This window comes from Manis pentadactyla, chromosome 4, assembly GCF_030020395.1.
Source record: "Manis pentadactyla isolate mManPen7 chromosome 4, mManPen7.hap1, whole genome shotgun sequence".
In the NCBI taxonomy this organism is placed as follows: Eukaryota; Metazoa; Chordata; class Mammalia; order Pholidota; family Manidae; genus Manis; species Manis pentadactyla.
The window spans coordinates 120,016,079-120,160,257 of record NC_080022.1 but is presented as its reverse complement, the minus strand read 5'-3'; the positions used below and the strand labels follow the sequence as shown (position 1 = coordinate 120,160,257).

General features: G+C 40.7%; 1 protein-coding gene, 1 non-coding gene and 1 pseudogene across 6 annotated transcripts; 1 reads left to right on the top strand and 2 right to left on the bottom strand.

The window, feature by feature from the left end:
- Positions 1-5,760: 5,760 nt before the first annotated feature.
- LOC130683667 (ferritin heavy chain-like) lies at positions 5,761-8,799 on the bottom strand (annotated as a pseudogene).
- A 37,457-nt stretch (positions 8,800-46,256) lies between these two features.
- PRPSAP2 (phosphoribosyl pyrophosphate synthetase associated protein 2) lies at positions 46,257-141,599 on the bottom strand. 5 transcript variants are annotated; one of them, XM_057500791.1, is made up of 14 exons: positions 141,467-141,590; positions 136,822-136,919; positions 136,618-136,713; positions 136,231-136,381; positions 135,240-135,292; positions 131,187-131,253; positions 120,438-120,610; positions 118,227-118,342; positions 90,107-90,162; positions 68,809-68,957; positions 54,558-54,628; positions 51,021-51,167; positions 47,812-47,923; positions 46,257-47,085 (listed from the first exon to the last, which is right to left on the bottom strand). In XM_057500791.1, the coding sequence occupies exons 4-14, from the start codon at positions 136,347-136,349 to the stop codon at positions 46,991-46,993; spliced, it is 1,158 nt and encodes a 385-aa protein (XP_057356774.1). In that variant the 5' UTR covers positions 136,350-136,381; positions 136,618-136,713; positions 136,822-136,919; positions 141,467-141,590; the 3' UTR covers positions 46,257-46,990. The 5 variants fall into 5 exon arrangements, with proteins under 5 accessions (XP_057356774.1, XP_057356776.1, XP_057356777.1 ...); XM_057500793.1 differs by lacking the exon at positions 136,822-136,919 and having other exon boundaries at positions 141,467-141,599; XM_057500794.1 differs by lacking the exons at positions 136,822-136,919; positions 141,467-141,590 and adding an exon at positions 137,094-137,492.
- Positions 87,797-87,903, top strand: LOC130683721 (U6 spliceosomal RNA). Its single transcript, XR_008997597.1, has one exon. It is a non-coding gene; the product is annotated as a U6 spliceosomal RNA (small nuclear RNA).
- Positions 141,600-144,179: the final 2,580 nt, after the last annotated feature.

The following is a 144,179-nucleotide window of genomic DNA, read 5'->3' as shown; positions in this document are numbered from 1 at the left end:
CCATCCAGGTCTTCAGAGCACCTTGAGATGAGGCATGATCACAAGTAGTGCAGGCTTGGTGCACCTGATCTATGGCCTTGCAGACACCATAAGGGGCAAATATGGGGGAGAGAAACCAGTGCATGGCTTCCAGCCCAATGTGTAGAAACTGATGAATTTTGGATATAATATCTCTGCCTTGGGCTTGGGGGAGGGCAATTCGTCCACTGAGATATATCCATCCCTGATCTCCCAACGTCCCCCCTTGATGTAGAAGCAGTCGCCATTCGTCATCAGAGTATTGGGGCAATAGAGAGGGGGGAAGAAACAGCACTGCGGGTTGCCCCGACCCAGATGTTAATTTTCGGGCTGTGGTGTCTGCCAACGCATTACCTCTGGTTACTGGATTGTTTCTAGTCTGATGTCCCTTAAATGCACGATAGCCACTTCTTTGGGGTCTTGTAGGGCCTGTAGCAGGCGGCTGATAGCCCTGCCATTGATGATCGGGGTTCTCTTAGTGGTAAGGAAGCTCCTTTCTTTCCAAATCGCAGCATGAGTGTGTGTAATTAGGAAGACATATTTAGAGTCAGTATAAATTGTGGCCTTGTTCCCAGCTGCCCACTGTAATGCCCAGGTAAGAGCTACTAATTCGGCTTTCTAGGAAGTGGTCCCAGACGGGAGTGGGTTTGCTTCTATCACCTGTGACAGAGTCATCACTGCATAGGCCGCCCTTCGCACCCCATCACTCCCCTTCACCGAGCTTCTGTCTACAAAAAAGGTCAAGTCAGGGTCCTCGAGGGGCACGTCTTGTAGGCCCTCTCTAGGTTTTCTAAGAGCCTCTACAATCTCTACACAGGAATGAGTGGGCTGATCTGCCTGATCGCTGACGGGAAGCAAGGAGGCTAGGTTAAGGGGTGGAGAGACTTGTAGGGTTACCTGTGGATGTTCAATAAACAGGAGGTGGAATTCCTGTACTCTTGAAGGACTCAAAGAGGCCAGGGATTTATGACTCAAAAGGTCTTGTAACTGGTGTGGGGAATACACAGTAATGGGCTGCTGGAGGGTTAATTTCAGGGCTTCTCGGGCCAGACTTCCTGCAGCTGCCAGGGGTCGGAGGCAAGGCTGCCACCCTCTGGTGGTGGTATCCAACTGTTTGGAGAGAAAGGCAATGGGACGGCACCCCAACCCCACTGGCTGTACCAGCACTCCAGTGGCCACCCCTGCCCTCTCTGCTGTATATAGGGTAAAGGGCTTAGTTAAGTCAGGGAGCATTAATGGGGGGATGAGAGCAACGCATCTCGCAATTGATTGAAGGCAGAGGCTAGCTACCTTAGCAGGTGAAATTAGTGGCCCAGTAGGAGTCTCTGTGGCAGTCGCATAGAGCGATCTGGCCAGAAGGGCAAATTTAGGCACCCAGTGTCTGAAAAACCCCACCAATCCTAGAAAGGATAGTATCTCAGTTCCTGAAGTAGGTGGCAGGAGAACTTTAGTCACAGCCACTCAGTTCGCTGTCAGGGCTTTAGTGGTGGGAGTTAGAGTTAGCCCGAGGTATGTAACCTGAGGTAGAGACAGCTGTGCTTTGGCAGGGGATACCCTGTATCCCATGTCTGCCAGGAAATTAGGAAGGGATGTGGTGTCCAGGATTGAGTCCTCCTTTGAGGGGCTGCAAAGTAAAAGATCATCCACATATTGGAGGAGAGTACCCCCACCCGTTGAATGTTGTGAGAGGTCTTCCACCAGGGCCTGTCCAAAAAGATGGGGGCTATCTCTAAAACCCTGAGGTAGAATTGTCCAGGTCAATTGTCTAGACCGACGGGTGTCAGGGTCTTCCCACGTAAAGGCAAATAGCGGCTGCGAGTCTGAGTGGAGAGGTATAGTGAAAAAGGCATCTTTAAGGCCCAGTATGGTAAAATGAGAGATACCGGAAGGGGCTTGAGACAGAAGAGTATATGGGTTAGGCACTAGTGGGTGTAAGGGAATAACAGCCTCATTAATTATTCGGAGGTCCTGAACGAGGCGATACACTCCAGAAGGCTTTTTTACCGGCAAGATGGGAGTATTGCAAGGAGTTAGCCAGCACTAAAAGCCCCTGCAAGAGCAGACAATTAACAATAGGCTGTAGTCCCCTTTGGTGATCCTGTGAAATAGGAAATTGAGGCCGAGATGGGAAGTGGGATGGGTCTTTGAGGCATATTAAAACTGGGGTGTGGTGGGTTGCCACCACAGGGGTGGAGATGTCCCACATGACCGGATTGACAGCAGTCCAGGGAGTTGGGAGACTCAGGTCCCTGTCGTCTAACTCCCCTTCGCAGACCAAAGCAATGAGGGAGTTTCTGGCATCCTGTAAGCATTTAAAAGGTGGGAGGGAAATAGAGGCTCCTAACTTATAGAGCAAATCCCGTCCTAACAGAGGGGTAGGACAGGAAGGCATGACCAGAAAGGAATGGGTAAATGGGATGCTTTGGAAGGTGCAGGCCACCAGGTCCATCTCTAAAGGCTTGGAGAGGGTTCCCATGACCCCAACTACAGAGACTCTGGCAGGGTATAAAATCCCTTTAAAGGAGGGGAGAACAGAGTAGGTAGCCCCCATGTCCACCAAGAAGGAGATGGGCTTACCCACTACCCACAGCTTGGCCCTGGGCTTGGCGAGGTTGATCAGGGTGTCTGAGTCCAGACATCTTCAGTCTTCAAGGATGCCCAGCAGGTCTGAAGGGTAGTCCTTTGAGGGCATCTGCCCCCCGTGGGGCTCTGCCGCTGGAGGAGGACCACCCTTGAGTGGACAGTCTACTTTCCAATGACCTTGCTTACCGCAGCTGGGGCACAGTCTGGTCAGTCTGCGTGGTTGGTTGGGGCACTTACGTGCCCAGTGCCCTTCTTTGCTGCACCAAAAGCAAGGGCCTGGAGGTTCAAGTCAATCTTCAGGGACACCTGACAATCTCCATGAGCCTGCCGCAGAGCAGCTGTTATGGCGCGAGTCTGTTCTGCCATTCGGGCAGCTGACCTCCTCTCGCTCTTGTCCTCTTGGGCAATGAAAACTTTAAATGCCATATCTTCCAGGTCTCCTAGAGGGGTCTGGGGACCATCCTCAGCCTTTTTAAGCTTGCGTCTGATGTCGGGAGCTGACTGAGTTATAAAATGCATGGCCAGGAGAGAGGAACCTAATGCTGAGGCCAGGTTAATTTTAGTAAAAGCTCCTAGAGTTTCTTTTAGGTGCTTGAGGAATTCTGATGGGTTTTTATCAGGTTTCTGGGTAATTTCTCTAAACTTATCATAATTGATAGCCTTTTGGGCAGCTGAGTTCATACCTGCCAATAAGTAGCGAACCATGCAATCCCGGCATGCTTCACCCTTGGAAGAATTATAATTCCCACAGGGGTTCTTGTAGAGGAATAGCCTCTCTGCCTATAGGTTCCCGTTCATCTGTGGCGTGGGCCTCATTGGTACAGTGCTGTGCCACCACTGTGACACGGTCACATTCTTCCAGGGTTAGAGTGAATTGGAGGACTATGTGTACATTGTGCCAGGTGAGCTTATAAGCTCGAGTGAGATATTTAAACTCCTTAGTGAACATTACGGGGTTGGAGGAAAAGGACCCAATTGCTGTTCTACTTGGGACAAGTCTGCCAGGGAAAAAGGAACATGAACCTGCACTACTCCTTCAGCCCCCGCTACCTCCCTCAGAGGAGCCATCACGTGAGCTTGAGACTGCTGTGACTTAGAGCGGGTTATAGGAGGGCTAGACCATTTGGAAGCCAGCCGCGGCTAGTAAGACAGCAGCGGGTTTGAAGGAGGGGACAGAGAGGGTGACCTTGACAGTGGGAGATACAACCTGGGAATCGATGTGGAGCTTGAAGCCAGGGGACTGGGGTATGGGGGAGTTTTATCTGCTTTATCTGAAGTGTAGAGGGCACCTGTGGAGCAAGATGGCAGTGTGACTGGAAGAGAAGGAGAACAAGGTGGTGGAGAAACCGGAAGAGAAGGAGAACAAGATGGTGGAGAAATCAGAAGAGAAGGAGAACGAGATGGTGAAGAAACCGGAAGAGAAGGAGAACAAGGTGGTGGAGAAACTGAAAGAGAAGGAGAACAAAATGGTGGAGAGAAACATTGAGGAAGGGAGCTGGTCCCTGCGGTGGGCCTGGAGGAGCGGGAAGTGGGGTAGCCGAGATCCTCCACCAAGTCCATCAGAGAAGAGCCTCCCAGTAATAGGAGGGGTAGAGATTGGCGGTCTTTGGAGGAGACCTGGGCTAACAAAACTTGGGAAGGAGCACACTTAACACACAAATCTGGGTGGGTGCACAGAGTCCAAAAAGCCTGCACATATGGAATTTCAGTCCACTTTCTGCTCCTTTGGCAATAATTAGTTAAGTTGGTGAGGAGGCCAAAATCAAAAGTTCCCTCAGGGGGCCAGCGAGATTGATTGTCCAAGGGATACTGAGGCCAGGCCTGAGAGCAAAGGAAGACCAGCTTCCACTTGTGAACTTCCCGAGACAAATATAGAGTCAAATTAGAAATGAGACACTGCAACGGGGTCTGGGCTTCCACTTTTGAGGGCTGGTTCCCCCTGTCTGCATCACTTCCCAAACAATCCCGCTGAGAGGAGCGCCCAGCATCCCAAGTGCACCAAGTCAGGGGAGACATCCTGGGAGCCTGGGTGAGGGACAGCTCCCATACCGCAGGGCCAGGGGTGGGCAGGATGCCCGCAGAGGGTGGGCTGGATGCCCAGGGGCCGGATGCCCCACCCTGGAAGTAGCTACGATTTCAAACGGACCAGGTGAAATGGAATTAGGAAGGGAGACAGACGAGGGAAAACTGAGGGACTCACCAGAAAATGATCCATGCAACGGAGAGTAGGCTGAGGTCCCGGGTCAAGGAAGGAGGGGGCGGGGCCACCGGTGGCTGGTCAGGGCCCTGTGCTCATGCTACTTCCCAGGATTTCAGCACCAAATGTAAGATAAATTCCAATGTAAGATAAATTCTAACCAAAATAAGCCGGTGACGAGAGGCAACAAAGGGCCAGGCAGTTTATTTGAACGCAATTCCCGGGTGATGTTCCTTGGTCTGAAACACAGGCTGGGGAAGTCACACCCAGCAGGGCAGGCAGCAAGTTTTTAAAGAAGGCAGAAGGAGGGAGAGCAAAGGTGTACAGTGGCATGAGGATTAGCTCGCCTAGGGTATGTGGAGATCTCTCATTGGCCTTTAGCCAGGTACTGGAAAGTTACCACTAATCTTTTAGCTCGGGGGAAGGGCTCTAGTTGGGAGTGTTATCTGATCAGGCTCTGGAATGTTGTCAGACCGGAACCTATTGGTCTCTTCGCCTTGTTTGGTGAGGCCTGGGCTTGTTATGCAGGCTCATCCCTCCCCTTGGTGCCTCCAGCCTTACAATGAGAACATCTCATAGAACTCAAGGAAACTATTTATGTTACCAGATAAACAGCCAAGAATTTACTGCCTGTTTTCTTTTAGGAGTTTTATGGTTTCAGGTATCACATTTAGGTCTTTAATCTATTTAGAGTTTATTTCTGTGCACAGTGTAAGAGAATGGTCTATTTTCAGCCTTTCACATGTGGCTTTCCAGTTTTTCCAACACCATTTATTGGAGAGATTGTCTTTTCCCCACTGTATATTCTTGCCTCTTTTTTCACAGATAAGTTGACCATATAATTCTGAGTTTATTTCTGGACTCTCAATTCTGTTCAGTTAATCAGTGTATCTATTTTTATGCCAGTACCATACTCTTTTGATTACTATAACTTTTTAAATCAGAGAGTGTGATACCTCCAGCTTTGTTCTTCTTTCTCAGGATTGCTTTGGCTATTCAGGGTCTTTTGTGGCTCCATACAAATTTTAGGATTACTTGCTTTAGTTCTGTTAAACAGAGGAAAAAGCCATTTGTTAAGGATTATATTGAATCTGTAGATTGCTTTGGGTAGTATGGCCATTTCAACAATATTAATTCTTCCTACCCATGAGCATGGAATATCTTTCCATTTATTTGTGTCATCTTCAATTTTGTTCATCAATGTCTTATAGTTTTCAGTGTAAAGGTCTCTCACCTCCTTAGTTAGATATGTTCCTAGGTAATTTATTTTTTTTGACACAACTGAGAATGGGATTGCTTCCTTGATTTCTTTTCTGTTAGTTTGTTATTAGTATATAGAATTGCAACCAAATTCTGTATATTGATTTTGTATCCTGCAACTTTTCTGAATTCATTTATTCTAATAGTGTTTTGGTAGAGTCTTTAGGGTTTTCTACATATAGTACCATTTCATCTGCAAATAGTGACAATGTTCCTCTTCCTTACCAATTTGGACAAGTTTTCTCATTCTTGTCTGATTGTTGTGGCTAGGACTTCTAGAACTGTGTTGAATAAGAGTTGGAGAGGAAACATCTTTGTCTTGTTCCTTATCTTAGAGGTAAAGCTTTCAGCTTCTCACCATAGAGTACATTAGCTGTGTGTTTGTCATATATGGCCTTTATTATGTTGATATATGTTCATTGTATACCCAAAGTTGAGTTTTTATCATAAATAGATGTTGAACTCTGTCAAATGCTTTTTCTGCATCTTTTGAGATGATGATATGATTTTTATCCTTCTTTTTGTTAATGTGGCTTATTACATTGATGGATTTGTGAATTTTGAAACATCCTTGCAATCCCTGGAATAAATCCCACCTGATCATGGTGAGTAAATTCAATTTGCTAATATTTTGTTGAAGATTTTTGCATCATCTATGTTCATCAAAGATATTGGTCTGTCCTTTTCCTTTTTGGGAAGGTACCAAATTTCTTTATTTGGAGGGATAGTACAAATGAAAGGACTTGAGTAAATATTTTGGTACAACTTACAGAAAAGATAAAGGTAACCCCAACATGCATGCACTGCCTTGGTAGCCAAGGAAGTCACCCTTGTGGCTCTGGGGAGCCAGCCTAAGGCTCAGCTCTAGTTACCACTTCTCCCAGAGTGTGCTTGTCACAGAGACACTCTGCCCTGTCAGATTTGGGGGCCCCCATCTTGCACAAGTTGGTTACATGGTCACCCATTTCTTTTGTGGACTTCACCTGCTCATTCAGTCTAATGAGCTTCAATGAAGTTACTTAAATGATGGACATTTTTGTCAGTAGTCAGTTTGTGAAGTTCCAGTAGTGACTGACACGTTTTTTTCCATGTGCCATGCACACTGTATTACATTCAGCCCGTTGTCCCAGTCATCAGGTCTGGCTTGTTGATATCCTGAAGGAAGATGCAACCACCTCGCTGGTTCTGCAGCTTCATCAGTTTCTCAGCATGTTTCCTCTCCTCATGAGATTGGTAAAGAAATATTTGGCAAAGTTCTTCAAGTCACGTCAGTGATCAAGGTAGATGTAGGAGGCATAGCGCTCCAAGTCGATCTGGCAGCTGACAGCAGCCTCCTAGGCCTGGTGGTAGTTCTGGCACACTGGCGAGGGGTATGTGGTCATCAGGGTAGGTGGCTGAGAGGCGGTGGCAGAGGCAGAGGCTGCACAGTGCTGGAGTGGCTGTGGGGCCTTGGGGCTGTCCAAGGGTGCTATGAGGAGGTGGCAGAGGGCTGGATCTCAGAGGCCAGCCAGGGTGGGGCAAGTGCCAGGCTGTAAGTCCAGGGGGGAGGAAATTCTGGGGCAAAATACCTCTAAAAACCGAAATCAGTCAAAGGGAGAAATAAAGTTTAAAACATGTTTATTGCTTACAAATTACAGTCCAGGGCCATCTTTCTCCTCTGCTCGGAAGCCAGCCCCTCCCTTTAAACTCTCAGGTTCAGACACGCCCTTGGATGCCCAGGTAATTATCCATTGACACAGAGATGACTTTCTCTCCACCCCTGAGGATATGCAAATGCACTAAAGCATAATCAGATGTGAGCATGATATCATCAATGTAGTGATACAACTGCATGGTTTGCTGTTTCTTCCATGTGGCCAAGTCCTGGGCTACAAGTCCATGACTGACGGTGGGACTGTGGAGATATCCCTGCGGAAGGACAGTGAATGTCCACTGCCAGCCTTCCCATGTGAAGGCAAACTGTTCCTGGCTTTCCTGTGCTATGTCAATAGAGAAGAAAGCATTAGCAAGGTCTACTATGTAATGATATGTTCCCAGTTCATGGCTGAGGGTGTCCATAATGTCTGCTATTGAGGGACAACAGCATGCAAAGGGGGTGTGACTTTATTCAATTCCCTGTAGTTCACAGTCATACACCAGGAGCTATCTGGCTTTCTCACTGGCCACACTAGGGAATTAAAAGGACTATGAGTGGGCTTTATGATGCCCACCTGTTCCAACTCCTGCAGAATTTCTCCAATTTCCTTGTGTCCCCCAGGCAATTTATAGTGCTTAATATTTGTCACCTGCCAAGGTATAGGCAGAGCTACAGATGGGTGCTTAGCATGTCCCCTCAGAACTGCCTTTACCACACATACCCTCAGTCTGAACTCACCTGCAGTGGTCTGTAACCACAGGCTCTGCAGGATATCTACCCCCAAAATATATTCCGGGATGGGGGAAATATACATGGTATACTCCTTTGGGGGTAAATGCCCTATCTCCAGTGGGATTTGGGCTTTCTTCACTCTAATTGCATCCCCCCCATAGCCATCTGTCACAGCTGGGGTCCCAGGAAAACACTCAGGGTTGCCATGAATCAGAGAAAATTCATCTCCTGTGTCCACCAGCACCAGGACACGTTGTACATTCACAGGGGACCAATGAACTGCTAATTCTACATGTGGCCACTGGTCCCCATGTATCCCCCATGGTGTGGATTTTGACACTACCACTGTCCCCAGTTGAACTGTGATGCCCAATCATCCTCCTGTGGGGGTGAGGGCCCAGGTGAATCCTGAGTACTGTCTCCCATGAGGTTTTGCAGGGACACAGGCCAAGCCTGAGGCCTTGACTCTGGAACTGCTGCTTTAGCTTTAATTGGTGCCACAGTTTAACAAGATTCTATTGAGCTGCCCATCGACTTTTTCTTTTGCTATCCTGGCCTTTATCAAATCACCCCACATCTGGGTCCTTGAGTCCTTCATGGGGCCTTTTTCACTTCTCCTTTCAGCCATGACCCATACTTCCCTCCGTGCCCTTATTGTTTCTACCTCCCCCAGATCTGCTGAAGTACGAGTAGCCTCTCTTATGGGTTGCCCTAGGTGGGGAGCAAGAGTATTCACTAGGGACCCAAAGAGAGATGTGGGAGCTGTATGCAGCACCAGGTTTCTCATTCCTATAGTGAACACCTCCTCATCAGGGCCCTGGGGGTCCATATTATAGATGATGTTTTTCATACCAAATTCCCACAGTACCTGTTGGAGCTCTACGAATGTTTTCCAACTACTGGGAAAATATGGTAAATCACCCTGATTAGGCCAAACTATCCTGATGGCAGCTGTCAGCCATTCCAGGAGTGTCTGATTCCCTGAGGCATGACGGGCATTTTGCAACCACTGCCGGAGGGAAGGGTGAGTCATCAGGGAAGCCATTCTACTCATCTCAGTACCCGACCCAACAATGTTTTCCACCCCCACATCCCAGGGATGTAAAAGCCATGTGGCAGAGATTCTGAAGGCCTCTGCCTATACTGGACTCTCATGTCCACCAGCTCATCCTGGGTATAGGGGTGGAGCATGGAGTGTTCCACAACCTGGGGAGGGGCTGATCCTCCCCCTGAGGAGCCCGCAGTTATTTCATTTTTATTTTCTTAATTACAGGTGGGCAGGCCTTTAAAACAGTAGGAGATGGTACCTCCAGAGGTGGCCTGGGTAGCAGATCCGCCAGTGGCCTCACCTCCTCCTCTTCTCCCTCAGGCTTCTCCACCAATGGTTCCCCCTCCTCCATGGCCTCCTGCAATGTGGCTTTGCCTGCCATCTCCCCTCTTGCTGCTGCTAAGGAATCTTCTAGGAGCATGAGCAATCTTTTCTGTAACTGTTTCTCTTCTTTAACAACATCCCATACGTTATATCCTCCAAGCGATGCTGAAGTGTGTCTCTCTCCTGCCTGAGTCCCTCAGTAATCCTCTCTTTCTCCTGTATAACATTTCCACTATCTTGATGAAAAGAGACCCTACAATGCTAGCTGCTACACAGCCCCCTAAGGTCTCCAAGCAGTCTTGCAACTCACAGTGGGCTAATTTGGCAGCTTCCGGTGTTTCCACCCTTCCCCAGTTCTGGGGAAGGCCCCACTCCTCTAAGAGGTACTTTACCCTAGACCAATTCCCCACTAGGGGTTCCCAACTTGGAAGCCCTACAGCTAGGGGGGATAATAACAAGTGAAGAGGCACCCTCTGCTGCTGCATCCACTGGGACCTCCCCACCAACCACAGGAGCAGCCCTCCCAAAGGTCGCACCCATTATAACAGGTTTCGGGTTTAGAGGCTTCCTGCCGACTACTCCAGATGTAAGTCCAAGGAGAGGAAATCCCAGGGCAAAGTACATCTAAAAACCAAAATCAAAGAGATAAATAAAGTTTAAAACCTGTTTACTGCTTACAAACTGCAGTCCAGGGCAGTCTCTCTCCTCTGCTCCTGAAGAAGAAAGCAAGCAAGCAAGCCCCTCCCTTTAAGCTCTCAGGCTCAGACACGCCCTGGGTTGCCCAGGTAATTACCCACTGATATGGAGACGATCTTCTCTCCATCTCTGAGGATATGCAGATGTACTAAATCCTGGCAAGATACTCTGGGAATGTTATAATTTTATCCACACAGGTTCCAATCCAAGCACTGATGAAGCAGGAAACCTTTCCAACCCTGGGTGAAGACCACTGCCTTCCCTTTTTTTGTACTTTGGTTTTGGTATCGGAGTAATAGTGACCTCATAGGATGAATTTGGAAGACTTCCTCTTCTATTTTCTGAATAGTTTAAGAAGGATGGGTATTAGTGTAACTCCAGGGAGAAAATCCCAGGGCAAAATACCTTTGGAACTGAAATCAGTGAAAGGGAGAAATAAACTGGGATAAACCCATTTATTTATTACAAGCAGTCATCCACTTCTGCTCTCCTGTGTCTCTCATGACCCGGCTGCAGAAGGAACCCCACCCAAATTCTCTGGTTCAGATACGTGCCCACTAGCCCTTATAATTACCTATTGTTATGGAGAAGGACAACTTTCTCCACCCCTTGGAAACACCTATTGTGTGGAGATGCACTAAAGCCAGGCGAGAGAGTCTGGAAATATTGCAATTTTACCCCATAGCCCACCCCTCCAGAAATCTTGCCTAACAATCTACTCATTCCCTATCTTCTGCAATGGCCCCTGGGTGAGAAAACTGGAGCACTGTAACCAAACTAATAACATACAATAGCAAAATCAATAAAATCATGAAAATCCTCAAGCCAGAGGATTCAGCTAGGTTCAAAGTCCTATGCAGATTAAGTCCATTCCACAGGCAGGCAGTAGCTGAACAGGCAGGGCGTTCAGAGCAATCATCACCCAGCAGCTGCAGCCAGGGGGTGCATCCAGGCCACAAGGACTGTAGAAGAAAACAACCTTTAGGGCAATAAGTACATGTTTTAATGACACCAGCATAGGGAAAACTCATCCATTAGGTAGGATAGGTGCAAGAGAGTGGTCCTGTGATAAGAATCACAGTGGCAGGAATGAGATCTTGTCCTGGTCCAGTATACCAGACTTTCACCCCCCACCCTGTGGGAGTTATAGATGGTCAATGTATAGGGCTAGGGGAGGTACAGGCATTGGCCATAAAGATAACACAAAACCTCCCATTGGTACACTACCATGATCTTTGGGGGCCACTCTGCTGTTAATCCAGGAATATGCAGGAAGCCAGCTTCCAGGCATTTTCCCCAAGGTGCCAGAAGGGCCAACCATTGCAGGTCCATGTGTTGAAATGTTCAGGGCTATGTCCACTCAACAGAGTCTCGAGGGTTTAACACAGTTGGGGCTTGTAGCAGAATGTTGCTTTTGGATTCAATAACTCCTCTTTGGTTTGCCCATGCAGCAAGGTGTGTGAGCATATCCACAGGGCTCAAAGCTCCTTTACATGGCTTCTCATTCAAATGCCATAGCACTGCCCATAAATGAACTGACCACCCCGTAGACTATTGGTGTCCAACTTCAGGCAAGATTTCAACAAACCATTGTACCTCTCTATCATGCCTGCCCTGGTAAGGTTATATGGTACATGAAACTTCCATTTTATTCCTAATTACTGCACCCATTCTTGTAATGCATGACCAGTAAAATGGGTGCCTTGATTACTCTCAATCACTGGCAGCCGGCCATAGGCTGCAAAGAGATGCTCTGGGCCCCTCTCAGTGGTTTGCTGATCTGCATGACATGCAGGAAAAGTGACCAACAGGCCAGTAGCCATCCCATGGCATACCTATATCTTTCTGATATGGGCACAGGTCCAATATAGCCTATCTGCCACCTGACAAGGGGTATCGGCATCTTTACTATTGCCCTGTTTCGCTGTGGGACTCGGTGTAAGTCCCTCTCAGAGCACACAAGGCACTCCTTCCGGGCTCTGCTGACTTCTTCAGGGTCAATGGCAAGCCCCACCGATGGGCTACAGCCTACATTGTCTTTTGCTCCATGTACAACAAATGCTGATGTAACCACTGGGCCACATCAGAGGCAGGCTTTCCTTCTAGCCAGTGCACCTGGGCCAATGTGTCTGCTTTATCATTCCCTGGGGATGCCAAAGGCAAATGGCCAGTCACATGATATACAGTAACAGTCTAAGTCTGACCAGATGCCCATAGGTCTTGCCACAACTCTTGCCCCCAAAGGGGCTGGTGCTCAACCATCCAGTTGGCATGATACCATGTCGGTAGCCACAGGGTCAAGCCCTGACAGATGGCCCAGCTGTCAGTGCAGACAACTATGGGGGAGGGCTCCTGGGTGATCACGAGCCACACTGCCCACAACTTCGCCCATTGAGTGCTCTTCCCCTCTCCATTCTCCATCCATATTGTCTCAGTCTTAGGATGGAAAACCACAGCCCTCCATTTTGGGGGCTGTCCATGACTGGAGCTGTGTGCAAACCAAGCATCTTCAGGTATGGTGGCTTTTCCCTCCTGATAAGGACTCTTGGCTACCAATGGCACAAAAGTAAGTTCTTCCTGCTTTTCACTGGTATATGTTACTGGCCTTAACAAGCTTTGGAGTTTTCCACTTAAGGGGCTAGTAGGGTACTACACTGCTATAAATATGCACCTCATTTGGCCAGTGTAGGTGTCTGTGCCACGCCACTCCTTGGCCTTTGGGTCCAGTCTCACTCCCACCCCATGATGGGATAGGTGGTTATTACCTTTCTTGGAGGTGTTCCAGCAATGGGCTCCATAGCCAAAAAGGTGTGGTACACAGCAGCCAGTTGCTTCTCTATCAAGGTGTACCAGACCTCTGTTGCTTTCCAGAGCTGTGACCAGAACCCAATAAGTTGCTGCAACCATTCAAGCCACTGCCAAAGGCCCCATCCATAACCATCTTCAGTTACTTGAACATCCAGCTCACAGGGCCTTGTTGAGTCCATTACACTCAAGGCCTGTATGGCCTTGACTGCTCACTTTGCAGGAGTAAAAGCAGCTGCACATGTCTCATCCCAGTCCCACCTGATGCCCTTTCATACCAACCGGTATAAAGACTTCAGAATTTGTGCCAAATGTGGGATAAACACTCTCCAGTAGCCCAAAAGACCCCAAAACTCTTGTAATACTGCCACAGTGGTAGGGGCGGGGAAAGGCTGGACCTTGTCTGTACCTGCTTCAGGAATAACTTTAGTTTTACCTGACCAGACAACCCCCAAGAACTTTACAGACAAACTGGGCCCTGAACCTTGGTGCTGTTCACAGCCCATCCTTTCTCCTGTAGATGTTGCAGCAGTCTAGGAACTGCCCCTTCTAAATCTGCAAGATAATCAGATGTGAGCATATCATCAATGTAGTGATACAGCCACACCATTTGCAGCTTCTTCCATGTGGCCAATTCCTGGCCTCAACTCCATGACAAATGGTAGGACTGTGAAGACAAACTGTTCCTGACTTTCCTGTGCTGTATCAATAGAGAAGAAAGCATTATCAAGGTCTACTATGTAATGATATGTTTCCAGTTCATGACTGAGTGTGTCCATAAGGGGTGTACAGAGGGGACAGCAGCATGCAAAAAGGGTGTGATTTTATTCAATTCCCTGTAGTCATGGTCATATGCCAGGAGTCGTCTGGCTTTCTCAGTGGCTACACTGGGGAATTAAAAGGACTATGAGTGGGCTTTATGATGCCCACTCTCTCTAACTCCTGTAGAGTTTCTCCAATTTCCTTGTGTCCCCTCAGGCAATTTATACTGCTTAGTATTTGTCACTCACTGAGGTACAGGAAGAGCTACAGATGGTTACTAAGCATGTCCCCTCAGAACTACCTTTACCACACGTATCCTCAGTCTGAACTCACCTGCAGGGTCTGTAACCACAGGCCCTGCAGGATATCTACCTCCATATATTCTGGGATGGGAGAAATGTACACAGTATACTCCTTTGGGGGCAAACACCCTATCCCCAATGGGATTTGAGCTTTCTTCACTCTAATTGCCTTACCTCCATAGTCATCTATCCCAGCAGGGGTCCCAGGAAAAATGCTTAGGATTGCCATAAATCAGAGAACATTCAGCTCCTGTATCCACCAGCACCAGGACATGTTGTACATTCACAGGGGACCAATGAGTTGCTAATTCTACATGTGATCTCTGATCCCCACCACGTCCCCTAAGGTGGGGCCCTGACACCCCCCTCAGTCAAACCACGACATTCAATCATCCTCCTCTGGGGGTGAGGGCCCAGGTGGAGCCTGTGTATTGCCTCCAGGAAGTATTGCAGGGATACAGGCCAGACATGGGGCTTTGACTCTTGCTTTCGTGTCCTGGACCTCAATGGCTGGAACTGCTGCTCTGGCTTTAATAGGTGCCACAGTTCTAACAAAATCTTATTGGGCAGCCCATCAAGTTTTTCTTTCACTGCCCCGGCTTTTATCAAATCAACCCACATCTGGGTCCTTGAGACCTTCACGGGACCCTTTGCACCTCTCCTTTCAGTCGTGGTCGGTACTTCCCTCCATGCTTTTATTGTTTCAACCTCTGCCAGACCTGCTAATGGACAAGTAGCTTCACTTGTGGGTTGCCGTATGTGGGGGGCAAGAATATTCACTAGGGACCCAAAGAGAGATGGGGGAGTGTATGCAGCACCAGATTTCTCATTCCTTCGGTGAACACCTCCTTATCGGGGACCTGGGGATCCATATTAAAGATGATATTTTTCATGCCCAGCTCCCATAACACCTGCTGGAGCTCTGCTACCATTTTCCAGCTAGTGGGTAAGTATGATAAATTGCCCTGACTAGGCCAAACTGCCCTGATGGCAGCTGTCAGCCAATCCAGAAGCGCCTGATTCCGAGGTGTGACGGGCACTTTACAACCACTGCCGGAGGGAAGGATGAGTCATCAGGGAAGCCAGTCTGCCCATTTTGGAACCTGACGTAACAATGTTTTCCACCCCCATATCCCAGAGATGCAAAAGTCATGTAGGCAGAGGTTCCAATGGCTTCTGCTTATACTGGATGCTCATTGTCCATCAGCTCATCATGGGTATAGGGATGCAGCATGGAGTGCTCCACAACCTGGGGAGGTGCTGCTCCTCCCCTGAGGAGCCTGTGGTTGTTGCGTTTTTACTTTCTTAATTCCAATTGGGTGGGCCTTTAATACAGGAGAGGCTGGTGCCTTGGTCAATGGCCTCTGCCACAGACCAGCCCTTGGCCCTAGCCCCTCATTCTCTCCCAACATCTCCTCCACCATCCCTGGGGCTGAAAGTACAGTTCTCTACTCCCCATCCCCCATGGCCTCCTACAATGTAGATTCTCCTGATATCTCCTCCCTTGCTGCTGCTAACATACCCTCCAGGAGCACCACCTGTCTTCTCAATAACTCTTTCTTAAGGGCACCCCATAGGCCATTACCAAGCTCCTCCAAGCAATGCTTTTAAGTATGTTTCTTTCCTGCCAAAGTCTCTCTCTCTCCTCTATAACCCTCTTTCTCTCCTCAATAACACTTTATCTCGAGGAAAACAAAGATATCCCATAATCCCAGTTGCTACATGGCCACTCAGGGCCTCTAAGCAGTCCTCTATCTCACAGAGGGCTAATTCCGCAGCTTCTGGTGTCTCCATCCTTCCGCAGTTCTGGGGAAGGTCCCACGCCTCTAGGAAGTGCTTTAGCCTAGACCAATTCCCCACTAGGGCTCCCCATTTGGAAGCCCCACAGATAGTTGGCATTCTCTACCGCTGCAGCCACTGGGGCCTCCCCACCATCAACAGGAGGGGATCTGGGCATCCCTCCACCATTTCTAGGGGCATCCCACCCAAGGGTCACACTCCTTTAGACAGATTTCAGGTTCAGAGGTCCTATCAACTACCGCCAGATGTAACTCCAGGGGGGAAATCCCAGGGCAAAATACCTTTGAAACTGAAATCAGTCAAAGGGAGAAATAAAGTCTTTCTTACAAGCATTCATCCATTTCTGCTTTCCAGTGTCTCTCACAACAAAGCTGCAGAAGAAGAGACACCACCCAACCTCTTCAGTCCAGATAATCACTCACTCGCCCTTGTAATTACCAACTGATATGGAGATGGACAACTTCTCTCCACCTCTTGATATGGACATGCACTAAGGCCAGGTGAGAGATTCTGGAAAAACTACAATTTTACCCATCATGAGCTCTTCGAATATTTGGTAGAATTACCCATGGAGCTATCTGGTCCTGTAATTTTGTTTGTTGGGAGTTTTTTGATTACCAATGCAGTTTTATTACTAGCAGTCAGTCTGTTCAGATTTTCTTTCTGATTCAGTCTGGAAGATTGTGTATGTCTAGGAATCCATTTCTTCTAGGTTGTCCAATTTGTAGCCATATAATTTTTTGAAGAATTCTGTTATAATCCTTGATTTTCTATGGTGCCTGTTATAACTTCTCTTTCATTTCTGATTTTATTTAAGTCTTCTCTTTTTCTCTTGACTCTGGCTAATGGTTCATCAATTTTTCTTATCTTTTCAAAGAACTAGCTCTTAGTTTCATTGACTCTTTTGCTTTCTTAGTCTCTATTTTATTTATTTCTGCTCTGATATTTAGTACGTCCATTCTACTACCTTTCAGCTGTGTTCTTTTTCTAGTTTCTTCATTTGTAAGGTTAAATGGTTTACGTGAGATTGTCTTTTTTTTTTTTTAATTTTATCAAGGTATTATTGATATACACTCTTATGAAGGTTTCACATGAAAAAACAATGTGGTTACAACATTTACCCATATTATCAAGTTCCCACCCATACCCCAATGCAGTCACTGTCCATCAGTGTAGTAAGATGCCACAGATTCACTATTTGCCTTCTCTGTGCTACACTGTTTTCCCCATGATCCCCCACACCATGTGTACTAAACATAATACCCCTCAATCCCCTTCTCCATCCCTCCACACCCACCCTCACACACCCCTCCCCTTTGGTAACCACTAGTCCCTTCTTGGAGTCTCTGAGTCTGCTGCTACCCTATTCCTTCAGGTTTGCTTCATTGTTATACTCCACAAATGAGGGAAATCATTTGGCACTTGTCTTTCTCTACCTGGTGTATTTCACTGACCATAATAATATCCTCCAGTTCCATCCATGTTGTTGCAAATGGTAGGATTTGTTTCTTCCTTATAGCTGAATAGTATTCCATTGTGTATATGTACCACCTCTTCTTTATGCATTCATCTACTCATGGACACTTAGGTTGCTTCCACATCTTGGCTATTGTAAAAAGTGCTGCAATAAACATAGGGGTGCATATGTCTTTCTGAATCTGAGAAGTTTATTCTGTGGGTAAATTCAAAGGAGGGGATTCCTGGGTCAAATGGTATTTCTATTTTTAGTTTTTTGAGGAACCTCCATATTGCTTTCCACAATGGTTGAACTAGCTTACATTCCCACCAGCAGTGCAGGAGGGTTCCCCTTTCTCCACATCCTCACCAGCATTTGTTGTTCTTAGTCCTTTCGATGCTGGCCATCCTTACTGGTGTGAGGTGATATCTCATTGTAGTTTTAATTTGCATTTCCCTGATGATTCGTGATGTAGAGTATCTTTCCTTGTGTCTGTGGGCCATCTGAATCTCTTATTTGGAGAACTGTCTCTTCATATCTTCTGCCCATTTTCTAATCGGGTTATTTGCTTTTTGGGTGTTGAGGCATGTAAATTCTTTATATATTTCGGATGTTAACCCCTTTTCAGATATGTCATTGGCAAATATATTCTCCCATACTGTATGATGCCTTTTTGTTCTGTTGATGGTGTCCTTTGCTGTACAGAAACTTTTTAGTTTGATGTAGTCCCATGAGTTCATTTTTGCTTTTGTTTCCCTTGCACGAGGAGATGCATTGAGGAAGAAGTTGTTCATGCCTATATTCAGAAGATTTTTTCCTATGCTGTCTTCTAAGACTTTTATGGTTTCATGACTTACATTCAGGTATTTGATCCATTTTTTGTGTATGGGATTAAAAAATAATCCAGTTTCATTCTCTTACATGTAGCTGTCCAGTTTTGCCAACACCAGCTGTTAAAGAGGCTGTCATTTCCCCCACTGTATGTCCATGGCTCCTTTATCATATATTAACTGACCATATATGCTTGGTTTTATATCTGGGCTCTCTAGTCTGTTCCATTGGTCTATGGGTCTGTTCTTGTGCCAGTACCAAATTGTCTTGATCACTGTGACTTTGTAGTAGAACTTGAGGTTGGGGAGCATAATCCCCACTGCTTTATTCTTCCTTCTCAGGATTGCTTTGTCTATTCGGGGTCTTTTGTGGTTCCATACAAATTTTAGAATGATTTTCTCTAGTTTGTTGAAGAATGATGTTGGCATTTTGATAGGAATTGCATTGAATCTGTAGATTGATTTATGTAGGATGGCCATTTCTACAATATTAATTCTTCCTATCCATGAGCACGGGTTGTGTTTCCATGTATTGGTATCTTCTTTACTTTCTCTCACAAGTATCTTGTAGTTCTCAGAGTACAGGTCTTTCACTTCCTTGGTTAGGTTTATTCCAAGGTATTTTATTCTTTTTGTTGCAACTGTGAATGGAATTGTTTTCCTGATTTGTCTTTCTGCTAGTTCATTGTTAGTGTATAGGAATGCCACAGATTTCTGTGTATTAACTTTGTATCCTGCAACTTTGCTGAATTCAGATATTAGATCTAGTAGTTTTGGAGTGGGAATCTTTAGAGTTTTTTATGTACAGTATCATGTCATCTGCAAACAGGGACAGTTTAACTTCTTCCTTGCCAATCTGGATGCCTTTTATTTCTTTGTGTTGTCTGATTGTCATAACAAGGACCTCCAGTACTATGTTGAATAGAAGTAGGGAGACTGGGAATCCTTGTCTTGTTCCCGATCTTAAAGGAAAAGCTTTCAGCTTCTCAGTGTTAAGTATAATGTTGGCTGTGGGTTTATCATATATGGCCTTTTTATGTTGAGCTACTTGCCCTCTATGCCCATTTTGTTGAGAGTTTTTATCAAGAATGGATGTTGAATTTTGTCAAATGCTTTTTCAGCATTTATGGAGATGATCATGTGATTTTTGTCCTTCTTTTTGTTGATGTGGTGGATGATGTTGATGGATTTTTGAATGTTGTTCCATCCTTGCATCCCTGGAATAAATCCTACTTGATCATGGTGTATGATCCTCTTGATGTATTTTTGAATTTGGTTTGCTAATATTTTGTTGAGTATTTTTTTTTTAAACTATAAAGGTTTTATTCATTTTCCCCAATAAAGACTAAATCCCTTCATATGCTCTTGTTAATTCATGAATTTTCTAATTCCTATTCCAGAGACTCAACCTGTTGTTTTGAAACAGCTATTGCCGATAATCTATAGGATTTTATTTAGGCCACATGAACTTAATTTTTTTTTTTTTTTTTTGTGAGGGCATCTCTCATATTTATTGATCAAATGATTGTTAACGACAATAAAATTCTGTATAGGGGAGTCAATGCTCAATGCACAATCATTAATACACCCCAAGCCTAATTTTCATCAGTCTCCAATCTTCTGAGGCATAACAAACAAGTTCTTACATGGAGAACAAATTCTTACATAATGAATAAGTTACATAGTGAACAGTACAAGGGCAGTCATCACAGAAACTTTCAGTTTTGCTCATGCATTATGAACTCTAAACAATCAGTTCAAATATGAATACTCATTTGGTTTTTATACTTGATTTATGTGTGGATACTACATTTCTCTCTTTATTATTATTATTTTTAATAAAATGCTGAAGTGGTAGGTAGATACAAGATAAAGATAGAAAACATAGTTTAGTGTTGTAAGAGAGCAAATGTAGATGATCAGGTGTGTGCCTGTAGACTATGTGTTAATCCAAGCTAGACAAGGGCAATAAAACATCCACGTATGCAGAAGATTTCTCTCAGAACAGCGGGGGTGAGGTTCTAAGCCTCACCTCTGTTGATCCCCAATTTCTCACCTGATGGCCCCCCTGCGACTGTGCCTGTCTTAGGTTGTTCCTCCCTTGAGGAATCTTACCCGTCTCTGGCTAACCAGTCATCTTCCGGCGCCATACAGGGAAATGTGAAGTTGGTAAGTGAGAGAGAAGCCTTATTGTTTGAAAAGGTTAGCTTTTTACTTCTTTGCATATTTATGCCCTGTGGCTTCTATGCCCAGCATTTGTCTTGAGGTATCTTTACCACTTGGAAGAATTATGATACTCGATAAATTTGATACGAGGCACGAATTCTATTTAAGGGTTGTAATTAGGAAGGAAGAAGAAAAGCTGTAGAAGTAGCAGGCGGAAGAAAACATGGGAAGATTGATTATTTCTTTGGCATATCTTCTTGTAGAGTACTTCAGCATGAATAGGTTTTAAGCTACTGCTTAAATTGTGCACACACATTAACATAATAGGAGTACAGTTACATAACCAAAGCATATCTGTAATTACCAGCCATCTCCAGTGAAGCCAAGAAAACCAGTAAGGCACCTTAGGCATTTGTGAAAACTTATCTATGACATGGTGGATATTGTCCAACTGAACTTGAACAGTCTGAGAGAAATCAGACAAATTAAAACAACCCATTCCTGGGGAATGTTCACATCCCTTATGTTCTTTTAACAGTAAATAGTCTGTAGTTGTAAGACTTTGGAGCGCTACAATTTGCACTTCTCCAAATTCTTGGTTGAGTTCCAACAGTATAGATCGAGTCAAATTTGTTGTTTTACTGTATGCACAGGCCAGCTTAGATATCTCCTTCCTCATTCCCATGGCAAGTCCAGGAACGGGTGGGATGAGTGCATCTACAGCTGTAGCAGTGCGTGGATCTTTGTTGGGGTTTTTTGATGATCATCTTCTGGCATGAGTCTTCCAGAGAGTGCTGATGTTGGAAGTTCTTTTTCATATCGTATCTTAGTTCATTTTCGGGGTAGCCCAATTAGGCTTTGATCCTCTGTATACACACAAACAGACCCTTTGCCTACACTTTTATATGCCCTTTATACCCTTGTGTAGAACTCATTGGAGGTTACCACACAGGAACTGCCCTTTTTTTTTTTTCTTTGTTTTTGGTATCACTAATCTACACTTACATGACGAATATTATGCTTACTAGGCTCTCCCCTATACCAGGTCTCCACTATAAACCCCTTTACAGTCATTGTCCATCTGCATAGCAAAATGTTGTAGAATCACTACTTGCCTTCTCTGTGTTGTACAGCCCTCCCTTTTCTCCTACAACCCCTTGCAAGTTAATCTTAATACCCCCCTACTTCTCCCCCCCTTATCCCTCCCTACCCACCCATCCTCCCCAGTCCCTTTCCCCTTGTTACCTGTTAGTCCATTCTTGAGTTCTGTGATTCTGCTGCTGTTTTGTTCCTTCAGTTTTTCCTTTGTTCTTATATTCCACAGATAAGTGAAATCATTTGGTATTTCTCTTTCTCCGCTTGGCTTTTTTCACTGAGCATAATACCCTCCAGCTCCATCCATGTTGCTGCAAATGATTGGATTTGCCCTTTTCTTATGGCTGAGTAGTATTCCATTGTGTATATGTACCACATCTTCTTTATCCATTCATCTATTGATGGACATTTAGGTTGCTTCCAATTCTTGGCTATTGTAAATAGTGCTGCAATAAACATAGGGGTGCATCTGTCTTTCTCAAACTTGATTGCTGCGTTCTTAGGGTAAATTCCTAGGAGTGCAATTCCTGGGTCAAATGGTAAGTCTGTTTTGAGCATTTTGATGTACCTCCATACTGCTTTCCACAATGGTTGAACTAACTTACATTCCCACCAGCAGTGTAGGAGGGTTCCCCTTTCTCCACAGCCTCGCCAACATTTGTTGTTGTTTGTCTTTTGGATGGCAGCCATCCTTACTGGTGTGAGGTGATACCTCATTGTAGTTTTAATTTGCATTTCTCTGATAATTAGCGATGTGGAGCATCTTTTCATGTGTCTGTTGGCCATCTGTATTTCTTTTTTGGAGAACTGTCTGTTCAGTTCCTCTGCCCATTTTTTAATTGGGTTATTTGTTTTTTGTTTGTTGAGGCGTGTGAGCTCCTTATATATTCTGAACGTCAAGCCTTTATCGGATGTGTCATTTTCAAATATATTCTCCCATACTGTAGGGATCCTTCTTGTTCTATTGATGGTGTCTTTTGCTGTACTGAAGCTTTTCAGCTTAATATAGTCCCACTTGTTCATTTTTGCTGCTGTTTTCCTTGCCTGGGGAGATATGCTCAAGAAGAGGTCACTCATGTTTATGTCTAAGAGGTTTTTGCCTATGTTTTCTTCCAAGAGTTTAATGGTTTCATGGCTTACATTCAGGTCTTTGATCCATTTTGAGTTTACTTTTGTATATGGGGTTAGACAATGGTCCAGTTTCATTCTCCTACATGTAGCTGTCCAGTTTTGCCAGCACCACCTGTTGAAGAGACTGTCATTTCGCCATTGTATGTCCATGGCTCCTTTATCAAATATTAATTGACCATATATGTCTGGGTTAATGTCTGGATTCTCTAGTCTGTTCCATTGGTCTGTGGCTCTGCTCTTGTGCCAGTACCAAATTGTCTTGATTACTATGGCTTTATAGTAGAGCTTGAAGTTGGGGAGTGAGATCCCCCCTACTTTATTCTTCTTTCTCAGGATTGCTTTGGCTATTCGGGGTCTTTTGTGTTTCCATATGAATTTTTGAATTATTTGTTCCAGTTCATTGAAGAATGTTGCTGGTAGTTTCATAGGGATTGCATCAAATCTGTATATTGCTTTGGGCAGGATGGCCATTTTGACGATATTAATTCTTCCTAGCCACGAGCATGCGATGAGTTTCCATCTGTTAGTGTCCCCTTTAATTTCTCTTAAGAGTGACTTGTAGTATTCAGAGTATAAGTCTTTCACTTCTTTGGTTAGGTTTATTCCTAGGTATTTTATTTTTTTTGATGCAATTGTGAATGGAGTTGTTTTCCTGATTTCTCTTTCTGTTGGTTCATTGTTAGTATACAGGAAAGCCACAGATTTCTGTGTGTTGATTTTGTATCCTGCAACTTTGCTGTATTCCGATATCAGTTCTAGTAGTTTTGGGGTGGAGTCTTTAGGGTTTTTTATGTACAGTATCATGTCATCTGCAAATAGTGACAGTTTAACTTCTTCTTTACCAATCTGGATTCCTTGTATTTCTTTATTTTGTCTGATTGCCGTGGCTAGGACCTCCAGTACTATGTTAAATAACAGTGGAGAGAGTGGGCATCCCTGTCTAGTTCCCGATCTCAGAGGAAATGCTTTCAGCTTCTCGCTGTTCAATATAATGTTGGCTGTGGGTTTATCATAGATGGCCTTTATTATGTTGAGGTACTTGCCCTCTATTCCCATTTTGCTGAGAGTTTTTAACATGAATGGATGTTGAACTTTGTCAAATGCTTTTTCAGCATCTATGGAGATGATCATGTGGTTTTTGTCTTTCTTTTTGTTGATGTGGTGGATGATGTTGATGGACTTTCGAATGTTGTACCATCCTTGCATCCCTGGGATGAATCCCACTTGGTCATGGTGTATGATCCTTTTGATGTATTTTTGAATTCGGTTTGCTAATATTTTGTTGAGTATTTTTGCATCTACGTTCATCAGGGATATTGGTCTGTAGTTTTCTTTTTTGGTGGGGTCTTTGCCTGGTTTTGGTATTAGGGTGATGTTAGCTTCATAGAATGAGTTTGGGAGTGTCCCCTCCTCCTCTATTTTTTGGAAAACTCTAAGGAGAATGGGAATTATGTCTTCCCTGTATGTCTGATAAAATTCCAAGGTAAATCCATCTGGCCCGGGGGTTTTGTTCTTTGGTAGTTTTTTGATTACCGCTTCAATTTCGTTGCTGGTAATTGGTCTGTTTAGATTTTCTGTTTCTTCCTGGGTCAATCTTGGAAGGTTATATTTTTCTAGGAAGTTGTCCATTTCTCCTAGGTTTCCCAGCTTGTTAGCATATAGGTTTTCATAGTATTCTCCAATAATTCTTTGCATTTCTGTGGGGTCCGTCGTGATTTTTCCTTTCTCGTTTCTGATACTGTTGATTTGTATTGACTCTCTTTTCTTCTTAATAAGTCTGGCTAGAGGCTTATCTATTTTGTTTATTTTCTCGAAGAACCAGCTCTTGGTTTCATTGATTTTTGCTATTGTTTTATTCTTCTCAATTTTATTTATTTCTTCTCTGATCTTTATTATGTCCCTCCTTCTGCTGACCTTAGGCCTCATCTGTTCTTCTTTTTCCAATTTCGATAATTGTGACATTAGACCATTCATTTGGGATTGCTCTTCCTTTTTTAAATATGCTTGGATTGCTATATACTTTCCTCTTAAGACTGCTTTTGCTGTGTCCCACAGAAGTTGGGGCTTAGTGTTGTTGTCATTTGTTTCCATATATTGCTGGATCTCCATTTTGATTTGGTCATTGATCCATTGATTATTTAGGAGCGTGTTGTTAAGCCTCCATGTGTTTGTGAGCCTCTTTGCTTTCTTTGTACAGTTTATTTCTAGTTTTATGCCTTTGTGGTCTGAAAAGTTGGTTGGTAGGATTTCAATCTTTTGGAATTTTCTGAGGCTCTTTTTGTGGCCTAGTATGTGGTCTATTCTGGAGAATGTTCCATGTGCACTTGAGAAGAATGTATATCCCGCTGCTTTTGGATGTAGAGTTCTATAGATGTCTATTAGGTCCATCTGCTCTACTGTGTTGTTCAGTGCTTCCATGTCCTCACTTATTTTCTGCCCAGTGGATCTATCCTTTGGGGTGAGTGGTGTGTTGAAGTCTCCTAGAATGAATGCATTGCAGTCTATATCCCCCTTTAGTTCTGTTAGTATTTGTTTCACATATGCTGGTGCTCCTGTGTTGGGTGCATATATATTTAGAATGGTTATATCCTCTTGTTTGACTGAGCCCTTTATCATTATGTAGTGTCCTTCTTTATCTCTTGTTACTTTCTTTGTTTTGAAGTCTATTTTGTCTGATATTAGTACTGCAACCCCTGCTTTCTTCTCACTGTTGTTTGCTTGAAATATGTTTTTCCATCCCTTGACTTTTAGTCTGTACATGTCTTTGGGTTTGAGGTGAGTTTCTTGTAAGCAGCATATAGATGGGTCTTGCTTTTTTATCCATTCTGTTACTCTGTGTCTTTTGATTGGTGCATTCAACCCATTAACATTTAGGGTGACTATTGAAAGATATGTACTTATTGCCATTGCAGGCTTTGAATTCGTGGTTACCAAAGGTTCAAGGTTAGCCTCTTTAGTATCTTACTGCCTAACTTAGCTCGCTTATTGAGCTGTTATATACACTGTCTGGAGATTCTTTTCTTCTCTCCCTTCTTGTTCCTCCTCCTCGATTCTTCATATGTTGGGTGTTTTGTGCTGTGCTCTTTCTAGGAGTGCTCCCATCTAGAGCAGTCCCTGTAAGATGTTCTGTAGTGGTGGTTTGTGGAAAGCAAATTCCCTCAGCTTTTGTTTGTCTGGGAATTGTTTAATCCCACCGTCATATTTGAATGATAGTCGTGCTGGATACAGTATCCTTGGTTCAAGGCCCTTCTGTTTCATTGTATTAAATATATCATGCCATTCTCTTCTGGCCTGTAGGGTTTCTGTTGAGAAATCTGACGTTAGCCTGATGGGTTTCCCTTTATAGGTGACCTTTTTCTCTCTAGCTGCCTTTAACACTCTTTCCTTGTCCTTGATCTTTGCCATTTTAATTATTATGTGTCTTGGTGTTGCCCTTCTTGGATCCTTTCTGTTGGGGGTTCTGTGTATTTCCGTGGTCTGTTCGATTACTTTCTCCCCCAGTGTGGGGAAGTTTTCAGCAATTATTTCTTCTAAGATACTTTCCATCTCTTTTCCTCTCTCTTCTTCTTCTGGGACCCCTATAATACGGATATTGTTCCTTTTAGATTGGTCACACAGTTCTCTTAATATTGTTTCATTCCTGGAGATCCTTTTGTCTCTCTCTATGTCAGCTTCTATGCATTCCTGTTCTCTGATTTCAATTCCATCAATGGCCTCTTGAATTCTATCCATTCTGCTTATAAACCCTTCCAGAGTTTGTTTCATTTCTGCGATCTCCTTTCTGGCATCTGTGATCTCCTTCCGGACTTCATCCCATTTCTCTTGCATATTTCTCTGCATCTCTGTCAGCATGTTTATGATTCTTATTTTGAATTCTTTTTCAGGAAGACTGGTTAGGTCTGTCTCCTTCTCTGGTGTTGTGTCTGTGATCTTTGCCTGTAGCTTTGCCTTTTCATGGTGATAGGAATAGTCTGCAGAACTGGGATGAGTGACGGCTGGAAGGACTTCCTTGTTGGTTTGTGGCCCTCCTCTCCTGGGAGAACAGCGACCTCTAGTGGCTTGTGCTGGGCAGCTGCGTGCAGACAGGGTTTCTGCTTCCTGCCCGGCTGCTATGGAGTTAATCTCCGCTGTTGCTGTGGGCGTGGCCTGGCTCGGGCAGCTACTCCAAAATGGTGGAGTCGCGTTGGAGCAGGAGCTGCTGGGAGGCTATTTATCTCCGTAAGGGGCCTGCCTGCTCCCTGCAGCCCAGGGGTTAGGGTGCCCAGAGATCCCGGATTCCCTACCTCTGGATTAAGTGACCCGCCCTGCCCCTTTAAGACTTCCAAAAAGCACCCGCCAAAACAAAACAACGACCACCAAAAAAAAAATAAGAAAAAAAAATTTTTTTAATTAAGAAAAAAAAAAAAGTTTTTAATTAAAAAAAAAAAAAAAAAAAGGGGGTGGTCGTTCGTTTTTCTTTATTCTCCGGTGCCAGCCTCAGGCCTCTGCTCACCGGTCTTTCTGCCCTGTTTCCCTAGTATTGGGGTCCCTATCCCTTTAAGACTTCCAAAAAGCGCTCGCCAAAACAAAACAGCAAAAAAGCAAAAAAAAAAAAAAATGGTCGCGTGCTTTTCTTATGTCCTCTGTCGCCCAGCCTCCAGTGCCCGTTCACTGTTCTTGCTGCCGTTTCCCTAGTATTGGGGTCCCTATCCCTTTAAGACTTCCAAAAAGCGCTCGCCAAAACAAAACAGCAAAAAAGCAAAAAAAAAAAAATGGTCGCGCGCTTTTCTTATGTCCTCTGTCACCCAGCCTCCAGTGCCCGCTCACTGTTCTTGCTGCCCTGTTTTCCTAGTATCAAGCGCCCTGCACTCTGTCCCGGATGGCTGGGGCTGGGTGTTCGGCAGTCCTGGGCTCCGTCTCCCTCCCGCTCTGCCTGCTCTTCTCCCGCCGGGAGCTGGGGGGAGGGGCGCTCGGGTCCCGCGGGGCCGGGGCTTGTATCTTACCCCCTTCGCGAGGCGCTGGGTTCTCTCAGGTGCGGATGTGGTCTGGATATTGTCCTGTGTCCTCTGGTCTTTATTCTAGGAAGGGTTGTCTTTGTTATATTTTCATAGATATATGTTGTTTTGGGAGGAGATTTCCGCTGCTCTACTCACGCCGCCATCTTCCCACATTGTGTTGAGTATTTTTGCATGTATGTTCATCAGAGATATTGGTCTGTAATTTTTTTTTTTTTGGTGTCTTTGCCTCATTTTGGTATTAGAATGATGCTGGCCTCATAGAATGAGTTTGGAAGTATTCCCTCTTCTTCTACTCTTTGGAAAACTTTAAGGAGAATGGGTATTAGGTCTTCACTAAATGTTTGATAAAATTCAGCAGTGAAGCCATCTGCTCGAGGGGTTTTGTTCTTAGGTAGTTGTTTGATTATGAGTTCAATTTCATTGCTCGTAATTGGTCTGTTCAGATTTTGTTTCTTCCTTGGTCCACCTTGGAAGGTGGTATTTCTCCAGAAAGTTGTCTATTTTTTCTAGGTTATCCAGTTTGTTAGCATGTAATTCTTCATAGTATTCTCTAATAATTCTTTGTATTTCTGTGGTGTCTGCAGCGATTTTTCCTTTCTCATTTCTAATTCTGTTTATGTGAGTAGACTCTCCTGTTCCCTTGATAAGTCTGGCTATGGATTTATCTATTTTGTTTATTTTCTTGAACAACCAGCTCTTGGTTTCATTGATTCTTTCTATTGTTTTATTCTTCTCGATTTTTTTTATTTATCCCCCTCCTTCTACTGACTTTGGGCCTCATTTGTCCTTCTTTTTCTAGTTTCATTAATTGTGAGTTTAGACTGCTCATATGGGATTGCTCTTCTTTCCTGAGGTAGGCCTGTATTGAAATATACTTCCCTCTTAGCACGGCTTTCACTGCATCCTGCAGATTTTGTGGTGTTGAATTATTGTTGTCATTTGTCTCCATATATTGCTTGATCTCTGTTTTTATTTGTTCATTGATCCATTGGTTATTTAGGAGCATGTTGTGAAGCCTCCATGTGTTTGTGGGATTTTTCATTTTCTTTGCATAATTTATCTCTAGTTTCATACCTTTGTGGTCTGAGAAGCTGGTTGGTACAATTTCAATCTTTTTTAATTTACTGAGGTTGTTTTTGTGGCCTAGTATATGACCTATTCTTGAAAATGTTCCATGTGCACTTGAGAAGAATGTGTACTCTGCTGCTTTTGGGTGTAGAGTTCTGTAGATGTCTATTATGTCCATCTGTTCTAATGTGTTGTTCAGTGCCTCTGTGTCCTTACTTATTTTCTGTCTGGTTGATCTGTCCTTTGGAGTGAGTGGAGTATTGAAGTCTCCTAGAATGAATGCATTGCATTCTATTTCCCCTTTTAATTCTGTTAGTATTTGTTTCACATATGTAGGTGCTCCTGTGTTTGGTGCATAGATATTTATAATGATTATATCCTCTTGTTGGACTGACCCCTTTATCATTGTGTAATGTCCTTCTTTGTCTCTTGTGGCTTTCTTTGTTTTGAAGTCTATTTTGTCTAATACAAGTACTGCAACTCCTGCTTTCTTAAACCTATTAGTTGCATTAAGTATCTTTTTCCATCCCTACACTTTTAGTCTGTGTATGTCTTTGGGTTTAAAGTGAGTCTCTTGTAGGCAGCATATAGATGGGTCTTGTTTTTTTATACATTCAGTGACTCTATGTCTTTTGATTGGTGCATTCAATCCATTTACATTTAGGGTGATTATTGATAGGTATGTACTTATTGCCATTGCAGGCTTTAGGTTCGTGGTTACCAAAGGTTGAAGGTTAACTTCCTTACTATCTAAGAGTCTAACTTAACTCACTTAATATGCTATTACAAACATAATCTAAAGGTTCTTTTTTTTTTCTCCTCCTTTTTCTTCCTCCTCCATTCTTTATATATTAGGTATCATATTCTGTACTCTTTGTCTATCCCTTGTTTGACTTTGGGGATAGTTAATTTAATTTTGTGTTTGTTTAGTAATTAACCATTCTACTTTCTTTACTGTGGTTTTATTAACTCTGGTGTCAGCTATTAAACCTTAGGAACACTTCCATCTATAGCAGTCGCTCGAAAATACACTGTATAGACAGTTTTTGGGAGATAAATTATCTCAGCTTTTGCTTATCTGGAAATTGTTTAATCCCTCCCTCAAATTTAAACAATAATCTTGCCAGATAAAGTAATCTTATTTCAAGGCCCTTCTGCTTCATTGCATTAAATACATCATGATACTCCCTTCTGGCCTATAAGGTTTCTGCTGAGAAGGCTAATCATAGGCTGATGGGCTTTCCTTTGTATGTGATCTCATTTCTCTCTCTGGCTGCTTTTAATAGTCTGTCCTTAACCTTAATCTTTGCCATTTTAATTATTATATGTCTTGGTGTTGTCTTCCTTGGGTCCTTTGTGTTGGGAGATCTTTGCACCTCCATTGTCTGAGAGACTATCTCCTTCCCCAGATTGGGAACGTTTTCAGCAATTACCTCTTCAAAAACACTTTCTATCCCTTTCTCTCTCTTCTTCTTCTTCTGGTACCCCTATAATGTGAATATTGTTCTGTTTGGATTGGTCACACAGTTCTCTCAATATTCTTTCATTCTTAGAGATCCTTTTTTCTCTCTGTGCCTCAGCTTCTTTGTATTACTCTTCTTTAGTTTCTATTTCATTTATCATCTCCTCCACCATATCTAATCTGCTTTTAATACCCTCCATTGAGCTCTTCAATGATTGTATCTCTGACCAGAATTCATTCCTGAGTTGTTGAATTTTTTTCTGTACCTCCATGAGCATGTTAGTGATTTTTATTTTGAACTCCCTTTCAGGAAGATTCATGAGGTCAATGTCATTTAAATCTTTCTCAGGAGTTGTATTAATTTTACTTTGAATCAGGTTCCTTTCACTTTTCATATTTGTATATGGCGCCCTCTAGTGCCCGGAAGCTTTACTCCCTGGAGCTGCTCTGCCCCTGGAGTGATACCAGGGGTCGCAGAGGAGCAGTGCTGGTGCATGGGGGAAGGAAAGAGATGTTTCCTGCTTCCCAGCTGCTATGCATGTCTCCACTGTCAGAACCAACTGGTCGAGCACACAGGTGTAAGCCTCTGTGTTTTGTGTTTGTAGCTGCTGTAGGCAGGGCTCCCCTATGGCTGGCCTGAAGCCTTGGCAGGGACTGCCAGTTTGCAAGCCAGTGCCGGTAGGCCAGGAGGGAGGCACAGCAGGCTTCATATCATGGTGGGGGGCCTCGGAGCTGAATATCCAGCCAGGGAAATGGAGCCCCTGAAGTTCCTAAAAGTTCCCAACCTGCTGGGCAGGGTGCACCTGGACAATTTTGTCCACCTATCCTTTCTCCTGGGCAGCAAGCTCTGTGCAATCCTTGCCCCGTTAGCAGCCCTCTCACTGTTAGGAAGTCTCTCAGACTTCCTGCCTTTCTTTCATCCCAGAGCAGCCAGATGTGGATCCATTTTCCACAATGGCTGGAATCTCAGTCTCTTGAAGTATTCGCCTGACTAGCTTTTTAACCCCACTAACCACCAGAGCACCATGCAATGTAGGTTCATGCTCCCAAAGCAGATCTCCAGGGCTGGTTGTTCAGCAATCCTAGGCTTCCACCCCTTCCCCACCCCGTTTTTCTTCCTCACTCTGGTGAGCTGAATGGAGGGAAAGCTTGGGTCTCACCGGATCAAGGCGTTGGTATGTTACCCTGTTTTGTGAGGTCTGCTCTTTTCTCCAGGTGTATGCAGTCTGGTGCAGCCTTCTTTCCTGTTGCTCATTTAGGATTAGTTGTATTAACTATATTTTCATATTATATATGGTTTTGGGAGGAGTTCTCTGTCTCACCTCTCACACCGCCATCTTTAATCCTCGGGATATACAATCTTATATTGGTTTCAAATGTACTACACAGTGGTTCAATAGTTACTCATATTAAATTCTCACCCCCTCTAGTAAAGTTACTATCGATGCAGAAAGATGTTACAGAATCATTGGCTGTATTCTCCAACCTGTACTACCATCCCCATGATGACCTTATGTTGTGATTGCGTATTATTGTGTCCCTTTATTCCCTTCATTCTCCCCTTGGTAACCACTGGTCACTTTTTGGTGTCTTTGTCTTCTCTTTTGTTCCTTCTGTTTTGCTTTGTTTTTACATTCCACAAGTAAGTGAGATGATGTGGTATTTGTCTTTCTCCACCTGGCTTATTTCACTGAGCATAATAGCCTCTAGACACACCCATGTTGTTGCAAATGGCAGAATTTCTTTTCTTTTTATGGCAGAGTAATATTCCATTGTGTATATGTACCACCTCTCCTTTAGCCATTCATCTATTGATGGACACTTAGGTTGCTCCCATATCTTGGACATTGTAAATAATGAAGCAATAAACATAGGGGTGCATATATCCTTTTGAATCAGGTATTTTGTTTTCTTTGGGTAAATTCCTAATAGTGGAATTACTGGATCAAATGGTATTTCTATTTTCAGTTTTTTGAGGAACCTCCATTCTGCTTTCCACAGTGGCTGCACCAATTGACATTCCCACCAACAGTGTTAAGAGGGTCCCCATTTCTCCACTTCCTCACCAGCATTTGTTATTTCTTGTCTTTTAGATAGTGGCCATTTCTGACTGGTATGCAGTGATCTCATTGTGGTTTTGATTTGCCTTTCCCTGATGATTAGTGACGTCGAGCATCTTTTCATGTGCCTGTTGGTCATTTGTATTTCTTTTTTGGAGAAATGTTTGTATTCAGGTACTCTGCCCATTTTTAATTGGGTTATTTGCTTTTTGGGTGTTGAGACATATGAGTTCTTTATATATTTGGGACGTTAACCCCTTCGGGGATGAGTACTTTATGAATATATTCTCCCATACTGTAGGTTGCCTTTTTGTTCTGCTGATGGTGTCCTTTGCTGTACAGAGCTTTTTAGTTTGATGTAGTCCCATTTGTTCACTTTTGATTTTGTTTCCCTTTCCCAAGGAGATGTGTCCAGGAAAAAACTCCTTGTACTTATGTTAGATTTTTGCCTGTTTTCTTCTAAGAGTTTTATCATTTCATGTCATACATTAAGGTCTTTGATCCATTTTGAGTTTAATTTTGTGTAAGGAATAATCAGTTTCATTCCTTTACAGGTAGCTGCCCAGTTTTGCCAGCACCAGCTGAAGAGGCTGTTTTTTCCCCATTGGATATTCATGGTTCCTTTATTGTATGTTAACTGATCGTATATACATGGGATTATTCCTGGGCTCTCTATTCTGTTCCATTGCTCTATGGGTCTCTTATTGTGCCAGGACCAAAATGTTCTGATTACTGTGCTTTTTGGTGGAGTTTTTTGGTAGAACTTGATGTCAGGGAGCATAATCCCCCCAGCTTTCTTCTTCTTTCTCAGGATGGCTTTGGCTATTCGGAGTCTTTTGTGATTCTAGACGAATTTTAGAACTATTTGTTCTAGTTCATTGAAGAATGCTGTTGATATTTTGATAGGGATTGCATTGAATCTGTAAATTGCTTTGGGCAGGATGGCCATTTTGACAATATTCTTTCTATCCATGAGCATGGGATAGATTTCCACTTATTGGTGTCTATAATTTCTCTCACGAGTGTCTTATCAGAGTATGCCCTTTACTTCCTTGGTTAGGTTTATTCCTAGGTATTTTATTTTTTTCATGCAATTGTGAATAGAGTTGTTTAACTGATCTCTCTTTCTGCTAGTTTGTTGTTAGTATATATGAATGCAACATATTTCTGTGGATTAATTTTGTATCATGCAACTTCGCTGAATTCAGTTATTACTTCTAATAGTTATGAAATGCTATTCTTTTTTTTTTTTTTTAGATAATTATTTTTTATTGAAGGGTAGTTGACACACAGTATTACATTACATTAGTTTCAGGTGTACAACACACTGATTCAACATTTATATACATGATAATTCTAGGTACCAGCTATCACCATACCAAGTTGTTACAATATTTTGACTATATTCCTTATGCTATACATTACATCCCGGTTACTTATTTATTTTACAATTGGAAGTGTGTACTTTTTTTTTTCTTTTTTTTTGGTGAGGGAATCTCTCATATTTATTGATCAAATGGTTGTTAACGACAATAAAATTCTGTATAGGGGAGTCAATGCTCAATGCACAATCATTACTCCACCCCAAGCCTAATTTTCATCAGTCTCCAATCTTCTGAAGCATAACAAACAAGTTCTTACATGGAAAACAAATTCTTACATAGTGAATAAGTTACATGGTGAAAAGTACAAGGGCAGTCATCACAGAAACCTTCGGTTTTGCTCATGCATTATGAACTATAAACAGTCAGTTCAAATATGAATACTCATTTGATTTTTATACTTGATTTATATGTGGATACATTTCTCCCTTTATTATTATTATTTGTAATAAAATGCTGAAGTGGTAGGTAGATACAAGATAAAGGTAGAAAACATAGTTTAGTGTTGTGAGAGCAAATGTAGATGATCACGTGTGTGCCTGTAGACTATGTGTTAATCCAAGCTAGACAAGGGCAATAAAACATCCACGGATGCAGAAGATTTCTCTCAGAACAGGGGGGGTGAGATTCTAAGCCTCACCTCTGTTGATCCACAATTTCTCACCTGATGACCCCCCTGCAACTGTGCCTGTCTTAGGTTGTTCCTCCCTTGAGGAATCTTACCCGTCTCTGGCTAACCAGTCATCTTCAGGGGCCATACAGGGAAATGTAAAGTTGGTAAGTGAGAGAGAAGCCTTATTGTTTGAAATGATTAGCTTTTTACTTCTTTGCATGTTTATGCCCTGTAGCTTCTATGACCAGCATTTGTCTTGAGGTATCTTTACCACTTGGAAGAATTATGATACTCGGTAAATTTGATATGAGGCACAAATTCTATTTAAGGGTTGTAATTAGGAAGGAAGAAGAAAAGCTGTAGAAGTAGCAGGCGGAAGAAAACATGGGAAGATTGATTATTTCTTTGACATATCTTCTTGTAGAGTAACTTCAGCATGTATAGGTTTTAAGCTACTAATTAAATTGCACACACACATTAACATAATAGGAGTATAGTTACATAACCAAAGCATACCTGTAATTACCAGCCATCTCCAGTGAAATCAAGAAAACCAGTTAGGCACCTTAGGCATTTGTGAAAACTTATCTATGACATGGTGGATATTGTCCAACTGAACTTGAACAGTCTGAGAGAAATCAGACAAATTAAAATAACCCATTCCTGGGGACTGTTCACATCCCTTATGTTCTTTTAACAGTAAATAGTCTGTAGTTGTAAGATTTTGGAGCGCTACAATTTGCACTTCTCCAAATTCTTGGTTGAGTTCCAACAGTATAGATCCAGTCAAATTTGTTGTTTTACTGTATGCACAGGCCAGCTTAGCTATTTCCTTCTTCATTCCCATAGCAAGTCCAGGAACTGGTGGGATGAGTGCATCTACAGCTGTAGCAGTGCGTGGATCTTTGTTGGGGTTTTTTGATGATCATCTTCTGGCATGAGTCTTCCAGAGAGTGCTGATGTTGGAAGTTCTTTTTCATATCATATCTTAGTTCATTTTTGGGGTAGCCCAATTAGGCTTTGATCCTCTGTATAAACACAAACAGACCCTTTGCCTACACTTTTATATGCCCTTTATACCCTTGTGTAGAACTCATTGGAGGTTACCACACAGGAACTTCCCCCTTTTTTTTTTTTTGCTTTGTTTTTGGTATCACTAATCTACACTTACATGACGAATATTATGTTTACTAGGCTCTCCCCTATACCAGGTCTCCCCTATAAACCCCTTTACAGTCACTGTCCATCAGCGTAGCAAAATGTTGAAGAATCACTACTTGCCTTCTCTGTGTTGTACAGCCCTCCCTTTTCTCCTACCCCCCCATGCATGTTAATCTTAATACCCCCCTACTTCACCCCCCCTTATCCCTCCCTACCCACCCATCCTCCCCAGTCCCTTTCCCTTTGGTACCTGTTAGTCCATTCTTGGGTTCTGTGATTCTGGTGCTGTTCTGTTCCTTCAGTTTTTCCTTTGTTCTTATATTCCACAGATGAGTGAAATCATTTGGTATTTCTGTTTCTCCACTTGGCTTGTTTCACTGAGCATAATACCCTCCAGCTCCATCCATGTTGCTGCAAATGGTAGGATTTGCCCTTTTCTTATGGCTGAGTAGTATTCCATTGTGTATATGTACCACATCTTCTTTATCCATTCATCTATCGATGGACATTTAGGTTGCTTCCAATTCTTGGCTATTGTAAATAGTGCTGCGATAAACATAGGGGTGCACTGATCTTTCTCATACTTGATTGCTGCATTCTTAGGGTAAATTCCTAGGAGTGCAATTCCTGGGTCAAATGGTAAGTCTGTTTTGAGTATTTTGATGTACCTCCATACTGCTTTCCACAATGGTTGAACTCACTTACATTCCCACCAGCAGTGTAGGAGGGTTCCCCTTTCTCCACAGCCTCGTCAACATTTGTTGTTGTCTTTTGGATGGCAGCCATCCTTACTGGTGTGAGGTGATACCTCATTGTAGTTTCAATTTGCATTTCTCTGATAATTAGCATTGTAGAGCACCTTTTCATGTGTCTGTTGGCCATCTGTATTTCTTTTTTTGGAGAACTGTTCAGTTCCTCAGCCCATATTTTAGTTGGGTTATTTGTTTTTTGTTTGTTGAGGCATGTGAGCTCTTATATATTCTGGATGTCAAGCCTTTATCGGATGTGTCATTTTCAAATATATTCTCCCATACTGTAGGGTTCCTTTTTGTTCTATTGATGGTGTCTTTTGCTGTAGAGAAGCTTTTCAGCTTAATATAGTCCCACTTGTTCATTTTTGCTGTTGTTTTCCTTGCCCGGGGAGATATGTTCAAGAAGAGGTCACTCATGTTTATGTCTAAGAGGTTTTTGCCTATGTTTTCTTCCAAGAGTTTAATGGTTTCATGACTTACATTCAGGTCTTTGATCCATTTTGAGTTTACTTTTGTATATGGGGTTAGACAATGGTCCAGTTTCATTCTCCTACATGTAGCTGTCCAGTTTTGCCAGCACCATCTGCTGAAGAGACTGTCATTTCGCCATTGTATGTCCATGGCTCCTTTGTCAAATATTAATTGACCATATATGTCTGGGTTAATGTCTGGATTCTCTAGTCTGTTCCATTGGTCTGTGGCTCTGCTCTTTTGCCAGTACCAAACTGTCTTGATTACTATGGCTTTAAAGTAGAGCTTGAAGTTGGGGAGTGAGATCCCCCCTACTTTATTCTTCTTTCTCAGGATTGCTTTGGCTATTCGGGGTCTTTGGTGTTTCCATATGAATTTTTGAATTATTTGTTCCAGTTCATTGAAGAATGTTGCTGGTAGTTTCATAGGGATTGCATCAAATCTGTATATTGCTTTGGGCAGGATGGCCATTTTGACGATATTAATTCTTCCTAGCCACGAGCATGCGATGAGTTTCCATCTGTTAGTGTCCTCTTTAATTTCTCTTAAGAGTGACTTGTAGTTTTCAGAATATAAGTCTTTCACTTCTTTGGTTAGGTTTATTCCTAGGTATTTTATTTTATTTTTTGATGCAATTGTGAATGGAGTTGTTTTCCTGATTTCTCTTTCTGTTGATTCATTGTTAGTGTATAGGAAAGCCACAGATTTCTGTGTATTGATTTTGTATCCTGCAACTTTGCTGTATTCCGATATCAGTTCTAGTAGTTTTGGGGTGGAGTCTTTAGGGTTTTTTATGTACAGTATCATGTCATCTGCAAACAGTGACAGTTTAACTTCTTCTTTACCAATCTGGATTCCTTGTATTTGTTTGTTTTGTCTGATTGCCGTGGCTAGGACCTCCAGTACTATGTTAAATAACAGTGGGGAGAGTGGGCATCCCTGTCTAGTTCCAGATCTCAGAGGAAATGCTTTCAGCTTCTCGCTCTTCAATATAATGTTGCCTGTGGGTTTATCATAGATGGCCTTTATTATGTTGAGGTACTTGCCCTCTATTCCCATTTTGCTGAGAGTTTTTATCATGAATGGATGTTGAACTTTGTCAAATGCTTTTTCAGCATCTATGGAGATGATCATGTGGTTTTTGTCTTTCTTTTTGTTGATGTGGTGGATGATGTTGATGGACTTTCGAATGTTGTACCATCCTTGCATCCCTGGGATGAATCCCACTTGGTCATGGTGTATGATCCTTTTGATGTATTTTTGAATTCGGTTTGCTAATATTTTGTTGAGTATTTTTGCATCTACGTTCATCAGGGATATTGGTCTGTAGTTTTCTTTTTTGGTGGGGTCTTTGCCTGGTTTTGGTATTAGGGTGATGTTAGCTTCATAGAATGAGTTTGGGAGTATCCCCTCCTCCTCTATTTTTTGGAAAACTCTAAGGAGAATGGGTATTATGTCTTCCCTGTAAGTCTGATAAAATTCCGAGGTAAATCCTTTTGGCCAGGGGATTTTGTTCTTTGGTAGTTTTTTGATTACCGCTTCAATTTCATTGCTGGTAATTGGTCTGTTTAGATTTTCTGTTTCTTTCTGGGTCAGTCTTGGAAGGTTGTATTTTTCTAGGAAGTTGTCCATTTCTCCTAGGTTTCCCAGCTTGTTAGCATATAGGTTTTCATAGTATTCTCTTATAATTCTTTATATTTCTGTGGGGTCCGTTGTGATTTTTCCTTTCTCGTTTCTGATACTGTTGATTTGTGTTGACTCTCTTTTCTTCTTAATAAGTCTGGCTAGAGGCTTATCTATTTTGTTTATTTTCTCGAAGAACCAGCTCTTGGTTTCATTGATTTTTGCTATTGTTTTATTCTTCTCAATTTTATTTATTTCTTCTCTGATCTTTATTATGTCCCTCCTTCTGCTGACCTTAGGCCTCATCTGTTCTTCTTTTTCCAATTTCGATAATTGTGACATTAGACCATTCATTTGGGATTGTTCTTCCTTTTTTAAATATGCTTGGATTGCTATATGCTTTCCTCTTAAGACTGCTTTTGCTGCATCCCACAGAAGTTGGGTCTTAGTGTTGTTGTTGTCATTTGTTTCCATATATTGCTGGATCTCCATTTTGATTTGGTCATTGATCCATTGATTATTTAGGAGTGTGTTGTTAAGCCTCCATGTGTTTGTGAGCCTCTTTGCTTTCTTTGTACAGTTTATTTCTAGTTTTATGCCTTTGTGGTCTGAAAAGTTGGTTGGTAGGATTTCAATCTTTTGGAATTTTCTGAGGCTCTTTTTGTGGCCTAGTATGTGGTCTATTCTGGAGAATGTTCCATGTGCACTTGAGAAGAATGTATATCCTGTTGCTTTTGGATGTAGAGTTCTATAGATGTCTATTAGGTCCATCTGCTCTACTGTGTTTTTCAGTGCTTCCGTGTCCTTATTTTCTGCCCGGTGGATCTATCCTTTGGGGTGAGTGGTGTGTTGAAGTCTCCCAGAATGAATGCATTGCAGTCTATTTCCCCCTTTAGTTCTGTTAGTATTTGTTTCACATATGCTGGTGCTCCTGTGTTGGGTGCATATATATTTAGAATGGTTATATCCTCTTGTTGGACTGACCCCTTTATCATTATGTAGTGTCCTTCTTTATCTCGTTACTTTCTTTGTTTTGAAGTCTATTTTGTCTGATGTTAGTACTGCAACCCCTGCTTTCTTCTCGCTGTTGTTTGCCTGAAATATGTTTTTCCATCCCTTGACTTTTAGTCTGTACATGTCTTTGGGTTTGAGGTGAGTTTCTTGTAAGCAGCATATAGATGGGTCTTGCTTTTTTATCCATTCTATTACTCTGTGTCTTTTGATTGGTGCATTCAGCCCATTAACATTTAGGGTGACTATTGAAAGATATGTACTTATTGCCGTTGCAGGCTTTAAATTCGTGGTTACCAAAGGTTCAAGGTTAGCCTCTTTAGTATCTTACTGCCTAACTTAGCTCGCTTATTGAGCTGTTATATACACTGTCTGGAGATTCTTTTCTTCTCTCCCTTCTAATTCCTTCTCCTCGATTCTTCATATGTTGGGTGTTTTGTGCTGTGCTCTTTCTAGGAGTGCTCCCATCTAGAGCAGTCCCTGTAAGATGTTCTGTAGAGGTGGTTTGTGGGAAGCAAATTCCCTCAGCTTTTGTCTGGGAATTGTTTAATCCCACCATCATATTTGAATGATAGTCGTGCTGGATACAGTATCCTTGGTTCAAGGCCCTTCTGTTTCATTGTATTAAATATATCATGCCATTCTCTTCTGGCCTGTAGGATTTCTGTTGAGAAGTCTGATGTTAGCCTGATGGGTTTTCCTTTATAGGTGACCTTTTTCTCTCTAGCTGCCTTTAAAACTCTTTCCTTGTCCTTGTTCTTTGCCATTTTAATTATTATGTGTCTTGGTGTTGTCCTCCTTGGATCCTTTCTGTTGGGGGTTCTGTGTATTTCTGTGGTCTGTTCAATTATTTCCTCCCCCAGTTTGGGGAAGTTTTCAGCAATTATTTCTTCCAAGATACTTTCCATCCCTTTTCCTCTCTCTTCTTCTTCTGGGACCCCTATGATACAGATATTGTTCCTTTTGGATTGGTCACACAGTTCTCTTAATATTGTTTCATTCCTGGAGATCCTTTTATCTCTCTCTATGTCAGCTTCTGTGCGTTCCTGTTCTCTTGTTTCAATTCCATCAATGGCCTCTTGCATCCTATCCATTCTGCTTATAAACCCTTCCAGAGTTTGTTTCATTTCTGCAATCTCCTTTCTGGCATCTGTGATCTCCCTCCGGACTTCCTCCCATATCTCTTGCGTATTTCTCTGCATCTCTGTCAGCATGTTTATGATTCTTATTTTGAATTATTTGTCAGGAAGACTGGTTAGGTCTGTCTCCTTCTCTGGTGTTGTCTCTGTGATCTTTGTCTGCCTGTAGTTTTGCCTTTCATGGTGATAGGAATAGTTTGCAGAGCTGGGATGAGTGATGGCTGGAAGAACTTCCCTTCTTGTTGGTTTGTGGCCCTCCTCTCCCCCTTCGCGACATGCTGGGTTCTCTCAAGTGTGGATGTGGTCCGGGTATTGTCCTGTGTCCTCTGGTCTTTATTCTAGGAAGAGTTGTCTTTGTTATATTTTCATAGATATATGTGGTTTTGGGAGGAAATTTCCGCTGCTCTACTCACGCCGCCATCTTGGCTCCCTCTGAAATGCTATTCTTTATTGCTGTTAACTTCCTTGATTTGAGGTTTTCTCTGAAATTGATATACATACTCCTCTGTTCTTTTGATTAGTGTTAGCATGATGTATTCTCCATTTACTTTTAATCTATATGTGTATTTATAATTAAGTTGCTTGCCTGGAGCCAACATATAGTTGGGTCTTATCTTTTAATCCACTCTGACAATTTCTTTAAATTCGTTCATTTAGACCATTGATGTTCAAAATTATTTTTTATATATTTGGATTAAGAGCTATCATATTTGTTACTGTTTTGTATTTGTTGCTCTTGTTTTTTGTTCCTCTTTTTATCTGCTACTCTTTTTGACTTGATTTTAATTGAACATTTATGATTACATTGACTTTTCCTTCTTAGATTATCACTTATACTTTTTCTAGCAGTTACCCTACAGTATGCAATATACATTTACTACTAATCTCAGTTCACTTTCAAATAACAGTATACTGCTTCACTAGTGTGATTACAACAAAATCCTATTTCTTCCCTCCTGTCCCTTGTATCATTGCTTTCCTTCATATACATTGTTGCTATTGTTAAAAAAAAAAAACAATCCATTAGACCAATTAAGAATCAAATGATTTTGTCTTCACTTACTAATGCTCTTCCTTTCTTTATGTAGATCTGAATTTCAATCTATTTTTTCTTCTCTCTGAAGAACTTTTTAAAATTGAAGTATAGTTGACATAAAATATTATATTAGTTTAGGTGTGTGATTTGAAAATTACATAGATTACAAAATGCTCACAATAAGTTATCTTCTGTCATCACACAAAATTGTTATTGACTACATTCTCTATGCTGTATTTTTCATCCTGTGACTTATTTTGTAATTGGAAGTTTGTACCTCTTTATCTCTTTCACCTATTTTATCCATGTTCCCATTTCCCGCCCTTCTGCCAACCACCAGTTTGTTCTGTGTACTTATAAGTCTATTTCTGTTTTGTTGTAGACTCCACAAATAATTAAAATCATATATTTGTCTTTCTCTTATTTCACTTAGCCTAATACCTTCTAGACCCATCCATGTTGTTGCATACGGCAATATTTCATTCCTTTCTATGGCTGAGGATATTCCATTTATATATAACTCCATTATACATATAATTTATATATATGTAATATATAACATTTTATATATTATGCAATTGTTATATAAAATATATGTGTATATATAAAATATATATAAATTGTACATACATACATCTTTATCCATTATTCTATTGATAGACACAGGTTTCTTCAGCCCTTCTTCATAGCCATATCTTGGCTATCATAAATAATGCTGCAAAAAGTGTCACTGGGATTTTAGTAGAGATTGCACGGAATCTGTAAATTGCACTATGTAGTATTGAGATTTTAACAATATTAATTATTCCAATTCAGGGACAAGGGGTGTATTCCCATTTTGTCTTCTCTAATTTCTTTCTGCAATGTTTAGTTTTCATTGTACATCTTTCACCTCTTTGGTTAATTTCTAAGTATTTTATTCTTTTTGATGCTATTGTAACTGAAATTGTTTTCTTAATTTCATTTTCAGGCTGATTGTTCATGTATAAAAATGCAACTGATTTTTGTGTGGTGGTGATCTGTTCTTTTATTTTCCTAAATTAATTTTTAGTTCTAAGAGTTTGATTTTTGGATGTGGAATCTTTAGAGTTTTCTACATATAAGATCATATCAGCTATAAACAGATCATTTTACTTCTTTTCCAATTTGGATGGCTTTTAGTTATTTTTCTTGCTCTAGTTAGAACTTCCACTACTAAATTTAATAGAAGTGGCAAAAGTGGGCATCCTTTCCTTGTTCTTAATCTTAGAAGTTTTCAGTCAATCACCATTAAGTATGATATTCACTGTGGATTTTACATATATGGCTGTTGTTATGGTATTTTCCTTATATTCTTAGTCTTGTTTTTTTTAAATCATGAAAGCATATTGGATTTGTCAAATACTTTCTCTGCATCAATTGAGATGATCATGTGCTTATTTTCCTCCATTTTGTTAATATGGTGTATTACATTGATCAGTTTTCATGATGAAATATCTTGAATTCCAGGAATAAATCTTAGTGTTAATCCTTTTAGTGCAGTGTTGAAAATCAGTTTTCTAGTATGTTGTTGATGATTTTTACATGAATATTCATAAGGAATATTGATCTGTAGTTTTCTTATAGAATTTTTGTCTGGCTTTGGTATCAGGTAATGCTGGCCTCATAGAGTGAGTTAAGGAACATGCCTCCCCCTTCCTTCTTTTTGGAAAAGTTTGAGGATTGGCATTAGTTCTTTAATTGTTTGGTAGGATTCACCAGTGAAGCCATCAGATCCCGGAATTTTCTTTTTTAGATATTTATTACTGATTCGATATTATTAGTTACAGGTGTACTCAGATTTCCTATTTCTTTGTGATTTGGTCTTGGTTAGTTTTGTTTCTAGAAATTTGCCCATTTCCTTTAGGTTATCCAGTTTTTTGGTGCATAGTTTTTCATAGTACTCTTATAATCCTTATTTTCTTAGAATCAATTAATAATAGGGTCCCCTTTTTCTTTTCTGATTTTAATAACTTATATTTTTCCCCTTAGACCATTATCTAAAGATTTGTCAATTTTGTTGATGTTTTCAAATAATCAACTTTTGGTTTCAGTTATTTTCTGTTTTTCTATTTTCCAATTTGTTTATATCTGCCCTAATCTTTATTACTTTCTTCCTTCTGTAACTTAGGGTTTGTTCTTTGTCTAGTTCCTTAAGTTATAAGGTTAGTTTGTTGATTTTACATTTGAGGTCTTTCTTTTTTTACATGTAAGAGTTTATTGTAATAAACTTACCCCTTAGCACTCAATGCTTTCACTGTTTCCCATAAGTCTGGTATGTTGTAATTTCATTTTTTATTCATCTCTAAGTATTTTATAATTTCCTTCATGATTTCTTCATTAATTGGTTCTATAAAATGTATTGGTTTGTTCCCAAAAGTGGGGTGTAGAAGTATCCAATTATTGTTGCAGAATCCTCCACTTGTCCCTTTAATTCTGTTTTTGCTTCACGTATTTTGATAGTCTGTTATTAGGCACATGAATTTTTATCAGTTGTCTCCTGGTTCTATTGAAACTTTTACTAATAACATGCATTTTGTTGTCCCTTGTAGCAATTTTTGTCTTAAATTCTATTTCATTCTTTTTTAATAATAATAATTATTATTCTATCCAATATTACTTCAGCTACCCCTACTCTCTTTCAGTTACTATTTCCATAGAATATCTTTTTCCATCCTTTCACATTCAATCTATTTGTGTCTTTGGATCTAAAGTGAGGCTTATGTAGACAGCATATTGTTGGATTATGTTTTTATTCTGCCAACCTTTTAATTGGAGTCTCATCAATTTACATTTAAACCATTTACTGGTAAGGACGGACTGACTTCTGTCATTTTGCTATTTGTTTTTCTGTAGGCCTTATGGCATTTTTGTCCCTGATTTCCTGCATTATTTTCTTTTGTGCTCAGTTTATTTTTTGTAGTGAAACATTTAAATTCATTTCCCACTTCCTTTGGTATGGGTGTGTGTGTGTGTGTGTGTGTGTTTACCACTGGGATTTAATATCTTAAGGTTATAACTAATTTGAATTTATACAAGCTTAACTTCAGTAACATACAAAAATTCTGCTTAACAGCTCTTATCTCTACTCTTTTCAGTTGTTATCACAAAATTAAATCTTTATCTAGTCTTCCCAAAAACAAACAATCTTTCAAATCTCTAGGATTATGTAGAAAACAAAAAGTGGAGTTACACAATGTTACAATACTAGGTTTAGTCTAATAACTTTAAAAAGTGGAGTTAGAAGCCATCATTACAATAATAATTGCTTTTATAATTACCCTTGTATTCAATCTTTATTGAGATCTTTTATTTCTTCACATGGCTTTCTAGTATTAAAGGAAGGGTTACTATTTAGTATCCCTTCCTTTCCTCTGCAGGACTTGTTTGAGCATTTCTTGCAGAGCATGTCTAGTATAAATGAATTCCCTCAGCTTTTGTTTATCTGGGAATGTTTTAATTTCTCCCTCACTTTTGAAGGACAATTTTACTGGATATAGGACTCTTCGTTGACAGTTTTTTCTTTTAGCACTTTGAATGTTTCAGGCCATTGCCTCTGACCTCCAAAGTTTCTATGGGAAACCTGCTGATAATCTTATTGAGAATCCCTTGTATTCGATGCATCACTCCTGCCTTGCTGCTTTCAAGATCTTTGTCTGACTTGTGATTATAATGTCTTGGTGTGGGTATCCTTGTATTCATCTGACTCGGAGTTTTTTGAGCTTCTTGAATGTTTCTGTTCTGGTCTCATAAAATTGTGTAGTTTTTGGCCATTGTTTATTCAAATATTCTCTGTCCCTTTTCTCCTTATTTTCCAGATCTCCCACGTGTATGCTGTTCTGCTTGATGGAGTCTCACAACTCCCTTAGGCTCTATTTGCTTTTCAATTTTTCTTTCTGTTCCTCAGCCTTAGTTCTATTGTCCTATCTTCAATGTTTGTTGATTCTTTCTCCTACTTGTTCAAATCTGCCTTAGAATCCCCCTAATGAATCTTTCAATTTAGTTACTGTACTTTTATGAACGTTTTTTGTTTTCTGTTTATTGGTATTTCCATTTTGATCACACATAGTGTTCTTGTTCTCCACACCTTCCCTTAGTTCTTTTAGCATCCTTAAGACAGTTGCTTAAGGCTGTCTAGTAGATCAGGTCTTTTTCAGGGATCATTTCTGATTTTTTCCCCTTTGAATGGATCATACTTTCCTGTTTGTTTGTATGCCTTTGTGATTTTTTGTTTAAAAACTGGACTTTTGACTCTAATGTGTAACCCTATAAATCAGTTTCTCTCTCTTCCCCAGTAATTTTTGTTTGTTTTGTTGTAGGTTGTCTCTGTGCTGAGAATCAGTAAGAGGATTCCCAGAGGGGTAAGCTTAAGATTTCTTCATTCATTCTGACAGTTTTTGCCAATTTTTCTCTGCTTTTATGGAGGGACAGACTTTGAGAGTTCCCCATTCCACCATCCTTGCTGACATCTGCCAGCTTATTCTTTTTGAAGTAAAAGGAAAACTGGGTTGCTTTCAAGTGTTTCCTAAAGAAAACCATGCTCACAAAGCATAAAGGAGAGAGCTTATTTTAAGCTTGCATGTCTCTAAACAAGAGTAATGTGCTACATTTACACATGATTAGACTGTAACTCTAACACCAATGTGAATTACTTAAAATAATTAACATGTGTTACTTTCATACACATGTAACAGAATAACCATCATGGGGTGTTGAAGCATCATGTCAGGAAGGGGGGCTGGACATTGATGGTTGTGATGAGCACAAAGAGGATGTGCAGGACACCATATAATACCTGGGACAGCTGCCAGAAGTGGGGGCTTCAGTGTTTCTGCACATGCAGGGCCCCACGTCTTCTACAGGGCAGGCCCCCAAGAGTCAGACTGATTTCTTGGGAGCAACAGGACACCCTAACATGGTAAACAGTTAGTGACTAATCTTAATTTTGTGCTAAATCAACTGCTGCTTCATTCCAGATTTCACAGATAGGCAGAAAACAAATTTAAGGTTTTTTGGAAGAAAAAGTAATGTTTTTCTTTGTGAGAAAATATTAATTTTTCCCTCCCTAAATTAGTTAGGACTGCCATTATGTGACACTGGCATAACTCATGGGACCCTGGTGTTCCACAGTCTGATAAACTCCAAGGTACAAGTTTTGAGTTCTGAACTCAAAACTCTAAGATAGACAATACTTAAATGCCTGTCACTGACAAGGATCACATCACTTGTCCTTTGTGACCCCCCACCAGGATTCCATCCTCCAGAGCATGCAGTGGTACATTCTATTTTGAGAATGGCTGTGCTATTGAACAGGTAGCAAAACAATGCCACTCCAAGATGCAGAGAGCAGCTCAAGCTAACTCACTGACCTGCTCCCGTGGCTCAAAGCCTGGGATTCAAATTCCTCTCTTGCTGCAGTCAAATGACTGTGCATCAGTAATGTGCAGGGTCCTGAACAAACAGAACAGACACTATTACATTCCTAAAGAGGCTAGTGTATCACCCTGAGAAATTGCAGAAAACTCAGCAAGCTGATGAACATTTCAACATTCACAGCATGTATATTCAGCTTTCGTTTTATTTTGGTTATAAAACAACTGCCAAAACACAAAGATTAAAAAAACACGCACAAATTAAGTTTTTATTCTTTCTTTTGTTGCAGAAAATAAATAACGCTTACTTATTCCATATGCTTGTCTAAAAAATTACTTCTAAAAATGTCATTTACTGGCTTCAACAGTATAATCTTTTTGACTTTTCAACTATAGGTATTATATAGTAGATCATTAACTTTTTTATGCACTTGAGCTCCAGCAACTTTGGAAAAAAGTCTGTTTGTGAGCTTAAAAATCTTACTCCAAATTATTTTTTAAATAGTTAAACTAAAAACAATCAGGTATTAGCTTATTTTATTTGAGGAGAACATAGTTTTCGTTTATAAAAATTGCCTGAAAAACTCACAAACTCCCAACCCAACATAAAAAGTTGGTCAGACTTCACAGGAATTGGCAAAAGGAAAGGAACAAAACACAGACAGTCCCTATGAAATACACCAAAGTAGGCATGATCCCTCATAGTACCTATTTTTACATTTCCAGTTTGGCCCTTGGAGTTTTAAGAAAGGAAAGTTTCAGTCATCTAAACCTATGTTTCTAAAAAGGTAGGACATGGACTCGCCATTATGAATCCGACGAATGGCTTCTGAAAGTATCATGCTGATATCCACAGTTTTAATTTTGGGGCACTGGAGCTTCTGGATTTCATGTGGAATTGTATTGGTAACCACCACCTGCAAATCAAGAGAAAAGAAAAAACAAGAGCATCATAAAATCACATAGCTTCCTGGCTTGATCTGAAAATGATATACTCTCAAATTTCTGAGGTTCTACTTGACAGGAGGACAGTGGATCTATCAGACATTTAACAATGTTTTCAGTTATTGTGAATACTACATGTGTTTCTTAGGTTAAGACTGATAACCTTACATCTACTCTACTAGGATGACTACAAGCAAACAGACAGATAATAACAAGTGTTGACAAGGATATAGAACAACTATTAACACTCATACACTGCTGGTGGGAATGTAAAATGGTTGATTTGGAAAACAGTCTGGAAGTCCCACAAAAGGTTAAACTTTGAGTTACCATATGGCATAGCAATCCCACTCCTAGATATATACCCAAGAGAAATGAAAACATACCTCCATTCAAAACCTTGCACATGAATGTTCACAAAAGCATTATTCACAATAGTCAAAAAGTGGAAACAACCCAAATTTCCATCAACTTATGAAGAGATAAAATGTAGTATATCCGTATAGTGAAATACTCAGCAATAAAAAGGCATGACATACTGACAGAATCTACAACATGGATGAACTTTCAAACGTTATGTTAAGTGAAAGAAACCAGGCACAAAGGGCTACATATTGTATGATTCCATTTACATGAAATGTCCAGGTTAGGTAAATCTATAGAGACAGAAAGCACAGGGTGGTTCCCTAAGACTGAGTGGATTGAGAAGAAATGGGGAGTGACTGCTAATGGGTGTGCAGTTTCTTTAGGGGGATGAAATGCTCTGGAAGTGACTGCGAAGATGGTTGCATGGTTCTGTGAATATACTAAAAACCACTGAATTATGGGTGAACTGTATGGTGAGTTATATCTCAACAGAACTGTTATTTGAAAGATTCAATAAAAATCAAAAAAAGGAGAAACAAGCACTTTAAAACAGCTATAAGTGGAAAAAAATTTAAAACACAGCCTTCTAAAAAAAGCAGGATGGGAGTAATTTTTCAGTTATTATTTATAATATATGTTCCTATTTCCAAAACAAGCCTCAACACAGCTTATATAACAATGCAACACACACAGTGAGATCACTGAACAGAGATGGACTATCAGGAATTACTCAGAACCAGCACTAGAGACAGGAAACCCTAGCCTAATGTAAATCTGACTTGTTATTTTGTATGTCATCTTCCTGGTAATTAAGGCAAAACTGGAAACATGAAGGGTTATCTAATCTCATGACCTGTAAAAGAGAACACTTCTCAAAAGAAAAAAAAGTACCCACTGGTGTCAACCACAGAAAAGTTTGCACCATTCACCTAGAATAGATGTGGAGGGTGACCCCAGGTGCCCCTGGAGTACCCCACATCCCAGTAGGAGTCACTTTTTCTCACTGGAAAACCACCGTATTTAAGGAATTAATTTTCCAAATTTATTCTAACCATTTTTAAAAGTAACAGCTTTGTTGAGACACAATTTGCATACAATTCACCCACTTAAAGTATACAGTTCAAAGGTTTTAGAATATTCAGAGTTGCATTACTATCTCCCCAGTAATAAACCTTGCACCCCTCCACTGACACTCTCATTTCCCCCTTCCTCAAGCCCCTGGTAACCACTAATCTACTGTCTTTATAGATGTCTATTCTAGACATTTCATTGAACTCCTTTTAATTAAGAAAATTAAAAAAAAACACTTCAAATCTTGATGTATCAATACCAAGCACCACGTACCAACTCCTCCACTGAAGATGAGAGCATCAGTCTGTCTCCACTTCTCCCTCTTTCCACCTCCTAACCTGTTATCTGGCCATGACTTCTACATGGTTTATAACTTAATCATCTGCTGTGCAGCTACACCTTGTCTGTTAAGTATTTATGAAAACCTTAGCTTCCTAACCAGAGTGAATGAGGAGCCCAGCTTAGCCATTAGCTCCTGACCCAGCTCCCCATGACAGGCATCAGTGACAGAGCACCCTCTCAGGGATGCCTTTCCCCGGAGAGCTGCTGCCCAGGACTCACGTACTCATGTCTGCTTTAGCTGGTATTATGTCTCTCTCCAAAGTTCACTCTGCTCTCAGAGTCCTGGACCCAGCAGTCCCCTCTGGATTCCTCTGCTTTGCTCTTCCTAATCTGCCTCACACAGCACCCATGAGGATGTCACCCAGTGTCAAGTGAGAGCTGCCCTGGGCCTCAAGTCTTCCTACTTCACTTAATAATGCATTCTGAATTATTTTGCTGACTTGAAGGTCATTTTTAGCTCTTAGTACGTTTTGTCCAGCTGAGTAAGGAGGCTGGAGCCATGCAAGTGTGCCCTTTTGTCTGTGCTAAGGCATCTTGAACCCATCGAAGATGATAAACAAAGGGCCAGGCTCAAGGAGATCACCTGCTGAAGACTGAAGATTTGGGACTCAAAAAGGTAAGAGGAGTTTCACTAATTTCAGATTCAATATCAGGAATACACAGGGAGAGCACTTTTATCTCTTAAGAGATAATAAAAATGTGGCATACAATCAAACCCTGGGCTGGCTGGCTGGTCGCTGGAATGACAGGTAGACAAAACAGGACAAATAAATCTGGACAGCCTCACTTCAGTCACACTGGGAGCTACAGGCAGCTTAGGAGAAGTTGCCCTGCTTGCCTTTCCCTCCCAGATTTCCTACCACAGACATCTGGACCAGGAAGAGGGGTGGGCACTGGCATCAGGCAAACTAAGGCCTGAATGCCAGTGCTTGGCCTGTGGCTCTGACCTTAGGAAGTCACTAAACTTTTCTGATGCACAATTTCTCACCTCTCTAAAAGGGTCACAACAAGGGCCCTGCAGGGCTCTGATGGGAGTTTGGGAGGGGGTGTGTGCACAGCACCAGGTGGTGTGGGCAGGGACCATGTGCTCCATTTATGCATTATTAAAACTATTAACTATTATCATGGGCAAAAGACAGAAGCTTACAGTCAATGAAACACAAATATAACCCATGTTTTAAATCCATTCTTAGCTACAAAGTAGCTCATTCTTCATCTATTCTGGGACTACAGATCAGGAGGCACACCAGCGCCAGGGTGCCATGCTCACACACAGCCTGCCTCTGTTACCTCGTCAATGGCAGATTCCTCAATCAGCCGGGGAGCATCTGAAGATAACAAGCCATGAGTTGCCATCATGAAGATCTTATATGCACCTCTTTCCTTCAGCGTCTCTGCTGCAGCAAGAAAGCTGTCAACATCATCGATAATGTCATCCTGTCAAATCACAGATTGAGCAAAAGGTTCATAACACTTTGGCAAAGGTGGGTTTAGACGACTAGGGAGAAGAAAGGGTTTAATTCTACTCTGACAAATTTGCTATTCCACTCAACATGTCCGGACAGCAGGGTCACCCGGACCTGTGCCCCTGCTGTCTGCAGCTGGCCTCCTCAGCCGGCTCCCGTCCCTTACAGGCTCTCTCTCTGCACTCGAGGCCCTGGGGCCCGTCTCATGTCCATGCAGCCCGGGCGCTCCAGAGGCGCCTGGTGAGCGGGTCTGGCTGACACACAGCAAAGGAAGCAGGAGAGGATTTCAGCTGCATGGTTCTTTCCCCTTTTCTTGCTACTTTTCCTTATTTCCCGGAATTTCTCCATGCAACATATAGGAAATATGCTTTTTACATGTGTTTTTATAATGGGAAAAACAATAATTATTAGTTTTAACAAAATACCCAGTCCAGTGATTTCCGATCTATGGACCACAGATTCCCAGTGTGATGTAACTGTGTTAACCTCACTCAGTGTGAGAAAATATTAGGTCTCTGCCCCTTGCTCCCAGCACAGGGCTCTTAAGACCCCCGTAAATGCCTAAAGGCCAAGAGCACGAGGAGCAGCTCTAGCTGTAATATTTGCCTTTTGACCCCGTCCCTGACACAGGGCTCCTAAAGCACCCATAAATTCCTAAGTGACAGGAGCACCAGGAGCAGCCTTTGTCCTAATGAGACAGCTCTGGCTGGGCGCCGGGGTGGCTCCCGGGTGGGGCCTGGTCACCAAGAAGACCAGCCTTGATTAGAAGCTTGGAATTTTCAGCCCCACCCCCTTTCCTCTAGCAAGGGGAGAGAGGCTGGAAATGGGGTTAATGACCGATCATGCTCACATGAGGAGCCTCCATAAAAACCCTGAACGTACAGGGTCGGAGGGTGTCCATGTCGGCAAGCACACGGTGTACGTACGGGGAGGGAAGTGCACCCCTGCTTCATGGGGACGAAAGAGCCTGTGCTCAGAGCCCTCCCAGACCTCGTACTGTGTACCTCCCTCACAGGGCTCTTCGTGTGTGTCCTTTACCATGTCCTTTAGTAGGCTGGTAACATGAGCGTTTCTCTGAGCTTTGTGAGCTGCTCTAGCAAATTAATTGAACCTGAGGAGGGGGTCATGGGAACCTCCCATTTGTGAAGCGGGGTGGGAGCAGTCTTGTAGGACTGAGCCCTTAACCTGTGGGAACTGATGCTGTCTTTGCGTAAACAGTGTCACAGCTGAGTTAAACTGGAGGACAAATGTGGCAAAAACCTCTGTGCATTTGGTGACCAGAAGTATTTGTGAGGGTAGTAAAGGAAATACGCAGGAGAGCTTTTCTTTCCCCTGTCTGTTTCATTTACACCCAGATTACCAAAGTTATTTTAAGCCTATTAGGCTATCAAGCATTGTCTAGACCTGAATAAATATTCATGTATTAAATTTATATACATATATTATTCTTCTCAAATGTGCACTGATATTACTATGATCAAAGAAAAAATACATTACTTTAAAAATGCTAATAATATGTTGCAGACACTCTGAAAAACAGTTTGACAAGTTCTTATGAAACTGTAAGTTATAAACACATATAAAACTTACAAACCTACAATTACCATGCAACCCAACAATTACACTTTTGCTCATTTATCCCAGAAAAATTAAAACTGTGTTCACACAAAAACCATACACAAATGTGCAGAGCCGTTTCATTTCTAATAGCAGAAAACAGGGAATAACTCAAATGAACTTCAGCAGGTGAGTGGTTAAACCACCCGCACACAGAGCACTGCTTGGCAAGAGGACCGGACTATTCACTCACACACACAACCACCTGGGTGGACCTCCAGATCATGATAAGGGGAAAAAATCATGTTAAAAAGGTTACATACTGTATATCACATTCATATGATGTTCTTGAAATAACAATTACAGAGAGGACAGACTGGTGACCGCCACGTTAGGGACCAGGTGGATGTGGCTAAAAAGGGGCAGCCTGAGGGAGCTTTGTGGTGGTGGGACAGTTCTGTACCCCGATGCTAGTGGTGGTGGTCACGCAAAGCTAGTTGCATGGTAAGATTACACACAGCTATCCACACCCGCATAACACGTGCTATCAGAAGCGGCTCTGTGGCTCGTGGCGATGTGGATTTCCAGACCGTCACAGCACTACAGGTAAGCAAGGAGGAAGACACTGGGTGAGAGTCTGCAAGACCTTCCTGTACTTTTGTTTTGGCTACTTCCTTTGAGTCTATAATTACTTCAAAATATAGAGGTGTATGTTATTTTAAATGCAGTAGAAAGTCAAAAAGGGAAAGGTGCAATAGGAATGGAGAAAAAAGTGCTACTGAATTTATAACATCTTATAACTACAGATTTTGCTGGTTAAGGAATAAATTAATGGACAGCTATTACCCTGTAGGGTGATGTCAGAGACTAACTTGAAAACGTAAACAAAAGCTCTGGGGAGAAGGTGCCCCCCACCCCCCATGGAGGCTTGGTAAACTGTGCAACCACTTTGGCAACAATCTGGCACCACCTAGTAAAGCTGATGACGTGTGTACCTTCACTCCTAGGTGCAATTCCACTCCCAAGCACCTAGAAACTCTTGCATGTATGCCCTGGAAATCAGGGGCAGGATTGTTCAAAGCAGTATTATTTGGAAATAGAAAACTGTTTTGCTCAATACCCAGAGAACAGATAAATAAACTGCATAACAGTTATACATGAACACCAGAGAGGAGCAAGAAATAATAATGGACAGCTACATGTTACTACATAGAGAAATCTCAAAATAAAAGTCACAAAGTACACAAAGGTTGCATTATATAAACATCAAAAACATGCAAAACAGAACAATATGGTATATAGGGACCCATCACTCATGGTGGATTGTAAATATAAGTAAGGACATGAATGATGACTTTCAGGCTAATGACCAGAAGTGGGGGTACAGAGGCCAGGGAAAAGCCCAGAAGTGGCTTCAAGGGTACTCTGCTCTGTTTCCAAGCTGAGTAGCAGTTACCCACGTGATCATTTTATTCTTCAAATGTGCTCCTTTTGTGCACTAGTTTTGTGAAGCGTGAGAGGATATGAATTTTAAAGTTATAATCAGTTTTGTACTCTACTTTGATCACAACACAATTTCCCATGTTATGACAAACATCTGCATGATATTTAGTTAACTAAGTAGTTAATTCCTTGATAAACTAATGAAAACAATTTTCAATTTTTGGACCAAAGTAAACATTTAGCCCAAGACAGCAATTTCAGTAACACTCACCTGGCCATACCATGATCCCCACACAATTAAAACAAGTCAACAGATTACAATGATAAATATAAAATGAGTAATAATGAGAGGTCTACATACCACAATGATGGCGATCCTCCCTCCTACATCACCAACAACTGTGATTGGGGGTTTTTCTTTAGGAATCAGCACTGGTCAGAATAAAACACATGCAAAAGTTTCTATATTAAAAAGTATGCCAAAGCTTTTAAAAACTTAATGTCTCATGATAAAAAGATCAAGAAACTAGAAGGAAACTTCCTCAACCTGAGAAAGGGCAACTTTGAAAAACCTACAGCTAACATCTCATTTCATGGTGAAAGACTTAAAGGCTTTCCCATAAGGTCAGGAAGAAGACAAGGATGCCCACTCTCACCACTGCCATTCAATCCTCGAGGTGCTGGCCAGGGCACTTAGGCAAGAAAAAGAAATAAAAGGCATCCAGATTGGATAGGAAGAAGTAAGACTATCTCTATTGGTGAATGACAAGATCCTACATGTAGAAAATACCAAAAACAAACCCACAAAACAACTACTAAAGCTAATACACAAATGCACCAAAGTTTCAAGGTACAGATCAACACACGAAAATCAGTTGGTGTTTCTACACACCAGCAATGAACAACCTGAAAGGGAAATTAGGAAAACAACTCCATTTACAAAAGCATCAAAATAATAAAATAAAAACCTAGGAATAAATTTAACCCAGCAGGTAAAAAACCTGTACACTGAAAACTACAAAACACTGCTAAAAGAAGTTAAAGAAAACATAAATAAATGTAAAGGCATCTCACATTAATGGATCAGAAGATTTAATATTGTTAAGATTGCAATTGTCCCTGCAAAGTAATAGATTCAATGCAATCCCTACTAGAATCCCAACTGCTTTTTTGGTAGAAATGAACTGATCTTAAAATTCATACTGAAATGCAAGGGACCCCAAATAGCCGAGATAATTTTTTAAAAAGGAAGAATAATGGTGGAGGATCATACTTCCTTATTTCTAAACTAACTGCAATGCTATATTAATCAAAACAATATGGTACTGGCATAAAGGTAGAAATATAGATCAATGGACTAGAATTGAGAATCAGAAATAAACCCAAACATCTATGGTCACCTGATTTTTCCCCAGCTTTATTGAGATATAACTCACATATAACATTGTTTAAGTTTAAGGTGTACAATGTCATGATCTGATACACATATATATTGCAAAATGATATACAATAAAATTAGTTAACACATCCATCACCTGACATGATTACAATTTATTTTCTTATAGTGAGAACACTTAAGACCTACTCTCTTACCAACTTTCAAGTATATAATATAGTGTTGTTAATTACAATCCCCATGATTTGCTCATTTTATAACCAGAAGTTTGTACTCTTTGACCAAGATCTCCCCATTTTCGGTACCTCCCAGCAACTACCATTCTACTGTTTCTATGAGTTTGGCCTTTTCTTTAGAATCTACATTTAAGTGAGATCAAGCAGTATTTGTCTTTGTCTGACTTATTTCACTTAGCATAATATCCTCTACACTCACCCAGGTTGTCACAAATGGCAGGATTTCCTTCTTTTTATGGCTGAATAATACTCCGTTGTATACATATATATTTTCCTTATCCAGTCATCTGTTGATGGACACTTAGAATTGACTTTTGACAAGGGGGTCAAGACCATTCAATGGGAAAAGAATAGTCTTTTCAACAAATGGTGCTGGGCCAACTGAATATCTACACGTAAAAGAATGAAACTGGATTCCTACCTCATACAGTATACAAAAATTAACAAGAAATGGATAAAACACCTAAAAATAAGAGCTAAGGTGATAAAAATCTAAGTAGAAAACATCACAGAATAAATCTTCATGACCTTGGATTTGGCAAAGGATTCCTAGATATGACATCAAAAGATGAGCAACACATTTTTAAAAACATGTATACTGGACTTCATTAAAATTAAAACCTTTTGTTCATCAAAGGAAACTACCAAGAAAGTAAAAAGACAACCTATAGAATGGGAGAAAATATTTGCACACCAGATATCTGATGAGAATCTAGTGTGCAGAATATATAAATAACTCTTCCAATTTAACAATAAAAAGACAATCCAATTTTTAAAAAGGCAAAGGACTTGAATAGACACTTCTCCAAAGAGACATAAATATGGACAAAAAGCACATAGAAAGATGTTCAATGTCATTAGCCATCAGGGACATGCAAATCAACACTACTATGAAGCAACATGTCATATCCACTAAGATGACTAAAATTTAAAAAAATCAGAAAAAAAGGGTTGGTAAGGATGTGGAGAAATTGGAACCCCGGTAGGTTCCACCTGGTAGGAATGTAAAATGATGCAGCTGCTGTGGAAAACAGTGTGGTGGTTCATCATAAAGTTAAACATAAAATTACCATATGGACCAGAAATTCAAATCCTAGGGATAAATCCTGGAGAAATGAAATAATATGTCCACAAAAACTTGATTATGAATGAGCATAGCAGTATGATAGCCAAAGGTAGAAACAACTCAAGTGTCTACCAGATGACTGTATGAATAAATGGTAGCACACCAATACAGTGGAATATTATTCAGCCATTAAAGTACATGTAACAACTTGGATGAATATCAAAGACATTATGCTAAGTCAAAGAAATAAGACACAAGAAGTGACATATCATATGATTCCATTTATATGAAATGTCCAGAACAGGCAAATTCATAGGGTCAGAAAACAGAGTAGTGGTTACCAAGGGATGAGGGAAGGGGGCACAGGGAATGATTAATTAATGGGTAGGAGTGTGCTTCTGTGGTGAAGAGAAGTTTGAAACTAGAAAGAAATGGCAGTTGCAGCCCACTGTGAATGCACTAAATGCCAGTGAACTGTACACTTTAAAATGATTATCCTGTTATGGGACTTCCACTTCAATTAAAAAAAAAAAAGTCAGTAACACTAAAGAAACAAAAAGAAAGACTGCTCTCTGTCAGGGCTTTTCAACCTCAGCACCACCGACACTTTGGGCCAGAGAACTGTGCGTTGCAGGAGCTGTTCTGTGTTATGGGATGTTGAGCAGCATCCTTGGCCTCTATTCACTGGATGCCAATAGCAAACCCCTCAACTGTGACAACCAAAAATGTCTCCGGACATTTCCAAATGTCCTCTGGGGGACAAAAACCATACCAAAACCACTCCCACTCCCCACTGAGAACCACTGCTCTAGATTAAGAGACCAAAGACATATGACAATTTAATGTAACATGTGAACCTGGGTTGGTATGCAACACAAATGGAAAACCAAGCAAAGCAAGATACATCCCCAAACTGAGGTCATTTTTCACATTTTCAACATTCCTTTTCCCAAGTACATGACCCCAGTACTAGGAAAAGAGTGTACAGAAACCATTTAGGAAATTAATTCAACAAAGTCATATAAACACTTGTACCTTTTGACTTATTATTCTTTCAGAAGCTTATAATGAAATAAGCCAAAGTAGGGGAAAAGTTTTTACCCAACAAACATACATCTGTTGCAACATTATGCTGACAAAGAGCAGGAGAAAACAAGCATACCCAGTCAGACCCCAGCTAGGCGGTCTAAGCCACATCTATCAACGGGATATTAGACAGCCACTAAAACTGCTGCTTATGAAAGTTTGTAATGTCTTGGGAAAGGATTTGTTATGAAGCTGGGAGAAGACAGCAATGTGCATAACTATGTAATCAGTATGAAACAAGAAAGGAAAAATGAAGAGGTCCCCAAAATATAAAAGCGGTACATCTCTGAATTAAGCACTGATTTTCTTCTAACTTTTATGCATTATAATGTTTTGAGTAATTGTATAATGTGAATGTGTGCATATACTGAATTTTTCATTTTCTTTTTTTTCTTGATGGCATTTTTTATCTCTGAACAGAGGATACAAAATACTTTTTTAAATCTAATGCTAAACCTCAAAATATTTTGATAGAATCAAAATCTCAAAATAACTATTTGAAATGCTACAGGAATAATGCTTTCTTTTTCATCCCTATATCAATGTGCTATTAACCTAAATAAGCATTATACCTATGGTGTCAAGTCATCAGTTGTGCATAAAAAGTTCAAAATTTCAAATATGTGAAATTAAAATTCTAGCATATTGCCATTAAAATCCTCCAGTGATCACTACTTGAGTTAAAATGTAATGATAGAGACATTATAATTAAAATTGTGAATGACACAAGCTGAAACCCGAAGGGCAAATAAGTAGAAAGGAATTGCTAGAGAGAACTTAATGACCATACTCCATTCCTTCATTTTCAGATGGGCAAGTGCAGGTCCATTTCCACATTCCAGAAATGACAGCTAAGGCCACTCTCAAAGCTAAGGCCCAGAAATTACAAAGGAGCTGATTCATCTGAAGATTGCTGACATGTCCCTGAATGTAGCCTGGGTGCTGGCACAACCTCTGAATAGGAACGTGCTCTCCTCCACTCTGGAAAATGGCTCATCCCCACCAACTGGCCAAGGCTTGTGCAGGGCTTCCTGACACAAGAGCCTTGCTGAGCAGGCCAGGGAGGGCCAGCCACAGGCCTGAGAGCCCAGCAACCTGGCAGAACAAGCACACACATGAACACAGGGCCCTGCAGTCCTGGGTGGAGAGCCTGAGTACAGGTCCTGAACCCTGGCTCCATCCCCAGCTCTCCCTCCTCTCTCAGCCCCCATCACAAGTGCAGGAGAGCCCAGAATGCAAGGGAAGAGCAGAGGCTTTCAGACTGGAGAGGCCCATTGCCATCCCCCCAGAGCAGTGATGGACACGAGTCACAAACGTAAGCCACATATCTAATTTTAAGCTTTCTAGTAGCCACATTACAAAAGCACAAACAGGTGAAATTGATTTCAATAATATATTTTATTTAATCTAATATATAAAAAAATCATTTTAACAAGCAATCAATAAAAAATTGGCTAATGAGCTCTTTCACATTGTGCTTTTCACACCAAGAGCATACGTCCTTCACGTGTCCAGCATGCCTTATCTCCCATGCACCCCTCATTCCAGAGGGCAGGGGCCACACACTGCAGGTAGACGCAGGTTGGACAGCCCAGCCCAGCCCAGCTCAGCCTGAGAGATCAAACACCTCCCACTGTGCACTTGTTCAACTTCATCAGCTTCCCAAATCTGACTTCCCTATTTCCTGCCTCTCTTCCCTTCAAATTATCCCAACACTGGGATGCAGGCTGGGACTTTCGAAGACACCTACCCCTCACTAGCCATCCCAGCTCCAGAACCTCTGCAGCTTTTTATTACCCAAGTGTTTTAATTGGCATTCTAAATTCTCCCCAGTCTGCCCCAGCAGAACATGGCTACCTTATTCCCATCTCTTCCCACAAGGACTTTCCTGTAGTTCAGGGTAGTGTCCTTCCTGGCCACACCATGACCAAACACAAACCCCAGCCCTTGCCTCCAGAACCTGCCCTCCTGATCTCCAGGCTGTCCTGGCATTCCAATCTGATCCCAGCCTGAGCACCTCTGCCTCCACCTCAGCCAACCGAGAAGCACACAGCCCAACTGTGATCTCAGCTCCTTTATGGCTACCAGCAAAGGACCTCCTGGTCTCAGGTCTTCTCTGTAATGAGCAAACTCCCAGGCAAAGCAAGAATACACCCTGGTGGCATAAAAATTATTTGGAGCTAAAGGTGTTTGAGTTCCTGAAAACCCATACTGGCCCAAAAGCAGACCCCCCAAAAAGAACTCAAAAGAATTCCAACGTCATAAATCCCTTCCTGGGAACAGCCAGGGGAAACTGACTCACCACGGAGATGAGCAGTCAGCACCACACCTAACCAGATATTGTCACACAACTTTCACATCTCACACCTGCTCTAAGGGCCACTGATCTTTCCTAAGTCACTGGCCTTCCTTCAAGTGCCCTGCTCTCCATCTCCATCCCCTATTAGGATGGTACATAAGCCCCTAATTCTAACCTCTAAAGTCTGCCTTTTATCTTACTAATCTGTCTTCTGTCAGTTCTATTTCAGGCCTGTAAGCACTGAAACTGCAAAGGGTAGAGGAAAAATTTTGCCTCCCCAACAGACTCAAACAAAGGCACTAATTTCTTTTTTTTTGGTATCATTAATATACAATTACATGACCAACATTGTGCTTATTAGATTCCCCCATTATCAAGTCCCCACCACATAAATTTTTTTTTCTTATTGGAAAGACATTACTAAAGAGAGATTCAAGATGGAAGGGTGAGAGGTGAGACAGAGAACTGCTCCCCAAACACACATAATACAAAAATATAGTTAATACAACTAATCCTAAATGAGCAACAGGAAAGAAGGCTGTGCCAGACTGCATATACCTGGAGAACAGAGCAGACCTCACAAAACAGGGTAACTACCAAAGCCTTGACCTGGCGGGACCCAAGCCCTTTCCCTATACCAGCTCACGGGCGGGAGGAAGAGAAAAGGAGCAGGGAGGGAGTGGAAGCCTAGGACTGCTGAACACCCAGCCCTGGAGATCTGCTTTGGGAGCACAAACTTACATGGCATGGTGCTTTGGAGATTAGTGGGGTTGGAAAGCAAAGACAGGTGGAATACCTGGAGAGACTGAAATTCCAGCCATCTGTGGAGGACAGGGATCCACATCTGGCCGCTCTGGGACAAAGGAAAGGCGGGCAGTCTGAGAGGCTTCCTAGCAGCAAGAGGGCTGCTGAAGGGGTGGGATTTCCACAGAGCTTGCTGCACAGGAGAAGGGATAGGTGGACAAGACTGTCTGGTTGGGAACTTTCAGGAGCTTCAGGCACTCCATCCCCCTAGCTGGCTACTCAGCTCCGAGACTCCCCACAGTGATATGGAGCCTGCTACGCCTTCCTCCTGGCCTGCTGGCATCGGCTAACAAAGCAGCAGTCCCTGCCCTGGCATCAGGCCAACCAGAGGGAGGCCCTGCCTATATGGCTGCTACAGATGCACCTCTGTGCTCAGCCCACTGGTTCTGACAGTGGAGACAGGCACTGCAGCCAGGAAGCAGGAAACAGCTCTTTACTCCCCCCAGGCACCAGTGCCGCTCCCCTTTGACCCCTAACATCACTCCAGGGGCTGAGCAGCTCCAGAGGCTAGAGCTTCTGGGCACTAGAAGGCACCACATACAAACATGAAACGTGAAAGGAACCTGGTTCAGACCAAAATCTCATAAACACTAGAAAAAGGCTCAAATGACACTGAACTCACCAATCTTCCTGAGAGTCCAAAATAAAAATCATAAATTATGTTCATGGAGGTACAGAAAAATATTCAAGAACTCAGGGACAAATTTATGATGGAGATTCAATCATTAAGAAATTCCATATCTGAAGTGAAACATATAATGGAGGGATTTAAAAGCAGATTAGATGTAAGAGAAGGGATGGTAAATGGAATAGAAATTAGAGAAGAGGAATACAAAGAAGCTGAGGCACAGAGAAAAAAGGATCTCTAAGAAGGAAAGAATATTGAGAGAACTGTGTGACCAATCCAAACAGAACAATATTCACATTATAGGGGTACCAGAAGAAGAGAGAGAAAAAGGGATAGAAAGTGTCTTTGAGGAGGTAATTGCTGAAAACTTCCCCAATCTGGGGAAGGATATAGTCTCTCAAGACAATGGAGGTGCACAGATCTCCCAACACAAGGGACCCAAGGAAGACAACAGCAAGACACATAATAATTAAAATGGCAAAGATCAAGGATAAGGACAGACTATTAAAAGTAGCCAGAGAGAGAAAAAAGATCATATACAAAGGAAAACCCATCAGGCTATCATCAGACTTCTCAGCAGAAACCTTACAGGCCAGAAGGGAATGGCATGATAGATTTAATGCAATGAAGCACAAGGGCCTCGAACCAAGAATACTCTATCTGGTAAAATTATCATTTAAATTTGAAGGAGGGAATAAACAATTTCCAGATAAGCAAAAGCTGAGAGAATTTAGCTCCCACAAACTATGTCTACAGTGTATTTTGGACAGACTCCTATAGATGGAAGTGTTCCTAAGTCTAAATAGCTGTCAACAGAGGTAATAAAAAGAGATACACAAAGAGAACAGAATATGATGCCTAATATATAAAGAATGGAGGAGGAAGAAAGGGAGGGGGGGGAAAAAAAGAACCTTTAGACTGTGTTTGTAATAGCATACTAAGTAAGTTAAGTTAGACTCTTAGATAGTAAGGAAGTTACTCTTGAACCTTTGGTAACCACAAATCTAAAGCCTGCAATGGCAATAAGTACATACCTATTGATAATCACCCTAAATGTAAATGGTCTGAATAAACCAATCAAAAGACATAGAGTCACTGAATGTATAAAAAAACAAGACCCAACTATATGCTCCCTACAAGAGACTCACTTCAAACCCAAAAACATACACAGACTAAAAGTAAAGGGATGGAAAAAGATATTTCATGCAACTAATAGGGAGAAATAGCAGGAGATGCAGTACTTGTATCAGACAAAATAGACTTCAAAACAAAGAAAGTCACAAAAGACAAAGAAGGACATTACATAATGATAAAGGGGTCAATCCAACAAGAAGATATAACCATTATAAATATCCACGCACCCAACACAGGAGCACCTACATACATGAAACAAATACTAACAGAATTAAAAGGGGAAATAGAATGCAATGCATTCATTCTAGGAGACTTCAACACTCCACTCACTTCAAAGGACAGATCAACCAGACAGAAAATAAGCACAAGAGGCACTGAACAACACACTAGAACACATGGACCTAACAGACATATACAGAACTCTCCACCCAAAAGCAGCAGGATACACATTCTTCTCAAGTGCACATGGAGCATTTTCAAGAATGGATCATATACTAGGCCACAAAAAAAGACTTGGAAAATTCAAAAAGACTGAAATTCTACCAACCAGCTTCTCAGACCACTAAGGTATGAAACTAGAAATAAATTATGCAAAGAAAGCAAAAAGCCCACAAACACATGGAGGGTTAACAACATGCTCCTAAATAACCAGTGGGTCAATGACCAAATAAAAACAGAGATCAAGCAATAAATGGAGACAAATGACAACAATAATTCAACACTGCAAAATCTGTGGGATGAAGCAAAGGCCATGCAGAGAGGGAAATATATTTTAATACAGGCCTACCTCAGGAAAGAAGAACAATCCCATATGAACAGTCTAAACTCACAATTAACTAAACTAGAAAAAGAAGAACAAATCAGGCCTAAAGTCAGTAGAAGGAGGGACATAATAAAGATTAGAGCATAAATAAATAAAATCAAGAAGACTAAAACAATAGAAAAAAATCAATGAAACCAAGAGCTGGTTGTTCAAGAAAATAAACAAAATAGATAAACCCCTAGCCAGACTTATCAAGAAAAAAAGAGAGTCTACACACATAAACAGAATCAAAAATGAGAAAGGAAAAATCACTACGAACACTACAGAAATACAAAGAATTATTAGAGAATACTATGAAAAATTATATGCTAACAAACCGGATAATCTAGAAGAAATGGACAACTTTATAGAAAAATACAACCTTCCAAGGATGACCCAGAAAGAAACAGAAAATCTGAACAGACCAATTACTAGCAATGAAATTAAATCGGTAATCAAAAAACTACCTAACAACAAAACCCCTGGACCAGATGGCTTCACGCTGAATTTTATCAAACACTTAGTGAAGACCTAATACCCATTCTCCTTAAAGTTTTCCAAAAAGTAGAAGAGGACAGAATACTTCCAAACTCATTCTATGAGGCCAGTATCACTCTAATACCAAAACCAGGCAAAGACATCACACAAAAAAGAAAATTACAGACCAATATCCCTGATGAACATACCTGCAAAAATACTCAACAATTAGCAAGCCAAATTAAAAAATACATCAAAAAGATCATCCATCATGATCAAGTAGGATTTATTCCATGGATGCAAGGATGGTACAACATTTGAAAATCCATCAACATCATCCACCACATCAACAAAATGAATGACAAAAACCACATGGTCACCTCCATAGATGCTGAAAAGGCATTTGACAAAATTCAACATCCATTCATGATAAAAACTCTCAACAAAATGGGTATAGAGGGCAAGTCCCTCAATGTAGTAAAGGCCATATATAACAAACCCACAGCCAACATCATACTTAACAGTGAGAAGCTGAAAGCTTTTTCTTTAAGATCATGAACAAGACAAGGATGCCCACTCTCCCCATTTTTATTCAACATAGTTCTGGAGGTCCTAGCCACGGCAATCAGACAACACAAAGAAATAAAAAGCATCCAGATTGGCGAGGAGGAAGTTAAATTGTCCGTTTACAGATGACATGATATTGTGCAAAAAAACCCTAAAGAATTCACTCCAAAACTACTAGATCTAATATCTGAATTCAGCAAAATTGCAGGATACAAAATTACAATACACAGAAATCTGTTGCATTCCTATACACTAATGATGAACTAGCAGAAAGAGAAATCAGGAAAACAATTTCATTCACAATTGCATCAAAAAGAATAAAATACCTAGGAATAAACCTAACCAAGGAAGTGAAACACCTAATACTTTGAAAACTACAAGACACTCATAAGAGAAATTAAAGAAGATATCAATAAATGGAAATACATCCCGTGGTCATGGGTAGGAAGAATTAATATTGTCAAAATGGCCATCCTGCCTAAAGCAATGTACAGATTCAATGCAATCCCTATCAAAATACTAAACAGCATTCTTCAATGAACTGGAACAAATCATTCTAAAATTCATATGGAACCACAAAAGACCCTGAATAGCCAAAGCAATCCTGAGAAAGAAGAATAAAGCTGGGGCAATTATGCTCCCCAACTTCAAGCTCTACTACAAAGCCACAGTAATCAAGACAATTTGGTACTGGCATAAGAACAGACCCATAGACCAATGAAACAGACTAGTGAGCCCAGATATAAACCCAAGCATATATGGTCAGTTAATATATGATAAAGGAGCTGTGGACATAAAATGGGGAAATGACAGCCTCTTCAACAACTGGTGTTGGCAAAACTGGACAGCTACATGTAAGAGAATGAAACTGGACTATTGTCTAACTCCATACACAGAAGTAAACTCAAAACTGATCAAAGACCTGATTGTAAGTCATGAAACCATAAAACTCTAAGAAGAAAACACAGGCAAAAATCTCTTCAATATAAACATGAGCAACTTTTTCTGAATGCATCTCCTTGGGCAAGAGAAACAAAATAAAAAATGAACAAATGGGACTACATCATGCTAAAAAGCTTCTGTACAGCAGAACAAAAAGGCATCCTACAGTATAGGAGAATATATTTGTAAATGACCTATCCGACAACTCACATGCCTCAACACCCAAAAAGCAAATAACCCAATTAAAAAATGGATGGAGGATATGAACAGAGATATGAATTTCCAAAGAAGAAATTCAGATGGCCAAAAGGCACATGAAAATATGCTCCACATCGCTAATTATCAGAGAAATGCAAATTAAAACAACAATGAGATATTATCTCACACCAGTTAGGATGGCCAACATCGAAAAGACTAGGATCTACAAATGCTGGTGAGGATGCAGAGAAAGGGGAACCCTCCTACACTGCTGATGGGAATGTAAACTAGTTCAACCATTGTGGAAAGCAATATGGAGGTTCCTTAAAAAATAAAAATAGAAATACCATTTGACCCAGGAACTCCACTCCTAGGAATTTACGCAAAGAAAACAACTTCTCACATTCAAAAAGACATATGCACCCCTATGTTTATCACAGCACTATTTACAATAACCACGGGGAAGACAGTGTAGATCAGCGACGACAAATAGGGACTCTGAGGCATCTTACTACACTGATGGACAGTGACTGCAATGGAGTATCGGGAGGGACTTGATAATAAGGGTGAATGTAGTAACCACATTGTTTTTCTTGTGAAATCTTCATAAGAGTGTATATCAATGATACCTTAATAAAAAAAAAATGATGTTACTAAAGCATGAGGGAAGTTTCTTAAGAAAAAAAACAGATTCACACATAACTCTATGACCTGATCACAACTATCCTTCAACATTTATATTTCTTCCTGGGCCTAGCAAGATAGGTACAAACTCTTGTATTCTGCCTTCTTCACAGATATTCCATAGATTTCCTCTTGCTTCCAGATAGTCTTAATTATCTCAAAGAGCTGCATAAGTAGTTCTGCTAATATAATGCACCAAGCCCTACCCTCAGGTAAATTGGTTAGACTTTTCTGATATTTTGCATTAAAAATAACACTACAGTGAATAATTTGTACATAAAAAGGTTTTTGCTTATGGCAAACTATACTCTAGGATATATTTCTAAATTAATGAATGAATAGAATTCCCTGAAGTGCCATTACTGAGTCTAAATAGTTTGAGCATTTTCATAGGTCCTGCTATGATTAGACAAACTGCTTCTAAAAGCCTCTATAAACCCAGAGGGCCATTAGAAGTGCGCCTTTTACAACCAGTCCAGAAAAGGTATTGATCAGTTTTTTTTGTTTGTTTGTTTATTAAATGCAGTAATTGTATGCTTAGTTTTAAATTTTGTTCTTATGAACTTCTTTCATACAATTAACACAGTAGTTCTACCTCACTAATGGTATGACTTTTTAAACTTTGTACAAAAAAAATTTATACTAGTTATTTGAAAATACAGTATACTTTACAATATTGGAAAAATGAAGTATTTTTAATGTATTACAGCGATTATGCTTCTAAGCTTAGGGTCAAAGATATAGTCTTACAATAGGACATGAAATAGAATTTTATGTAGCTTGTAATGTATCACTTAAAAAATGAATGTATACATATCGGTCATATTGCCTTTATAATCATGCTAACATTTATGCTTCATACATAGCCAACTTACCTTGGCCTTAGAAAAATACATGCTTTAATCAGGAATTCTAGCTGTTTCCTAGAGTACCAAATAGACATTAGTAGTAATTGAGAACTGTAAACACAAACTGATTTATCACAGCTATGATTATATTTTTTTAAAACTTTTTCTTTTATTGAGAAACACATCAAAATTTTTGTCCTTATTAGAAGAGAATGATACTAATAAGTATTTCAAGTTTTTTTTCAAATCTCATAATAAATTGAGTTTTATTTATTATAAGTAGGAGGTAGGTATAAATGACACTTTTAATTTGGAAGAGGGATGTTTAAATATCAGTTTTAGGTGAAAAGTAGTGGATTATTCTACTTTATCAAAATTTTATCCTTTAGGTTCTGGACTATTACTTCTCAATAAACTTGTGTAAAGAAATTTTTGAACATTTTTTTAATGTTGCTGCTGCTGTGTTACCAACTTAAAAGAAAGTTACCAAGATGGACATGTAGGGGGAAATGAATGGTTTTTCCAAAAATAGCTGAAGAATCATTTTGCTGTTAAAAAAAAAATCTCGGGATGCTACCACTCTGCCATTAAATATTTGTATGCATGTGTTTTTAAGTTTATGCCTGTCTTTTATAGAGTAAACTCTTTTTTGGTTTTCAAATAATTTATAACCAACTACTTTACTATTTAGTGTTCTTTTACAGTTCTAAGAATTATAAATTATTGAAAATCATCAAAATATATAGTATAAGACAGTAAGTGCTCAGAAGTTTAAAACAATCTTTTCATTTGACAGCAAGAATCAAAGTCCCTTCAGCGTGCCTTTGTCAATATAATGACCAGCATAAAAATCTTGAAAGGACTTATTAATATTATGCTATGGATACAGGCAAAGTAGAACAGGACTGACAGTATATCGTCTTTATGCTAAAGTCTTAAATACCACTACCACAGAAATATGGAGCAGAAAAACTAATTTATCCATATTCTCAGTCACCTTGAGGCAGGCTGACTCAGCTTTGTTTCTGCCTCTCCTGCAGCCAGGAGGCCCACTGCTGTCTTTGCTTCCTCCTTTCTTCAAATAGGAATATTTCCTGGAAGTTCAGCTGGTTAAGCCTTGTTAAGTATTTTTTCTTCCTCAGAGCCCTTACTATACTTTTGCAAGGAACACTATTTATTTGATACATCGACTTAGTAAATCCATGTAAAAATATCAAAGATTCTCCACATAAAGTTCACAATGCAGTTGCCCCATACAGCCTTCTTTAGCTCTTACACAGGGGAGTCACCTGGTAGCAGAAAGGGGGCCTTTGCAGTCGTGTGACTCTTGATCAGTTTTTGCCAATTTAAAAAACAGAAGAGATAATTCACATTTGAAAAAGAAAAAATTAAGTCAGCTTTAAAAACGAAGGAGGAAAACAACAAAGAGGGGCCAGAACACTTACTGGGGATTTCCAGGCTGGGGTGAATGGCCCCTACACTCCTGACCATGGGTGGGGAATGCCGTCCATCCACCAAGTCAGACTCGGCATCCTGTGCTTCTCCGTGAATGACTGCAATTCCCAGTCGCAGGCGCTCGGCAAAAGACTGCGCCCTGAGGGAGAGCATCAGACACAGTTCAAAATCATGCAGCACCTGTTTTCTGTTAATGTCTATGGGGAGAAACATCAAGAAAACATAAATAAAATGAATTTTCCCAAGGAGTAATGAAAAAGAAAAAGAAAATAACCTTAGTTTTAGAATCTAGGACTTTAAGTGTGGAGTCCCAACACGATGAACAAGTCCCTCTGGCAGTGGGCACCAATGGATGGGTGGCAGATGGCCCTGGTCTGCTCTCAGCCAGCTGTTAGGTAACCTCCTCGAAGCCTCAGTTTCTTCACTTCCAATTGCTAATTCTACCTATCCACCTACTTAATAGAACGAGCCATATGAAATAAAGTGTACTAAGTATTCATCAAAGTATTAAGCATCAATTCTGTTAAGTTTTATTGCGGTATAATTGACATATATAAACTGTACATGCTTAAACAGTACAATTTCATAAGCTCTGATGTATGTATATATTCATATAACCATTAGCACTACCAAGACAATGAAAATATCCATCACTGCCAAATGTTTCCTTGTGCCCCTTTGTAATTTCTCCTTTCAACCCCAGGCAATTAGTGATCTGCTTTCTGTCACCATAGTTATACCTTTTCTAGAATTTCCTAAGGGTATGAAATTTCATCAGAGTAAGTAGTCACTTTTTGTCTTCACTCATCAGCATAGCGTCTTGGAGATTCATCCGTGGCACACCAACATCAACAGGTCATCCTTTTACACTGCTGAGTAACAGTCCACCTGATGGGCCCATCACAGTTGGTCCATTTACTCATTGATGAACTTTTGAGTTGTTTTTAGTTTTGAACTATTAGAGAACCACTGTGAAAATTCTTTTTCAAATCTCTGTAGGGACTCATGCTCTCTTTTCTCTTAGGTTAATACCTAGAAGTAGATGGCTAGATCATATGCTAGGCATATTTTAAACTCTTTAAAAGAATGACCAAACTTTTTTCCAAAGTGGTTATACCATTTTACATTCCCACAAGGTGCATGAGAGTTCAAGTTCCTCCACGTTTGCACCAACACTTGGTGTAGTCAGTCATTTCAAATTATCCATTTTAATGGTAAATAGTGTTACTTCATTGTGTTTTCAATTTGGATTTCCCTGTGTCAAATGAAGAACATTTTTTCATGTGCTTATTTGCCATCCATATATTTTTTCTGGCAAAAGGGTTTATCTTTCACCAATTTTTAAATTAGGTTGTTAATTCTCTTATAAAATTTTGAGAATTCTTTATATGTTCTGAATATGTTTTTATCAGATACACATTTTATAAATATTTTCTCCCAAACTGTGCCTTCTGTCATTCTCTTAATAATGTCTTCTGAAGAGGAGTTTTTAATTTTGATTATGTCCAATTTAACAATTTTTTAAATTAATTGTGCTGGTGATGTCATATTTGAGAAATCATTGCCTAAACCAAAGTCACAGAGATTTTCTCCTATGTTTTGCTCTACAAGTTTTATAGCTTTAGGTTTTACATTTAGGTGTATGATTCATTTTTAGTTGATTTTTGTACATAATGTATGACTCTAAATTCAATATCTTGCATGTGAACATCTAAGTACTCCACCATTTGTTGAAAAGATTATTCTTTCTCCATTGAACTACCTTTGCACCTTTGTTAAAATTAGTATTCCACATATGTAATGTGAGTCTATTCTTGGACTCTCTATATACTGTTCCACTGATCTACTTTTCTATCTTAATTCCAACACTACATAATCATGATTGCTTTAGTTTTAATAATAAGTCTTGTGTTCAGGTAGTGCTACATCTCCAACTTTGTTGTTCTTTTTCAAAGTTGTTTTTATTATTCTAGGTTCTCTGCATTTCTATATGAATTTTAGAATCAGCTTCTCAATTTCTACAAAAAAGTCTGCTAACATTTTGAGGGATATCAATTCTGTAGACCAATTTGGGGAGAAGTTCCATCTTAATAACAGTCTTTTGACCCAAGAGCACAGTATCTTTCTCCACTCTCCACTCATTTAGGTCTTCAATTTCTCTCAGCAATGTTTTCTATTTTTCAGTGTACAAGTATTGAACATCTTAGATTTATCCCTAAGTGTTTCACTTAATTTGATGGTATGACTTTAATTTTCATTTCATTTTCCAATTGTTCACTGCTAGGATACAAAAATACAATTGATTTTTGTATATTGATCTTAGATCCTGCAAAGTTGCTAAACTGATTTATTAGTCCCAATAGCATTTTTATAGATTTCTTCAGATTCTTCTACATAAATAACATCACCTACAAATTTAAACTGTTTTACTTTTTTTCCATACTGGGTGCCTTTCTTTCTTCTTCTTTTTTTTTTTTTTAAATAATTATTTTTTATTGAAGGGTAGTTGACACACAGTATTACATTACATGAGTTTCAAGTGTACAACACAGTGGTAGAACATTTATATACATAATTCTAGGTTCCAGCTATCACCCTACCAGGCTGTTACAATATCTTGACTATATTCCTTATGCTATACATTACATCCCGGTTTTTATTTTACCATTGGAAGTCTGTCCTTTTTTTTTTTTTTTTTTGTGAGGGCATCTCTCATATTTATTGATCAAATGGTTGTTAACGACAATAAAATTCTGTATAGGGGAGTCAATGCTCAATGCACAATCATTAATCCACCCCAAGCCTAATTTTTGTCAGTCTCCACTCTTCTGAGGCATAACAAACAAGTTTTTACATGTAGAACAAATTCTTACATAATGAATAAGTTACATAGTGAACAGTACAAGGGCAGTCATCACAGAACTTTCGGTTTTGCTCATGCATTATGAACTCTAAACAGTCAGTTCAAATATGAATACTCATTTGGTTTTTATACTTGATTTATATGTGGATACCACATTTCTCTCTTTATTATTATTATTTTTAATAAAATGCTGAAGTGGTAGGTAGATACAAGATAAAGGTAGAAAACATAGTTTAGTGTTGTAAGAGAGCAAATGTAGATGATCAGGTGTGTGCCTGTAGACTATGTGTTAATCCAAGCTAGACCAGGGCAATAAAACATCCACGGATGCAGAAGATTTCTCTCAGAACGGGGGGGTGAGGTTCTAAGCCTCACCTCTGTTGATCCCCAATTTCTCACCTGATGGCCCCCCTGCGACTGTGCCTGTCTTAGGTTGTTCCTCCCTTGAGGAATCTTACCCGTCTCTGGCTAACCAGTCATCTTCCGGGGCCATACAGGGAAATGTTAAGTTGGTAAGTGAGAGAGAAGCCTTATTGTTTGAAATGGTTAGCTTTTTATTTCTTTGCATATTTATGCCCTGTGGCTTCTATGCCCAGCATTTGTCTTGAGGTATCTTTACCACTTGGAAGAATTATGATACTCGGTAAATTTGATATGAGGCACGAATTCTATTTAAGGGTTGTAATTAGGAAGGAAGAAGAAAAGCTATAGAAGTAGCAGGTGGAAGAAAACTTGGGAAGATTGATTATTTCTTTGATATATCTTCTTGTAGAGTAACTTCAGCATGTATAGGTTTTAAGCTACTACTTAAATTGCACACACACATTAACATAATAGGAGTATAGTTACATAACCAAAGCATATCTGTAATTACCATCCATCTCCAGTGAAACCAAGAAAACCAGTTAGGCACCTTAGGCATTTGTGAAAACTTATCTATGATATGGTGGATATTGTCCAACTGAACTTGAACAGTCTGAGAGAAATCAGACAAATTAAAACAACCCATTCCTGGGGACTGTTCACATGCCATATGTTCTTTTAACAGTAAATAGTTTGTAGTTGTAAGACTTTGGAGCGCTACAATTTGCACTTCTCCAAATTCTTGGTTGAGTTCCAACAGTATAGATCCAGTCCAATTTTGTTGTTTTACTGTATGCACAGGCCAGCTTAGATATCTCCTTCCTCATTCCCATGGCAAGTCCAGGAACTGGTGGGATGAGTGCATCTACAGCTGTAGCAGTGCATGGATCTTTGTTGGGGTTTTTTGATGATCATCTTCTGGCATGAGTCTTCCAGAGAGTGCAGATGTTGGAAGTTCTTTTTCATATCGTATCTTAGTTCATTTTCGGGGTAGCCCAATTAGGCTTTGATCCTCTGTATAAACACAAACAGACCCTTTGCCTACACTTTTATATGCCCTTTATACCCTTGTGTAGAACTCGTTGGAGGTTACCACACAGGAACTGCCCTTTTTTTTTTTTTTTCTATCACTAATCTACACTTACATGACGAATATTATGTTTACTAGGCTCTCCCCTATAAACCCCTTTACAGTCACTGTCCATCAGCATAGCAAAATGTTGTAGAATCACTACTTGCCTTCTCTGTGTTCTACAGCCCTCCCTTTTCTCCTACCCCCCCATGCATGCTGATCTTAATACCCCCCTACTTCTCCCCCCCTTATCCCTCCCTACCCACCCATCCTCCCCAGTCCCTTTCCCCTTGTTACCTGTTAGTCCATTCTTGAGTTCTGTGATTCTGCTGCTGTTTTGTTCCTTCAGTTTATCCTTTGTTCTTATATTCCACAGATAAGTGAAATCATTTGGTATTTCTCTTTCTCCACTTGGCTTGTTTCACTGAGCATAATACCCTCCAGCTCCATCCATGTTGCTGCAAATGATTGGATTTGCCCTTTTCTTATGGCTGAGTAGTATTCCATTGTGTATATGTACCACATCTTCTTTATCCATTCATCTATCGATGGACATTTAGGTTACTTCCAATTCTTGGCTATTGTAAATAGTGCTGCGATAAACATAGGGGTGCATCTGTCTTTCTCAAACTTGATTGCTGCGTTCTTAGGGTAAATTCCTAGGAGTGGAATTCCTGGGTCAAATGGTAAGTCTGTTTTGAGCATTTTGATGTACCTCCATACTGCTTTCCACAATGGTTGAACTAACTTACATTCCCACCAGCAGTGTAGGAGGGTTCCCCTTTCTCCACAGCCTCGCCAACATTTGTTGTTGTTTGTCTTTTGGATGGCAGCCATCCTTACTGGTGTGAGGTGATACCTCATTGTAGTTTTAATTTGCATTTCTCTGATAATTAGCGATGTGGAGCATCTTTTCATGTGTCTGTTGGCCATCTGTATTTCTTTTTTGGAGAACTGTCTCTTCAGTTCCTCTGCCCATTTTTTAATTGGGTTATTTGTTTTTTGTTTGTTGAGGCGTGAGAGCTCCTTATATATTCTGGACGTCAAGCCTTTATCGGATGTGTCATTTTCAAATATATTCTCCCATACTGTAGGGATCCTTCTTGTTCTATTGATGGTGTCTTTTGCTGTACAGAAGCTTTTCAGCTTAATATAGTCCCACTTACTCATTTTTGCTGTTGTTTTCCTTGCCCGGGGAGATATGTTCAAGAAGAGGTCACTCATGTTTATGTCTACGAGGTTTGTGCCTATGTTTTCTTCCAAGAGTTTAATGGTTTCATGGCTTACATTCAGGTCTTTGATCCATTTTGAGTTTACTTTTGTATATGGGGTTAGACAATGGTCCAGTTTCATTCTCCTACATGTAGCTGTCCAGTTTTGCCAGCACCACCTGTTGAAGAGACTGTCATTTTGCCATTGTATGTCCATGGCTCCTTTATCAAATATTACTTGACCATATATGTCTGGGTTAATGTCTGGATTCTCTAGTCTGTTCCATTGGTCTGTGGCTCTGCTCTTGTGCCAGTACCAAATTGTCTTGATTACTATGGCTTTATAGTAGAGCTTGAAGTTGGGGAGTGAGATCCCCCCTACTTTATTCTTCTTTCTCAGGATTGCTTTGGCTATTCGGGGTCTTTGGTGTTTCCATATGAATTTTTGAATTATTTGTTCCAGTTCATTGAAGAATGTTGCTGGTAGTTTCATAGGGATTGCATCAAATCTGTATATTGCTTTGGGCAGGATGGCCATTTTGACGATATTAATTCTTCCTAGCCACGAGCATGGGATGAGTTTCCATTTGTTAGTGTCCCCTTTAATTTCTCTTAAGAGTGACTTGTAGTTTTCAGAGTATAAGTCTTTCACTTCTTTGGTTAGGTTTATTCCTAGGTATTTTATTTTTTTTGATGCAATTGTGAATGGAGTTGTTTTCCTGATTTCTCTTTCTGTTGGTTCATTGTTAGTATATAGGAAAGCCACAGATTTCTGTGTGTTGATTTTGTATCCTGCAACTTTGCTGTATTCCAATATCAGTTCTAGTAGTTTTGGGGTGGAGTCCCTAGGGTTTTTTATGTACAGTATCATGTCATCTGCAAATAGTGACAGTTTAACTTCTTCTTTACCAATCTGGATTCCTTGTATTTCTTTATTTTGTCTGATTGCCGTAGCTAGGACCTCCAGTACTATGTTGAATAACAGTGGGGAGAGTGGGCATCCCTGTCTAGTTCCCGATCTCAGCGGAAATGCTTTCAGCTTCTCGCTGTTCAATATAATGTTGGCTGTGGGTTTATCATAGATGGCCTTTATTATGTTGAGGTACTTGCCCTCTGTTCCCATTTTGCTGAGAGTTTTTAACATGAATGGATGTTGAACTTTGTCAAATGCTTTTTCAGCATCTATGGAGATGATCATGTGGTTTTTGTCTTTCTTTTTGTTGATGTGGTGGATGATGTTGATGGACTTTCGAATGTTGTACCATCCTTGCATCCCTGGAATGAATCCCACTTGGTCATGTTGTATGATCCTTTTGATATACTTTTGAATTCAGTTTGCTAATATTTTGTTGAGTATTTTTGCATCTACGTTCATCAGGGATATTGGTCTGTAGTTTTCTTTTTTGGTGGGGTCTTTGCCTGGTTTTGGTATTAGGGTGATGTTAGCTTCATAGAATGAGTTTGGGAGTATCCCCTCCTCCTCTATTTTTTGGAAAACTTTAAGGAGAATGGGTATTATGTCTTCCCTGTATGTCTGATAAAATTCCGAGGTAAATCCATCTGGCCCGGGGGTTTTGTTCTTTAGTAGTTTTTTGATTACCTCTTCAATTTCATTGCTGGTAATTGGTCTGTTTAGATTTTCTGTTTCTTCCTGGGTCAATCTTGGAAGGTTATATTTTTCTAGGAAGTTGTCCATTTCTCCTAGGTTTCCCAGCTTGTTAGCATATAGGTTTTCATAGTATTCTCCAATAATTCTTTGCATTTCCGTGGGGTCTGTCGTGATTTTTCCTTTCTCGTTTCTGATACTGTTGATTTGTGTTGACTCTCTTTTCTTCTTAATAAGTCTGGCTAGAGGCTTATCTATTTTGTTTATTTTCTCGAAGAACCAGCTCTTGGTTTCATTGATTTTTGCTATTGTTTTATTCTTCTCAATTTTATTTATTTCTTCTCTGATCTTTATTATGTCCCTCCTTCTGCTGACCTTAGGCCTCATCTGTTCTTCTTTTTCCAATTTCGATAATTGTGACATTAGACCATTCATTTGGGATTGCTCTTCCTTTTTTAAATATGCTTGGATTGCTATATACTTTCCTCTTAAGACTGCTTTTGCTGTGTCCCACAGAAGTTGGGGCTTAGTGTTGTTGTTGTCATTTGTTTCCATATATTGCTGGATCTCCATTTTGATTTGGTCATTGATCCATTGATTATTTAGGAGTGTGTTGTTAAGCCTCCATGTGTTTGTGAGCCTCTTTGCTTTCTTTGTACAGTTTATTTCTAGTTTTATGCCTTTGTGGTCTGAAAAGTTGGTTGGTAGGATTTCAATCTTTTGGAATTTTCTGAGGCTCTTTTTGTGGCCTAGTATGTGGTCTATTCTGGAGAATGTTCCATGTGCACTTGAGAAGAATGTATATCCCGCTGCTTTTGGATGTAGAGTTCTATAGATGTCTATTAGGTCCATCTGCTCTACTGTGTTGTTCAGTGCTTCCGTGTCCTTACTTATTTTCTGCCCAGTGGATCTATCCTTTGGGGTGAGTGGTGTGTTGAAGTCTCCTAGAATGAATGCATTGCAGTCTATATCCCCCTTTAGTTCTGTTAGTATTTGTTTCACATTTGCTGGTCCTCCTGTGTTGGGTGCATATATATTTAGAATGGTTATATCCTCTTGTTTGACTGAGCCCTTTATCATTATTTAGTGTCCTTCTTTATCTCTTGTTACTTTCTTTGTTTTGAAGTCTATTTTGTCTGATATTAGTACTGCAACCCCTGCTTTCTTCTCACTGTTGTTTGCTTGAAATATGTTTTTCCATCCCTTGACTTTTAGTCTGTACATGTCTTTGGGTTTGAGGTGAGTTTCTTGTAAGCAGCATATAGATGGGTCTTGCTTTTTTATCCATTCTGTTACTCTGTGTCTTTTGATTGGTGCATTCAACCCATTAACATTTAGGGTGACTATTGAAAGATATGTACTTATTGCCATTGCAGGCTTTAAATTCGTGGTTACCAAAGGTTCAAGGTTAGCCTCTTTAGTATCTTACTGCCTAACTTAGCTCGCTTATTGAGCTGTTATATACACTGTCTGGAGATTCTTTTCTTCTCTCCCTTCTTGTTCGTCCTCCTCGATTCTTCATATGTTGGGTGTTTTGTGCTGTGCTCCTTCTAAGAGTGCTCCCATCTAGAGCAGTCCCTGTATGATGTTCTGTAGAGGTGGTTTGTGGAAAGCAAATTCCCTCAGCTTTTGTTTGTCTGGGAATTGTTTAATCCCACCGTCATATTTGAATGATAGTCGTGCTGGATACAGTATCCTTGGTTCAAGGCCCTTCTGTTTCATTGTATTAAATATATCATGCCATTCTCTTCTGGCCTGTAGGGTTTCTGTTGAGAAATCTGACGTTAGCCTGATGGGTTTCCCTTTATAGGTGACCTTTTTCTCTCTAGCTGCCTTTAACACTCTTTCCTTGTCCTTGATCTTTGCCATTTTAATTATTATGTGTCTTGGTGTTGCCCTTCTTGGATCCTTTCTGTTGGGGGTTCTGTGTATTTCTGTGGTCTGTTCGATTACTTCCTCCCCCAGTGTGGGGAAGTTTTCAGCAATTATTTCTTCTAAGATACTTTCCATCTCTTTTCCTCTCTCTTCTTCTTCTGGGACCCCTATAATACGGATATTGTTCCTTTTAGATTGGTCACACAGTTCTCTTAATATTGTTTCATTCCTGGAGATCCTTTTGTCTCTCTCTATGTCAGCTTCTATGCGTTCCTGTTCTCTGATTTCAATTCCATCAATGGCCTCTTGCATTCTATCCATTCTGCTTATAAACCCTTCCAGAGTTTGTTTCATTTCTGCGATCTCCTTTCTGGCATCTGTGATCTCTTTCCGGACTTCATCCCATTTTTCTTGCGTATTTCTCTGCATCTCTGTCAGCATGTTTATGATTCTTATTTTGAATTCTTTGTCAGGAAGACTGGTTAGGTCTGTCTCCTTCTCTGGTGTTGTCTCTGTGATCTTTGTCTGCCTGTAGCTTTGCCTTTTCATGGTGATAGGAATAGTCTACAGAACTGGGACGTGTGACGGCTGGAAGGACTTCCTTTCTTGTTGGTTTGTGGCCCTCCTCTCCTGGGAGAACAGCGGCCTCTAGTGGCTTGTGCTGCGCAGCTGCGCGCAGACAGGGTTTCTGCTTCCTGCCCGGCTGCTATGGAGTTAATCTCCGCTGTTGCTGTGGGCGTGGCCTGGCTCGGGCAGCTACTCCAAAATGGTGGAGTCGCGTTGGAGCAGGAGCTGCTGGGAGGCTATTTATCTCCGTAAGGGGCCTCCCTGCTCCCTGCAGCCCAGGGGTTAGGGTGCCCAGAGATCCCGGATTCCCTACCTCTGGATTAAGTGACCCGCCCTGCCCCTTTAAGACTTCCAAAAAGCACCCGCCAAAACAAAACAACGACCACAAAAAAAAAACAAGAAAAAAAATTTTTTTAATTAAAAAAAAAAAAAAAATTTTAGTTAAAAAAAAAAAGGTGGTCGTTCGTTTTTCTTTATTCTCCGGTGCCAGCCTCAGGCCTCTGCTCACTGGTCTTTCTGCCCTGTTTCCCTAGTATTGGGGTCCCTGTCCCTTTAAGACTTCCAAAAAGCGCTCGCCAAAACAAAGCAGCAAAAAAGCAAAAAAAAAAAAAAAATGGTCGCGCGCTTTTCTTATGTCTTTTGTCGCCCAGCCTCCAGTGCCTGCTCACTGTTCTTGCTGCCCTGTTTTCCCAATATCGGGGGCCCTGCACTCTGGCCCTTGATGGCTGGGGCTGGGTGTTCGGCAGCCCTGGGCTCCGTCTCCCTCCCGCTCTGCCTGCTCTTTTCCCGCCGGGAGCTGGGGGGAGGGGCGCTCGGCTCCCGCGGGGCCGGGGCTTGTATCTTACCCCCTTCGCGAGGCGCTGGGTTCTCTCAGGTGTGGATGTGGTCTGGATATTGTCCTGTGTCCTCTGATCTTTATTCTAGGAAGGGTTGTCTTTGTTATATTTTCATAGATATATGTTGTTTTGGGAGGAGATTTCCGCTGCTCTACTCACGCCGCCATCTTCCGCCCCTCCCTTTCTTTCTTCTTTAAATTGCACTCCCTAGAATCTCCAGTACATGTTGAGTAGAAGTAGGGAGCGTAGACATCCTCATTTTGTTCCTGATCTTAGGGGGAAAGCAATAAGTCTTTCACCATTAAGTATGATGTTAGCAGGGTGTTTTTTATAGATGCCCCTTATCAGATGAGGAAGTTCCCTTCTATTCCTAGTTTTCTTAAACTTTTTATCAGGAATAGAAATTGAATTTTGTCAAATGCTTTTTTAATCTCCTAAGGTAATCTTATGGTTCTTCTTTTTTAGTTTATTCCCAAACGGTTTGTGACATATTATCCTTTTTATACATTGTAAGATTCCATTTGCTATTACTTAGAATTTTTACATCTATGTTCATGAGGAACATTGGTCTCTGTTTTTCTTTTCTTGTAATGCCTGTGTCTGGCTTTGTTATCAGGGTAATGCTGGCCTCATAAAGTGAGCTAGGAAGTACTTGTTCTTCAGTTTTCTGGAAGAGTTCATGTACAATGACTTCCTTACATGTTTGGTAGAAGTCACCATTGGGGTCTTACTCTTTCTTTCATCTTCAGCACCTAAACACACAATAACGTTCAAGTGCTTTAAGATCCAAGAGGTTCTCTCAATCTTGGTTTACAAACATTAAAAATTCAAAACAAGTTTCTAATGGCTCACAAGAATAGCTAAAACAAACAATTATAAGGGCTGTCATCATAAATCAGAGATTGAACTGAGTCCCATCTGTACTAGATACAGCCAAGTCATCTAAATGCCACATGTGTGTGCGGTAGGGGGCACTTGAAAATAGAGAATAGTATTCCCTGGTGGGACAGAAATCTCACCTCTACCCAGGTTTTCCATATGCACTACACAACTAAAGAAAGTTTTGTTACTGGGTTAGTAATTATTTCAAAAAATTTAAGTTCATGCTGCAATCCTTCTATTTTGAAATACTTTCTTAAAAAGTTACATTTTCCAGTTCCTGGACTTGCCATTGGAATGAAGAAGGAGATATCTAAGCTGGCCTGTGCATACAGTAAAACAACAAATTTGACTGGATCTATACTGTTGGAACTCAACCAAGAATTAGGAGAAGTGCAAGCTGTAGCGCTCCAAAATCTTACAACTCCAGACTACCTACTGTTAAAAGAACATATGGGATGTGAAGAGTTCCCAGGAATGGGTTGTTTTAATTTGTCTGATTTCTCTCAGACTGTTCAAGTACAGTTGGATAATATCCATCATATCATAGACAAATTTTCACAAATGCCTAAGGTGCCTAACTGGTTTTCTTGGCTTCACTGGAGATGGCTGGTAATTATAGATCTCCTTTGGTTATGTAACTGTATTCCTAGTATGTTAATGTGTGTGCGCAATTTAATTAGTAGTTTAAAACCTATACATGCTTAAGTTACTCTACAAGAAGATACGTCAAAGAAATAATCAATCTTCCCATGTTTGCTTCCATCTGCTACCTCTATAGCTTTTCTTCTTCCTTCCTAATTACAACCCTTAAATAGAATTCGTGCCTCATATCGAATTTACCGAGTATCATAATTCCTCCAAGTGGTAAAGATACCTCAAGACAAATGTTGGGCATAGAAGCCACAGGGCATAAATCTGCAAAGAAGTAAAAAGCTAACCTTTTCAAACAATAAGGCTTCTCTCTCACTTACCAACTTTACATTTCCCTGTATGGCCCCGGAAGATGACTGGTTAGCCAGAGACGGGTAAGATTCCTCAAGGGAGGAACAACCTAAGACAGGCACAGTTGCAGGGGGGCCATCAGGTGAGAAATTGGGGATCAACACAGGTGAGGCTTAGAACCTCACCCCCTGTTTTGAGAGAAATCTTCTGCATCCGTGGATGTTTTATTGCCCTGGTCTAGCTTGGATTAACACATAGTCTACAGGCACACACCTGATCATCTACATTTGCTCTCTTACAACACTAAACTATGTTTTCTACCTTTATCTTGCATCTACCTACCACTTCAGCATTTTATTTAAAATAATAATAATAATAATAATAAAGGGAGAAATGTGGGATCCACATATAAATCAAGTATAAAAATCAAATGAGTATTCATATTTGACCTGTTTATAGTTCATAATGCATGAGCAAAACCGAAAGCTTCTGTGATGACTGTCCTTGTACTGTTCACTATGTAAGAACTTATTCACTATGTAAGAATTTGTTCACCATGTAAGAACTTGTTCATTATGCTTCAGAAGATTGGAGACTGATGAGAATTAGGCTTGGGGTAGATTAATGATTGTACATTGAGCATTGACTCCCCTATACAGAATTTTATTGTTGTTAACAACCATTTGATCAATAAATATGAGAGATGCCCTCTCAAAAAAAAAAAATGAGAATAATTATGAAATAATAAATAATACTTAACCATGGGACTATTGTAATGATCACATCAGGTAATAAAAGTAAGGATTTAAAACAATGTCTGGAATATGGTGAGTGTACAGTATTAGATAATGATGATGATAATATTATTAAATTTTCAAACCACTATATGTTATAGTTTTAAATAAATATACTAATAAAGTCTTAGAGATTTGGGGAAAAAAAAAGTTACATTTTATCTCTCTCAACATAAAGGAAGATGTCATTCTGCAGTACACATAGCTAAGTCTTCTGTGGTATAAAAAAATCTCTATGCACATAAGGAAATACCTATTGTCTGACCCTGTCTATGATGAAACTAATTTATACTTTTAAGGAGAAAAAACTAGTAAGACTTCACAGGAGCAGAGTTGTACTACATCTGATAGAAAAAAATGTATCTGTGTGTGCGTGAGTGTGAGAGAGAGAATACTGTTACTTAGGGAAAAGAAGGAGAGTCATAAAGAAGGAGAATTATTTTAATAAAAAACGCTTAATATCCCAAGATTTAAGATGTAATATTTGCATAACTTTAAATTCACCCTTTTAAAAAATTCTAAATAGTTTTAAGAAATTCTCAAAGAAAAAAATGTTCAGACACATACAATGGAAATCTTAACCAGTTTCTGCCCTAGCCTAACCTCATGAAGACTGGCACCACAGATTAGTTCCTCCTCCAAACTCAAGACTGGCTTTGCAAGCAAGATTGCTGTTGAAAGAATTTACCTCTTAGTTATTCTCTAAGGGGGTCTTTTCCACCTAGGATCCATAGAGGTCTCCCAATTCCTAGAAAATGCTTTCTCTATACTACAAACCTCCACAAAACACAGTACTTTCAAGGGAAAACAAAATCATTACCTGCACACTGACGTTAGTTTCTGGATACTTTATTTAACTTAGTCATGTAACTTAAATTCCCACTTGATTCCAAAAAGAATCAGGATGGTTCCTGTAGGTGATGTTGTTTTGTAAGATGCTGACTAAGAGTCACAGAGGAATTCCAAAGCAACTCAGTATTGCTCCTGGCTGTGCTACAATGACAGTTAATTTACATCATAGTCAGACTAAGACACAGGATCTCAGATTTTTTTTTCTATCCACTCAGTTATTCTAAGAAGACAATTCCAAATAACTCATTAAAGCAAATTCTGTTTCTTACTAAAGAACTTATATTCTTAGATGACCCCTTTTATTCAAAATACCTGCTCATTGTCAAAGAACTCCAAAACCCGTGGCCCTACATTTAGACCTACTCATCAGGCACTTCAGAATTGTAAGGACACTAACCATCATGCTACATAATGGTATTTAACTTGTAAAATCCTTCCATATGCTCTCTGATGCTTACTACAACTCTGTAAGATGAGGAGTACAGGTATTACTCTCATCACGGATGAGGAAGCTGAAGTTTGGAAGGACGGCACTTTGACCGTGGTTCTCACAGTTCCTACAAAGATTGGCTAAGCCCTCACTGGAGGCCCATGTCTTTTGACTCCTAGTTTATCTTCCCGCTGCTCCAGGGTATCTTTTAAACTAAATGCAGTAACTTTGTAAGGTGAGGTACCAAATGAAAAATGTGGAGGAGCTAGAAACAATCATTTAAAAAAATGGCATGTCACTATGCCAGAAAGTGCCATCTCAAGCTCTAACTGTATGAATGTGCAAATCAGGGCACTGGAACAGAAGAAAATCACCACTGCATAGCTACAGGAGGGTGAGGAGTCAGCCATGAGGGCCATGCTACTGTCAGATGCAACAGAGCACAGAGCAGTACCTTCCATGCAGAGAGCAAAATCCCAAGCTATGTTTTACCTCATCCCTACAGAACTTAGTCTTCTGCAGCAACCATCTCCAGCCTAAAACATTTATTTAATGATGTGTAACTTTATGTGGGACTCAATTACAGAAGCTGGAGGAAAAGAGTTTGGATCCTTTAATCTACCTAATGACCTACTAGCCAAACGGCACATGGGGGCAGCAGGCTCTAGAGCAGAGGAGGATGTCTGCACTGCTCACTCCCTGGAAAGCCGTCATAGTTCATTTTATCCACAATGCTGGCACACACCTGGCATGGAGTGGGTATGCACCGAGTGAAGACCGAGTGAATGGGCAAGTCAGTTTCAATCCTATTTGGCCAACACCCAAACCCTATAATCACTGGTGTAGAAAAACTCTGAGAAGTACATAGCGTACGACTACCTTCCAGTAATCAACATGCAGCTGAGTCACCTTGGTAAGTTTCCGAGGAAACTGAGGCTTGGCGGGACTGCACCTTGACCATGGTTCTCACTACTGGCTACATCCCAGCTGGAAGTTCATGCCTCCTGGGCTTTTCAGTTTTTAGCTCTTATATTTAAGCTGTTCATTGCCACCTAATTACCTTCCGAAAGCCCCATCCCCTTACAGCATCACATTGGGGTTAGGATTATGACATATGAACTTCAAGGGGACACAAACATTCATTCCATAACAGTGGATAAAACACCTGACACTAAACATACACTCGCTGAGGGTGTCTTCTGAGGCCGCATCAGACCCAGCACAACGGGTTCTCAATCCCTGTCCAAACAGGTGAGTGACAAACATCACTGCAGGACTAGCAAATGCCAAATAAACTTAGCAAAAGGCCGCCACAATGATGAAACTGCCATCATCAACACATGTAAACTGAGCATCGCGGAAGTTACAGAAGCCTGTCCAATTGGTTGAGCCAAGAGAGAGGCCGTCATGTTCTCATAAGGCCTAGTGGAGACGATGTATCGTCATCCTCTGCTGCCACACATGCCTCCACTAACATGCACAGGTCCTCCCCCCAAGGACAGCTAAAACCCTGGGGACTTCCATGACACAAACATGAGCGAACTCTGAAGCGGAGAGGAGAAGGCCCACTGGCCTGAAGGAGCCACATGGCGGGTGGCCCGGGTTTTCTTTTTGCCTCATTATCCCAGACGTACAGCTGGGGAAGAAGGCAAACCAGTAATGCCAATGGGCACAGACAAAAAACAGCAACAACAAAAAGCTACACTCTCCAGCCCAGGAACCACAGGAGGGGCAGCCTCGCAAGTCAGAGAACTAAACCACAAGTACCCAACTCCAGCCAAACACCACAGAAGAAACTACACATGCAGAGGCTAAAGGGAGGCTCTTCGCTTCCTCCCTCGTGAAGCTATAATGCCCCCCAAACCCTCTGACAGGGTGTTTAAGAGAAGGCGAAGTAGGCAGCTGGGCCTTGATGCCCACTGGGCCTGATGAGCCCCTGCACCAGTGTAGTGGACAGTGAAAGCTGGACCTCTACCCCAACCCAGCAGTAAAAAGGCATCTCTCCCCCTCCCCACTGAGGTGCTGTCAGAGGAGGCCTAATGGACTCAGGACTCTCCCTATCCCAGGGATGGCAAGGCCACCCCCTGGTGTCAGCAGAGGACAGGTACAGAGCCGGTATTCCCATTTCCACCCACTTCTGATTGCTTTGATCTTACAGTTAGTACAAAACTACAGTAATTGAAACAATGTAGTGCTGACATACAAACAACAGAACAGAACGGAGAGTCCAGAAAAAAGTGCAAACATCTATAACCAACTGGTTTTTTAAAAGGGTGCCAAAGCCTCAAAGAGGGAAAGAACAGTCTTTTCAACAAATGGTGCTGACAACTAGATAATCACATGGAGAAGAAAGAAGCGGGGCCCCTGCCTCACTCCACATACAAAAATTAACTCAAAATGGATCAACAAACTAAATACTAGAGCTAAAACTAAATTATTAGGAGAAAACATAGGGGCATAATGAACTTGGAGTTTGTGATTGATTCTTAGAAATGATACCAGAAGCACAAGCAACAAACTACAAAAAGCTAAATTACACTTCAGAGAAATTGAAAACTTTTGTGCATCAAAGGACATTATCAAGGAAGGGGGAAGATAACCTACAAGAACAGGGTAAAATATTCGCAAATCAAATATCTGATAAGGGTCTAGTATCCAGAATATATATTAAAAACTCCTACAAATCAACAACAAAAAGACAAATGGACAACTACAAAATGGGCAAAAGACTTGAGTAGACATTTCTCTAAACACATCAATGGCCAACAAGCATGGAAAAAGATGCCTGACATCATTAATCATTAGGGAAATACAAATCAAAACCACAATGAGATACTACTTCAAACCCTCTAGGATGGCTATAATCTAAAAACCATAAGGTTTTGGTAAGGGTGTGGAGAAATTAGAACCCTTGTAAATTGCTAATAAGAATGTAAAATGATGTAGCTGCTCTGAGAAAAAGTTTGGTGGTTACTCAAGAATGTAAACATAGAATTATGACCCAGCAATTTCAATCCTAGGCATACATCCACAAGAAATGAATGAAAACATGTCAGCACAGAAACTTGCACACAATGGATAAATGGATAAGCATAGTGTGTGTGTGTGTGTATACATATATACATACATACATACATATATATATATATATATATATATATCCAATGAAATATTAGCCTTAAAAAGGAATGTATTGCTTAACCCAAACATATATGGTCAATTAATATACGATAAAGGAGCCATGGACATACAATGGGGAAATGACAGTCTCTTCAACAGATGGTGCTGGCAAAACTGGACAGCTACATGTAGGAGAATGAAACTGGATCACTGTCTAACCCCATACACAAAAGTAAATTCAAAATGGATCAAAGACCTGAATGTAAGTCATGAAACCATAAAACTCTTAGAAAAAAACAAAGGCAAAAATCTCTTAGACATAAACATGAGTGACTTCTTCACGAACATATCTCCCCGGGTAAGGGAAACAAATGCAAAAATGAACAAGTGGGACAATATCAAGCTGAAAAGCTTCTGTACAGCAAAGGACACCATCAATAGAACAAAAAGGTATCCTACAGTATGGGAGAATATATTCATAAATGACAGATCTGATAAAGGGTTGACATCCAAAATATATAAAGAGCTCACACACCTCAACAAACAAAAAGCAAATAATCCAATTAAAAAATGGGCAGAGGAGCTGAATAGACAGTTCTCCAAAGAAGAAATTCAGATGGCCAACACACACATGAAAAGATGCTACACATCGCTTGTCATCAGAGAAATGCAAATTAAAACCACAATGAGATATCACCTCACACCAGTAAGGATCGCCACCATCCAAAAGACAAACAACAACAAATGTTGGCGAGGTTGTGGAGAAAGGGGAACCCTCCTACACTGCTGGTGGGAATGTAAATTAGTTCAACCATTGTGGAAAGCAGTATGGAGGTTCCTCAAAGTGCTTAAAATAGAAATACCATTTGACCCAGGAGTTCCACTTCTAGGAATTTACCCTAAGAATGCAGCAGTCTAAGTTTGAAAAAGACAGATGCACCCCTATGTTTATCACAGCCCTATTCACAATAGCCAAGAAATGGAAGCAACCTAAATGTCCATCAGTAGATGAATGGATAAAGAAGATGTGGTACATATACACAATGAAATATTATTCAGCCATAAGAAGAAAACAAATCCTACCATTTGCAATAACATGGATGGAGCTAGAGGGTATTATGCTCAGTGAAATAAGCCAGGCGGAGAAAGACAAGTACCAAATGATTTCACTCATATGTGGAGTATAAGAACAAAGAAAAACTGAAGGAACAAAACAGCAGCAGACTCACAGAACCCAAGAATGGACTAACAGTTACCAAAGGGAAAGGGACTGGGGAGGATGGGTGGGAAGGGAGGGATAAGGGTGGGGAAAAAGAAAGGGGGCATTACAATTAGCATGTATAGTGTTGTGGGGGGGTATGGAGAGGGCTGTACAACACAGAGAAGACTGGTAGTGATTATACAGCACCTTGCTACGCTGATGGACAGTGACTGTAGTGGGGTGGGGGGGGGACTTGGTGAGGGGGGAAGCCTGGTAAACATAGTGTTCTTCATGTAATTGTAGATTAATGATAGCAAAAACAAAAAACAAAAAACGAAAAAACAGCAGCAGAATCACAGAACCCGTGCTCGCTTTGGCAGCACATATACTAAAATTGGAACGATACAGAGAAGATTAGCATGGCCCCTGCACAAGCATGACATGCAAATTCGTGAAGCATTCCATATTAAAAAAAAAAAAAAAAAAAAGAATCACAGAACCCACGAATGAACTAACAGTTACCAAAGGGAAAGGGACTGGGATGGATGGGTGGGAAGGGAGGGATAAGGGTGGGGAAAAAGAAAGGGGGCATTACAATTAGCATGTATAATGTGGGTGGGGGGTACAGGGTGGGCTCTACAACACAGAGAAGACAAGTAGTGATTTTACAGCATCTTACTTCGCTGATGGACAGTGACTGTGAAGGGGTATGTGGGGGGGACTTGGTGAAGTGGGGAGCCTAGTAAACATAATGTTCTTCATGTAACTGTAGATTAATGATACTAAAAAAAAAAAAAAAAAGGAATGTATTGCTGATACATACTACAGTGTAGATGAACCTTTAAAATATTATGCTAAGTGAAAGAAACTAGACACAAAAGGCCACACAGTGTATGATTCCACTAATATGAAATATCTCCAATAGGCAAATCCACAGAGACAGAAAGTAGATCAGTGGTTGCCCGGGGCAGTGGGGAGAAGGGAATGGAGACTAATTACTTGATGAGGATGGGGGATTCTGGGATGCTACAAAAGTTTTGAAACTAGAGAGAGAGGTGGTCATTGCACAACACTGTAAATGAACTACATGCAAGTGATCTGTATACTCTTAGTGGCTAATTGCATGTTTTGTGATTTTTACCTTAATTTTCAAAAATTTATTCAATCTTTGCACAAATGTTTGGAGAAGTTGTTTGAAATGTTTATGATCCAAAACGAGTCACTCTTTACTATAACTTAATCAAGTTGACAGTGAGACTCCGATACAGCTTCTGGAAGGAAGTGTGTATGGGCACAGCCCTGGCTATTCTAGGAGGATGGTTCTGAGAACATGATGACTTCATGGTTTTATCACAAATGCCAACCTAATTTATTTAATATACTAAATGTTACTTGTAATTTATACTGGAAAACTACTTACCTATAATATCTTTTAAAGGATGGTTTACTATGTGCAAGCTCTCCTTTGTCTTTACACAGACCCACCGGAAGTACCTATGCTTTCTTTCATTCCACAGGACCCAACAATGATGCCATATGCGAAGGCATTCAGTTGCGGGAAAAAGGTACACCTCTTTTTATTGAGTTTCACTTTACGGGGCTTCTCAGGGAGTCCATTTTTTAAAGTTTGTGGCAACCCTGGGTCAAGCAAGTCTACTGGCAACATTTTTCCAAAGCATTTACTCACTTTGTGTCTGTGTCACATTTTGGTAATTTTCACCATATTTCACACTTTTCCATTATTATTATATTTGTTATGATAATCTCAGATAGGTGATTACAACTCACTGAAAGCTCAGATGATGGTTAGCATTTTTTGGCAATAGAATATTTTTTAATTAAGGTATGTACATTTTTTTTTAGACATCATTCTATTGCACACTTAACAGACTACAGTGTAAACATAACTCTTAAATGCACTTGGAAACCAAAAATTTACCTGACTCAGCTTATTGCAATACTTGTTTTACTGTGGTGGTCTGGAACTGAACTCACAATATTATCTCTGAGGTATGCCTATCATTCTAAGCAAGGTTTTTTAGGAAAAAGCCTCTCCCTACATTTGACTTTCCCTCTCCAATGGAGTGGCTTCATTGGAAAACATTGGTATATGAAATCCTCTCAACCCACACCCAAGTTTAAGCCTTATTATAACTGACTCATCAGCTGCTCCAGGTTGCATGTAACTCTCAACAGTGCCCCTTTGTAAGCCTCAGGGTGGTTTGGTTTTATAAAGTGTCACCTTTTAACACAAACCAATCAGTAGCCTCATGGCTGGATACAATTCTGTTAATAAATTACCAAGTTCTTGGAATAAGAGGCAATCAAGAACCACAAAAAATATTTGCTGCTCTTTTAAATGGCAGATCTGATGATCGACAAGCAGCCGCAAATACGGGACCAAGGAAGCACTAGGTCACGATGCCTCAGACCCGGATGGCCTTCATCAAGAAATGTGACAGGCAGTCACAGATGGGGATTGGGAAAAGAAGAGGAAAATGAATCATCACTTAATAAATGCAGTTGGCAGACCATCTTTTAAATCATCCATCCACAGGAATAAAATGCGGGCCACCAATGGGAACAACTGAGGTAGAATCCAGAGCGCCTGAGATCCGATCAGGATGTGATCCCCGGATGTGGATCCAAGGAGCAGTCCTAAGTTCCCGCCTACCTCTTGGCTGAGGCTGGAGACTTGGCAACAATCACCGCATTCCTGTAATCCGGGATCTGTGACAGACGAGAGGTCAAGGGTTACTGCCAGGCCTCTACAGGCTCTTCACACCAACCCCAACAATCAGTAAGAAGGGACATTCCTACAGACTCAAAAAGACCACCCAATGCCTTGAAAGTTTCCCAAAAAGAGAGAAAGTTCAAAGTGAATGTCTCCTTTGGAAAATGAATAATCGCCTACCCAGGAAAAAATGTCAAGGTGGGAGCCTCACAAACTTCTTTTAAGAAAAGGTAGGGCTAATGGATGAATAGTTCCTATCTATGTACCAGCAAATACTGACATGTGGTATACAGATGTTTTTGTAAGATCAACAGGAAATCCTTTTATGAATCCCAGTTACATGTAATTTCCTTGTGCAAAAATGATACAAATCTAACCTGAATCCAAGGTAACTGTCAAATTCCAAATTAGTGTGGTCCAAACAAATGGCTCTCTAATGTTATCTCCGTCAAGGCATATAGAAACACCAATTTGTTAAAGGACAATCAGACCAGTGCTGTTTCATAAAGATATTAAAAGCCCTTATGTAAATATGAAAATATCAGTCTGTCTTGAAGTCTTTCACTGTTGAACATTTGAAGTGGTCTGTGATAGTGATGACTATAACTGAAGAAATACCTGTTACCACTTTCTGAGAGGTTAGAAGACAGAACTATCTTTAAGTCGAAACATGGTTTATTGTTTCTAACTTCATCTTGGCACTATTTTCAAACTATATTCTTGAAATTTAATCACTTCATTAAGTCGTATTCTTCTGTTCAAACATGTCCTCACTTTTTTCCCTCACAATTATGTTAGATCAATGAATTTCAATATAAGCACTTCATAACATCTAGCCCTTCATACAATGCCTAGCACAAGGGACACACTAAATAACACTTAGTTAACAAACAAAAAACTGATTTAATTTAAAGAAGGCTTTATTATATCCAGCATAACCACATGGATCAGAAGTCTCCACAGAAAAACCTAACTGACCCCACAGAATCAAGGAGCAGGTGGCAAAGACTGTTTTCATTTAGGCATTTTCCTCATTTCTGCTGGAAGTCTTTCTAAACTGTTTTACATAATTCCCTGCTTCATCAAACATCATCAGACAGCACTCAACCCAGGCAAGAGAAGAAATAACAACCGAGGAAACAGTTAATAGAGCAAATAAGAAAGGAGGTTGTAGAAGAAAAGGACTGTTTAATAAAAACAGTTCCATTTTCTCCCCAGGAGTTAAAACAGGAAACCAAATGCATTAAGAAAGAACGAGTTGTTATGAAAAGGAACCAGAAGGAAACCTAGGAGGTGGAAGTTATTAAGGTCCAAGTAAGAAACTCGGTAGCTAGCAGGCTGAATGGACACAGACCAAGAGCAAACGTGAAAAATCAAGCCAAGGAATTTTCCCACAAGGTGGTAAACGAGAATGCAAAACTTGAAAAAAAAAGAAGTTAAATAATATAGAGACTACATTCAACATTTTCAACATCTAATAGTTACCAAAGGTGAGAATGAAAAAAATACAAGGGATGAAATACTCAAATTATAGGCGGAAAAAAACTTCCAGAGAATAAAAGGGACCCACTGTGTATCTAGTGGGATGAATGGAAAAGAGATCCACCTCAGACACATCATGCCGCAATTTCAAAACCAGAGCAAAAAGATAAAACACTATTTTAGATGGGGGAAATTCTGTCTCCCCACAAAAAACAAAATGACAAGATGTTCAATCATGCCAGAAATCAGTAAAGTAAAAAATTCAAATAATATAGTACTGTTTTGCCCATTAAATTGGCAAAATTAAGGGCACAGAGAAATATATGTATTTTTCACATAAATTAATACAGCCCCCTCAGATAACTGAGATTTTATTATATTAAAATATTAAATTTTCAGAAAACTGCAATTTTTGCAACATTTATTAAAATATTAAAAATGTACTTGTCAACCAACCAATTCTACTTCTGAATATATCTCAGAAAAATTTATACAAGTACCCAGAGAGATAAGTACGAGAATTTTCAATGCAACATTACTTATACATTTTTTGAAAATAAAATATTTCCCTTAAAAGAGTAAAAAATTAAACTGATACACAATCAAGGGAGAAATAGTTTAAAAAACTGTGGCTTATTTAAACTTGTGCTTTAAACATCTAAACATGTAGCTCTTTAAACTTAAACTAAATGAAAGATTCCATTCTTCAGTCACACTAGACACAATTCAAGGATTCAACAGCCACTTGTGGCTACCATACTGGGCAGCAAGCAACATTTTCACATGTAAGTTCTGTTAGACTTTGCTGATCTAAACTAAGGAGTACTATGCAGCAATTATAAAGAAAGAAAACTATCTTAGCATGAAAAGACCTCAGATACCAGGCAAAGGAAAGAAAAAGTTGCAGAACAAGGCAAACAAATATGTCAATGTTTCTTTTTAAAGGCACTCACCACCCACGAATCAGTATCTATAATATGTATACACAGACAAGGAATACATACAAAGAGAAAGGTCTGAGAGGATACAGGACACTAGGCAAGCTGGAAACAGGGTTACTCCTGACGAGAACCAGTCCGGGGAAGCTGTTTTATCCGTACTACACATAGAATTATGATATACAAATATGCATTTCTCTACACTGCCATTATAAACCTAAGTTTTCATTTGTCATTTTATAGGAAGACTACTCTTACCAAGTGAAGGGGAAAAACATACTACATGTCATGTAAGTCTGACTTCCAAAATCTATAGTTTTCCTCTGAACCATTAAGCAAAAATATCAGAGCCATGTGGGGCACCACAAAAAATGATATTTCCCTACACCCTAAACCCCTTTGCTATACCTCTTCCTTGTCCCCAGTTTTCCACTTCCTACCATACCTCATTTCTCTGATAATGAGAGTGCCTTAATATAAAGACACTTAGAAGAACACAGGAGGGAAAAAAAGCAGCTCAAGAATCAGAAACAGGATAACTCTAAAAGTTCTTGTACCATATTTAATCAATGCCCAGAACACTTTTTGTCCTATTTTACTATCTGTAGATCTAGATGTCTTACTTGGTAGTACCTTAACAGCCGCTGCTGCCCCAAAAGAAGCTGCGATGTGCTTTTCATCCCTTTGCATGCGTGAAGGCCACAGAGGCCCTGTGGTCCTCATCTCACGTGAGCTACAGGCACTGTTGGCTCTACATGGGCTGAGTTTAATTGACATCCAAAATGTCTTCAGGAAGAGTTCACTGTGATTCCACATTAAAATGGAAGTTTACCACACATGCAGAAAGACACAGGAAGAGAGCAGCGGGGTGTGAATCTCAGTCATCAATTAAATGGTCATCAGTGGAGGAATGACCACAGTTTCTTATTTTCTTTCAAGGCAATAACCAAATGCCTCATGGGAAATAAGAAAGGAGGACTCCGCACTAACAGATGAAGCTGTGAAAGGATGGAATCTGAAAAGGATGCCCTACTTGTGCACAGCAGTGCAACTGAAGGCAGGAGAAAGTGACAAATGCTCAGAACAGATGAGGAGAGTGCCAAGGCACTGAGTATCCAATTACCTGAACCTTCTTTCCAGCGCTGGCATTAATTCCAGTGACAACTCAAGAGAAATGTAATAACATGTCAACTCAAGAGAAACAGAGTTGTCAATGAGCTGTCAAATACGAAAAGCGTCAGCATCAAAATGTGAATAGGATCCTTAAGTGACACAAAGGCATGGTGTCCTAGCTTAAGCAGCAGTGCTTTCTTCTTTCTTGATGAAGTAAATACTGTAAAAATCTTTTTTGATGGCATCTTAGATTCAGAAAAATATGGTCTATCTAGCCTCTGCTTGAGAAGCTCTAATACCTGAAAACAACATGCATAAGACAAGAATGCTATGAAAAAGCAAAAAGAACAAAATTCCTTTTTTTAAAAAAATTTTTATTAAGGTATTACTGATATACACTCTTATGAAGGTTTCACATGAAAACACAATGTGCTTATGGCATTTACCCATATTATCAAGCCCCCCATACCCCAATGCAGTCACTGTCCATCAGTGTAGTAAGATGCCACAGATTCACTCTTTGCCTTCTCTGTGCTACACTGTTTTCCCTGTGACCCCCCACACCATGTGTACTAAACATAATACCCCTCAATCTCCTTCTCCCTCCCTTCTGACCCACCCTCCCACACCCCTCCCCCTTTGATAACCACTAGTTCCTTCTTGGAGTCTCTGATCTGCTGCTATTTTGTTCCTTCAGTTTTGCTTCATTGTTACACTCCACAAATGAGGGAAACCATTTGGCACTTGTCTTTCTCCACCTAGCTTATTTCACTGAGCATAAGGTCCTCCAGCTCCATCCATGTTGTTGCAAATGGTAGGATTTGTTTCTTTCTTATGGCTGAATAGTATTCAATTATGTATATATACCACATCTTCTTTATCCATTCATCTACTCATGGACACTTAGATTGCTTCCATATCTTGGCTCCTGTAAAAAGTGCTGTGATAAACATAGGGGTGCATATGTCTTTTTGAATCTGAGAAGTTGTATTCTGTGGGTAAATTCCAAGGAGTGGGATTCCCAGGTCAAATGGTATTTCTATTTTTATTTTGAGGAACCTCTGTATTGCTTTCCACAATGGTTGAACTAGCTTACATTCTCACCAGCAGTGTAGGAGGGTTCCCCTTTCTCCGCATCCTCGCCAGCATTTGTTGTTCTTAGTCTTTTCGATGCTGGCCATCCTTACAGGTGTGAGGTGATATCTCATTGTGGTTTTCATTTGCATTTCTCTGATGATTAGTGATGTATCATGTGTCTGTTGGCCATCTGTATTTCTTATTTGGAGAACTGTCTCTTCATATCCTCTGCCCATTTGTTAATCAGGTTATTTGCTTTTTGGTCATTGAGGCATGTAAGTTCTTTATATATTTTGCATGTTAACCCCTTGTCAGATATGTCATTTACAAATATATTCTTCCATACTGTAGGATGCTTTTTTGTTTTGTTGATGGTACCCTTTGCCATACAGAAATTTTTTAGTTTGATGTAGTCCCGTGAGTTCATTTTTGCTTTTGTTTCCCTTGCTCAAGGAGATGCGTTCAGGAAGAAGTTGCTCATGCTTATATTTAGGAGATATTTGCCTATGTTGTCTTCTAAGAGTTTTATGGTTACATGACTTACACTCAGGTCTTTGATCCATTTTGATTTTACTTTTGTGTATGGGGTTAAACAATAATCCAGTTTCATTCTCTTGCATGTAGCTGTCCAGTTATGCCAACACCAGTTGTTGAAGAGGCTGTCATTTCCCCATTGTATGTCCATGGCTCCTTTATTAATTGACCATATATGGTTGGGTTTATATCAGGGCTCTCTAGTCTGTTCCATTAGTCTATGGGTCTGTTCTTGTGCCAGTACCAAATTGTCTTGATTACTGTGGCTTTGTAGTAGAGTTTGAAGTTCGAAGTGAGATCCCCCCTGCTTTATTCTTCCTTCTCAGGATTGCTTTGGCTATTCGGGGTCTTTTGTGGTTCCATATGAATTTTAGAACGATTTTCTCTAGTTTGTTGAAGAATGCTGTTGGTATTTTTGTAGGAATTGCATTGAATCTGTAGATTGCTTAAGGTAGGTTGGCCATTTTGACAATATTAATTATTACTATCCATGAGCACAGGATGTGTTTCCATTTATTGGTATCTTCTTGAATTTCTCTCATGAGTGTCTTGTAGTTTTCAGAGTATAGGTCTTTCAAAAGTCCTTTTTAACAGTGAACTCCCATACAGTACTTCACTTTATAGCCTGTTTTATTTTTATGAATGAAGGATGGAGTATTTTAAAACAAACAGCTGGAGTTATCACTGTTAGCTCGCCATCAAAACAAAGAACCACTTCCCTAGTTTGCTGAGCTACATACAGTGTAAGAGAGTTGAATCCTGACTTCTGTGATAAAATAAGTTATAAGAAATACATATTTGCTCATTCATATGACCAAATATGTATTCCCCAGGTATATTTGGTCTTCATCCACAGTTCCTGAAAACACTGCAGAGCCTTACAGGGGAAATGGGTGTCTTGTCATGTTAATGAGAGACTTCTGGACCCCACTATGCAATGAAGCCCTCACAGAAACCCCTGGGAAGAGCTCATCGCTCTCTTAGATCCTGCTTCTCTGTTGGAGAGAGCTTCTATGCTTGGGGAAACGAAAGCTTCCATGTGCCACCAAGCCAGGCCCTGAGCTCCACGAGGTCAGATGCTCCTTTATCTGGGACCTTGCCTTCTGTTATCTCTTCATCTGGCTGTTAACTTGTACCCTTTACGGTATCCTTTATTAAACTGATAAACCTAAATGGTTTCCTGAGTTCTGTCAGCAGCCCTAGCCAATTAACTGAAGCTAAGGCGTAGGTCTTGGGATCCCCCCCGCCATGTGTAACCAGTAGGTCAGAAGCACAGGGAACAGCCTGGGGCTTGCACCCAGCCTCTGGAGTGGGGGTGGAGGACAGAGCCCTTAACCTGGGGAATCTGGTGCTGTCTCAGGGCAGAAAGCATCAGAATTGAACTGAGTTCTTGGATACCCTGCTGGTGTTGGAGAACTGCTTGGTGTCATGTATGGGAAAACACCTTCCCACATACACACACACACTGGAATCCGGCCCAGGAACCTGAAAGGAGTCATACTATTGCTGTGTAAAAAAAAAACACTTCTTTTCAACAATGAACCCTTAAGTGAGATTTTTCAAGTCCTGAGGCAGAAGCTTATGTGAAAGAGCAACGACTGGGCCACTGGAGAGGCTTGCAGCCTGACCTCTGGAGCAGGGTGAGATACTGCAGCCTCCGTCCTCAGGCCTGCAGGTGCCTCTCAAGAGCACTGTTGCCATCTGCCTCGAGATGCCAGCACACAACATGCCAGGCATCTTGAGTGGGAACATCCTAAAGAACCACTAGATTCACTTATTAGCCTGTAGAAGCCCACACTAACTGCACTATTTGCTACAGCAGCGCAGTTCCTGCCCCTGGATGGTGCCCAGGCCCCAGCCTCCTGCTCCCCGGCTATCTGCTGGAACCCTGCCTCCCTCCTCACCATACCAGCAGTACTCTCCACCCTCCTGTTCTCTCCACTGGGAATCACGTGCAAGCAGTTCTACATCGTTTTCTCAGTTTATTAGAGTTTGTATGTTTCTTGTATATAACTTTAAAGAAAACAATCAGACTATTTTATATTTGTCTGTTTTAAAAATATTTAAATTCATTTAAATATGAGGACCTATCTAAATTGCAGGAGGATATGGAAGGCCTGTACTCTTTGACAGAAAGAAGTTGCTTAGAAATCTATAAACTGCCATCTTTTAAATATAATATTGTAAAAGGAAGTCTCTGGAAAAGCTATTAAAGAGAGAAATAATTCATGTGAGGAAAATAGTTCTTAAAATGCAAAGTGGATGTGGGGTAAACTGCAGAATTTCTGTCTCCTGCCAGGCCTTAGTCCGTTTACACATCAGCATGCGGTCAACGCGGCAGCTTCCCGCGGCCTCTGGCGCAAGGGGCAAAGATAACAGCCGTTCACGCCTCCCCCGTTCCTGGAATGTAATTGGCCCGGCGTCTGCCAGTCACCAAGGACCCACCAATGGTGTTCCTCTTGGAAGGGTGGGCAGGAAGTAGAGCGCACAGTGCTGCAGAGACAGAGCAGCCGAGGAGGCTCCTGGACCTGGCCTTGCCCAGCTGGAGGATTCGAGCTAGCTGTGAGCACTAAAAAAACAGCTTCCGAGGGAGGGGCGGAAGATGGCGGCGTGAGTAGAGCAGCGGAAATCTCCTCCCAAAACAACATATATCTATGAAAATATAACAAAGACAACTCTTCCTAGAATAAAGATCAGAGGACACAGGACAATATCCAGACCACATCCACACCTGAGAGAACCCAGCGCCTCGCGAAGGGGGTAAGATACAAGCCCCGGCCCCGCGGGAGCCGAGCGCCCCTCCCCCCAGCTCCCGGCGGGAGAAGAGCAGGCAGAGCGGGAGGGAGACGGAGCCCAGGGCTGCCGAACACCCAGCCCCAGCCATCCGGGCCAGAGTGCAGGGCCCCCGATATTGGGAAAACAGGGCAGCAAGAACAGTGAGCAGGCACTGGAGGCTGGGCGACAAAAGACATAAGAAAAGCGCGCGACCATTTTTTTTTTTTTTTTGCTTTTTTGCTGCTTTGTTTTGGCGAGCGCTTTTTGGAAGTCTTAAAGGGACAGAGACCCCAATACTAGGGAAACAGGGCAGAAAGACCGGTGAGCAGAGGCCTGAGGCTGGCACCGGAGAATAAAGAAAAACGAAAGACCACCTTTTTTTTTAATTAAAAAATTTTTTTTTTTTTAATTTAAAAAAATTTTTTTTCTTGTTTTTTTTTGGTCGTTGTTTTGTTTTGGCGGGTGCTTTTTGGAAGTCTTAAAGGGGCAGGGCGGGTCACTTAATCCAGAGGTAGGGAATCCGGGATATCTGGGCACCCTAACCCCTGGGCTGCAGGGAGCAGGGAGGCCCCTTACGGAGATAAATAGCCTCCCAGCAGCTCCTGCTCCAACGCGACTCCACCATTTTGGAGTAGCTGCCCGAGCCAGGCCACGCCCACAGCAACAGCGGAGATTAACTCCATAGCAGCCGGGCAGGAAGCAGAAACCCTGTCTGCGCGCAGCTGCGCAGCACAAGCCACTAGAGGCCGCTGTTCTCCCAGGAGAGGAGGGCCACAAACCAACAAGAAAGGAAGTCCTTCCAGCCGTCACTCGTCCCAGTTCTGCAGACTATTCCTATCACCATGAAAAGGCAAAGCTACAGGCAGACAAAGATCACAGAGACAACACCAGAGAAGGAGACAGACCTAACCAGTCTTCCTGACAAAGAATTCAAAATAAGAATCATAAACATGCTGACAGAGATGCAGAGAAATACGCAAGAAAAATGGGATGAAGTCCGGAAAGAGATCACAGATGCCAGAAAGGAGATCGCAGAAATGAAACAAACTCTGGAAGGGTTTATAAGCAGAATGGATAGAATGCAAGAGGCCATTGATGGAATTGAAATCAGAGAACAGGAACGCATGGAAGCTGACATAGAGAGAGACAAAAGGATCTCCAGGAATGAAACAATATTAAGAGAACTGTGTGACCAATCTAAAAGGAACAATATCCGTATTATAGGGGTCCCAGAAGAAGAAGAGAGAGGAAAAGAGATGGAAAGTATCTTAGAAGAAATAATTGCTGAAAACTTCCCCACACTGGGGGAGGAAGTAATCGAACAGACCACGGAAATACACAGAACCCCCAACAGAAAGGATCCAAGAAGGGCAACACCAAGACACATAATAATTAAAATGGCAAAGATCAAGGACAAGGAAAGAGTGTTAAAGGCAGCTAGAGAGAAAAAGGTCACCTATAAAGGGAAACCCATCAGGCTAACGTCAGATTTCTCAACAGAAACCCTACAGGCCAGAAGAGAATGGCATGATATATTTAATACAATGAAACAGAAGGGCCTTGAACCAAGGATACTGTATCCAGCACGACTATCATTCAAATATGACGGTGGGATTAAACAATTCCCAGACAAACAAAAGCTGAGGGAATTTGCTTTCCACAAACCACCTCTACAGAACATCATACAGGGACTGCTCTAGATGGGAGCACTCTTAGAAGGAGCACAGCACAAAACACCCAACATATGAAGAATCGAGGAGGACGAACAAGAAGGGAGAGAAGAAAAGAATCTCCAGACAGTGTATATAACAGCTCAATAAGCGAGCTAAGTTAGGCAGTAAGATACTAAAGAGGCTAACCTTGAACCTTTGGTAACCACGAATTTAAAGCCTGCAATGGCAATAAGTACATATCTTTCAATAGTCACCCTAAATGTTAATGGGTTGAATGCACCAATCAAAAGACACAGAGTAACAGAATGGATAAAAAAGCAAGACCCATCTATATGCTGCTTACAAGAAACTCACCTCAAACCCAAAGACATGTACAGACTAAAAGTCAAGGGATGGAAAAACATATTTCAAGCAAACAACAGTGAGAAGAAAGCAGGGGTTGCAGTACTAATATCAGACAAAATAGACTTCAAAACAAAGAAAGTAACAAGAGATAAAGAAGGACACTACATAATGATAAAGGGCTCAGTCAAACAAGAGGATATAACCATTCTAAATATATATGCACCCAACACAGGAGGACCAGCAAATGTGAAACAAATACTAACAGAACTAAAGGGGGATATAGACTGCAATGCATTCATTCTAGGAGACTTCAACACACCACTCACCCCAAAGGATAGATCCACTGGGCAGAAAATAAGTAAGGACACGGAAGCACTGAACAACACAGTAGAGCAGATGGACCTAATAGACATCTATAGAACTCTACATCCAAAAGCAGCGGGATATACATTCTTCTCAAGTGCACATGGAACATTCTCCAGAATAGACCACATACTAGGCCACAAAAAGAGCCTCAGAAAATTCCAAAAGATTGAAATCCTACCAACCAACTTTTCAGACCACAAAGGCATAAAACTAGAAATAAACTGTACAAAGAAAGCAAAGAGGCTCACAAACACATGGAGGCTTAACAACACACTCCTAAATAATCAATGGATCAATGACCAAATCAAAATGGAGATCCAGCAATATATGGAAACAAATGACAACAACAACACTAAGCCCCAACTTCTGTGGGACACAGCAAAAGCAGTCTTAAGAGGAAAGTATATAGCAATCCAAGCATATTTAAAAAAGGAAGAGCAATCCCAAATGAATGGTCTAATGTCACAATTATCGAAATTGGAAAAAGAAGAACAGATGAGGCCTAAGGTCAGCAGAAGGAGGGACATAATAAAGATCAGAGAAGAAATAAACAAAATTGAGAAGAATAAAACAATAGCAAAAATCAATGAAACCAAGAGCTGGTTCTTCGAGAAAATAAACAAAATAGATAAGCCTCTAGCCAGACTTATTAAGAAGAAAAGAGAGTCAACACAAATCAACAGTATCAGAAACGAGAAAGGAAAAATCACGACAGACCCCACGGAAATGCAAAGAATTATTGGAGAATACTATGAAAACCTATATGCTAACAAGCTGGGAAACCTAGGAGAAATGGACAACTTCCTAGAAAAATATAACCTTCCAAGATTGACCCAGGAAGAAACAGAAAATCTAAACAGACCAATTACCAGCAACGAAATTGAAGAGGTAATCAAAAAACTACCAAAGAACAAAACCCCGGGCCAGATGGATTTACCTCGGAATTTCATCAGACATACAGGGAAGACATAATACCCATTCTCCTTAGAGTTTTCCAAAAAATAGAGGAGGAGGGGATACTCCCAAACTCATTCTATGAAGCTAACATCACCCTAATACCAAAACCAGGCAAAGACCCCACCAAAAAAGAAAACTACAGACCAATATCCCTGATGAACGTAGATGCAAAAATACTCAACAAAATATTAGCAAACCGAATTCAAAAATACATCAAAAGGATCATACACCATGACCAAGTGGGATTCATTCCAGGGATACAAGGATGGTACAACATTCGAAAGTCCATCAACATCATCCACCACATCAACAAAAAGAAACACAAAAACCACATGATCATCTCCATAGATGCTGAAAAAGCATTTGACAAAGTTCAACATCCATTCATGTTAAAAACTCTCAGCAAAATGGGAATAGAGGGCAAGTACCTCAACATAATAAAGGCCATCTATGATAAACCCACAGCCAACATTACATTGAACAGCGAGAAGCTGAAAGCATTTCCGCTGAGATCGGGAACTAGACAGGGATGCCCACTCTCTCCACTGTTATTTAACATAGTACTGGAGGTCCTAGCTACGGCAATCAGACAAAACAAAGAAATACAAGGAATCCAGATTGGTAAAGAAGAAGTTAAACTGTCACTATTTGCAGATGACATGATACTGTACATAAAAAACCCTAAAGACTCCACCCCAAAACTACTAGAACTGATATCGGAATACAGCAAAGTTGCAGGATACAAAATCAACACACAGAAATCTGTGGCTTTCCTATACACTAACAATGAACCAACAGAAAGAGAAATCAGGAAAACAACTCCATTCACAATTGCATCAAAAAAAATAAAATACCTAGGAATAAACCTAACCAAAGAAGTGAAAGACTTATACTCTGAAAACTACAAGTCACTCATAAGAGAAATTAAAGGGGACACTAACAGATGGAAACTCATCCCATGCTCGTGGCAAGGAAGAATTAATATCGTTAAAATGGCCATCCTGCCCAAAACAATATACAGATTTGATGCAATCCCTATGAAACTACCAGCAACATTCTTCAATGAACTGGAACAAATAATTCAAAAATTCATATGGAAACACCAAAGACCCCGAATAGCCAAAGCAATCCTGAGAAAGAAGAATAAAGTAGGGGGGATCTCACTCCCCAACTTCAAGCTCTACTATAAAGCCATAGTAATCAAGACAATTTGGTACTGGCACAAGAGCAGAGCCACAGACCAATGGAACAGACTAGAGAATCCAGACATTAACCCAGACATATATGGTCAATTAATATTTGATAAAGGAGCCATGGACATACAATGGCAAAATGACAGTCTCTTCAACAGGTGGTGCTGGCAAAACTGGACAGCTACATGTAGGAGAATGAAACTGGACCATTGTCTAACCCCATATACAAAAGTAAACTCAAAATGGATCAAAGACCTGAATGTAAGCCATGAAACCATTAAACTCTTGGAAGAAAACATAGGCAAAAACCTCTTAGACATAAACATGAGTGACCTCTTCTTGAACATATCTCCCCGGGCAAGGAAAATAACAGCAAAAATGAGTAAGTGGGACTATATTAAGCTGAAAAGCTTCTGTACAGCAAAAGACACCATCAATAGAACAAGAAGGATCCCTACAGTATGGGAGAATATATTTGAAAATGACACATCCGATAAAGGCTTGACGTCCAGAATATATAAGGAGCTCTCATGCCTCAACAAACAAAAATCAAATAACCCAATTAAAAAATGGGCAGAGGAACTGAACAGACAGTTCTCCAAAAAAGAAATACAGATGGCCAACAGACACATGAAAAGATGCTCCACATCGCTAATTATCAGAGAAATGCAAATTAAAACTACAATGAGGTATCACCTCACACCAGTAAGGATGGCTGCCATCCAAAAGACAAACAACAACAAATGTTGGCGAGGCTGTGGAGAAAGGGGAACCCTCCTACACTGCTGGTGGGAATGTAAACTTGTTCAACCATTGTGGAAAGCAGTATGGAGGTACATCAAAATGCTCAAAACAGACTTACCATTTGACGCAGGAATTGTACTCCTAGGAATTTACCCTAAGAATGCAGCAATCAAGTATGAGAAAGATCAGTGCACCCCTATGTTTATCGCAGCACTATTTACAATAGCCAAGAATTGGAAGCAACCTAAATGTCCATCGATAGATGAATGGATAAAGAAGATGTGGTACATATACACAATGGAATACTACTCAGCCATAAGAAAAGGGCAAATCCAACCATTTGCAGCAACATGGATGGAGCTGGAGGGTATTTTGCTCAGTGAAACAAGCCAAGCAGAGAAAGAGAAATACCAAATGATTTCACTCATCTGTGGAATATAAGAACAAAGGAAAAACTGAAGGAACAAAACAGCAGCAGAATCACAGAACTCAAGAATGGACTAACAGGTACCAAAGGGAAAGGGACTGGGGAGGATGGGTGGGCAGGGAGGGATAAGGGGGGGAGAAGTAGGGGGGTATTAAGATTAGCATCCATAGCGGGGTGGGAGAAAGGGGAGGGCTGTACAACACAGAGAAGACAATAGTGATTCTACAATAGGTTGCTACGCTGATGGACAGTGACTGTAAAGGAGTATATAGGGGGGACCTGGTATAGGGGAGAGCCTAGTAAACAAAGTATTCGTCATGTAAGTGTAGATTAATGATTAAAAAAAAAAAATGCAGTTCCTATGTGGTGACCTCTAATGAGTTCTACACAATGATATAAAGGACATATAAAAGTGTAGGCAAAGGGTCTGTTTGTGTTTATACAGAGGATCAAAGCCTAATTTGGCTACCCCGAAAATGAACTAAGATACGATATGAAAGAGAACTTCCAACATCAGCACTCTCGGGAAGTCTCATGCCAGAAGATGATCATCAAAAAACCCCAACAAAGATCCACGCACTGCTACAGCTGTAGATGCACTCATCCCACCAGCTCCTGGACTTGCCATGGGAATGAAGGAGATATCTAAGCTGGCCTGTGCATACAGTAAAACAACAAATTTGACTGGATCTAAACTGTTGGAACTCAACCAAGAATTAGGAGAAGTGCAAATTGTAGCGCTCCAAAATCTTACAACTACAGACTATTTACTGTTAAAACAACATAAGGGATGTGAACAGTGCCCAGGAATGGGTTGTTTTAATTTGTCTGATTTTTCTCAAACTATTCAAATTCAGTTAGATAATAACCATCATATCATTGATAAGTTTTCACAAATGCCTAGGGTGCCTAACTGGTTTTCTTGGTTTCACTGGAGATGGCTGGTAATTACAGGTATGCTTTGGTTATGTAACTATACTCCTAATATGTTAATGTGTGTGCGCAATTTAAGTAGTAACTTAAAATCTATACATGCTGAAGTTACTCTACAAGAAGATATGTCAAAGAAATAATCAATCTTCCCATGTTTTCTCCCGCCTGCTACTTCTATAGCTTTTCTTCTTCCTTCCTAATTACAACGAATTCTTAAATAGAATTCGTGCCTCATATCAAATTTACCGAGTATCATAATTCTTCCAAGTGGTAAAGATACCTCAAGACAAATGCTGGGCATAGAAGCCACAGGGCATAAATATGCAAAGAAGTAAAAAGCTAACCATTTCAAACAATAAGGCTTCTCTCTCACTTACCAACTTAACATTTCCCTGTATGGCCCCGGAAGATGACTGGTTAGCCAGAGACGGGTAAGATTCCTCAAGGGAGGAACAACCTAAGACAGGCACAGTCGCAGGGGGGTCATCAGGTGAGAAATTGGGGATCAACAGAGGTGAGGCTTAGAACCTCACCCCCCTGTTCTGAGAGAAATCTTCTGCATACGTGGGTGTTTTATTGCCCTTGTCTAGCTTGGATTAACACATATTCTACAGGCACACACCTGATCATCTACATTTGCTCTCTTACAACACTAAACTATGTTTTCTACCTTTATGTTGTATCTACCTACCACTTCAGCATTTTATTAAAAATAATAAAGAGAGAAATGTGGTATCCACATATAAATCAAGTATAAAAATCAAATGAGTATTCATATTTGAACTGACTGTTTATAGTTCATAATGCATGAGCAAAACCAAAAGTTTCTGTGATGACTGCCCCTGTACTGTTCACCATGTAACTTAGTCACTATGTAAGAATTTGTTCTCCATGTAAGAACTTGTTCGTTATGCTTCAGAAGATTGGAGACTGACGAAAATTAGGCTTGGGGTGGATTAATGATTGTGCATTGAGCATTGACTCCCCTATACAGAATTTTATTGTTGTTAACAACCATTTGATCAATAAATATGAGAGATGCCCTAACAACAACAACCAAAAAAAAGTACACACTTCCAATTGTAAAATAAATAAGCAACCGGGATGTAATGTATAGCATAAGGAATATAGTCAAAATATTGTAACAACTTGGTATGGTGATAGCTGGTACCTAGAATTATCATGTATATAAATGTTGAATCACTGTGTTGTACACCTGAAACTAATGTAATGTAATACTGTGTGTCAACTACCCTTCAATAAAAAATAATTATCTAAAAAAAAAAAAAAGAAAAGGGCAAATCCAATCATTTGCAGCAACATGGATGGAGCTGGAGGGTATTATGCTCAGTGAAACAAGCCAAGCGGAGAAACAGAAATACCAAATGATTTCACTTATCTGTGGAATATAAGAACAAAGGAAAAATTGAAAGAACAAAACAGCAGCAGAATCACAGAACTCAAGAATGGACTAACAGGTACCAAAGGGAAAGGGACCGGGGAGGATGGGTGGGTAGGGAGGGATAAGGGGGGGAGAAGTAGGGGGGTATTAAGATTAACATGCATGGGGGGGTAGGAGAAAAGGGAGGGCTGTACAACACAGAGAAGGCAAGTAGTGATTCTACAACATTTTGCTATGCTGATGGACAGTGACTGTAAAGGGGTTTATAGGGGAGAGCCTAGTAAACATAATATTCGTCATGTAAGTGTAGATTAGTGATAGAAAAAAAAAAAAGGGCAGTTCCTGTGTGGTAACCTCCAACGAGTTCTACACAAGGGTATAAAGGGCATATAAAGTGTAGGCAAAGGGTCTGTTTGTGTTTATACAGAGGATCAAAGCCTAATTGGGCTACCCAGAAAATGAACTAAGATACACGATATGAAAGAGAACTTCCAACATCAGCACTCTCTGGAAGACTCATGCCAGAAGATGATCATCAAAAAACCCCAACAAAGATCCACGCACTGCTACAGCTGTAGATGCACTCATCCCACCAGTTCGTGGACTTGCCATGGGAATGAGGAAGGAGATATCTAAGCTGGCCTGTGCATACAGTAAAACAACAAAATTGGACTGGATCTATACTGTTGGAACTCAACAAAGAATTTGGAGAAGTGCAAATTGTAGCACTCCAAAGTCTTACAACTACAAACTATTTACTGTTAAAAGAACATATGGCATGTGAACAGTCCCCAGGAATGGGTTGTTTTAATTTGTCTGATTTCTCTCAGACTGTTCAAGTTCAGTTGGACAATATCCACCATATCATAGATAAGTTTTCACAAATGCCTAAAGTGCCTAACTGGTTTTCTTGGTTTCACTGCAGACGGCTGGTAATTACAGATATGCTTTGGTTATGTAACTATACTCCTATTATGTTAATGTGTGTGTGCAATTTAAGTAGTAGCTTAAAACCTGTACATGCTGAAGTTACTCTACAAGAAGATATATCAAAGAAATAATCAATCTTCCCATGTTTTCTTCCGCCTGCTACTTCTATAGCTTTTCTTCTTCCTTCCTAATTACAACCCTTAAATAGAATTCGTGCCTCATATCAAATTTACCGAGTATCATAATTCTTCCAAGTGGTAAAGATACCTCAAGACAAATGCTGGGCATAGAAGCCACAGGGCATAAATATGCAAAGTAGTAAAAAGCTAACTTTTTCAAACAATAAGGCTTCTCTCTCACTTACCATCTTCACATTTCCCTGTATGGCCCCGGAAGATGACTGGTTAGCCAGAGACGGGTAAGTTTCCTCAAGGGAGGAACAACCTAAGACGGGCACAGTCGCAGGGGGGCCATCAGGTGAGAAATTGGGGATCAACAGAGGTGAGGCTTAGAACCTCACCCCCCCGTTCTGAGAGAAATCTTCTGCATACGTGGATGTTTTATTGCCCTGGTCTAGCTTGGATTAACACATAGTCTACAGGCACACACCTGATCATCTACATTTGCTCTCTTACAACACTAAACTATGTTTTCTACCTTTATCTTGTATCTACCTACCACTTCAGCATTTTATTAAAAATAATAATAATAAAGAGAGAAATGTGGTATCCACATATAAATCAAGTATAAAAACCAAATGAGTATTCATATTTGAACTGACTGTTTAGAGTTCATAATGCATGAGCAAAACCGAAAGTTTCTGTGATGACTGCCCTTGTACTGTTCACTATGTAACTTATTCATTATGTAAGAATTTGTTCTACATGTAAAAACTTGTTTGTTATGCCTCAGAAGATTGGAGACTGACAAAAATTAGGCTTGGGGTGGATTAATGATTGTGCATTGAGCATTGACTCCCCTATACAGAATTTTATTGTCATTAACAACCATTTGATCAATAAATATGAGAGATGCCCTCACAAAAAAAAAAAAAAAAAGGACAGACTTCCAATGGTAAAATAAATTAGTAACCGGGATGTAATGTATAGCATAAGGAATATAGTCAAGATATTGTAACAGCCTGGTAGGGTGATAGCTGGAACCTAGAATTATGTATATAAATGTTCTACCACTGTGTTGTACACTTGAAACTCATGTAATGTAATACTGTGTGTCAACTACCCTTCAATAAAAAAAAAAAAAAAAACAGCTTCCCCCAATCTATACTTGCCCTTGACTTATTCACATGTCACCAATTGAACAGGGGATTCGCCACAGGCCAGGGACAACTTTCCCCCACGGAGCTACAGTGGATTATAAGCTAATATTTTGAAAGGCCTCTTATTGCCACAAAAGTGCTAATTACTGTATCAAAGAATAACAAATGTAACTACATTAAAATTACATGTCTAATTTGTCCCAGGAATGCAAGAATGGTTCAAAATGAGAAAATGCAATCATTGTAATATACCACATTAACAGGAAGAAGGAAGAAAACCCACCTGATCATCCTGATTGACAGAAAAAAAGCCTTTGACAAATCCAACACCCTTTCGTGATGGAAACACTCAAAATACTAGGAATTGAAGGAAACTTCTCAACATAATTGCCCTCAAAGGGCAATTATGAAAAACCCACAGCCCCTTTTCGGCGGAGCCAACATGGCGGCGTGAGTAGGACAGTGGGAATCTCCTCCCAAAAACATATATACTTTTGAAAATACAACAAACACAACTAGCCCTAAAAGAGAGACCAGAAGACGCAGGACAGTGGCCAGACTGCAGCTACACCAGCGAGAACCCAGCGACTGGTGAAAGGGGTAAGATACAAGCCCCGGCCCTGCGGGACCCGAGCGCCCATCCCCCCAGTTCCTGGCGGGAGAAGAATAGGCAGAGCAGGAGGGAGACGGAGCCCAGGACTGCCGAACACCCAGCCCCAGCCATCCGGGCCAGAGCGCAGACACAGTACGTGCCCAGGGGGCCCTGGATACTGGGGAAACAGGGAGTAAGACCTCTGAGCGGGTGTCGAAGCTGATGCCCCTGTGACAAAGAAAAGCGGGGGCTTTTTGAAAGTCTTAAAGGTACAGGGACTTAACAGCTTGACGGAAACAACCCAGGTCACAGTACAGCAGCTGGAAATTACAGGGAAAACCGGGTGCACTAACCCCCTGGGCAACAGCTCTGAGACCCCTCACGGAGGCAAACAGTCAAGCAGTCCCCCCATCCATTACCCCACCGGGCGCTGCGAAAGCAGAGAAGCAGCCTGAGACAAATTCCGCCCACAGAAAGGGAAATTTCTCCCTTCCGGCCAGGCAAGACACAAAGACCCAGTCTACACGCAATTACCCAACACAAGCCACTAGGGGTCGCAGTTGTCCCAGTAAAGAAAGGCCAGTAGCAAGTGAAAATTTTGGCCCTCCCAGCTGACAGTCAATAGCACCTGTCAACATGAAAAGGCAAAAAAATATGATCCAGAAAAGACTAACCCAGACAGCTTCGGCATCTGCTACATCTTCCCCTGAGAAGGAATCTGGGGAGATAGATTTAGCCAGTCTTCCTGAAAAAGAATTCAAAACAAAAGTCATAACCATGCTGATGGACTTGCAGAGAAATATGCAAGAACTAAGGAAGGAGAATTCAGAAATAAAACAAGCTCTGGAAGGACTTCAAAACAGAATGGACGAGATGCAAGAGACCATTAATGGACTAGAAAACAGAGAACAGGAACGCAGAGAAGCTGATGCAGAGAGAGATAAAAGGATCTCCAGGAATGAAAGAATTTTAAGAGAGCTGAGTGATCAAACGAAAAGGAACAATATAAGAATCATAGGTATTCCAGAAGAAGTAGAGAGAGAAGAGGGGATAGAAAATGTCTTTGAAGAAATAATTGCTGAAAATTTCCCCAAACTAGGGGAAGAAATGGCCTCTCAGACCACAGAGGTACACAGAACTCCCATGACAAGGGATCCAAGGAGGGCAACACCAAGACACATAATAATTAAAATGGCAAAGATCAAAGACAAGGACAAAGTATTACAGGCAGCCAGAGAGAAAAAAAAGGTTACCTACAAAGGAAAACCCATCAGGCTATCATCAGACTTCTCAACAGAAACCCTACAGGCCAGAAGAGAATGGCATGATATACTTAATGCAATGAAACAGAAGGGCCTCGAACCAAGACTACTGTATCCAGCACGAATATCATTTAAATATGAAGAAGGGATTAAACAATTCCCAGACAAGCAAAAGTTGAGGGAATTTGCCTCCCACAAACCACCTCTACGGGGCATCCTACAAGGACTGCTCTAGATGGGAGCACTCCTAAAAAGAGCACACAACAAAACACCCAACATATGAAGAAGGGAGGAGGAGGAATAAGAAGGGAGAGAAATAAAGAATCATCAGACTGTGTTTATAATAGCTCAACAAGCGAGTTAAGTTAGACAGTAAGATAGTAAAGAAGCTAACCCTAAACCTTTGGTAACCACAAACTTAAAGCCTGCAATGGCAATAAATTCATACCTTTCAATAATCACCCTAAATGTAAATGGACTGTATGCACCAATCAAAAGACACAGAGTAATAGAATGGATAAAAAAGCAAGATCCATCCATATGCTGCTTACAAGAGACTCACCTCAAACCCAAAGACGCGCACAGACTTAAAGTCAAGGGATGGAAAAAGATATTTCAAGCAAACAACAGAGAGAAGAAAGCAGGTGTTGCAATTCTGGTATCAGACAAAACAGACTTCAAAATAAAGAAAGTAACAAAAGACAAAGAAGGACATTACATAATGATAAATGGCTCAGTCCATCAAGAGGATATAACCATTATAAATATATATGCACCCAATACAGGAGCACCAACATACCTGAAACAAATATTAATAGAACTAAAGGAGGAAATAGAATGCAATGCATTCATTCTAGGAGACTTCAACACACCACTCACTCCAAAGGACAGATCCACCAGACAGAAAATAAGTAAGGACACAGAGGCACTGAACAACACATTAGAACAGATGGACCTAATAGACATCTACAGAACTCTACATCCAAAAGCAACAGGATACACATTCTTCTCAAGTGCACATGGAACATTCTCCAGAATACACCACATACTAGGACACAAAAAGAGCCTCAGTAAATTCCAAAAGATTGAAACCCTACCAACCAACTTTTCAGACCACAAAGGCATTAAACTAGAAACAAACTGTTCAAAGAAAGCAAAAAGGCTCACAAACACATGGAGGCTAAACAACACGCTCCTAAATAATCAATGGATCAATGACCAAATCAAAATGGAGATCCAGCAATATATGGAAACAAATGACAACAACAACACTAAGCCCCAACTTCTGTGGGACACAGCAAAAGCAGTCTTAAGAGGAAAGTATATAGCAATCCAAGCATATTTAAAAAAGGAAGAGCAATCCCAAATGAACGGTCTAATGTCACAACTATCGAAATTGGAAAAAGAAGAACAAATGAGGCCTAAGGTCAGCAGAAGGAGGGACATAATAAAGATCAGAGAAGAAATAAATAAAATTGAGAAGAATAAAACAATAGCAAAAATCAATGAAACCAAGAGCTGGTTCTTCGAGAAAATAAACAAAATAGATAAGCCTCTAGCCAGACTTATTAAGAGGAAAAGAGAGTCAACACAAATCAACAGTATCAGAAATGAGAAAGGAAAAATCACGATGGACCCCGCAGAAATACAAAGAATTATTAGAGACTACTATGAAAACCTATATGCTAACAAGCTGGGAAACCTAGGAGAAATGGACAACTTCCTAGAAAAATACAACCTTCCAAGACTGACCCAAAAAGAAACAGAAAATCTAAACAGACCAATTACCAGCAACGAAATTGAAGAGGTAATCAAAAAACTACCAAAGAACAAAACCCCCGGGCCAGATGGATTTACCTTGGAATTTTATCAGACATACAGAGAAGACATAATACCCATTCTCCTTAAAGTTTTCCAAGAAATAGAAGAGGAGGGGATACTCCCAAACTCATTCTATGAAGCTAACATCACCCTAATACCAAAACCAGGCAAAGACACCACCAAAAAAGAAAACTACAGACCAATATCCCTGATGAACGTAGACGCAAAAATACTCAACAAAATTTTAGCAAACCGAATTCAAAAATACATCAAAAGGATCATACACCATGACCAAGTGGGATTCATCCCAGGGATGCAAGGATGGCACAACATTAGTAAGTCCATCAATATCATCCACCACATCAACAAAAAGAAAGACAAAAACCACATGATCATCTCCATAGATGCTGAAAAAGCATTTGACAAAGTTCAACATCCATTCATGATAAAAACTCTCAACAAAATGGGAACAGAGGGCAAGTACCTCAACATAATAAAGGCCATCTATGAAAAACCCACAGCCAACATTATATTGAATAGCGAGAAGCTGAAAGCATTTCCGCTGAGATCGGGAACTAGACAGGGATGCCCACTCTCCCCACTGTTATTTAACATAGTACTGGAGGTCCTAGCCACAGCAATCAGACAAAACAAAAAAATACAAGGAATCCAGATTGGCAAAGAAGAAGTCAAACTGTCACTATTTGCAGATGACATGATACTGTACATAAAAAACCCTAAAGACTCCACCCCAGAACTACTAGAACTGATATCAGAATACAGCAAAGTTGCAGGATACAAAATCAACACACAGAAATCTGTGGCTTTCCTATATACCAACAATGAACCAACAGAAAGAGAAATCAGGAAAACAACTCCATTCACAATTGCATCAAAAAAAATAAAATACCTAGGAATAAACCTAACCAAAGAAGTGAAAGACTTATATTCTGAAAACTACAAGTCACTCTTAAAAGAAATTAAAGGGGACACTAACAGATGGAAACGCATCCCATGCTCATGGCTAGGAAGAATTAATATCGTCAAAATGGCCATCCTGCCCAAGGCAATATACAGATTTGATGCAATCCCTATGGAACTACCAGCAACATTCTTCAATGAACTGGAACAAATAATTCAAAAATTCATATGGAAACACCAAAGACCCCGAATAGCCAAAGCAATCCTGAGAAAGAAGAATAAAGTAGGGGGGATCTCACTCCCCAACTTCAAGCTCTATTATAAAGCCATAGTTATCAAGACAATTTGGTACTGGCACAAGAACAGAGCCACAGACCAATGGAACAGACTAGACAATCCAGACATTAACCCAGACATATATGGTCAATTAATATTTGATAAAGGAGCCATGGACATACAATGGCGAAATGACAGTCTCTTCAACAGATGGTGCTGGCAAAACTGGACAGCTACATGTAGGAGAATGAAACTGGACCATTGTCTAACCCCATATACAAAAGTAAACTCAAAATGGATCAAAGACCTGAATGTAAGTCACGAAACCATTAAACTCTTGGAAGAAAACATAGGCACGAACCTCTTAGACATAAACATAAGTGACCTCTTCTTGAACATATCTCCCCGGGCAAGGAAAACAACAGCAAAAATGAACAAGTGGGACTATATTAAGCTGAAAAGCTTCTGTACAGCAAAAGACACCATCAATAGAACAAAAAGGAACCCTACAGTATGGGAGAATATATTTGAAAATGACACATCCGATAAAGGCTTGACGTCCAGAATATATAAAGAGCTCACACGCCTCAACAAACAAAAAACAAATAACCCAATTAAAAAATGGGCAAAGGAACTGAACAGACGGTTCTCCAAAAAAGAAATACAGATGGCCAACAGACACATGAAAAGATGCTCCACATCGCTAATTATCAGAGAAATGCAAATTAAAACTACAATGAGGTATCACCTCACACCAGTAAGGATGGCTGCCATCCAAAAGACAAACAACAACAAATGTTGGCGAGGCTGTGGAGAAAGGGGAACCCTCCTACACTGCTGGTGGGAATGTAAGTTAGTTCAACCATTGTGGAAAGCAGTATGGAGGTACATCAAAATGCTGAAAACAGACTTACCATTTGACCCAGGAATTGCACTCCTGGGAATTTACCCTAAGAATGCAGCAATCAAGTATGAGAAAGATCCGTGTACCCCTATGTTTATCGCATCACAATTTACAATAGCCAAGAATTGGAAGCAACCTAAATGTCCATCTATAGATGAATGGATAAAGAAGATGTGGTACATATACACAATGGAATACTACTCAGCCATAAGAAAAGGGCAAATCCAACCATTTGCAGCAACATGGATGGAGCTGGAGGGTATTATGCTCAGTGAAACAAGCCAAGCAGAGAAAGAGAAATACCAAATGATTTCACTCATCTGTGGAATATAAGAACAAAGGAAAAACTGAAGGAACAAAACAGCAACAGAATCACAGAACTCAAGAATGGACTAACAGGTACCAAAGGGAAAGGGACTGGGGAGGATGGGTGGGTAGGGAGGGATAAGGGGGGGCAGAAAAAGAGGGGTATTAAGATTAGCATCCATAGCGGGGTGGGAGAAAGGGGAGGGCTGTACAACACAGAGAAGACAAGTAGTGATTCTACAACAGTTTGCTACGCTGATGGACAGTGACTGTAAAGGAGTATATAGGGGGGACCTGGTATAGGGGAGAGCCTAGTAAACAAAGTATTCGTCATGTAAGTGTAGATTAATGATTTAAAAAAAAAAAAAAAAAAAAGCAGTTCCTATGTGGTGACCTCTAATGAGTTCTACACGATGATATAAAGGGCATATAAAAGTGTAGGCAAAGGGTCTGTTTGTGTTTATACAGAGGATCAAAGCCTAATTTGGCTACCCCAAAAATGAACTAAGATACGATATGAAAAAGAACTTCCAACATCAGAACTCTCGGGAAGACTCATGACAGAAGATGATCAGCAAAAAAAAAAAAAACTCCAACAAAGATCCACGCACTGTCACAGGTGTAGATGCACTCATCCCACCAGTTCCTGGACTTGCCATGGGAATGATGAAGGAGATATCTAAGCTGGCCTGTGCATACAGTAAAACAAAAATTGGACTGGATCTATACTGTTGGAACTCAACCAAGAATTAGGAGAAGTGCAAATTGTAGTACTCCAAAATCTTACAACCACAGACTATTTATCGTTAAAAGAACATATGGAATATGAACAGTCCCCAGGAATGGGGTGTTCTAGTTTATCTGAATTCTCTCAGACTGTTTAAGTTCAGTCGGACAATATCCACCATATCATAGATAAGTTTTCACAAATGCCTAAGGTGCCTAACTGGTTTTCTTGGTTTCACTGGAGATGGCTGGTAATTACAGGTATGCTTTGGTTAGGTAACTATATTCCTATTATGTTAATGTGTGTGCACAATTTAATTAGTCGTTTAAAACCTATCCATGCTGAAGTTACTCTACAAGAAGATATGTCAAAGAAATAATCAATCTTCCCAGGTTTTCTTCTGCCTGCTACTTCTGTAGCTTTTCTTCTTCCTACCTAATCACAACCTTTAAATAGAACTCGTGCCACATGTCGAATTTACCGAGTATCATAATTCTTCCAAGTGGTAAAGACACCTCAAGACAAATGCTGGGCATAGAAGCCACAGGGCATAAATATGCAAAGAAGTAAAAAGCTAACCTTTTCAAACAATAAGGCTTCTCTCTCACTTACCAACTTCACATTTCCCTGTATGGCCCCGGAAGATGACTGGTTAGCCAGAGACGGGTAAGATTCCTCAAGGGAGGAACAACCTAAGACAGGCACAGTCGCAGGGGGCCATGTGGTGAGAAAATGGGGAGCAGCAGAGGTGAGGCTTAGAACCTCCCCCCTCATGTTCTGAGAGAAATCTTCTGCATACATGGATGTTTATTGCCCTCGACTAGCTCGGATTAACACATAGTCTACAGGCACACACCTGATCATCTACATTTGCTCTCTTACAACACTAAACTCTGTTTTCTACCTTTATCTCGTATCTACCTACTTCAGCATTTTATTAAAAATAATAATAATAGAGAAATGTGGTATCCACATATAAATCAAGTTTAAAAATCAAATGAATATTCATATTTGAACTGACTGTGTATAGTTCATAATGCATGAGCAAAACCGAAAGCTTCTGTGATGACTGCCCTTGCACTGTTCACCATGTAACTTATTCACTATGTAAGAATTTGTGCTCCATGTAAGAATTTGTTCGTTGTGCATCGGAGGATTGGAGACTGACGAGAATTGGGCTTGGGGTGGATTGGTGATTGTGCATTGAGTATTGACCCCCCTATACAGAAATTTATTGTGGTTAACAACTATTTGATCAATAAATATGAGAGATGCCCTCACAAAATATATATATATACATATATATATATATATAAACACACTTCCAATTGTAAAATAAATAAGTAACCAGGATGTAATGTATAGCATAAGGAATACAGTCAAAATATTGTAACAACCTGGTATGGTGATACCTGGTACCTAGAATTATCATGTATATAAATGTTGAATCACTGTGTTGTACACCTGAAACTAATGTAATGCAATACTGTTGTCAACTACCCTTCAATTAAAAAAAAAAAAAAAAAAGAAAAACCCACAGCCAACATCAGACTTCACGGTGAAAGACGGAAAACTCTGCCCCAGGATCAGGAACAAAACATGAACTCCTACTTTCACTGCAACTTTCAATGTCTTACTGCAAGTCCTAACTAGAGCTATTAGATCAGTAAATGAAATAAAGGACCCAAAGTGGAAAGGAAGAGGTCAACCTGTCGCCAGTCACAAATGATACAATCTTATATGTAGAAACCTATATATAAAACCCTAAAGAACCCACATACCACAACAACAAAAAACTATTAGACCTAATAAATGAATTCAGCAAAGTTGCAGCGTACAAGATCAACACACAAAAATCAGTTTTGTCTCTAGTCACCAACAATGAACAATCCAAAAGGAAATTAAGAAAACAATTTCATTTACAAGAACATTCAAAGACTAAAATATCTGGGAATAAATTTTATCATGGAAGTGAAAGACTTGTACACTGAAAACTACAAAACATGGCTAAAAGAAATTAAAGAAAACATAAATGAATTGATACACAAATAGGGGTGGGTCCATACAGTAGAATATTACTTGGCCACCAAAAGGAATGAAGTCCTGCTACATGCTATAGCACTGAGGAACCTCTAAAGCATTAAGCTAAGCAAAAAATTTGAATTCTGGTGATATAAGTACTGAAGCAAAGATAGATCCACTGGATATGCAATTCATTGATGATAGAATGTAATTTGGCATAACTGCTTTAGAAAACTAAACGTACATGTACCATACCACCAGATATTCCACCCTAGGTATATAACCAAGACACATTTTTGCTTATGTATCATAGGAGACAAATACAAGAATGTTCACAGGAGGACTATCACAATAGCAAAACCTTTATGAATAAACTGTGAAGACAGCTGCACGCCGGATATTTCTCAGTAGCCAAAATGAACTGTGACACACAACAGGGATAAATCTTCCTATAATGTAACATCAAGTGAAAAATTCCCAAAAGATTACACAATTTGTTTCTTTTTTATAAAGGTAGAAAATATGCACATATTTTTGGTGTCCTTTTATCTTTCAATGTTATACATAATATGAGATAAAGCTATACAAAAAAGAAATTGAGAGAAAAATGAAACAAAATCCAGGATGCTGGTCCTCTCAAGTGAAAAGAGGCAGGAGAACGGGACCAAGAAGGACCACATGAGTATATGGAAGTTACTATGATGATTCTAGTTTTCCTGTTGAGTGGTAGGATCACAGATGCTGACTACTACAGATAGATGCACAGAGAGATGAGGTGGTAGGTGGATGGATACATAAAAGAGGGCCAGCACAATCACTCAATCAATTCTAGATACATGAGGCCCAAAGAAAAAAAGCAATTTTAAGAGCTTAGCAAAAGAAATAAATCACAAATTAAGAATTTTTAAATACACTGACTTACATTTATCAAGTTTACAAGCAGTTTAAACAATGTATCAAATCTTGACCCCTTATGGACAGCCCAGCCCAAGGAAATGGAAGTTTATTTTTCAACCTTTAACAGAATGTTAACAATGCTAAAAAAGCTTGAGCTAGCTCACCTCTTCTTGAATATACTGTAATAAGAAGGGAGATGCTCTTAAATTATCAACAGGGATATTGAAGAAGCCCTGAATTTCCTTCTGGTGTAAATCCATAGTAATAAGATGAGTTAGACCTTTGAAAGTAAAGGAGACAAACACATATAGTTTATAACCAGTTGCGCTGTATGAAATAAGTACTACATAAGATACTATATATAACTTAACAAATTACTATTTAAAAAATACTCTTATTAAAAAAACTCAGCATCTTTATTTCTCAAATTTTTTAGTACAATGTTGTGAGAAAATAGAAAACACACACATTGGTCTCTGCCCTGGCTTCTGACACAGAGCTCCTCAAAAGCCTTGTAATTTCCTAAGTGACAAGAGCACTAGGGGCATCTTTTGAGCCAAAGAGGTGACTCTGGGTGGCTCCTGGGTAGGGGCTGGCCACCAGAAAGACCAAGCCATCATTAGAAGCTTACAATTTTCAGCCCACCTCTCATTCTCCTGAGAGGGGGAACAGCTGGAAATGGAGTTAATAATTGACCATGCTTACGTCAGGAAGCCTCCATAAAATTCCAATAGCACGGGTTTTAGGGAGCTTCCAGATTACTGAACACACGGTCGTGCGGGGCAAGTGGCACACCCTGAGACCATGGAAACTCCACACCCCTTCCCACACACCTCACCCGGCACATCTCTTCCATCTGGATGTTCATCTGTGTCCTTTATCATATGCTCTTATAATAAACTGGTAAAAAGTAAGGAAATATTTTCCCCTGTGAGCTGCTTTAGCAAATTAATCCAACCCAAGGAGGGGGTATGGGAACTCAGATTTATAGCTGAATGGTCAGAAGCACAGGTGCCAACCTGGACTTGTAAATGGCATCTCAAAGGGGAAGGCAGTGTTGTGGGACTCAGCCCTTACTCTGTGGGATCTGACGGTATCTCAGGTAGACAGTGTCAGAATTGAGTTAAATTATATAACAACCAGCTTGTGGTGTGAAGAACTGCTAGGTGTGGCAAAAAACCCTGTATGTTTTGTGATAAGCAGTGTCAGAAATGAAGTGCTGTGTGAATAGCAGAGATATACAGGAGTCAGAGAACCAAGTTTCCCTACTCAGAAGAGAAAGACTGGGTGGTTTTTCTTACACAAAGATACACGATTTTCACATCAATTTGAAGTCTTAAAGTAGCAAAGGTAACAGCAATGAAGAAATGTCTCTGAAATTTCTATCAGAATTATACTTCCTTGAAGTTTTCTTAGTAGGTACGGCAAACCATACTGAGACAAATGTCTTAAGATAGTATGACAACTGCATAGGCCTGCAACTAGAGAAAATGAAGAATGGTCACCCTCACAGCTCTTTAAAAGATATTTGAAGTGATCGGCAGAAAAATATAAGGAAAATTCAACTGGAAAGATTCTAAAAAGCAAAGCTTGCCCAAAGAGGAGAAAAGTGAGCCTGGTGGCCAGCCCAGGAGCAGGGCTAGAAAGGCTGAGCCTTTCTGAAGGCTCAGGGAGCCAGCCTGCTCCTTTCAGCCAGCTACCAGTTAGTTCCCAACCTTTCAATGCCGTTGAGGTTGCTGGGGGTCAAGTCTATCAAATTATGTTTCTGCCTTCCTTGGAATGCTACATAGAAAACTTATTCTATAGTAAGTGTCTGTTAAAGTGTAGGGACAGGGGACCTATTATTCTTTTACCTCTGTGCAAGTGCTCTGTGATAGGTGTCTTCTACAAGCAGACACACGCATGCACACGAACTACATTATCATTCTGAAGGTATTTTAGAAACAAGGGAGAGACACTTAGGATGTACAATACAAAGTAATATATATGGTTTGCAAAATATGTAATCTGTCCTGGGAAAGGGAAGAGACTAAAATAAAAAGAGTTGCTGTGTCAGAGTAGTTGGTTTTGAATGCCTTTTTCTCCTCTAAAAACAACTTAAATATGATTATAACCTGTCATTTCAATATAACTTTTTAAACAAAGAATTTAGGAAAAATAAGTTATTCTCATCACCTCTGTGTTTTAGGGAGTTGGGAACAGGAGAGAATTCTCTGCACTGTTTTCTCATTATAAACTAGTTGCCTTTAAAAGCTGTATCACTATTTTTACTCTGTCCAGCATTCTAATTTAGTTAAGACCATGCTTTACAATTTCTAAGGTAAAAACAGAATTCCCAGGCCCCCAGTAAATCATCAAATATCTGTCATTCTTACCCGCTTTGCACATCATCGAAGCCAGCAACTTAGAAACAATAGAGCCTCTTTTTCTCATCTTGCACTGTTTGCTGTATGGAAAGTAGGGAATCACGCCTATGATGCTTTTGGCACAAGAGGTCTTACATGCATACACCATAATCAGGAGCTCCATGATGGTGGTGTTCACATCCCTGCGACCCAAAAGACAAAAATTCCAGCAGGGAACGTAAGACACTTGATAATATCTCCCCATTCCAAGAGTGTGAGCAAAGTGCTACTCATGCCTCTATCTAGACTTAAGGCTCCAGACACAAAAAAGAAAGCAACAAATTCCTCTCTTCTAGGGCCTCGATCGGCAACCCCCACATTCCCTGCCAGTCAGTGACCCTACTTCCCTGTCCACTGAGACAAGGACTCAGTTCGAGGAGAGCTTCCACGGGCTCCCACAACCACGTGCACTTGCACTCTACAAGTCTGCCTGCCCTCTGCCACCAGCCAGAAATGAATGGTCCATGCCACAGTGACTGCAAAATTAGCCCTCCAAATTATACATTATTTCCATCCCCTCTTGCCTACAGGAAGATATTGCTAAAGTAATTTCCCCCTTGTTTCCATCACCAATTTGCTCACACCCTTCAGCTTATAAACGCTGTTATTTCTTCCATTAAGAACAACACAGGACCACTTTCCCCACTGCCCCATTTCTTTGCTCCCCCATGTAGTACATCTCAAGAGAGCTGTCCACACTTGCTATCTCTGATTCACCTACTCTAATTCTCTCCGGAACACATTCCAATACAGGACAGCCACATGGCAACTCTCAGTCCTCCTCTAACCTGATCCACCAACAGCAGCTCCCCAGCTGCTCTCCTGCACCCCCTGATCCCCTTGACTCACTTGGCTCTGGAACCCCCTCACTCAGCTCCCCTTGCCCCCCCTGGTTTCTTTTGCTGGTTCCTCTTCTCCCCAACTTCCTGACCCAACACCCATTCATCTGTCCCTTCTCCTCCTGTGTCCCCTCACCCCTTGGGCTTCTCACCTAATTTCACAGCTTTGTGAATGCCGGAGATGCTCCAGTATACACCTTCAGCCCTAGCTTCTCTTCTCAACTCCAGTCTAGCAAATTCAGCTGCTCCTGGACAATTCCACTGAATGTCTATGCAGACATCTCAAAAAGCTAATATACCCCAAAATGAACTGCTCTTGGCCCCAAAAGCATGCTTCATCATAAAAACTTTGCCATCTAAGTTTATGGCAACACTATTCCTCCAGTTTACTCAGGACAGAAACCTCAGAGGCATCCTGAACTGCTCCCCTATCCAGAAAGTTGCTACTGCACTGTGTGTCTCTGAACCCCTGAGGTCCATTCTCCACACAGCATCAGCTAGACCTCAAAGTAGAAGTCAGACCATGCACTCCTCTGCTCAAGACCCAGAAATGGTTTCCATTCTGCCCACACAGCAACGGCCCGAGTCCCTGTCATGAACTGCCCCTCACTCCCACCTCTCTACTCTCTCCTCCCACTCCACGCACCCCCTCAGCCTGGCCACACTTGACGCCTTGGCAGTCTTCACTCCCACCTGAGGGTCTTCACTGTAGGTGCTCCCAACACCTGGTATGCTCTCCTCGCAGCTGGCTGTCTGGCTTCTTCCTCACCTTCCAGGTTTTGTCAAGTGTCACCTTCTCAATGAGGCCTACCCCTCCCCCACTATCACCCCAAGTCGCCATGCTATTTTGTTTTCCATAGCACTCATCGCCTGACAAACTAGATAATCTACTTATTTATTATGTTACTTGCAAGTCTTATAATTTAGACTCCATAACAAAGATCTTTATCTGATTTAACCACCAACGCATCTCACACAACTGTGACAATGACTAGCATATAGTAGATGTTAATGAATGAATGAGCAAATAGAAACACGGAACATTTGAGTAAATAGGCTCTCTTTTAATATCTAACATCAAGCCTGACATCTGAAGAGTTCAAGTGACTTTCAGAAAAGCAGTCTATGAGAAAGGGTAAAAAAATAGGAAAGGACAGAGAGAATAAAGTTACACTAAGGTTCCCAAACTATGCTCCAGGAGCACCATTTTTCTGTGAACCAACAGAAGGCTTTCCATCACTAAACTCAAATAACCTGTTTGAATTACAGGAAAAGTTAGGTTCAAGACAGAATATTTTCAAATGTTTCTTATACTTTTAGTGCCTACCTAAAATTTAGCCTGTACTTAAATGAAGTAAAAGATGCATGTGACAGCACCAAATCTCAATGTTAACTATTTCATACTGACCACAATGTCTGTGCTTACTGCAACCTGGACAGGACTGAGAAGCCCTGAGCTAACACAAGCCTACACAGCACAGTTTGGAACAATGCCAAATGAGACATGCAGAGAAAATCAGGGACGCAGTTTTGGCCAGAGGATAAGAAACCAACAAAAGGCAGGGGCAGGATAATTAGTGTTGAAGTAAACAAGAGGACATAAAACAAATGAAAGGACTTGAAAACAGGAAGGACTGCCAAGAGTCAGCCTTCTGAAGTCTGGCGTTCTAAGGCCAATTTGGCCTTTAAGGCCTACTTATCCCTTTAGTAACACATGCAACCTCCGTGCATTTATCCAAATGGACTCACACTTGTCTCTGAGGAGGCAGAAGTACTGCAGACCAGGAGCCAGAAACAATGTAAGTTGTTCTGTGCTCTGCACTTTCCCATCCCAATGCTGGTGGGGAGGGGTAAGGAATGGGCACAGATGAGTTCTCCTCTAGAACTCTGGCCCCATGGCAGGCCTGGGAAAGAAAACAGTGTGAACATAGTAGCCCACGGCCCAGTTCTGCTGAGGATCCTCAGTGCTACAGAGGAATGGAGCCAGGGCACCATGGCAAAGGCAAGCTCCCCACACCCCTGACCCCAGTGTTCAGGGCACACATGTTCCCCAGGACAGGGGGGCACAATGACAGGTCCCTTTCAATTTCTCCTCCCAGAAGAGTCAGGTGGCTTTGCGACTGCATCCCAATGAACCAAAGATGAGGACAGAGATGTTCAAAATTAAGGTGAAAGTATGTGTGTTCCAAGTCTAAATTGTCCTGAAATTTGGCTCCTCTTCCTTTTCTTTGATAGTTATTATACATATAAACACAAATTTAGCATGCAGCAATTTTTGGAAGCACTAAGCTAAAAAATGATGCACTACACAAACTGATTTCTAGACATTATATAAAAGAATCACTCTGGACTTGGGAAAAAAAAAATCAGAGTAGGAAGGCAAGATGGAAACTCCCTCCACAAACACACCGAGGAAGTAACTACAGCAAATACAACTAACCCTGAAGATGACCTGAACACTGCAGGACAGACCACCTGCACCTGGGGAAGAGAAGACCAACAGAAGAGGGTAAAGTGGCAGAGTTGTATGGAGCAGGACACAAGCCCTTCCCCCATCCCAGCCCATAGGCAGGGAGAAAAACAGAGCAGGGAGAGGACAGGCACTCAGGAACCCTGCACACCTGGCCCTGGAGACCAGCTCTGGGAGCACGAGTCTGCACTGCATTGGGTTTGGGTGATTAGTGGGGCTGGACACCAGGGACAGTTGGAACACTCTGGGAGGCTGAGAATCCTGCTGCCTGTGGAAAACAGGCATGCTCTGCTGGTCCCACTGAGACTCAAATCAGAGGCAACAGCTTGAAAAAGCCTTGCCAGCAGTGGTAGTGGTGCCAGAAGGGTGAGGGATGGATGCAGTTCTCTCCAAAGGAGAAAGTGCTTGTGGCATGTGGACATACCTCTCCAGCCCTCCCTCGGCCCAAAAGATCAGGCACTCTTAGAAGCCTCAGTAGTTTCACAACCCCATCGGCTGACAACTCAGCCCGGAGGAGCTTCCCTGTGTACTACCAGTGTACCAGCCCACTCAAATCAGCAGCATCAGACTTTGCTGCCTGGTAGGCAGAGGGAAGCTCTCCCAACTTTCTTTGCCCTGTGTCAGCCAACAGGGGAGGGAGGCACCTGCAGGAGCCAGCTCGGAGAGTTCCTTCCTCCCGCGGACAGCCAGCCCAGTGCAGTGTGCCACATTGCCACCAGGGGGCACCAATGCCACTTGGTGCCACCTGCAATCTGCCTCACACCGCCTGCAGCCCCGCCATAGATGCTGGGCAGGCAGAGGACAGCCCCACTCACAACGAGCCCAGAAGAAGCCACTGCTCTGACCACAAAGGGCCAGCAGAGGCCAAATGCCAGCCACAGAGGACTGAGAGGACAGCCCACAAACAGAAAGGTGGCCCTGGCCATTGCCCACCAACAGCAACTGGGGCTCCACCACAAAGAAGAACTAGGGACTGGACAGTAAAGAATCTTGAGCTTCTGGGCACCATAGGACACATTCTTCATAAAGTCATTACTCTCTAGACCAGGAAGGTTGCAGATCCATCCATCTAATACAAGGAAGAAACACAGAAACCCTGACAAAATGAAGCAGAGGACTTTGATCTAAACAAAAATATAGGATAAGACATCAAAAGAGGGCTAAATGAAACAGAGATCACCAATTTTCCAGATAAAGATTTCAAAGTAAGAGTCATAAATATACTCATAAATCTGCAGAAAAGTATTGAGTATCACAGGGAGGACTTCAACAAAGAGATACAAGAGCTGAAAAAGTCACTCAGAGCTAAGAATACAGTAACTGAAATGAAATATACAATGGAGGGAATGAGTAATTACTGTAAGTAGGAGAAAATGAATGAGATGGAAATTAGAGAACAGGGACACAATGAAGCTGAGGAACAGAGAGAAAAAACAATTTCTAGGAATGAGAGAGTGAAAAGAGACTGTGTGGCCAATCCAAAAGAAAAATACTCATATAATAGAGGTACCAGAAGGAGAAGAGAGAGACAAAGGGATAGAAAATCTCTTTGAGGCAATTATTTTGAAAACTCCCTCAATCTAGGGAAGGAAATAGACTTGCAGGTCATGGAAGTACAGAGAGCCCCTAACGAAAGGAACCCCAGGAAGACAACACCAAGACATATAATAATTAAAATGACAAAGATTAAGGATAAGGAGAGAGTCCTGAAAGCAGCCAGAAAGAGAAAAAAGACTACTTATAAGGGAAACCCCATCAGGCTATCAGCAGACTTCTCAGCAGAGACTTTACAGGCCAGAAAGGAGTGGCATGAAATATTTAATGCACTGAAACAGAAGAAACTTCAACCAAGAATCTCCACCCAGCAAGATTATCATTCAAATTTGAAGCAGAGATTAAACAATTCCCAGATAAATGAAAGCTCAGGGAATTTATAACCACTAAACTAGCATTACAGGATGTGTTAAAAGGACTGCTGTAGATGGAAATGTTCCTAAGGCTAAAAAGTTTGCACCAGTGAAAACAAACCCACAGTAAAGGTAGTAGACCAATTAATTATCAAGCAAGTACAAAATTAAAACAAAAGAGGTAAAACCAACTATACACAAAATCAGGCAAGGGATACACAAAAAGTGCAGATTATGACATCTAATACACAGTGTGGAGGAGGAAGAAAAGAAGTACTTTTAGACTGTGTTTGAAATGCAGTAATCAGCAACTTAATATAAACTGTTACATAGTTAGGAAGCTATCGATGAACCATAGTAACCACAAACCTAAAGCCTATAATAAATACACAAAAAATTTAAAAAGAGGAATCCAATCACAACGTGAAAGAAAACCATCAAATAACAAGAGAAGAGTATAAGAGAAGAAGAAAGCAACAGAGAGGAGCCATAAAAACCAGAAACAATTAATAAAATGGCAATAAGTACATACCTCTCAATAATTACCTTGAATGTAAATGGACTGAATGCACCAATCAAAAGACACAGAGTCACTGAATGGATAAAGAAACAAGATCCATCTATAAGCTGCCTACAAGAGATTCACTGTAGACCCAAAGACACACAAACTAAAAATGAAAGGATGGAAAAAGATGTTTCATGCAAATAATAGGAAGAAAAAAGCAGGAGTAGCAGTACTTAGACAAAATAGATTTCAAAACAAAGAAAGTAGCAAAAGAAAATGGATATCACATTGGTGCACATGGTGTGTGTGGGGTCACGGGAAAGACAGTGTAGCTCAGAGAAGACAAACAGGGACTCTGGGGCATCTTACTACACTGATGGGACAGTGACTGCAATGGGGTGTAGGGGGACTCGATAATAAGGGTGAATGTAATAACCAAATTGTTTTCTTGTGAAACCGTCACAAGAGTGTCTATCAATGATACCTTAATAAGAAAAGAAAGAATGAACAAACAAAAGAACAAATGAATGAACAAAAGAAAGAGGACATCAAATAATGATCAGTCCAACAAAAGGATATTATAATATTATAATGTATACGAATCCATTATAAATATCCCTGCACCCAACATAGGAGCACCTAAATATGTAAAACAAATAATAATAGAATTAAAGGGGGAAATATATTGCAACACATTCATTTTTGGAGACTTTAATGCACCACTCACATCAATAGATCAACCAGACAAAAAATAAATAAGGAAACAGAGGCACTAGCAATACATTAGATCAGACGGACTTAACAGATATCTACAGAACACTCCACCCAAAGGCAGTAGGATACACAATCTTCTCCAGTGTTCATGGAACGTTCTCCAGAATAGATCACATACCAGGCTACAAAAATACCTCAAAAATTCAAAAAGATTGAAATTGCATCAAGCAGCTTCTCAACCACAATGTCTGAAACTAGAAATAAATTACACAAAGAAACAAAAAAACCTACAAACACATGGAGGCTAAACAACATGCTTCTAAATAATCAATGGATCAATGACCAAATTAAAACAGAAATCAGGCAGTATGTGGAGACAAATGAAAGCAAAAACTCAACAGTCCAAAAAGAGTTGCACACAGCGAAGGTAGTTCTAAGAGGGAAGTATACAGCAGTACAGGTTTAACTCAAGAAACAAGGACAACCCCAAATAAACCAACAAAAAATCACAATTCAAAGAAACTAGAAAAAGAAGAACAAATGAAACCCAAAGTTAGTGGAAGGAAGGACATAATCAAGATCACAGCAGAAATAAATAAAAGAGAGAAGAATAAGACAATAGAAAAAAATCAGTGAAGCCAAGAGCTGGCTCTTTGAGAAATAAACTAGATAAACCCTAGCCATTATCAATAAAAAAAGGGAGAGTACACAATAATAAATCAGAAGTACACAAAAATAAAATCAGAAGCAAAGAAGGAATTGTCCCAACAGATACCACAAAAATACAAAGAATTATTAGAGAATACTGTGAAAAATTATATGCCAACAAATTGGAAAACCTAGAAGAAATGGACAAATTCCTATAAATATACAACTTTCCAAGACTGACCCAGGAATAAACAGAAAATCTGAACAGACCAATTACCAGCAATGAAATTGAACTTGTAATAAAAAAACTCCCAACAAACAAAAGTGCAATACTCGATGGCTTCACAGCTGAATTCTACCAAACATTTAAAGAAGACCTAATACACATCCATCTTAAAGTATCCCAAAAAGTAGAAAAGGAGGGAATACTTCCAAACTCATTCTATGAAACTGGCATCATAGACACTACAAAAAAAGAAAACAGACCAGTATTACTGATGAATACAGATGCAAAAATTCTCAAAAAAATATTAGCAAACTGCATTCAAAAATACATCCAAAAGTTCATTCATCATGACTAAGTGGGATTTATTCCAGGATGCAGGGATGGTATAATATTCATAATCAATCAATATCACACCACATGAACAAAATGAAGGTTAAAAAACACACAATCATCTCAATATATGCTGAAGAAGCATTTAACAAAATTCAACATCCATTCATGATTAAAAATTCTCAACAGAACAGGTAGAGAGGATACATACCTCAACATAATAAAGGCCATATATGACAACCCACAGCCAACATCAAACTTGATGGCAAAAAGCTGAATGCTTTTCCTCTAAGATTAGGAACAAGACAAGGATGCCCACTCTCACCACTTTTATTCCACACCATACTAGAGGTCCTAGCATGGCAATCAGACAAGACATGGATATAAAAGGCATCCAAACTGGTAAGGAAGAAATAAAACTCTATTTGCAGGTGACATTACATTATATATAGAAACCCTAAAGACTCCACCAAAAAACTGTCAAAACTAAACTGGATTCAGCAAAGTTGCAGGATACAAAATTAATACACAGAAATCTGTTGTGTTCCTGTATACTAACAATGAACTAGCAGAAAAAGAAACCAGGAAAACAATTCTATTTACAGTTGCATCAAAAAGAATAAAATACCTAGGAATAAACCTAACCAAGGAAGTGAAAAACCTATACTCTGAAAACTACAAGACACTCATGAGAGAAATTAAAGATGATACCAATAAGTGGAACTCTATCCCACGCTCATGGAGAGGAAGAATTAATATTGTCAAAATGGCCATCCTGCCTAAAGCAATCTGCAGATTCAATGCAGTTCCTATCAAAATACCAACATTATTCTTCAATGAACTAGAATAGTTCTGAAATTCATACGGAACCACAGAAGACCCCAAATAGTCAAAGCTATCCTGAGAAAGAGCAAAGCTGTCGGGTTATGCTCATTGACTTCAAGTTCTACTACAAAGCCACAGTAATCAAAACAGTATGGTACTGGCACAAGAACAGACCCATAGATCATTGGAACAGAATAGAGAGCCCAGATATAATCCCATGCATATATCAATTAATATATGATATGGGAGTCATGAATATACAAGGGAGAAAAGAAAGCCTCTTCAATAACTGGTGCCGGAAAAACTGGGCAGCTACCTGTAAGAGAATGAAACTAGATTACTGCCTAACTCCATACACAAAAGTAAACTCAGAATGGATCAAAGACCTAATTGTAAGACAGGAAACCATAAAATTCTTAAAAGAAAACACAGACAAAAATCTCTTGAACATAAGCATGAACAATTTTTTCCTGAACACATCTCTTCTGGCAAGGAAAACAAAACCAAAAATGAACAAGTGGGACTACATCAAGCTAAAAAGTTTCTGTACAGCAAAGGACACCATCAGCAGAACAAAAAGGCATCCTACAGTATGGGAGAATATATCCATAAACAACTCATCTGATAAAGGGTTAACACCCAAAATATATAAAGAACTCATATGCCTCTACACCAAAAATAAATAACCCAATAAAAAATGGGCGGAGGACCTGAACAAACATTTCTCCAAAGAAGAAATACAGATGGCCAACAGGTACATAAAAGATGCTCCACACCACTAATCATTAGGGAAATGGAAATGCAAATCAAAACCACAGTGAGATCACCTCACACCAGTCAGAATGGCCACTATCCAAAAAACAAGGAATAACAAATGCTGGACAGGGTGCAGAGAAATAGGTACCCTCCTATACTGTTGGTGGGAATGTAAATTGGTACAACCACTGTGGAAAGCAGAATGAAGGTTCCTCAAAAAACTAAAAATAGAAATACCATTTGACCCAGGAATTTCACTCCTAAGAATTCACCTGAAGAAATAAAATCCCGGATTCAAAAATTATGTATACACCCCTATGTTTATCGCCACACTATTTGCAATAGCCAAGATATGGAAGCAATCCAAGGGTCCATCAATAGATAAATGGATAAAGAAGATGTGGTACATATACACAATGGAATATTATTCAGTCATAGAAGAAAATAAATCCTACCATTTGCAACAACATGGATGGATCTAGATGGTATTATGCTCAGTGAAATAAGCCAGGTGGAGAAAGACAAATACCATATGATTTCACTCATTTGTGGAATATAAAACAAAGCAAAATAGAATGAACAAAACAGCAGTAGACTTACAGACACTGAGAAGTGACTTACCATGGGGTTAAGTGGTTACCATGGGGGAGGGGTTGGGGTGGGTGAGTGGGGAGAGTGAGGCAGATAAAATTCTCAGTCATAATATAAGTTGGTCATGGGTACAGCATGGAGAACACAGTCAATGATGCTGTAACATCTTCCTATGCTGACAGACAGTAACCACATAGAGGGGGTGAGGATTTAATAATATGGGGAACCACTGAACCACTGTGCTGTATATTTAAAACCAACCTAAGATACTCCAATAGAATTTTTTTTAATTTCTTAAAAAGTCACTGAGTGAGAACTTAAATATGCAGGGGCATTTGAGGACATCTGTGGACAGAGTGGCAAGGGATTGAAAAGTGGCACAGACAACATCACTGCGCCGAATCTTCTACACCCAGCTTCCACACTGTTTGACCTCAACAATCTCCAGAACACATGTACGTCAAAAGCAACAGCAGACAGGGATTCCTGCAATACATTCTTTCTCCTCTCAGTTCATTTAACTTATACAACAAAAACGTGATCATTCTTAAATTATCTGCAGTAAGAACCCCAAGGAAGCAAACTCCTCTGCCTTTTTTTATTTTTTTAACTAGAAGAGCTTCCCTATAAAAATCCTAAATTTTCTAAAATTCCAGCTATTGATAGGAAATTTAGTGGGTTCCAATATCATTAAGAACCTCTCCTCCAATACTTGGTTATTTCTACTTCTCAAGAACACTGAAAGAACATATAAAAGTCAGCAGTTTTGTCAGAAAAATTAGCAGAGTAAGACAGACTGATTTTAAAATTACCTCAATTCATTCTGTCCAGTCAACTCTTATCAACCTAAACACTCATGCCAAACAGAAACCCAGCAAGCACACTACTTCTGCTGGGTAATTACTCACTTTGAAACAGTCTGGATGATGAAAACATCTTTTCCCCTTATGGACTCCTGAATTTGTACTCTTGTTTCTGGCAAGAAAAGGAAAAATGCGGAGAAGGGAGAAAAAAGGCATATAATTTAAATTTTTAGAAATACGTAAAAAATCTGCATCATTCCCCAATGTTATAAAGTATAGAAATTGGAACTGTTACAAAACTCATTAGGCTGCAGAAGATTAGGCATCAAGGATAACACACATATTGCCATCAATCACACATTTTAAACATTAAGTTACACAATGTGCTTATGAAAGAGTTAACATTTCTGACTTGAACTAAGTAAATCGGCCCTTCTTTCTTCTCGTATACAAGCCGTGAGTGCCGTGCTGCTCTGAGCACAGTATCTTTATAGGAAATTATATACCTATTTATTCAATTAACAACAATTAAGAGCTTATTGGACACAAAATGTAATAATATGAGAATAAAGACAAATAAGGTCCAATATCCCTATTCTCAAAAACCTTGTGATCAGCCACAAGGAAACAATTAGACAAATCCGGAATGGGACACTCTATAAGAGAAGCTCTTCAGTAAGTCTGTCGTGGGAACTAAAAAGAAAAGGTGAAGGGACTGTTCTAGAATGGAAAAACTAGAGATATGAAAACATTGCTTGAACCAAGAAATCCTGGTTTGGAAAAAAAAAAAGGAAGCTATAAGAGGGTCTTTAACAGAACTAGGGAAATTTGAATATAGACTAAATGTTACATGATTAGAGAATTATAATTAATTTATTTAAATGTGACAACTCTAAGATATTTATGTAGGAGAAAGTCCTTCTTAGGAGATGTATGGTCAAGTGTTCAAGAGTTAAGTGTCTTGATGTCTGCAACTTACTTTCAAGCAGATTCACACATACATATTTGCCGGGAGCCATGCTACTCAAGCTGTATAGCGAAGCTCAGGCTGGAGGAGACCCCCACAAAGCAGGGGCTTTCGCAGCTGGCTCCCCCTACTACCCACCTTGATTTTGCTCTTTCTATTATACTATTGGCTTTGCTTTTACCTGCATTTTTTGCTAAGGGTTAACTAACCTTTGCTGAGCAGTGTGGAAAGGATGAGAACATAAGTTTCCCAGGAGCTTTTCAGGACAGTGCTCCTGAAGAATGGAACACGCAGGGGCCCAATGGCGATCTTGGCATAAAGTACCGAAACCTGCTGTTAGTTAGTCAAACATTGACCACCCCATTTCCACTGAGAATGCCCCCCTTGTTTACAATGCTAGTGAAACTAGTGATGGAAAGTTTCATAGAAATAGAGTCATGAGAAAATATTGAATAGAATAACCCTGTTGACAATTAATCATCTCATGTTTTCTTCCCTCTACTACTTCTATAGTTTGTTTTTCTTCTTTCCTAATTACGGCCCTTTACTAGAATTTGTGCCTCATACGTGAAATTACCAAGTACCATAATTTTCCAAGAAGTAAAGATACCTCAAAACAAGCGCTGGGCATAGAAGCCATGGAGCATAAATCTGCAAAGAAGTGAAAAACTAACCTTTTCAAAGAATACTACTTCTCTCTCACTTACCAGCTTTACATCTCCCTGTATGGCCCCGTAAGATGGCTGGTTAGCCAGAGACAGGTAAGATTCCTCAAGGGAGGAACAACCTAAGACAGGCACAGTCGCAGGGAGGCCATCAGGTGAGAAAAAGGGGGCCAACAGAGGTGAGGCTTAGAACCTCACCCCACCAGTTTTGAGAGAAATCTTCTACACCTGTGGATGTTTTGTTGCCCTTGTTCAGCTTGGATTAAGACCTGGTCTGTAGGCACAAACCTGATCATCTACACCTGCCTTCTTACAGTTCTAAATCATGCTTTCTATCTGTATCTTGCATTTACCTACTACATTAACATTTTATTAGATTCACATATAAAGTATAAAAATCAAATGAATAATCATACATTATATTTGACGTGATTATTTATAGTTTAAGGTTTGTAGTTAAAACAGAAACAGTTTCTATGATATGAATGCCCTTGCATTGTTCACCATGTAAGAACTTGTTTAGTCCCTGCAGTAGTGGAGTCATGCAGACCTGTGTAGCATATGTCAGGGAGATTTTGGTATCTACACAGAAGAAAGAGAAATGTAGATAAGAAGGAGAAATTCAGTTTGCTGCCTACTGTGCCCTATAAAGGGGTATAAGGTGAAGATATGAGTTTATGATTTTAGATTGATTATAAATTTATTAAAGCCTCTAAGAATATTTTTGTGGGGAAGAATCCTAGCTAACTGTGGCACTAGGTGACCCATATTACACCCTGAGCTGATAGACTCCATAGTCGCTGCTACATACTGCACGCTCCTACAGTCACATGCACTACTTAGAAACTGCATTGCATAGAAATGTAAAACACAATAGAGTACATGTTAATAAGAAAAGTTTCAGTCAAAGAACAGAAAAACAATCACCTGTCTAACGCTTGACCAACCATGAATAGATTAGAAAGGAAAAGAAAGAAAAAAGCTTGCCTATACTTATTAACCAACTGTCTATACTAATGAATCATTAGAACAATAAAAAATAATATCCTTGTGCAAAATGGTATAAATAAAGCTGTCATCGACACTTTGTTGAGAGACCACCTCCATCTGACTCCGTGTCCTGTCTGTCCATACACCAACTCCGTCCTGCACCTTCGGGCATCCCACCCCTAGGCTCGAGCTGGACTCACGCACATATTCAAACAGCAAAATCTCAACTGCTGGATATAGATGGTAGGCATATATATGGGGATTTTTGGTACTATTCTTTCAGTGTTTTTATAGGTTTGAACATTTTCCTTAAAAATATTGGAAAAAATAGAATACATGTATACAAAGGAATGTGGTACCATGGAAAGAAAATGAGCTTTAGAGTCGGGGAAGATCGGATTGAATCCTGACACTGCTGCTTCTGGGACATTGTACCTCACATCATCCTGAACTCAGTTCTTCAGTATCTGATGGCAGTGAGGAACCCACAAATGTTAGTTTTCTCCCCTCCTCCTTCCCAACAGACACTAAGTATTTCTTCCCCTCATTTGTGACTGGAGGGTGGACCAGCGTCCTGCATCTTCCACACTATCTCTCACCTTCCTTCCGGACTAGACAAAGGACATCACCTAATTCCCGTTAGTGGCAGAATCTTCTCCAAACTCTCCCTGCATTTTTTCTATTACACTTTCTTCCTATTGAAGACATATGGGGGATCTTGGGATATAGGAAAGAGGCAGCAATGGAGAAATAAATAGGAGAAGAGAAAATGTGTGCCTTTTCAACAAAGTCTCCCTTAAGTTCTCTACTATTTAAGTACTTGACAAAATCTCACAGGAGAAAAGGAGAGGGAACTGGTTTACTGAACACCTAGAATGTGCCACGAATTGTGTTAGGCACACAAATTATTCCATTTAATCCTCAAAACAGCCCTAATTATTTACAGTTTCGAAAGGTTAAATGACTTGCCAAGGATAAGGTGTCTGACTCTCAAGCCCATCTATCACTCCACCTAAAATATTTTCAAATATCCACCATTTCTATAGAAACTACAAAGATACAATAACACACACTTTTTCCAACTTGGGATGTTTATGTAATGACTTAAATCAATTAGCAAGAAAACATTTCCTCATGTTGCATGAAGTCTAACCCACGTTGGGTTTCCTGGAGGTAAAAAGAAAAGACTGATATTGTGGCCACACAGGACTTACTTGTTCTGCCTCAGGTGACATAAATGGAACCAACTAGTATCGTCATTTGGCTGACCAACTGGTTCATGTATCTGTGCGGTTTTTGGACGAGGTTTAAAAACTGGAGTTTAAGGCCTCAGACTGGCTTGCCCCAGGCTTCCATAGCTAGTTGGGATTAGTGGGAGCTAAAATACCATTCACCCACCTTGCCTGCCTGACTTCCAGCTAACAGGACCAACTGGATGCTGAGTCTAACTTGTTCAATAGTGGAGGATGAAGGACTGAGCCAGGAACGCCATATTCCACAAAAATACCAACATTAAGCACGTCCAAGATAGCTCACCTCTGTTAGGTTCCTGGTAAACCTGCACTTTGCCCATCTCCACCCCCAGCCGCCTAGAGAAGAGAAAGGAGGAAAAAGCTTAAAAGGTGATAGAATAGACTCAACACCTTTGCTATTTAAGAATGATTCATAAATTGATAAGAATAAAACAAAATAAAACACAAGTGCTGACAAATTTAAAGTGGACATTAAATTGCTCCGTTACCCCACTACCGGACTCCTCCCCCATCCCATGCCTCCCCAAGAAGGCCTAAACAGTCCTGCTGCCAGCTTCACCCACCATTTCCTCTGCTCCTGTTCCTGAGCTACACCAACACCTGCTGCACAGGCAGGGCCCTTGAACCTGCTGCTCCCTCTGCCTGCATGACTCTGCCCCCAGACCTCCACTGGGTGGCTCATTCAAATTTCTCAACTCACATACCATCCCCTCAGTTTAAAAGGCACCTGAGCACCCAAGTTAAAGCAGAACAATCTGCCCCTATCATTCCTTTCACACTGTTTCTTCAGTGTTTATTACCACTTGAAATTATCTTGTTTGTTCAGTTGACTTGTTTCTTGTCTGGCTCCCCTACTAGACTATGAAGGAAGAATCTTGACTGGCTTGTTTACTGTTAATCCCCAATATCTAGATTGAGGCCTAGCACATAATTAAGTGTTCAATGTTTATTTAACAAATAATATAATCACACTGAACTATAATCTATAAACTACTTTCACATAGTATACACTTCATTGTTCAAATAATTCTACACAAATCCGGCAGCTAACACAATACCTGGCATTCATGAGGCACCCGATACATGTGTGCAGAATGAATGTGTGGGGAGTTAAATGACAGTTTACAGAATGATTAGCCCTTAACAAATAAACAATACACAGATTAACCATAAAATATCTGCTTTCAAGTTTAACAATGAGTGCTAATCCTATCACTGAATTAAAAAAATATCACATAATGAATACAAATTTTAATAGTGTGATTATAACTCACTCAGCAATTTTCTTTGAAAGCTCCATACACGATGAATTAGAATTTGCTGAAAACAACACCAGACCTCCTTTAGTTATGTTCATCTTGGTTTCTAATTCAGGTGGCGCCACACAAAACATCAAAACCTTTTTGGTTTTCCAAATCTCAGAGCCTAGAAGGATACAAATTATTTTAAGAACTGATACATATTAAAAATACACAAATGGATTTTTTTTTAATACAATGATTTAAGCTGAATGAAATTAGTTTTCACCATAATGAAGTCTTTAATATTAAAAATATATGGACAAACAGTTGATTTGGATTTCAGGGTTCCAAATTTATGGAAATGTTATCATATGATTTTATTAGTTTTTTATGACCACTGGAAATAAATAATAAACTTACAAGAAAGGCGGAGCTGAAGAGCTCAGTGTTCTATTGTTTGCTGCTTAAAGTCAGTTATGGACAACCTCCTTTTATTCTCTGACAACAAAATTCCTCCTAGATTAACACACAGAAAAATGGCAGAGCCATCAGCAAGAACATGAACTGATTGATCCTGAAAAAAATGAGTAAATAACCCATCTATGCCCGGTTTCCCCACTATACCTTTTTCCCATAACACCTCTTCCTGTCCTTGCGGCTGGCTCTCCAGTGCCCTGGGTCACCGTAGCTGAAACTGACCTTGTCATCTGTATTTTCCCCAACTGGAACACAAGGTTGATCACACAATGACCTTGAAGGAAAGTGAACTAACCACCCAATTGATAGGCAGGGCACAATCAGAAAAGACTCTGGCTGGGATGCCATCAGAGCCAAAGTTCTAATCCCAGAGGTCCTTAACGTGCACTTCCACCATCCGCTCTGGGCTGTGTTCTTACCACCAAGGAAGGTGCAGGTCTGGATGCAGCAGCAACAATGTGGGGGCAGGGCACTTTCCCACAAGCCCGCCGTTTACTTGGGATGGCTCTGGGAAGGCTGGTGGAGTTTATGAAAGGGCTGAAGCTGAGCAGACCTTTCTTTTGTTATTCTTAAATCTTAATTTCACAAGTAATATACAAACACATTATCCTTGTAAAAAACTGAAACATAGTTTAGGCTAAAGCCACCAGCCCCGGTTCCACACTCCTTCCCACCCACCTACCCAGAAATGAATAATTAGTTTGATAATAGACACCATCAGGCCTTTACACATTCATACGTGACCCTCATAAAAAGTACATATAAAAATACATTTCTAACATCAAAAGAGATCATCATACCAATCTACAATCTGTTTTGTTGAACAATGTATTTCGACTACCCAGATTAGAAAATACAGACCCATCATGTCCTTTTTAACCACTGCCAGTATTCTATGGTGTGGAGATGCTGCCTTTAGCAGAGGTCACCATCCTAAACAGGCCTTCTTGGGTGGGTGTGCATGTCTCTGCAGGAACTGCAAGGGACCCACGAGCAACTGACAGTCCCACCAGCAGCACAGAAGAGCATACTTCCCCAAGGAGTGCCTCTTAAAGGGCATTACAACGGGAAATACGGGATGCTATACAACATAATTGAACTAAAGCTCATGAATTACAAACAGAAATGCATGTACAACTGACAAAAGCCCTAAGGAGACCCAGAAAACCACTGGTGTCTATCATGGAAAAGTGGCTTTGAAACAGGAATCAGCAAACTACAGCCGGTGAGTCAGATTAGGTCCCTCCAAAGGCTATTTCTATAAACCAAATTGCATTGGAACACAACCACATTCATTGTTTACAGATTGTTTATGGATACAATGGTAGAATTGAGTATGGGTCACAAAGACTAAAGTATTTATTATCTAGCCCGCTACAGAAAAAGGTTGCTGACTCCTGCTTTACAGCAGTGTGGGGCAGAATGGTGATATAAATGGAAGAAATCACATTTAAGCATCAAAAGTCAAGAGTTGGAAGAGCTCTTAGGTGTCCTCTAATACCATCTCTCAGCCAGTATATGTCTGATTTAGGAACGGGGGCACAGATCTGGAAAAGGAAACCACAAAAACAAAATTCATTCTCCTGTTTTTACAAATACAGGCTTTGGAGTCAAACTAACGTGTGCACCCTGGCTCCTACTTCCCCTTAACCCATGGGAGGCCGTGCATAATTCTCTCAGCCTGTTCTCTCACCCAAACCACTGTGCATACTGAACTTACAGGGTTATTGTAAAATTAGTATCTGTGTAATACTTAACACACTGCCTACAGGATATACTTGATAAATGAAAGCTACATAAGAACTGACTTCTGATATTCTGGTTGTTTTCCAAACAAGTGGCATAGGGTGACCATCTTTTTACAGCCCCAGCCTTCAAAAAGGAAGCTTCTTAAAGCACAATAGTGTTCTTGAGAGAGCTTGGACCATTTGGAACAAAAGTTATCAGAGGGGTGGAAAGAGATCTTCTAGGTAACTTGGCCCGCCTACAGGATTCCTGCCAAGGGACCTCTCCAGATGCTTAAACAGCCCAGAGCCTGATGCCCACATCCTGAGGGCCAATCCTTCCCCAATTCTCCCTGAAAATGCCTAAGACTCCTCTCTCTGCAGACACCACCCCCCTGGTCTCTGTCCCTTCATTGAAAGTTTATAGGAAATACCAAATTCCTTTTCCACAAGACAGTCCCCAGCCTACCTCCAGACAGCTCTCCTACCTCTCTCTAGTCTCTTCTCTGGGGTATTTCCTGGAGCCTTTCGTTATTGGTCGTGGCTTAAATCCCTTCATTACTGGCCGTGGTCTCTGAAGTTCCAGTCTTCAGATACCAGGTTTCTATTGAAACCTCACTTGATTACCCTCAGAATGGCACCGGTAAGAGCATCCATTTGGAATTGGTTACCAATACAGTCATGTTGGTTCTGTGACCATTCATTTCACACTTGTTCAAGCATAAGCACTGTTGCTGGTTTTAGCTCTCCTCATTTCCCTACTGGAAATTAGAGTTATGCTCTTTACCAAGTTTCAAGAGAAGTGAGTTTTCAAGAGTATCTCCAGAAACATGATAATCACCAGGATGGGGCTGGCAGAAGGCTCATTAGCACAAGGCTTTAATGTGAGATGCAGAATAAAGAGAACACTCCCCTTTTTTCCCCTGAAACTACAGGTGCTTTTACATTTAACCAAAACTTACCCTAGAATGTGTGAACACTATTTATAACACATGAAAGCAAACCCTTTTCTGAGAATCTCAGCACTCTACAAAAAGCAAATCACGCTCCTCTTTGAATCAGACTTGACAAATCTGTTCAGTCTCACAAATGATGACACACTGAAAGACCACTTGCCCTGGACATGCTAGCAATCAGCTCAAAACCACTCATCTACATTTCAGACAAAGAAGCCTGCCACTCCAGTGTTGCTTTGCCTCTGTGTAAATCCCTCCTATTCAAAGATGGCTGGAGTAGGAGTGTGGAGACTTGGGTTTACCTTGCGTGGTTACTAGCTACCAATTCTTGGGCCGGTCACTTGTCCTCACCAGGCCTCTCTGCCTTCCCCCATCAATGCAGATGGATGCTTGGGAAACAAGCTTCCCCCACTAGAATTTAAAGTCCAGGACAGCTATTATATTCTCTGCTGTATACCCAGTCCATGGAACAGCACCTGGCCCGTGGTAAAGGCTCAACAAATGTTTGTACAATAGCATGTTTCATAAATAAAGCCTGACCTCTTTGAGTCGCACTGATGAGCAAATGGAACTAAAAGTAGTGTGCAAACTAGAAGGTATCATAAAGTACAAGGAATTAGTTTTTATTAGTGGCATACCTCACCCAAAAAATATTTGCTTTTTTTCCATCAGTAATTAAGAGAATTAGGAGGGCAAACCTAAATTGCATTCATCTTCCATGGCTCTGTGACCCCAGGTATTCTGCTCTCTCTCCATCAGAATGTTTTCCTACGACTTAACACCATTTTCTGGGTGCTGCAAGTTTTTACGACACTTCGATGAAGCGGGGACTAGAAGCAGACCCATTTTAGGCATGGAGGAAATGAGGCTTAGAGATTAAGAAAGTTTCTCAAGGTTGTATGGCCTCTAAGCAGCAGACATTATCTCAGTTTCAGTCTGACTTGGAGCACAGTTGTATGTAGCAGCAGGCTGTACTGCCTGTCTCACAACACCACAGAAAATGACTTGCCATCCCACTGAAATCCCGATTACAGTGAGCAGAATCAGACAAATATCCAGATTTTGACAAATGTCTACAGTAAACACGCCTTGTTTGTAAAACAATTTATACATCAGGAGCCAATGAAACAGCAAACAACTTTGATTCAGTGTCTCCCCCTTTGGGAATTGATCCCACGGAAAGAAAAAGCTGTATGCAAAACGCAAGGTTTTCCAAAAAGGAGGAAACACTGAGCATATGGAGGTTCCATAATGGGGAAATTAAGTAAAACTGAATATACATTCCATATAAAAAAGACATTATATATCCAGGTCAAACAAAAGTGCTCATGTTATGTGGAAGAAGGCAGACTCTCATCTCCGCTAATCAAAACTGGATAATCATGGTATAGGCTAGGTCAGGAAAGGAATACGGACAAGAAGGATAGGATTTAGTGGGGTTCAATAATGCGGCTGAATTATTTTTATTTGTGCGTTTAAATTTTTTAAACATTAGAAATCACACTTTCTGAGGCCCCAAGCCCCCATTCTGCGTTTCCTATTCCTTAGAAAAAGCTAAACACCCAAACTGCGCCAACATTAGGAAGGGGGAAAAATCCTTCTCATCAATGTAAAATAAAACGTTGGGGGAAAACATTTTGAAGTAAAATAGTATCTAAAACTCACATCAAAGTCCTCCCTCAGTTGCTCTGCTGGGTGAGTTCTGAAGGGAATAAAATCATTTTGGGGTAACCAATGTCCGCCACGAGCACGGGCAGTCAAATTAAAAACAGGGGCTTTGTCAGACTAGGAGATGGAGCAGATGGTTGGGTCTGAGGCTTGTTTCCTGAGCTGCCCGGCCGCAGGTCCCACAATTAGGGTTCACTCCCAAAGGCGCCTGGAGCCGGGAAGCCCCAGGGGCCGCGCCAGCCGCGGGCCCCGCGGGCCCCAGGCGGGAGAGCAGCGAGCAGGGAGCGGCGGCTGCGGCGTGAGGCCGCGCCGCCGCCGCCCCGGGACCGCGCGACCGGTCCGCCAGCCGGCGCCGAGGGGCTCCCCACCCCTTGCACCTGCGCCCCGCAGCGCCGCAGCCCGCCTGTCCGCGCCGCCACTCGTCCCTGGCTCCCGCCCGCCTACCTGGCCCCGACCCCAGCCCCGGCCCCGCCGCAGCCACCGCTGCCGAAGGAAGAACACGCCGAGTCTCCAAGCGGCGTCTCTGGGAGCAAAATGGCGACTCCAGACACGAGAAAGACGTCCGCGGCGACTGAGAGGCCTGTGGGCGAGGCCAGGGGCGGGGTAGGGGCGGGGCCAGGGCCGGGGTGCGGGGGACACCTGGCTCGGGGCCGTGGGCGTGGCCCGCCCCAGGGGAGGAGCGAGGCTCCAGGCTGACTGCGGGGGGCGAAGACAGGTCTGCCTCAGGGGCGGGAGGTGGGCGGGAGCCTCTCGAAGCCGCTAGCCCCCAGTGCAGCTGTGAAAGCCAGGGTGTACGCTGAGCCCAATGGCTGGAGTTACCAACGTCTGGGTGCAAGTCTTTACTGGCCTGAAACCTGGACAAAGTCACCTAACCTCTCTGAGCCTCAATTTTTTCATCTGAAAATGGAGTTGCTAGTAGCACCCATATCATAGGGTGGTTGTGAGGACTTGGTGGAGTAACCTGCAGAGCTGTGTGCACTCCGCTGCTGTTACTATTTGCCTTGTTGCCCTTTGTTCTTGCATCATAAAGGAATTAGGGCTTTCGATATATGTTGCCTGAATTCTTTATAATGTAAGTGCATTTGCCCTTTATTATAAGTGTAACACAGTAACAAACACGTATATAGCATTTACCATGTGTCAGGCCAAGTCCACTCAAGTGCTTATTATATATTAACCGTAACCTATTTAATCATCACAAGACTATGAGGTCGGTATGAATATCTCCATTTTAACAGTTGTGGGCACTGAGACACCGATGTTGAACAACTTGCCCAATGACAAACGGGACAAGAATTTCCATCCAGACGGCCCGGCACCAACGTCTGCACTACGCTAACCTGTAAACCACACCGCGTCTCCAATTTTGCTTTGGATTTTTCACAAGCGTGAAGCATAAATCATTCATTAAAGGTTGAGCAGCTAGCTAGAAGCAGCCATCCCTCCTAGTAGAGCCTCTTATTTTACATTTGGGGGAATACAAGTATCTCAATTTATGAACTATATATTAGGTGACACTTTATGAAACGGAGTCATTTGAGACATTTCTTCTGCCTGACAACTTTACAGGGACATACCTCTGCAAAGAGCAAGGCCCATAAGCCCACTGATAGTTTCCCGGGACAAAACAAAATCCTCTTCCAGGAGATGTTTACTGATTACCTCACTTCGGCATTCTGATCTAACTCCAAGCCCACCCCACCGGCCCATTTTGTCCTGCGTTGGCTCCTCCCTGCATGCCACACGTTGGCATGTGACTGGATCTGACCAATCAGGGAAGCTCATCCCTCTGCGCGCACTGATTGGCTCCAATGGTAGGCCGCTGAGCCAATCGGAGCCAAGGAGACAGTCTCCAGCTGCCTGTGGACCTGCTGCTGGATACCTGGAGGGAGGCACCTGAAAGAGATGCTGGGAGAGGGAGGAACATATCCGGCCCTGTTGAGTTTAAGTTGAATCTAAAGTCAGTGGGTCTCTGGATTTTTCAGTTATGGGAGCAAGTAAATTCCTCTCCCGCACCTTCTGAAGCCAGCGTGGATTGGGTTTCTCTCATTCACTGTGGCCTCATGTTCTCCGCCTGCTTACTTCTCAGCTGATCCTCCATCCTTGAAGTGCTTTTGCAGTGCTGTTCCTGCCTCCAGAAATGCACTTCCTCCTGTAGTTCTCACCCCCATCAGCTCCTATTTAGACTACCTCTCAGCTCAATTGTCATTTTCAAGCTTTCCCCAAACTACTCCCCCCTAAACAAAAACCTATTTCATGTACTTTTCCTTCATTAAGTTTACCATGATTGCTAATTATGTATTTATTTGGGTGATTATTCTATTACTATCCCACCGCCATTCCCACAGACTGTAAGCCCCCAGGGGAAGTCCCATTGTCTCTTTTGATCACTGTTTCGCAGTACCCAGCACAGTAGTTGGCACAAGTATGATACTCTAGAAATGTCTGTAAAATGGGTGGCCTCAGATTTACCTCCCTCGGTGGAAAGGAGGTGGGTATCCTATTTGCACCATACAGAGACAGTATTCCTGAAATTTTAAAAATTGGCTCTTGTGAGCCAGTGTGAGCTAGCTCATCCATTTTACCGCTCTCAGGGTCCACAGTGGAACAGCTAGTTTCTCATCGGTTTTCCCTCACTGCAGGCACTTAGCTTATAGTTTCCTTTGCTGTATTAGATACCACTGCCCCATCCATTTTCCATTTCCCAAAAGCTCTTTTGAAACTCCTCAAGGGCTGATGTCTCACCTCCCATTCTCTTTATCCTTGGGGTTTAGGCCATGGGAGTGAGCGGTGGTGGCCAGCCAGCCCAGATGGCCCACCAGCAACGGCAGCCCCAGTCACCACCTGACTGCCACCATACGAGAGACTCCAGTGAGAACTGCCCAGCTAGCCCAGTCAAACCACAGAATATCGAAAGATTGTAATAAATTTTTGTGTTAAGGCACTGAGTTGGAGATGTGAAAATGAATAAAGGGAAACCTCTCTGCCATGGGGCAGGAGGCCTTGCTGAGGAGTTCTCACACCCACAGCTCCTCATTAGTTACAGACCTCACCCAAATAGATGGACACCTTTACAGGTCATCCTGTTTTAGCTACTTCTCTACCCAGCAGGAAGAGAGAAAAATTTCTGCCTCCCCAACCCCAGCAGCCCAGCCAG

Coding starts and splice junctions, on each gene's coding strand:
- PRPSAP2 (XM_057500793.1), bottom strand. CDS start 136,349: ATGTTTTGTGTGGCGCCACCTGAATTAGAAACCAAGATGAACATAACT. Junction 120,611..131,186: donor ATCATCCAGACTGTTTCAAA/GTGAGTAATTAC, acceptor TTTGGGTCGCAG/GGATGTGAACACCACCATCA. Junction 118,343..120,437: donor TTCGATGATGTGCAAAGCGG/GTAAGAATGACA, acceptor TTACTTTCAAAG/GTCTAACTCATCTTATTACT.